This window comes from Balaenoptera ricei, chromosome 20, assembly GCF_028023285.1.
Source record: "Balaenoptera ricei isolate mBalRic1 chromosome 20, mBalRic1.hap2, whole genome shotgun sequence".
Classification (NCBI taxonomy): domain Eukaryota; kingdom Metazoa; phylum Chordata; class Mammalia; order Artiodactyla; family Balaenopteridae; genus Balaenoptera; species Balaenoptera ricei.
In genome coordinates, this window is record NC_082658.1 from 21,538,811 (window position 1) to 21,673,387 (window position 134,577).

At 45.1% G+C, this 134,577-nt stretch overlaps 4 protein-coding genes, 2 long non-coding RNA genes and 8 other non-coding genes across 22 annotated transcripts; 8 read left to right on the forward strand and 6 right to left on the reverse strand.

Annotated features, from left to right (window-relative positions):
- Positions 1–607: 607 nt before the first annotated feature.
- On the reverse strand, positions 608–60,102 carry BRCA1 (BRCA1 DNA repair associated). 2 transcript variants are annotated; one of them, XM_059907263.1, is made up of 23 exons: positions 59,953–60,102; positions 58,581–58,693; positions 51,169–51,222; positions 42,403–42,480; positions 41,351–41,439; positions 40,628–40,767; positions 39,447–39,549; positions 38,452–38,497; positions 37,008–37,084; positions 32,540–35,953; positions 32,035–32,123; positions 25,103–25,274; positions 18,800–18,926; positions 16,623–16,810; positions 14,349–14,659; positions 12,005–12,092; positions 9,727–9,804; positions 9,194–9,234; positions 6,885–6,968; positions 4,732–4,786; positions 3,114–3,187; positions 2,673–2,733; positions 608–1,806 (listed from the first exon to the last, which is right to left on the reverse strand). In XM_059907263.1, exons 2-23 carry the CDS (start codon positions 58,658–58,660, stop codon positions 1,682–1,684), a joined length of 5,574 nt encoding a protein of 1,857 aa, XP_059763246.1. In that variant the 5' UTR covers positions 58,661–58,693; positions 59,953–60,102; the 3' UTR covers positions 608–1,681. The 2 variants fall into 2 exon arrangements, with proteins under 2 accessions (XP_059763246.1, XP_059763245.1); XM_059907262.1 differs by lacking the exon at positions 59,953–60,102 and adding an exon at positions 59,617–59,752.
- A 3,349-nt stretch (positions 60,103–63,451) lies between these two features.
- On the forward strand, positions 63,452–86,580 carry NBR1 (NBR1 autophagy cargo receptor). The gene is made up of 21 exons (XM_059907271.1): positions 63,452–63,562; positions 66,177–66,239; positions 66,957–66,975; positions 67,762–67,784; positions 73,127–73,321; positions 73,644–73,721; positions 74,215–74,429; positions 74,918–75,085; positions 75,736–75,945; positions 76,588–76,747; positions 76,842–77,132; positions 77,797–77,946; positions 78,439–78,514; positions 79,035–79,145; positions 79,403–79,567; positions 79,807–79,884; positions 80,824–81,244; positions 82,011–82,105; positions 82,799–82,856; positions 83,595–83,700; positions 84,807–86,580. The coding sequence occupies exons 1-21, from the start codon at positions 63,461–63,463 to the stop codon at positions 84,978–84,980; spliced, it is 2,958 nt and encodes a 985-aa protein (XP_059763254.1). The 5' UTR covers positions 63,452–63,460; the 3' UTR covers positions 84,981–86,580.
- Positions 70,455–70,527, forward strand: TRNAG-CCC (transfer RNA glycine (anticodon CCC)). The gene has a single exon. It is a non-coding gene; the product is annotated as a tRNA-Gly (tRNA).
- A 142-nt stretch (positions 86,581–86,722) lies between the features above and the next one.
- TMEM106A (transmembrane protein 106A) lies at positions 86,723–92,403 on the forward strand. 5 transcript variants are annotated; one of them, XM_059907296.1, is made up of 9 exons: positions 86,769–86,806; positions 87,089–87,220; positions 88,013–88,239; positions 88,774–88,837; positions 90,007–90,160; positions 90,729–90,869; positions 90,980–91,023; positions 91,539–91,592; positions 92,196–92,403. In XM_059907296.1, the coding sequence occupies exons 3-9, from the start codon at positions 88,032–88,034 to the stop codon at positions 92,314–92,316; spliced, it is 786 nt and encodes a 261-aa protein (XP_059763279.1). In that variant the 5' UTR covers positions 86,769–86,806; positions 87,089–87,220; positions 88,013–88,031; the 3' UTR covers positions 92,317–92,403. The 5 variants fall into 5 exon arrangements, 4 of the variants coding, with proteins under 4 accessions (XP_059763280.1, XP_059763278.1, XP_059763279.1 ...); XM_059907297.1 differs by lacking the exon at positions 87,089–87,220 and having other exon boundaries at positions 86,723–86,806; XR_009499523.1 differs by having other exon boundaries at positions 86,728–87,220; positions 91,539–91,669; positions 92,196–92,282.
- Positions 92,404–93,168: 765 nt separating this feature from the next.
- LOC132355099 (coiled-coil domain-containing protein 200-like) lies at positions 93,169–98,297 on the reverse strand. 2 transcript variants are annotated; one of them, XM_059907304.1, is made up of 4 exons: positions 98,198–98,297; positions 97,857–97,944; positions 96,420–96,735; positions 93,169–95,047 (listed from the first exon to the last, which is right to left on the reverse strand). In XM_059907304.1, the coding sequence occupies exons 2-4, from the start codon at positions 97,911–97,913 to the stop codon at positions 94,878–94,880; spliced, it is 543 nt and encodes a 180-aa protein (XP_059763287.1). In that variant the 5' UTR covers positions 97,914–97,944; positions 98,198–98,297; the 3' UTR covers positions 93,169–94,877. The 2 variants fall into 2 exon arrangements, with proteins under 2 accessions (XP_059763287.1, XP_059763286.1); XM_059907303.1 differs by lacking the exon at positions 98,198–98,297 and having other exon boundaries at positions 97,857–97,984.
- A 6,781-nt stretch (positions 98,298–105,078) lies between these two features.
- On the forward strand, positions 105,079–105,269 carry LOC132356287 (U2 spliceosomal RNA). The gene has a single exon (XR_009499810.1). It is a non-coding gene; the product is annotated as a U2 spliceosomal RNA (small nuclear RNA).
- Positions 105,270–110,928: 5,659 nt separating this feature from the next.
- Positions 110,929–111,119, forward strand: LOC132356289 (U2 spliceosomal RNA). Its single transcript, XR_009499812.1, has one exon. It is a non-coding gene; the product is annotated as a U2 spliceosomal RNA (small nuclear RNA).
- Positions 111,120–113,513: 2,394 nt separating this feature from the next.
- On the reverse strand, positions 113,514–117,190 carry LOC132355110 (uncharacterized). Of its 2 annotated transcripts, XR_009499530.1 has the most exons (4): positions 116,901–117,190; positions 116,662–116,785; positions 115,311–116,221; positions 113,514–114,235 (listed from the first exon to the last, which is right to left on the reverse strand). It is a non-coding gene; the product is annotated as an uncharacterized LOC132355110 (long non-coding RNA). The 2 variants fall into 2 exon arrangements; XR_009499529.1 differs by having other exon boundaries at positions 116,662–117,190.
- On the forward strand, positions 115,045–115,235 carry LOC132356285 (U2 spliceosomal RNA). Its single transcript, XR_009499808.1, has one exon. It is a non-coding gene; the product is annotated as a U2 spliceosomal RNA (small nuclear RNA).
- A 467-nt stretch (positions 117,191–117,657) lies between the features above and the next one.
- LOC132356280 (U2 spliceosomal RNA) lies at positions 117,658–117,848 on the reverse strand. The gene has a single exon (XR_009499804.1). It is a non-coding gene; the product is annotated as a U2 spliceosomal RNA (small nuclear RNA).
- Positions 117,849–124,882: 7,034 nt separating this feature from the next.
- LOC132356269 (U2 spliceosomal RNA) lies at positions 124,883–125,073 on the forward strand. Its single transcript, XR_009499793.1, has one exon. It is a non-coding gene; the product is annotated as a U2 spliceosomal RNA (small nuclear RNA).
- A 156-nt stretch (positions 125,074–125,229) lies between these two features.
- Positions 125,230–129,217, forward strand: LOC132355108 (uncharacterized). 2 transcript variants are annotated; one of them, XR_009499528.1, is made up of 5 exons: positions 125,230–125,246; positions 125,602–125,830; positions 125,946–126,069; positions 126,510–127,420; positions 128,496–129,217. It is a non-coding gene; the product is annotated as an uncharacterized LOC132355108 (long non-coding RNA). The 2 variants fall into 2 exon arrangements; XR_009499527.1 differs by having other exon boundaries at positions 125,602–126,069.
- On the reverse strand, positions 127,496–127,686 carry LOC132356286 (U2 spliceosomal RNA). The gene has a single exon (XR_009499809.1). It is a non-coding gene; the product is annotated as a U2 spliceosomal RNA (small nuclear RNA).
- Positions 129,218–131,611: 2,394 nt separating the features above from the next.
- Positions 131,612–131,802, reverse strand: LOC132356290 (U2 spliceosomal RNA). The gene has a single exon (XR_009499813.1). It is a non-coding gene; the product is annotated as a U2 spliceosomal RNA (small nuclear RNA).
- Positions 131,803–134,577: the final 2,775 nt, after the last annotated feature.

Genomic DNA, 134,577 nt, shown 5'->3' on the forward strand with positions numbered 1-134,577 from the left:
GATGAGGCAGAAGGGGAAGTCAGAGAGATTCCAAAAGTGAGACGGATTTGATCAGCCATTGCTGGCCTTGAAGATGGAGGTATGGGGTCATGAGTCCAGAATGGGGGTGGCCTCTAGAAGCTAAGGATGACCTCTGGCCGACAGCCAGCAAGGAAACAGAGAGCTTAGTCCGAGGAGTGCAAGGAACAATTCGGACAATGTGAAATGAGCTTGGAAACAGATTCATCCCCAGGGCCTCCAAGAAGGAACACAGCCCTGACCTGCTGGCACCTTGATTTTGGTCTTATGAGACCCGAAACAAAGAAACCAGTTGAGTCAACTTGGACTTCTGACCTACAGAACTGTGAGATAATAAATGGGTGTAGTTTTAAGCCACTAGATATGTGACAATTTGTTATGGCAGCAATAGAAAACAAATATAATAAGGTTTTGAAGTCCCCTTGATAACCCTAGGAGGTAGGTACTATTATTATCCCCGTTTTACAGATGAGGAGATGAAAGTACAGTGAGAAAAGGCTCTTAGAAAGTCTGCAGGTGTGAGCCTTCAGAACAGTCATACTTGGTGGAAGTGTTTGCTACCAAGTTTATTTGCAGGTGAAAAGCACATTTACAAAACATATTTTGTACAATCAAGTCTTTACTGCCCGCACACACTGGGGGGCTAAGGAAGACCTAGTCCTTCCAACAGCTATAAACAGTCCTGGATAATGAGTTTATGAAAAACACTTTCTCTTCCTTCAGCAAACAAAATTATTTATGAATCTGTACAGTTCAGCAATAGGGAGCAAAGGGAAAAAAATTACCTCAAGGAAAGCAAACAGCTTCTTTCCTGGTGGGATCCGTCATCTTACAGACATGAAATATTCATATCAGAGATCTTATATTTCAAGAGGAATGGGTTATATATCAGAACTACAACAATAAACATTTTATTTGTCACTAATGGGGAATCAGAAGATTCCCTTTGGACACCAGAGTTCTTGAAAAGATTCTGCTGTTTCAGAGCACATCAGTGCTAAGAAATTCTTTAGAAACCCAGCAACTATAGCCCAGACTTTTGGAGATCAGGGTCAGCAAGACTCCCCTCTCATCTAATTAACCCTCAAATTTCATATTATATCCATTACCGCCTCTGGATTTCCTCCCCAATGCTCCACTCCAACACTTGAGAGCTGTCCAAGGACTGTTCTGATTTTAAGTCACGGCACAGATCCCCAAGTACTCACCTTCCATTGAAGGATCTGACTCCTGGACTTTAAGAACACAAGGGTTTTGAGAAACAAATTTAGGGAAACCAGCTATTCTCCTGAGACCAACCACTCTGTGCCTCCAGCTCGAAGCCGACAGCCCCAGGACGAGGAATAAGGCTGATAAATAATGAATCAGCATCTTGCTCAATTGGTGGGGTTTAAATGGTTTTAAATTCTTTTCAGGTGAAAAATTACCACAATTTTGTGCTCATGGCAGATTTCAAAGGGAGACTTGAAGCAGAAAATCTTTAAGGGACCCTTGCAGAGCCAGAAGTTCTTTTCAGGCTGATGTACATAAAATATTTAGGAATCGGGGCTGTGGAAGGACTGAAGAAGCCTTTCCCTGGGCCTGGAAAAAGGTCATTTCTTAAGCTCATTCCTGAGGTCCTGCAGAGACTGGCTCTATCCCCTATATACATGGCTGGCTGGAATCAGCAGCAGCTCTGGGGGACCTGGGGTATCAGGTAGGTGTCCAGCTCCTGGCACTGGTAGAGGGCTACGCTGTCCAATACCCACTCTCGGGTCACCACAGGTGCTTCACACATCTGCCCGATGACTGGGGACAGAGAACACAGGCAGAGATTAGTGTCAATTCACATTTCCCCAGACCAGACTCTAGTCAATCTACTCGGGGCAACTGGTTGGATGAGTTCTTAAGAGTGACTTAGGCAGGAGCAATATCACTGATCTTCAGCAGTGCTTCAGGACATAGAACCTTACTCAAAAGCCTGAGGACTGACTGCTGGTGAAAGCCTACAGCTTCTGGCAACTTTATTAACATAAGCTCCAATCTGTTAAAGGAAAAGTCACCAGAGAGAGCAAAACAGCATTGCAATTTAATGATGTGGAAACATGTTTGCCATATCTTAAGTGAAAAAGCAAAACAGTATGATGAGCATGATCACATTTGTATAAAATATATGTGTGTACATACGTACACAGCCAGGCCTGGAAGAATTTTCTGGTGATCATCTCCAAGTGGTGGGATTGCTGGGATTATTTTGTTGTGTTTGTGCTCATTTATATTTTATGTGATTAATTTTCATATTTAAGCACCCCCCCACCCCAGTGGAAACAGTTCATGCACTACTTTTATAATGCAAAATAAGCAAACAACAAAAAAGTTTTAAAAGGACATTTTAGCCATTCATTCGTTCATTCAACAAGTATTTACTGAGCACCTAGAATGTGCTGAGAACTATGTTAATCAAGCACTGGGTGACCTGTGTTGAATCAAACTCTTCCCACCCCATATGATGCAGGTACATGCCTATGGCCTTCCGGAGCCCCACACAGGTGCACCATCCACTCCAGTTGATCTAAACAGGACATTTAGACCTAAAATCACCACAGTAATCTGCACACTTAACCTGGGCCCTCTACCCCATACTCCTCTGGATGAAGGCTTACAGCAAGACTCACCATGGAAGCCACCGCCCTCTGTCCAGGCATCCGGCTGCATGACCACAATTGGTTGAGTACCCTGCACCCCCAGAAAGGAAACAGCATTGAGGGTATCAGAGCAGGACTTTTGTGACAGTCACTTCACCATTTCTTGATAGTTTGCTGAAGCAGACTACGCTGGGGGCAACCACACAAAGGAGGGGGAAGGGCACATGTCAAAAAGGAAGGGTCAGAGGGAAAGAGCCTTCCCTGGGTCTGTTTAATACTTGTAGCTCTCAAGTCCTTACTTTTCCCTTACAGATGGAGTCTTCTGGCACAGGTACGTGGTCAGAGAAGGGTCAGGGTGAAGTGAGGCTTCTAAGACTACACTGGGGGTTTCATAGGGACTGAAAGGTGCTGCCTTGCTTAACCTCAGGACAGAATATTGTGTCCTCCCCCGACAGGGCACCAAACACTTACCTGGCTGAGGGTGAATGATGAGGGCTCCTTCACCACAGAAGCCCCACACAGATGCACCATCCGCTCTAGTTGATCTAAATAAAACATTTAGACCTAAAATCACCACAGTGATCTACATATTTAACTGGGCTCCCTTCCCCACACTCCTCTGGATGAAGGCTTACAGCAAGACTTCTCAGTGGGACAGTCCCTGTTTCTCTGCTCCAAAGGGACGGAAAGGCCTTAAACTACAAATTCTAAGTCAATTTGCTACGGATATGCTACCTACTTTGGTTATCAGTCCCCATAAGGCCACTTGGTAGATAAGGTCTGAAAGTCAAAGGAAACACTTGGAAAGAAAGAAAAAAAAAAAATCAAGGATCTCATTTCCATTAATTTGCTGAACTGCTGGCTAAGACACTCTGAAAAAATACCTACCTGCCATCCCTCCTTCCTTGCCTAATTCTGTGTTGGTAATTGATAATCACAGCCACTGACAGCACCATACTTGGTGGTAATTACTGTAAATGTCAAGAGATGGGAAGATAATTGATTCAGTCAAGAAAAAATACAAGTCATCCTGGACAGAGACTCAGCCCATCAGTGGGGAAAGGCTATATGCTGAGCTGGAATCAAATCACTTGAAAAAATCAGAAGAGATCTTAGAGATGTTCCACTTGGACCTGGAAAAGCAGAACTGACCACTGGGTGGCTCTTGGTCACCTCTGGGTTCTCTTTACCATCAGCCCATTTCTGAGGATTGCTGAGGTGCTCCTGTTTGGCTGAGTGAACCGAGGTCAGTTAACTCACCGCCAAAATGATAGCTGCTAGAGACCCTCGTTTTCATTATACCAAAGTACAAAAACCCTGAGAAAGCTTTGAGTGGCACTTGGAAATTTTATGAACACCCAATCAATAACCAATAAAGAAGACAGAAGCAAAATTACTTTGCCAGGTTCTCTTGCTGCCACTCATCTGTCCCTGACCAGACTTCGGGGGAGTAAGAGGACCTGATCCTGGGGGCAGAAGTGGGTACAGAGGCAAAGGTGGGTAGCCTTTGTTTGGAAAAGAACGAACCAAATCTAGACACACCCCAGGGCCTCAGCGCCTCACAACTTCCGAGCTGAGCCACATAGCACTCCTCAACATAACATCACATTCAGTGTCAAATTTAATTAGAAAATGTTCATCAAGAGTCTTCCTCTGCTCTGGGCCTATGTGGGGCCCCAGGCCCACAGGGCTTATGCAGCTGTTGTGCTTTCATCTCTGTATCAAATGAAGATGGTTTAGGAGAAGCAGAATTCTTTCTTGACATTTACAAACCCAAAAGGTATCTTCTCTCTAACTTATTATTTCCCCCCTTTCTTAGACCAAAGGGCAGTAAGAGCAGCTCTATCCCACTGAGCACAGAACATATTGTGTCCTAGATCCTAACTCTTCACTGCCTTCTAGCTCTTGAGAAGGGGCACAGGGCTAGTTTTTTTGCCATGGGCTAATATTTTGGTGCAGTTTTGTCTGATGAGTGGTAGAGAAATAGAATAACCTCTGGAATATCTCACCCATATGAGGGAACCCCCATTAAGATGATGACGTAGGGGAAAGGCTGGTGCTGGATTCGGCAGTTCTCCCAGTCTCTTACCTGTGGGCATATTGGTAAAGGGTCCATAGCAACAGATTTCTAAGCCCTTGAAGATCTGGGAGAAGAGAGGGACAGAGGGGTGGAGAAAAAGAAACATTAGTTATAAAAGATATGGGTTTTTATAAAAAGCAATATAGAGACTCAAAAATGAAGAACTTTCCTTTTTTTAAAAAAATTTAAAAATTTTTATTGGATTATAGTTGATTTACAGTGTTGTGTTAGTTTCAGGTGTACAGCAAAGCAAATCAGTTATACATTTACATATATCCACTCTTTTTTAAGATTCTTTTCCCATATAGGCCATTACAGAGTATTGAGTAGAGTTCCCTGGGCTATACAGCAGGTTCTTATTAGTTGTCTATTTTATATATAGTAGTGTGTATATGTCAGTCCCAATTTCCCAATTTATCCTTCCCCCGACTTACCCCCTGGTAACCATAAGTTTGTTTTCTACATCTGTGACTACTTCTGTTTTGTAAATAAGTTCATTTGTACTCCCCCCCCCTTTTTTTACGATTCTACATATAAGCGATATCATAAGAACTTTCCTTTTCTTTACCACCTGATAATTTCTGCTGCTACTTCCCAGAGACAATCAGCCCAATGTCCAAAACACTGATGGATTTTAGACTTTTTTTCATGTGTGTATGTATTTGATCTACTCTGTAGTCATTCTTTGTCATTCAAGGGCTGGGCATCCCACCTTGCCACCAATCAGGTCCAGGCTCTTCCCTGATGACCTCTGCAGGTAATTTTACTTCTCGTTAGAGACAAGAAGAAAAAAATTGGTCCTCCTTTACGTTTAATAAAAGGCTTGGATGGCAAGAGATTCAAACTATCAGCTGAAGTTTGATGTTTATCCAGATTTGATATATACATCAATACTAACCCTGACCCTAACTGGCAGAGAGGTCTATGTTTATTTTATGTGTACCTGCTACACAGGTACACATAAAATAAATGTAGATGGCTACATCATCTGCTACAGTATGATCTGGGAAGAAAGTCACTGAATCTTCCTGGGCCTCTAGTCTTTCATTTGTAAAGTTGTTAGAATAATCAATTTTTCTCCTGTGTGAAAACTTCTATAATGTGCCAGGAAACTATGGTATTGTCATTAAGAGCTCAGATTCTGGAGGCAGACTAGTTCTAGTTGGGTTCAGCTTCTAGTTGGGTTCACAACTAGCTGTGTGAGCTCGGGCAATTTACTCAACCTCTTTGAGCCTTAATTTTCTCATCTATAAAATAGGCATAATTATAGTACACGCTTCCCAGGGTTGCTGTAAAATTGTTAATTAGTTAAGATAGGGTCGAGTGTTTGGAGCAGTCCCTGGATATAGTGAATATTACACAGATGTCAGCTATTGATTATCAATCACTTTCTCTTCTGTGCTTCCACAGACAGCCTGGGTACATCACCTCACAGCACTTACAACACTGCTGTAGAGAAAGACACCACCGTGAAGTAGAAAGAGCAAAGGTTTTAGATTCACATCTGTCTCAAATCCCAGCTCTGCCATTTATCAGCTAAGATTTGCACCCTAGAATGAAACCCAAATTATATAACTTCTCTAAACCTCTAAGCTCCCTCATTCATAAATCGGATAATAGAGTTGGCCCACTGGCCTACTGTATCCAACAAGTTCCGCATCCGCAGATTCAACTAAACTGCCAGTGGAAAATATTTGGAAAAAAAAAACTGCCAATGGAAAATATTTGAAAAAAAAATTTTTCTTCCAGAAAGTTCCAAAAAGCAAAACTTGAATCTGCTTTTTGGCAACTATTTACATAGCATTTATACTGTACTAGGTCTTAGAAGTAATCTAGAGTTGATTTAAAGTATATGGGAGGATGTTACATTCAAATGCTATACCATTTTATAAAAGGGACCTGAGCATCCTTGGATTTTGGTATCTGCAGGGGGTCCTGGTACCAATCCCCCAAGGGTACTGAGGAATGACTGTACTTATTTACTTTGTTGGGCTGGAAGAACTAAAAAAAACCTATATGAATGCACCTACTTGGTATTCTAGCAGTGTAAGAGGCCATCTTGTAAGGCCCCTTACAAGATGAGTGAGACCATCTCCACGAAGTGGGCAGGAATGCAGAGGGGTGGGTAGGTTTTTTGCCAACATGGGGGAGGAGGGCTTTACCTTCCTGTCCTGGGATTCTCTTGCTCGCTTTGGGCCTTGATGGTTTCTTCCATTGACAACATCGCCTCTGACTTCAAAATCATGCTGAAAGAAACCAAGCCCAAACCACAGGGGTCAGAGAAAGAGAAGCCTCCTTCAATGGAAATCGAGGAGATATGTCATATTTAAGGAATCAAATATTGCCAGGCAATTTGAACCCTACCTCCCCCAAAATCATCTTTTCTGGTGGACGGCATGAAATGACCAGCATCTCAGCTGCTGAAATCAATTCACTGAAGCAAATCTTTGCGGGCAGAAACTAACAATTGGCTTTTCACCTCACTGGGACTTAATGTATTTTAATTTTCAACATCTGTCTCCTCTCAGAACATTCACTTAGTATTTAAACTGCTAATACTGTGCTGTTATAAAGATAACTGGAGAATTCCTGATCTCTTAAATCAATGTGTATTACCATCTAAAGAAATAAGGGCTTCTCAGATTTCCATTGAGAGATTTACAGTTAATGAAACCAATATAATAAAATATACATTTAATACACTGAAGAAAGTAAGAGGCTTTTCATAATCACTCTTTAGACTGGTCAAGGCTGGGAGAATAAAGAATAATAGGATTTAGGGAGGTAAGAGGTTTGGGGAGAATTCTGGGGAAGAATGCTTGGAAACAATTCTTACTGAAACTCAGGTTGCAGGGGAGACCACATCTGTTGCCAAGAGAATTATGAAGAATAATAAAGTCATGGGTATAACCACAGGTTGTTATTAGGTGAAAGAGCTCTCTTAATATTTCCTAATCACGTAAGTGAGAAGAGTCTAGTGATAAACATGTCATCTATTTGAAGATGACCCTCAAATTTATAGTCCTGATTGTACCCCTGTGCCTACTAACCTCTCTACCCGGAGGTCTCATATAAATCCCTAAATCCATGCATCTAAAACAGAGCTCTTGATTCTACTCCTGCCTCCTGCTCCCCAGCCTCCCAGGATGCTCCTCCCCCATGTCTTCCTTATCTAATTAACATCACTAACATCCACTTCATTGTTCAGGCCAAAAATCTAAGCGTTACCCCAATTCCTGTCTTTAACTCATCTTCCAATTTAACCTATTAGTAAGTCCTATCTTCCAAACATCTCAAACCAAACTCTTCTTACCATCTCCAGGTCTCATTACCCTAGGAATAAAATTCAGATTCCTTACCACGACTTACACCAAATCCTACCTGATCTGGCCCTTGTCTATAACCTTCTCCAACCCCTTGTCTAACCTCTGCTGCCTACATATGATTCACCAATTACAACTCTCCAGTTATACTGGCTTGTTTTTCTTTAATAAACCAAGCTCATTCCCATCTTAAGACCTTTATGCTTGCTATTCTGCCTATAACATTTGTTCCCTACATTTTCCAAGGCCGATTCTTTCTTGTCTTTTAGGTCTCAGCTCAAGCTTTTCAGAAAGCCTTCTTGGGTCTCCTTACCTAAATAGTCAACCTCTGTCCCCAGTCAACCGCCAGTCTGTTGTTCTGTATATTTCTTCATAGTGTTTATTGGTATTTTAAACACATCTTTATTTATTATGCATCTCCCCTCCACAGAACATGAATCCCACCACAGCAGGGACCTATCAGTCTTATTTACTGCTGTATCCCTGGTGCCCAGCACATAGTAGGCTCCCAATAATATAAGTCACTGAATGAAAGTTAAAACCAACAGAAACATCAATTAATTAATTATGAATATGCTGAATAGTGCATAATAGTTTAAAACTGCTTTCGCTAATTTTATTTTGCCTGATCTGTTGTCACCAGCAGCTCTAAGATGGCTGTTCTAAAATTATTCCTCCTCCTACGCTCTATCTTATTTACCTCTCACTGTTCTCAGTATCAGAGTAAAATCTCTTTGAAGGAATCGGATTTCTAAACAGATACATTTGCATATTAATATGAAGGATTCTTTTCAACTGTGAAAGAGTTTTCTACAAAGGTGTATGCATGTAAGATTTAGGTGGGCCTGTTTCTCTCTAGTTGTGGCGCTCAGGTTCACTAGTTGCGGCACACAGGCTTAGTTGCCCCACCGCATGTGGGATCTTAGTTCCCCAATGAGGGATCAAACCTGCGTCCCCTGCACTGGAAGGCAGATTCTTAACCACTGGACCACCCGGGAAGTCCCTGCTCGCATAACTCTTGATGATCCACATCATCAAGGAAAATCTTCAGAAAGTAGTGCAAGGCAGGAAGCAGATAAATTTTCGTGACTCAGTATGACTCAATGGCACCAAGTCTTTCCGATTAGTTTGTAAAACAGAGTACCTACCTCATCCAGCATCCTTCTTTCTTTAATAGACTGGGTCACCCCTAAAGAGATCACAGAAAAGACAGGTCACACAAGAGCAGAAGACCTCCTTTCATGGAGGTAGATGGTGAAGTGATTCACATAAGAGTGTGGGAGAAATAACACTGAATAGAGGTCCTCTCTCTATAAAGCCACAGCTCCTTAATAGATTTCCTTCTGGAGACACCGTTGATGCTTAATTTAAACATTATAAGAGTGCCTGCTGCACATGGATTTCTGCCTACAATTAAATAAATCCCTAGTTCATATGCTAACATTACCAGGAGCAGATTAGGTCCTATTAGTTATAAAAAGAAATATATTTTCCCCCACATCACCAGCTATCTGAACAAAGAGCTATGCATTAAAGATAAAGCTAATTTAGTGTTACCACAAAAGACCTTTTCGTAATTCAGATTCAGCATCAGCAAAAATCTTAGGTGTTAAAATGTTAGGTGTCAAAATGCAATTCTGAGGTGTTAAAGGGAGGAGGGGAGAAATTATATGGTACTTACAAAAATAGCTAACTACCCATCTTCCTCCTGCAATTCCCAGAAAATATTTCAGTGTCCGTTCACACACAAACTCAGTATCTGCAGAATGGAAAACATCCAAAGGATTAGAAGTTGAAAACAAAATCAGGAAGGGCTGCCATAAGAAGCTAAAGCACCCCAGCTCCTTATGCTACTTGAGATCAGTCTGGATTGATGATTCCAACACCCCTGGTGATAGACTCAGAGGCTGGAAGCACCCTTAATTCTAACCAGCAGGTGTGGATCTTAGGAAGTCTGGAGAAGGCTGATATGAAGTTAAGACCACAGGAAATGCCTGCCCTATCTTCTAGATGCCAAGGCCAGCTAAAGATGTCTGTCATTGTGCTCAAGGAATTACCCATGTTGGTAGTATTGATACACGTGGACGGGGAAGATCTACTTTACTGGATGACGATATGTGAAAGGAAAAGAAAACAGTATTGTTGAAATCCTAAATTTGCAATGTCAATGCAAGTGATGAATTTTCACCCCCAGAACTTCTACTTGGGGAATCCTAACCCCCAATTCTTAATTCCCCTGCAAGGCAGAAAAATATAGTATTTTCATAGTTTTTCTCTTTTCAACGTATTTCAGAAAGCAGTAGCTGAAGAATCACTTCTGCTTATTTTTTAGTGTTTTAAAGGCCCGTTTGAAGGACTAAGCAAACTCAGGAAAGAACACTTAGTTTTAAACAGGAGAAATGTATTTAACTATATCCTAAACACAGTAGGCCATCTGCCAGTAGTAGCAACAGGCATTCTCCCTAACCGAATTCTTCACAAATTTAAAAAAATCTTTTCTCTTTCTTCACAATTTTTAAAGCTTTTTGTTTAACTGTTGTGAAGGGTGACTTAATAATATGCTTTAAACTCAGAAATCTTAGCTCATTTTTAGTTTAAAAGTAGCAAATGTACTGCCTTTGAGTTTAAACACTGAAGCTACTTTAGATTTAATTTGCATTTTAAAGTTTTCTTTTCACCTATCAGCAGCCTTGATCCAAACCCATAGCTTAAGATATATTCAAGTTTAATGACATTCATCTCTAAAACAGTTTAGTTCATGGTATCTTGTTTTGGCATCGGATTCCTGTGAGCATTATCCTCTGACCCTGTAGTATGATCTTTACACAGTAGAAACCTAAGCTCTTAGAGGTTCTAAGGCAGCATGTCCCTGCCAAGGAGTCTGGACCCTATGCTCAAGAACCTTCAGCTGTATGAACAGAAACACCCTGGAGAGGACCAGAGAGTCCATTTTGTTAGGAAGGTTTTGAGAGTTGAGCTTCAATCTACATCTTCTGTGTGCCATAGGCACCAGTCTTTGCTTTCTGGAGCCCATGAGTGAGCCTAACTCCTCCAGATAACAACTCTTCAGATATTTCAAGACACTTGTCTTGTTCCCTTAAGTCTTCCCATTCCTTCATTTGTCCTTCAAATGACATTGCTTTGAATTCCTTTTCCCCATTTCCTTCATCTACCTCTGGATAAACACTCTCCAGTTGTCAGGGACCAGCATGAAAAGAAAGCATGGTGCTCAAAACAGAGCACACACCTTCCAGGTGTTCGCTCCAGTGGGGGTGGGGTGGGGTGTCGGGATCGTCACCTCACTTGATCTGGGCATTAGGCTTGTATCAATAAGGCCCAATTTCAAATGAGCTTTGTTAGCAGTCCTGAAATGTTTACTCAGATTTAGCTTACAGTCAACTAAAAGCCTCCGAGGTCTCCCTTGTCATCACACAAGTCATACTTAAGATTTAAAAAGGGGAAGGTGTAGGACAAATGAATTTTTCCCTTCACATTTTTCTTTTTCATACGCTAGGCTATCTCAGAGCTGATAACTGGACTCGTTTCCTGTAAAACTCTCAACCACACTCAAAGTAGGTGTTGGAGTGGAGTGAGGACATGGAGCTAGGGTTTCCAACCACCCAGATTTTGAGTGAAGACTCACTTCTGCTCATTCCCCTCTTTGCCCCATTTGTTCCTCCAGGACTCAGGCTCTGCCTTCCCAGGAAGCCCTCACACAGTGTAGTCCAGACAGGGTGGACTAGGAGAAGTGATTCATCGTTCTGGCTCACCACTCTCCAATCTTAACCCAAAATAAAAGGGGGTCAGGAAATAGCAAAACTATTATTTTTCTTTCATCAAGCAATAACTGATTGACTATTGGAAGACGGTCACCCACGCTACGCTTAACAAACACGCCCATTTCTTCATGTAGTTTTATGCAACAGATACAGCATATTCTGTAAAGGCTCTTGGTGTACCTGTTTTCATAATGACATGAGTAGTCTCTTCAGTAATTAGATTAGTTAAAGTGATGTGATGTTTTCTGGCAAACTTGTGCACAAGCACCTGAAACCAAATCAAATATTACATTATAATAAATTACATCTAGAAAACAGCTTGAGTATTAGTTATCCAAGCTTTGAACCTCCATTTTTCTCACAAAAGGTACATCCTTTTTATTCTAATATGAAGTTTCAAAATAAATAGTAATTTAATAAAAATTATGTACAAATCAGAGGAAGAAACTCTAAAATAGTCTGTGCTAACAGACATGGAATTATAACCAAGGATTCAAAATAATATTAATTTTCCTTTTAATAACAGATATCATTTGATTTCCTAAGACAGTTTCTTTCCTACTATACTATAGTTTAGATTTATCAGCCTACACTTTATAAGCTGAGAGGTAACTTGCCTATACAGAAAGTTATGCTCAGATATGTGGCTTAAGAACTAGATTCAACCTGCTGACAGTTTCAAAACGTTCAAGTCAAGATGCTTCTAAAGGTCAGTACAAAAACTATCAATTCCTCTGAAGGAGAAGGATTGGAAGAGACTCATATTCTTCACAAAAGAAATCTAGAGCCTTCTAGCAATTATCTATCAACCAAATAAAAAATCAATAGGCAGTAAAAGAAATTAACCAGATCCATTATAGACACATTTGACATAATCAGCAGCTACTGCTTGGTAAATAACTTTGTTTACCAAGGGCCATCATTTACTAGCCATCACCACCCACGCCAGTATTTATGTGCCGCACAAGATTGCAATGGAGGGTGGGCTGTCTTTCTTTCATGCTGCCTCACTCCATACTGCCACAGGGCACTGAAAAAGGCAAGCTGGAGAAGCTAATGACATCCTCCCCCTTCTGCCACTGCCCTTTGCCAGGATCATTAGCAATTCTGAACTGATTAATTGCTGAAATCCCAGCCTTGAAACAGCGTTCAGTTAGAAGAGCAACTGCTGAAAAGATCATCTTAATATGGTCTTCGGAATTAATCATGTGTAATACAGTCAGCAGCTTTCATAATAAATTTACCACACTTCGGCAAGTCTGAATAGAGCTGAAAAGTTTTCTTCTTTGCTTGTTTAAAGACAATATGTACCCAAGCCACTTAGAGTCTCATTTGCAGTTCAGGATTGCCCATGGCAAGAAAGATTAGATCATTTTAGCCTTCTCAGAAAAGCTGATCTCACAAAACAAAGGAATAAGGAATGCTAATTTTCAGTGAATAAATGGGAATTTTAGATGTGTTGGCAAAAGATCAAGAGCAATATAAACAGACATAGGTATGAATTTTTAGAGCAAATAGCTGTCTGGGCACATGGTTGTGAGATGAGAATTCTGGCATTATTGATGAGAATTTATTTATTCATTGTATCTACTAGGGCAGACACAGCTTACTTTGCCTTTCTAGTAGTGGAACACATCTGGTCACAGAGGTCATGCTGAGCTGCTAACCTATAGAGAAGCTAGGATGAGAAATGGTTCCTATTCCAGGAAGGATATATTAAGAAAGATACTTAAGAATGACTGAATCATTTCTCAGTGTGCAATAGATAGCATCCACTATTGAATCTTTTTGATACTCTGGTGTGTTATCATGGTTTTAAAGAAATCTTCACTCAATTAATGATTAATTAATGGTGATTAATTAAGGGGAGATAAATTTCCTATGATGTCTGAAATCTATGCTCAATCCAAGTAGAAACAAAGTTTCAGTGGTCTTAATATTTTAATGGGTATTTTTCCACAGTACAAAACAATTCCTGTTTCTAGCAGGAGATGTCAAAATCCTAACAGGGATGGGTTATTGTAGGGTAGAACTGACAGGGCAAGCTATTGGATAACAGTGTTACAAGCCAGGATAAAGATAAATCAACACTGGAGAAATGCCACTATTTGGCCATGTACTTGGAACCAGTTTAAATTTAGTTAATCATGCTGGTAAGCTCACTCAGATGTGAACAAAGGTGGGTAAAAGATGCCTTCTGGGGAGTAGAGTTATACCTCCTTGCTTTTTTAGATAGAAAGAAAATTAAAATAAAAAAGCTCTGTATTATACTCAAAACCATAACCTTTCTGCTAATATTTAATAATTATTTCCTTTACTAAATACACACAAAATAATCCATGCTATAGCTTTATCTAGGTATAAGTTTTCAGAAATTAGTAATGGAAATTAAATTACACAGTAATGAGCTTGTTTGCCAGGTTTCTTCCTATAGGTTATTCACAGCTAGTACCCATTTAAAGCCATTGCGGTATGTTAATAATGAAGGCTCAGTCATTAGGGAAATACATATGGATACACTCACAAATTCTTCTGGGGTCAAGCCTGATGCCACCATAGAAATTCTTTTGTTGCCTCTTTGTGTTGAAGATATCAACTCTGGCTTCTCTCTGCTCACACTTTCTTCCCTCACATTATACCCTGCAGTATTAGTAGTATGAGCAGCAGCTGGACTCCTGGCAGATTCTTCTACTTGAAATTGGGGTAATTTCAGTGCAGAGGCTGAGGGTGGCATGCTGCAAACATGAGCTGGCTCTGGGGCTCTGTCTTCAGAGGGATCAGACTCAGGGTCATCAGAGAAGAGGCTGATTCCAGATTCCAGGTAAGGGGTTCCCTCTGAAAGGAATGAGGAAAGAAATTTAATCTATATGACAGTGAGTTTTGAATTATAACATCTAGTCTCTGCTAAGAGCTAAAAAGACAGATTAAGTTAGGTTAAGAGAAAAATGGGTACATTAATAACACTGTTGGTAGATGTGCAAAGCAGCTTAACTTTTCTAAAGGAAATTTGGCATTATGTAGCAACAGCCTTGTGTGTTTATACTTGCAGTCAACAATTCTAGTTTTAGAAATGTATCCTAAGAACATAAAAGAGGTCTGTAAAAGTGTAGTCATAGGAATGTTCACTGCAACATTGTTTATAACAGTAAGGTTTTAGAAACAAACTAAATGTACAATGAGATTAAATAAATTATGCCACATCCATTCCAATGAACTACTCTTCACCTATTACATTTAATTACAATAAAATGGAGAAATGCACACACTCATGTTTGTTGTAGCATTATTCACAATAGCCAAGAGGTGGAAGCAACCCAAATGTCTATCATTGGATAAATGGATGAAGAAAATGTGAGATATGTATATATCTATATCTATCTACACACACAGTGGTTTTAAAAAAGCTACAAACATGGATGAACCTTGAGGACAGTATGCTATATGAAAAAAGTCAGTCACAAAAGGACAAATACTGCATGATTCCACTTACATTAGTTATCTAGAGTATCTAAACTCTTAGAAAGTAGAATGCTGACTCCCAGGGGATAGGGGGAGGGGGAAATGGGGAGTTGCTATTTAATGGGTACAGAATTTCAGTTTTACAGGATGAACAAATTTTAGAGATCTACTGCACAATAATGGGAGTATACTTAACATTACTGAGCTCTTAAAAATGGTTGAGGTAAATTTTATGTTTTTTTACCACAATTAAAAATAAAATTAAAAAAAGGTACCATTGATTTTTAAGATGCTACCCTATTTCAGTTTTAACATGAAATATGTTTGCATCTTAGATATTAAATGTAATATTATAAGAAAGCCTGCTTTCTATAATTTCTGTCATTTATCAGTTTAGTTCTTAGGGGATGGTTTTGATTCAAATGTATACTTCTTTAAAAAATTTTTATTTTATATTGGAGTATAGTTGATTTACAACGATGTGTTAGTTTCAGGTGAACAGCAAAGTGATTCAGTTATACTCAAATGTATACTTTAATATTTGGGCTGCTTGTGAATATTTTGGCACTTCCTATATCACTGAAACTTTAAAAAAGAATACCAAATACAAATAGTTGACTAAATACAATCAAAATGATTTTTGTTTCTTCATCCATGATGATATCATTAACTTTTTCACTTAATAAATCATCAGATATCATTACCAAATTAAAAACAGACCATCCCTGAAACATTTCAGAAAATGTCACTCCATCAGCAAGTAAGCACATCTAAGTAGAATGTATGAGATTCCTAAAATGACCCTTGTGAACATGGCCAAAAACATTTAGATGTCTAAGAGCACCTTTTATGATAATGTGTTTTTCAGGATTAATTTAAAACTTTCTTTACTGATTAAAGCCTTGATTTACAAGCCATAAAACACACCATTCAGTTACAGTGATTTATAAGGTATAAAATATATAGCAATTTATATTCATTAATTCATAAAACAAGAGCTTACTTTAGAGATCTGACTCATTTTTCAATAAAGGACAAGCCTAAAACTTTACCCTAGGGCCCTAGAACTCTTATCTAACAGTTGAAGTAAAATATTTAGAGAGCACCAAGACTCTCCCATCCTCAAAACTGTTAGAGTTAAACCAATATAGACTGATTAACAGCGGCAATAATGTTCAACTTGGATTAACATTCAAGCTATTTTTCTAATGGGTTTAAGTATAACAGATGCATTCATGATAGACTACCACATTTGAAAGCTGATTCATCAGAATATCTTTAGGTTAAGACTCGGAGTAAAATAAAAGTGTTTTTTCCATCAGAGCAGATGAAATATTACCTAGATCTTGTCTTGGCAAATAAGACTGCTCCGTTAAATCTTGGGCCTCAGACTCAGTCAGCTGTTGCTCCTCCACATCAACAACCTCAAGCTCCTTTTGAGGTGGGCAGTTTCTGTTCTGAAGACTTCTTGAGTGGCTGTGCATATACCACCTATTATCTGACAACTGCGATTTAGAAGGGGAAGACCTAGAAAAAAGGATGAAAGGAGAAAACCATCACTGTAGCTTGTGAAAGGACTAATCATACTTCTCAGGCAGCCAAGGCATAAGTGAAAGAGCTCACTGTCAGAGATCGGGAATGACTAGCAAGAGGGAACACGAGAGATGGCTAGGAGTCTGGATTCACGATGTCTGCCACATGTCAGGGCTGACATATAACATCTCTCCTTAGGGTCTGGTCTGAGGCAGTATATCTCCTAGCTGTTTAAAACCATGTCAGCAAATTTCACCAAATTATCCACTGCCACTCACTCAAATTCTATACACTATTTCAAATGAATGTATGCGAAATCAGCTCTCTCATGAAAATAAGTTGATTAATTTTGACATTGCTACATTCTTTCTACCCAATTTTAGCAGAATTCATACAATCATCCCTACCTCCTACCTTTTCAATGTCCAAAGTCACTCTAAAAATAAAAGCCAGCTATAATATATTGTTAGAAAAGCATATGCACACAGTAATTCCTCTACTCTTTCAGGTGTTTAGAACTTTGCTGAATAAGATACTTATCAACAGATTTAAAGGACCTCAGAGATCAGATAACTGATTCAAACAATTATTGGGTATTTAGTATGAGTCAGGCACTAAAGCTAGGCTCCATGGATTAAAGATGAGCAAGACCTGAACTGTTCCTCAAGCAGTCTAGTAGAGGAAGTTCAATCAATGTGTAGGTTTTTTAATAGAAGTCTCTATAGGGTATACTGGGGTGGGGGAGGAGGAAGAGGAATATTTCATCTGAATATTAAACAGGTGGTTAGCTCAATTGGTTAAAGCACAGCAATGAGGTCATTACCTCTAATCATGGGTTTAGGACCTATGGAGGTCAAATCTTTCCATTCTCTATCACAGCCACCAGGCCATTATCGCAGCCTCAAAAATATATCCTCAGTAGGTCTGTGTCTTTATTCCCGTCTTGCCACGGGACTTGAGGATATGGGGAAGGGGTGGGGTGAGATGTGATAGGGTGAGAGAGTGTCATGGACATATATACACTACCAAATGTAAAATACGTAGCTAGTGGGAAGCAGCCACATAGCACAGGGAGATCAGCTCGGTGCTTTGTGACCACCTAGAGGGGTGGGATGGGGAGGGTGGGAGGGAGGGAGATGCAAGAGGGAAGAGATATGGGAACATATTGTATATGTATAACTGATTCACTTTGTTATAAAGCAGAAGCTAACACACCATTGTAAGGCAATTATACTTCAATAAAGATGTTTAAAAAAAAAAAAATATATCCTCAGTCCAATCCAAGACGCTTGGAAAAGATGGTGTGATTAGATTATTGACAACTTGTCACTATTCCCAGAGAGATAAGTGAAAATATACATACACTTGGTAGAAACTCAATAAATATGAATTCCTTTTCCTTTCTAGAGTCATGAGATGTGTGACTCTATCAGTTCTGAGACTCTATCCTGAACTATCAATTTGGAATAATAGTCCAGAACTTGTCCTTTTACTTTCACTGTGTTTTTATAAAGATCAAATGAAGAAGTAGATAAAGTATTTTTAAAACTATGAAGTGTTGCATAGTCTTATATCAATAGTGATGTGAACAACATCCCTGGAAGATATTCTGAATATTTACTGGGGTAAATCAATAGCTAAACTTTTTCTAGGAAGGCAAAAACTTCAATTAGGGCAAGGGCGGCCTTGGAGAAGTCTACCATCAGCCTCCAGGCCTGTTGAGGTTTTAGTTCTGTATTTTATTCTGACCTTGAAAAGGGACAGATCTACTGTGCATTTCTCATGTTGTAGCTCATGCCTTGTACAGGTCCAGAGAGCCTACATACAATTAAACAAAAGAAGTGTCCTAGGGCAATGAGAGGTTAGATATGTCTGTGTGCCAAAAACTAGGGAAAGTATGGTGAAAAAAAAAATTAACACTAAAAGTTTAATGTAAGTACAGGTGTTACTTAGCTACCAAACTTGACATTTATTACTTCTTACCTTTCCATTCCTGGTTCTTTATTTTTACTGGTGGAACAATCCGGAGATACTTGAAACTTGTCAGCAGAAGGGCTTTCTGGATTCTGGCTTATAGGATATTCACTACTTTTCTCTGAAGTTAATACTGCTTTAAATGGAGTGAGAAAACAAAGAAATCTACTTTACTGCTTTGTCCTGATGGTGATAATTTAGGTGAGAATATCAATTTTTTTCAAAAGCAGCAATCTGTGACAATCAAATTGGTTTTTTTAAAAATTAATTAATTTATTTATTTTTGGCTGAGTTGGGTCTTTGTTGCTGTGCACGGGCTTTCTCTAGTTGCGGCACAGGCTGAGTAGCTGTGGCACCCGGGCTTAGTTGCTCCACGGAATGTGGGATCTTCCCAGACCAGGGCTTGAACCCGTGTCCCTTGCATTGGCAGGCGAATTCTTAACCACTGCACCACCAGGGAAGTCCCAATCAGATTGGTTTTTAAACAGGTATATCAGACGGAATTCTATAAACACAAGTGATACAGCACCAAATGGAACTCAATGACTAAAAAATAATAATAAAAGGAACACTTTAAAACTGGGTAAATAAAGATACCCAGCTGAGACAAGGCTGAAAAAATAATATATTTATACTTTTTGGCCCTGAATGATAAGGACATAAGAATAGGAAATGAATTTTTATCTCTGCAGCAAACTAAATTATACTCAAATCACCTCAGACAATAGGGAAGAGAAAGTACTGGAAAGCACAAAGCACACTCCCTTTTCCATCCATATTGCCTCCACATCAAAGACTGTATAAGGCTTTATAGCAAGATGAGCGGCTGCCTCCCAGCTGCTGCTGCAGCCAGCACCTCGGTGAAGCCCATTTTCAATCGGGACATGAACGAGGCTAAGCAAAGGCTGCGTGAGCTCCACCGCGCCTGGTATCGGGAGGTGCCGAACACTGTGCATTTATTCCAGCTAGACATCTTTGTGAAACAGGGACAGGATAAAGTCCGAGAAATGTTTATGAAGAATGCCCACGTCATAGACCCCAGGGTGGCTGATCTTCTGGTCATTAAGGGAAAGATGGAACTGGAAGAAACAAAGTGTGGAAGCAGCGGACACAGGTCATGTGGTTTTTCCATGAAACAGAAGCACCAAGGCCAAAGGATTTCCTGTCCAAGTTCTATGTTGGGCACAACCCGTGAAATCACTCAATGGAAAGGTGCATGTTGATATTTAAATATTTTAGAGCACAAATAAACTCAATATATGATTAAAAAAAAGAAGACTGTATAGGATGGGGGTTTGAGTTTTTGCATGTGTGTGGAAACGAGGGAGGGGTCAGATGAGAAAGAAAAAAGAAGTGACATTTTGCTTCACATTTTCAATTACTAAGAAAATAATAAACCAAAAAAATAATACAAACAAAAAAACAAGGTGCCGACTGATAAGGAACCTGGAAGTAATACATGGAACTAATGATGAACTGGCACAAGAAAGGAAAAAACACAGAACAGACCCAAGGCAAAGTTCTGGCACGTTAGTACATCCTTTTTATTTATTAATTCCTCCAAATGTATTAGTGTGCCACTGCTTTCTAGGAAGTGGCTTAAAGGCAGAAATATTTAAAAAGCAAAAACAAATACTTAAAAATTACAAATGTCTTCTATCCATTACAAAGTCACTGATGACTATAATTTATTTTGAGCTTTTATTAGAAAAGCCAAAATCCATAAATAAAGGCAGAAAAATTTAAACAAAGGGCTGTGTTAATTAAACTATTTTTTTAAGACACTGGGTAGCCTGGGGGGAAATAATCATTGATTTCCTGAGTTAATCCTCAAATACATTATTTATAGTTTCCTTTATAGTCTTCTTTTCTGGACCTGTGAGTTTCTAGGAACACAAGAACCCTGCCTGGAGCTACTGTAAGGTGCTGAAACAAAGAAGGGTCTAACCATGAACCAGCAGGTTTTTCTTTCAACTGGAATGTAAACTTTTTAATATAGGCATCATTTCCCCCCTAAATACAAAGTGATCACTGATAAAAGGTAATGTGCAATGTCTAAGGAATCACACCAAACAGAATTAATTATTTTTTTTAATTAAAAAAAAAACCTATTGAAGTATAGTTGATTTACAATGTTGTGTTAGTTTCTGGTGTACAGCAAAGTGACAGAATGAACTACTGGAGAGGGCTTTTTTATTTTTTATTTTTTTAAGTGAAAGGGTGGGGAGGGAAAGGCCTCAGACACAAAAACAGACATTAAAAAGTCGTTCCATCACCTGGACATTTAACATACAAGTTCCTCTTTTCACTACAATGGGGCCCAAGGTACAAAGAAAATAAGCTAACCTGAGTTAGGATTCAATAACTCAACAGTACCTAAAAAATACAGGGAAAAACTTTTCTGCTCTTCTTTTTCCTTAATCCTTATTTCATAGATGCAGTGATCCAGAGCCCAAGTACTGGAACAGTACTGTAGTCCCCCCTGAAATCATTCCTTCACCTGTGGGTCTTAATATGTTATATTCTTCATGGGTAGGGAATATGGGCCAGACCAAACATTTAATAAATTTACTGACTGCCTATTAGGTGCTAATAAGCATTGTTGAAAAGTATTGGGAAGAATCAAAGAGAAAGACATTGAAGAGGTGGAAAGAGATATTGAGAAATGATAAACTATAAGCTTTCAGGAATGAACGTACTGTAGGGCAGAAAAGCTCAGATGTGTCTGAAAATCATTTCAGCTGTAATGGACTACGATGTTACAAATGCTAATGTTTGCTTTATGAATGACAGGTAATTCAGGAGGAAAAAAACAAAACAAAAATAAAAACAAAGTGCCTGATATGAAATAGCTTTACCTGCAGAGGGAGGTACACATCATTCATAATGGGTAAGAATACACGTTTGCACAAAAATATTATGCAGGCTTGGGAATGACCCTTAGGTAAACAGTAGGGCAGATCTAGGCTGAGGGCAGGACATTTGATGTAAAGATCCTGGAAAAGGAGCTGTCATCATCATTAAGAATACGGATACTTAAAAAGTAAAAACTGGTGAAATCTGATTAAGTCTAGAGTTTCGCTCATTACTAGTAATGTGCCAATGTTGGTTTCTTCGTTCTGACAAAAGTACCATGGTAATGTAAGATGACAACATTAGGGGAAACTGAAACTAGGTAAGGGGTAGAGTTCCTGTAGGAACTCTCTGTACTATCATTGCTGCTTTTCTGTAAATCTAAAGTTATTCAAAAATAAAACATTTATTTAAAGAATAAGTCATTTTAGTACAGCTGAAGGTAAACAAAACTCCTTTTCCCAGGATTAAGAAGTTTGCTTGAATTTCAGTTAGACTCACACCAATTTAAGAGGGAAAAAGGCACAAAACTTGAGCTGCTATTAAGTTGATGCTCAAAATGTTTCAGAAATAAAGCCACAAAATTCCAGAATTTCCAAAATACCCAGAAATTTTCTTTCAGTAACTCTAGAGTGGGCTTCAGAGTTTTAATCATGTGAATTAAAGTATTTATTGAGCGCCTACTGTGTTCCAGGCTCAGGTGTAAGGGTTCTCTGCCCACATGGAGCCTACATTCTAGTGGGAGGTAAGGAGGAACTCTAAACAACATGCAAAACAAATTAGATATTGTTAAAAGTTAAGGGCCTTCCCTGGTGGTGCAGTGGTTAAGAATCCGCCTGCCAATGCAGGGGACACAGGTTCAAGCCCTGGTCCGGGAAGATCCCACAAGCTGCGGAGCAACTAAGCCCATGTGCCACAACTACTGAGCCTGCGTTCTAGAGCCCTCGAGCCGCAACTGCTGAAGCCTGCGCGCCTACAGCCTGTGCTCTGCAACAAGAGAAGCCATCGCAATGTGCAGCCTGCACCCCAACGAAGAGTAGCCCCCGCTCACCACAACTAGAGAAAGCCGGAGCGCAGCAACGAAGACCCAACGCAGCCAAAAATAAATTAAAAAAAAAAAAAAGGTTAATAAGGGCTATGAAAAAACATAACAGTATAACAGGGTAAAGTGGGGCTGGAAAAGTCAGAAACAAAAATTACAATAAAAAATACCGTGGTTATAGGTGATCTCCTTGAGAAGTAGCATTTGAGCAATTTGAACAACATATTCAAGTTGTACAAATATAAGTGGCCATGGCAGACACTCTCTGTGGAGTTGGGAGAGGGGACACTTTTTTTTAAATGGAGAAATTCTCATAAGCCTCTCCTCCCTCCTCTCAACATTTACCCACCTACCTCAAAACTCTGAGGATGTTATAATTTCATGAGCAAATAGACCAATGAATAAGTTTACCACAAAGGATAGAGTAAAAGCTCTTTCGTAAAAAAAAATGTTTTATATAGAAATTCAGAAGAAATTTTCAGAGTTTTTCAAATCCATAGTAAATAGAATATATAAAAGTATAGCACTTAGGAAAAAAAAAAAGCCACAAAGAAACATTTTGTAGTGTCCGTCATCGGATGAATGGATAAAGAAGATGTGGCACATATATACAATGGAATATTACTCAGCCATAAAAAGAAACGAAACGGAGTTATTTGTAGTGAGGTGGATGGAGTTAGAGTCTGTCATACAGAGTGAAGTAAGTCAGAAAGAGAAAAACAAATACAGTATGCTAACACATATATATGGAATCTAAGGAAAAAAAAAAAAAAGGTCATGAAGAACTTAGTGGCAAGATGGGAATAAAGACACAGACCTACTAGAGAATGGACTTGAGGATATGGGGAGGGGGAAGGGTAAGATGTGACAAAGAGAGAGAGTCGCATGGACATATATACACTAACAAACGTAAAATAGATAGCTAGTGGGAAGCAACCGCATAGCACAGGGAGATCAGCTCTGTGCTTTGTGACCACCTAGAGGTGTAGGATAGGGAGGGCGGGAGGGAGGGAGATGCAAGAGGGAAGAGATATGGGAACATATGTATATGTATAACTGATTCACTTTGTTATAAAGCAGAAACTAACACACCATTGTAAAACAATTATACTCCAATAAAGATGTTAAAAAAAAAAAAAGAAAAGAAACATTTTGTGTACAGATCTTCAGGAAAAAATAAACTCCCCCCCCCACAAAACAAAAATGAGATAGTAGATTCACACACATATTCAAAGCCAGACAATAACATTTTACATCTGGTGCATTAAAATTGAAAGTCTAGTCTGTTTTTAGATTGGAGGTGGTGAAAGCACCAACGAGAACTGTGATGGTGACGAGACTTGGGGCTACATTATCTGGGAGATGAACTAAATGAAGATAGTTACAAAGAATGCATTTAAGGAAATACATTTTGAACCACTGCCATAGCAACAGAGTTCCTAGCTTCTCATGCATGAGCTACTTACTGTTTCTCTCTGAACATAAAAACACTACAAGGCACACTCCGGGACCAACGCCACTCTCCTGAGTAATTAAGAGTAGAGTTCCTAGAAAGACTCAAAGGAAGGCCCTTTGGCCCCCTGTAGGCCTGAGGAAGGGAGAATGAAGAAGGGACTTTTAACACTAAGTTAGCTGGGTAGCTAGCACTCTGGGAGTGCTAGTTCCTAAGCATCAGCTCCCTCCTGGAACCCAGGCCTATGCCTAGCCTCTCACTGCGTGTCTGTGTATTTGCCCCTGTTTAAAACCCTGCCTGATGTGTTGTTTTTCACAGGCTTATTTCCAGTTAAAACTCAAATTTTCATCTCACTTTCCTTCCTTTATGCCAGGTTATTTCTCAGCTCGGTGCTCACTTCTTATAGGGAGTCAGCTCAGAGCAGCTCCACCTGCCCAGTTACTCCAAATGCCTCGTCTTGTTGATAACAATCATGTTGTTATAAAGCACCTGTCTCTGCCACATAATTGGGCTTTCTGTGGATCAAGGTGCAGTTCCTGAAGTATATATAGACGTCTCTCTCTATAAGCCAGAAAGTAGATTAAATAGGACTTTGTGATCTGACACCAGTGCTATAAGAAACATGTCTGAGTGGTTTTTTTATAAGCTTTCTAAAATGATGGGGTTACCTATTTCCAATCTGCCCCATGACACTCGGCTTCCTGTGGGCGCCCCATAGCATTTCCTTACTGTGGGTACTCAGATGACGATGCTTACTGACTGTCCTGGGCCCTCTGAATGGTAAATTAGTTGTAAGCAGGGACTAGAAGCAAGGCTCTAAGATTCCCCACGGAGTGACTCAGCAAATATCTGCTGAGCAAAGATCATCAAATGTTGGAGCTGGGTCCATACTTTTCAGAAAGAGATAAAGGCTTAGGGAGGGAAGAATTTTGCTTAAGGTAACAGTTGGGCCAATGTTACAAACCTCTTTCTGATGTGTTTTGTTCCAGATTTAGCAGGTCCTCAGGGGCACAAGAATCGGCTATGAGGGAAGGGGAGCTGTGAGAAGGCTGGCTCCCGTGCTGCTCTAACACAGCTTCCAGTTCGGCCATTTCCTGCTGGATCTTCAGCAGGTTATCTTGCATGGTATCCCTCTGCTGCAGACACGAGAAACGACACCAAGAAAGTTATACTCTTTTAGAAACTTGCCAAAAAACAAGAATATGTTACACCAATTAATTTCAGCATGGGACTTGAAATCACCTTGTATGGAATTACGAGTTCTGGCTGAGCACCTTTTTAAAAATTTATTTATTTATTTATTTATTTATTTATCTATTTATCTATGGCTGCGTTGGGTCTTCATTGCTGCGCGTGGTCTTTCTTTAGTTGTGTTGAGCAGGGGTACTCTTCCTTGTGGAGAGCGGGCTTCTCATTGTGGCAGCTTCTCTTGTTGCAGAGCACGGGCTCTAAGCGCGCAGGCTTCAGTAGTTGTGGCACGCGGGCTCTGGAGCGCAGGCTCAGTCGTGGTGCATGCGCTTAGTTGCTCTGTGGCACGTGGGATCTTCCTGGACCAGGGCTTAAACCCGTGTCCCCTGCATTGGTAGGCGGATTCTTAACCACTGCGCCACCAGGGAAGCCCTGAGCACCTTTTAATCGGACCATATTCATGCAATTAATGCCCATGAAATTATTTCAGAAAGATGTTAGAGGGGGAGAAAAAAATTCCTCAAACTCTCCCAAATAGGCTTGTTTTATTGTGATGTCCTTTGAAGTTGGTTATTTTCTTTTAAAGCTAGGGAGTGAAAAAATACGGTACTTAAAACACTTTTGGTATTTAAAATTAGCCTGATTCTGTTAACATCTTCCACAGGCTGCATTTCAAAAATTTGGTATTGTGGCGCTCATAAGAGATTTGGGTTAGTCCATATAAAAATGTCTAATCTCTGGCTTGTGAGGTCTCTTCCTTTTCTGGGCTTCTTTGAACATTTAGTTTCTAACAGAACAAGCAAAGAGCTAATTCATTAATTTATCTATTTATTCATTCATCAACTATTTGTTGACCACCTATTATGTGTTAGGCACTGGGGATACAGCCCTAGAATAGTGCTGCCATTCTAGATGGGGACAGGGTACCTAGAGATCGCTGCAGAGAAGAACCGGCTACATGGAAGGATCCAGCAGAAAGAGCCCTCAGAAAGCCTGTAAGGCCAGTTATCGTTTTCAATTCAAGATAATGGGCTCCTCTTGCTCATGAGGCTCCTGATGCTTATTTCTCCATATGAAGAAGAAACCTGCTAAGTCTAAGGTTTTTGACAAGCGAAGTATTTGGTAAGTAAGAAGCTCTCCAAAATATACATTTCTTCATTACTTTTAGAAGGAGCATGTGTGGTTGCCAGCAAACCCTGGGGAAACAGATTGTTTCACCCTGTTTCTTCTTCTTCTTCTTTTTTTTTTTTTTTTAAAGGAATTCCTTTATTTTTATTTTTTATTTATTTATTTATTTTTGGCTGTGCTGGGTCTTCGTTTCTGTGCGAGGGCTTTCTCTAGTTGCGGCAAGCGGGGGCCACTCTTCGTCGCGGTGCGCGGGCCTCTCACTCTCGCGGCCTCTCGTTGCGGAGAACAAGCTCCAGACGCGCAGGCTCAGTAATTGTGGCGCACGGGCCTAGTTGCTCCGCGGCATGTGGGATCTTCCCAGACCAGGGCTCGAACCCGTGTCCCCTGCGTTGGCAGGCAGATTCTCAACCACTGCGCCACCAGGGAAGCCCTCACCCTGTTTCTTCTGATCCTTGCAAATGACTTTGCCCTCTACTAAAAACAAGCCATCTACTTTCTCCTGCTACACTGAGTTCACAGTTTTTAGGAGGTTTTTATGACTGGGAAAAGCTTTCCCTGCTCCACAAAGGCTTCCACTGCTGCACTGAGACTGCTTTGCTGCCAATGTCCACAGCAGCACCATTGCCACCACGTGGTGTCTTGTGAGTAGTTCCATCACTGATCAAATCCTAGCTAGGGCTCACCTCAGTAAATCTGGAATGAAACCAGGATACCTAATTAGCTTCAAGGAGCTCTATCAGGCACTACTGCCACAACCATCACATCTAACTTCTGTGGCCATTAAATAGGTTAGAAAATCAGAAAAGTAATGGGAGAATTATAGGTAGATAACTTTCCTTTGGGTTTTCCCAAAGCAGTTACTTTATAACTTGGACAAATTCCCCTGCAGGCAATTGGCCTGATACATTTGGGAGACTAAACCCAAATTGGTTACCAAGTTTTCTTGATTCTAATTCTTGTGTTTCTTGAATTAGTCCTACTTTTCTTTTCTATTCCCACTGTGCTACTCTGATATCTACTTTTAATACAGCTAAAGTTCCCTAAAAGCCATGTTTATCATGTCTCTTTTTTCCATTTGGAGCTTAGTTGTATACAACTGCTCATATAAAAAGTTAACACTTTCTGAATACTGTATAATTATTACTCGTTATTGCTCTCATGATAAATTCCAAATTCCTAAGCACAGCATTCAAAAAGGCCTTCACGGGCTTCCCTGGTGGCGCAGTGGTTAAGAATCCGCCTGCCAATGCAAGGGACACGGGTTCGAGCCCTGGTCCGGGAAGATCCCACATGCCGCGGAGCAACTAAGCCCGTGTGCCACAACTACTGAGCCTGCACTCTAGAGCCCATGAGCCACAACTACTGAAGCCCGCGTGCCAGAACTACTGAAGCCTGTGCACCTAGAGCCTGTGCTCTGCAATAAAAGAAGCCACCGCAATGAGAAGCCCAGGCACCACAACGAAGAGTAGCCCCCACTCGCCGCAACTAGAGAAAACCCGTGCACAGCAACGAAGACCCAGCTCAGCCCAAAATCAATCAATCAGTCAATCAAAAGGGCCTCCACACTCTGATCTTATCTCTTGTTTCTTCCCAAAACCACCACATATGCCCTGTTTTCCAGTCACATGGGACAACTTTGTGTTTCCTGGGCATGATTTCATGCCTCTGTGCCTTTGCCTTGATTTACTGCCTCTCTTCTCTTTCCACCTGGAAAAAATTCTTCTCATCTTTTAAGGTCCAGCTTGAATATCTCCTTCAGAAGTCCCCACCAATAATACATCTCCTGTCAGGAACAGATGACCCCTCAGTGCTTCATTTATACTGCTAGTGCACATGTATACCGAAGTGGAATACCTGTTCCTCCTAGATGGATGGCATCCTTCCTTAATCATTTTTGTATCCCCAACACCCAGCAGGCAGTAAGCATTTAGTAAATGTTTAATGCAGAAATGAATTAATGAATAAATATAGTTAATCAGTCTTTGATAAAGAACAGATACTAATGATACGAAATTAGGATTTATCTCCTATATATGTCTCCCCAGTTCTGTATAAACAGACCTTGGGAAAAGATCCCACTTCAATCATTTTGCTTGTTGGAGCTACTCTAGATTTAAGTTAGCCCTGAAATCTGACTTTGGCTCTGTTTTGGGTAGATGCTTGATAAAAACAGGTTATCAAATGAATCTTGAACAAATAGACATATACCTCTGGGAACAAGATCAGAAATATAGAAGACAAGGAGGTAGTTTATTGAATGTCAAATATTATACAATATGGCTAAGGCAGATGGAACCAGAAACCGAACACTACAACTCTAAAACACAAGGGATAAAAAGGTGAAAGTCATGTTGACAGAGCCCCAAATCCACACCGAGAAAGGATCATAGTAATTGCAAACAGAGAAAAGGCCTCCTAGGGAATTCCCTGGCGGTCTAGTGGTTAGGACTCTGCGCTTCCACTGCAGGAGGAACAGGTTCGATCCCTGGCTGGGGAACTAAGATCCTGCAAGCTGTGCAGCACAGCCAAAAAAGAAAAAAAAAGAAAAGGACTCCAAAATCTTTTCATTAATTTAGCCACCATGGCAATCCTGCAGAAGTGGAGAATACAGGTGACAATTCAGGCACAGAACAGGCAGTGGTCTCAGAGGTTTCTTCCTGACTCCAGCAGGCTTCAGTCCTAGAGGGATTTGCTCTGTGTTGAAAACAGGCAGTAGAAGACAAGCCCTCTATCTATAGGCCTCATAGCAATGCCAAGACTCAGAAGTTTAGAACTGGATACTACCCGGTGTTGGCAAAGGTATAGGAAAATGGGAGCTACCAAGTACCACAGGGGCTGGAAGAGCACAGCTTGGTTCAGTCTTTCTAAAGGACAATTTAATAACATGTCTCAAACAGCAAAATTCCAGTCCTAGGAATTTATACTAAGGAAGTCATTGGGGATGTGGGCAAATATTTAGCTATCAAGATAATACTACAGGGACTTCCCTAGTGGCACAGTGAATAAGACTCTGCACTTCCAATGCAGGGGGCCTGGGTTCGATCCCTGGTCAGGGAACTAGATCCCACATGCATGCCGCAAATAAGAGTTTGCACGCCACAACTAAGGAGCCCGTGTGCTGCAACTAAGGAGCCAGCGAGCTGCAACTAAGGAGCCCGCCTGCTGCAACTAAGACCCAGTGCAACCAAATAAATAAATATTTTTTTTTTAAAAAGATAATAATACAGTGCTGTACATGATAGCAAACTGTGTCTCTTGCCCTGAAACCCTCATATTCAGCAATAGGTTGAATAAATCATGGTGTACACAAGGAAAGAATACTATATAGTAGTTAAAAATAAATTCATTGGGGGCTTCCCTGGTGGCGCAGTGGTTGAGAATCTGCCTGATAATGCAGGGGACACGGGTTCGAGCCCTGGTCTGGGAAGATCCCACATGCTGCGGAGCAACTAGGCCCGTGAGCCACAGCTACTGAGCCTGCGCGTCTGGAGCCTGTGCTCCGCAGCAAGAGAGGCCACGATAGTGAGAGGCCCGCGCACCGCGATGAAGAGTGGCCCCGCTTGCCGCAACTAGAGAAAGCCCTCGCACAGAAACGAAGACCCAACACAGCCAAAAATAAATAAATAAATAAATTTTTAAAAATAAATAAATAAATAAATTCATTGAAGAAAATTTAGTGACATAGTAAAAACAATGTAAGTATGTAGAGTATCATCTGAATGTTTTTTAAAGATAAGGTATACACACACACACACACCCCTGTGTACAATAGGAAGAAGAAAGAATATATACCAATAAGTTAATAGTAATGACTTTTAATGCATAGAATTTAATTTTAAAAATAATTAATACAAGTTCATGGTATAAAATTCAAGGCACAAAAGGATATTCAGAGAAAAGTAAGGCTTCCTCCTTCTCCTTCTCCCAATCATCTATTTCCCCACCTGAAGGCAACAACTATTACCTATCTTTTGTATATCATACCAGAGATAAATGTTAAAATTTACCGAACCAATCTTTTTTTATCTTTTTTTTAAAAATTTTTGGCTGCGTCGGGTCTTAGTTGAGGCATGCAGGATCTTTCATTATGGCAAGTGGGCTCTCTAGCTGTGGTGCGCAAGCTCAGTAGTAGTGGCGCACAGGCTTAGTTGCCCTGCGGCATGTGGGATCTTAGTTCCCCGACAGGGATGGAACCCGTGCCCCTGCAGTGGAAGGACGGAGTCTTAACCACTGGACCGTCAGGGATGATTTTTATTTATCTGTATTTTCTAAGTTTTTTATGATGCACATATACAATATTATAAGACTATCGGCTTTTCTCAGTTTTATCTAATCTGGCATTTCAGGAAGTTCAGAAAAAAATGTCATTTTTTGCTAGCAGCTGAAGGTGTATTTAAGGTTTAGGTGAGAAAAAGAAGTCATGGCAGGATGATTCAAGGTGGTCCAGATATCTCCATTTTAAGAATGTGCATATTATAGTTCAGAGATGATAAGTAAATTGCCTAGAGTAACACAGCCAGGTACAGAACTCTCACCAATATTACCACCAGCAACCACTGTGTCCATATTCTAAAAAAATAAGTTGAGGGTCTTCTCTGGTGGTCCAGTGGTTAAGATTTAAGACTCTGCGCTCCCAATGCAGGGGGCCCGGGTTCGATCCCTGGTCAGGGAACTAGATCCCACATGCTGCAACGAAAAAAATCCCACATGGCACAACTAAAGACCTGGCGCAGCGGGAGGAAGGAAGGGAGGAAGGGAGGAAGGAAGGAAGGAAGGAAGGAAGGAAGGAAGGAAGGAAGGAAGGAAGGGAGGGGAGAAAAAAAAGCTGAATGAGCCTGAAGTTTTGAATATGAGAACTTAGAAAATTTTGGTGCCACTCCTACAACATAAAAATTAGGAGACAGAGCCAGGTTCTGTGAGGAATATGATGTTAATTTTTAGATGCTGTGGTAGAGAATGCTTTTTCTAGGAGACGATTCTGCCTGGAGTACTGAAATATTCATGTTACCAAATGTTGTAGATATGACAAAGCTGTTACCCCCCCTCACAAGTCACCAAAATATTGGATATTGACCACTAGGAAAAGAAGTAAAATTGTGTACTTTTTTAAAGAAAAAAGATGACTTACAGGCACTGAAGAACAAATAACTATACGATTTAAAAAGAAAAAACAAAAAGAAGTATCCACCGAACAGTCAAAGGCTAGATAGTGTCTAACAGGAAGAGAACTCTGTAGGTGTCAATTTGGTACTGAGAAGAAGCACACCCCTCTATTTGATACAGTAGTGCTTTCATATATGTTTTTGCTATAGGGCAAATGGGTTTTGAAGGTTTCACTTATTCATTAAATTCAGTATTTAGTGTTCTGCAGTGAGCATGTTGGTACGTACATGTGTGTATGTGTGTGTATGAAATAGAAGGTAACGTGTTCCATCTCGGTGCTTACAATCCAATTTGAGGAGACAAGGTCCCACACACAACTGTTATACCGTTAATTCTAAGAGGTGATATAAGCAAATGTAAGAATGAGGGATGCATAGCACTGAGAACACCACACACACATCCCCATGTGCTTTTTACCTGAGTGGTTAAGATATCGCTCTGAGAGGACAGCCCCAAACAGTCTTCAGAGAGGCTTGTTTCACTCTCATACTCGGATGCTGCTTCACCTTAAATGATAATAAAAATAGAGATTCAGTTGTAAAAACAGACAGCCAATAAATACTCCAACTTGCAGTACCTGTTTCTTCTCATTGACAGGACAAACTTCACTTTCATGTCACACAAAATGATTATACTCTTTGCTTGGGGACACCGGATTTCCTCTTAGGGATCGTAAGGATGAAAACCAGAAGCAAGTCCACCAATAATTAGGGCATTAAATCTCATTCAAATAGAAAAGATGTTCTAGCTGAGTAAAGGACTTTTGAGGAAAAGCACCTTGGGAAGAACATATTTAAAGTTTAAGAAGCAGTTACTTTCATTGTACTTGGAAACTCGTAAAATGTGCTCCCCCAAAGGCATAAACATTTAGTTCATTTCTATAAAATAGACGGGGGCAAACACAAAAACCTGGTTCCAATACCTATGTCTGAATCCACACTCTGCTCTTCTTGGCGATTATCCTCTTCCAAGCCAGTTTCCCTTTCGTCATCATCTGAAACCAATTCCTTGTCACTCAGAACTTCCTGGTTTTCAGACTGATGCCACACTTGTTTGGAAAGAGGATCAAACATCAAGAAAGGATCCTGGGTGTTTGTATTAGCGGTCAAGTCTTGCACTGCACTGCACCGTGAAGAAAATAAGCTATTAGAATATCTCGCTTCCTCATGAAGGTTATGTTCCTGGGATGCCTTTGCCGATGTCACCTGGTCACTGCAGTCATTTAAGCTATTCTTCAATGATATTAGGTTCTCCTCTGTTTCCTTAGATAGACCCTCTGTGGCAACAGCATTATGTCTGGTAGATGGAGACAGTGTATTGGTTACTTTACCAAGTAAGTGTTGGAAGCAGGGAAGCTCTTCATCCTCACTAGACACATTCTCTTCTGAGGACTCAGCCCCTCTTTCGTGACCCTGAGCCAAACATGTATGATGGGCTAAAGGGCCAGGGCTCCTTCTGAATTCTCCTTTTTGGACACTTTTGCTAAAAACAGCAGATCTTTCCTTAATGTCACTTTCAGCAAAGTTGCTATTTTCCTTTATTTTGTCATCATTTAACAAGTCATCAGGTGTCTCAGAACAAACCTGAGAAGCATGGCTTCTTCCCATAGGTTGTTCTAGATTATCTGAAATTAGACGTGGGGAGAAATCTGCATTAACAGCCTGAAGTGTGCCTTCATTTTCTCCTTGCCTTTTTATTTCAGGAAGTTGACAGTTACTTACAGGAAGACTTTGCTTATAGACTTCGGGTTGCATAAGACCTAATCTGAGCAAAGCACTTAATTTAGGTCCTCTGTTTCTATCTAGTTTTGCTTGAATGTTTTCACCACTGGAACCTACTTCATTAATACTAGAGCCTACTTCATTAGTACTGGAACCTACTTCATTAATACTGCTTGAGCTGACTTCTTTAAAAGTGCTTTCTCGAATGTTATTTTGGCTAATTGTGTTCACTGTACTTTGAATGATGCTCTCGTTTTCCATTGCTCTTTCAGGTGACATTACAGGTTCCTCAAACATTTCCTCTGACAGGTTTTTCTTACATATAGTTTTAACAGATGACCTGATGGGAGAAAGTGATGGTATAAGATATGGGTTTTGTGAAATCCCATGTTTATTTGCAATAACGAGCTCAGTTTTGTTGCCTCTGAACTGTGATGACTGACAAAGCCTAGTTACTCTTTTTGGGCTACGTTTGGCATGATCGCTCGGCTTCTTATCTTTTTGACCAGCCACAGGGAAGTCCACAGTTGTATTAATTGCCCGCACATGCTTGATTTTAGACTCACTCTTTCCCTGATTTTCTTCTTTTTGTCTGCATTCAGGAGGGACTCTTGGACTTTGTTCCCTTAAGGACCCAGAGTGGGCACAGACTGCTGCACATTCCTTTTCTGGATTTGAAAACAGAGCAAACGTCTGACGCTTTGAAACCTTGAACATATTCTGCAAATACTGTGTATCAAGTTCACTCTCTTCCATTTCTATGCTCCCCTCCTGAATGTGGTTAATGTCATGTCCCAGTGGATCCTGAAAGTCCTCTGTGTCGTTTCTAATATCTTTAGAACAACCATGGATAAGTTCCTTGGGGCTTTCAATTGCTGCACACAGACTCACATGTTGATTTGGTGCTGTCTTTGCCTTCCCTAGGGTGTCAGCTTCCAGTAATGAGATACTATCCTGAGTGCCATAATCAGTATCAGGTACCAAGGAAATACTGGTACTCTCTACAGATCTTTCAATTTGCAAACCTTTTCCTCCACTTAATGTCAGATCTTTGGGGTCTTTGGTACTATTCGACACTTGAATTTTTCCTAGGTTCTCCTCTCTTTGAAGGCTAGGATTAACAAACTCTTGAAGTTTATTAGAACTAGAACAGTGAGTAAAAAAACCAGGTATGTTTGTTAAATTTAGTTCTGGATAAGTGTCACTGGCAAGTCTTTTATTTATTTGTTCGTGTGGCTTGTTACTCTTCTTGGCTCCAGTTGTAGGTGCTTTATCTCCCATGAATTGAAGCTTTTTGCCGTGCCTGACTGGCATTTGGCTGGAATGTTTTTTCTTCATCTCTTCACTGCTAGAACAACTATCAATTTGTAGTTCAGTATGATTAGGTGGGCTTGGGTTTCTACTGACTACTAGTTCAAGTGCATGAATCTTCCTGGTAGAGGACTTCCTCCTCAGCCTATTTTTAGGTGCTTTTGAACTATGGATATTCAATTCTAGTTCTGTATTGCCTATACTGCTGCTTATAGGTTCAGGCTTAGTTCTGAAAGCAGATTGTTTTTCCAATGACTCTGTTAGGTTAGCATTTTTCTCTTTCTGAACATAATCACCTTTCATTTCAGTCTCAGGACCATTACTAGTAACATGCATCCCATGACCATTCTGCTCTGTTTGGTCAGTTCCCTCAGTTATTTTTTCAGGAGTCTTTGGAATAACTGCCAAATCGACTTTCTTGATAAAATCCTCAGGATGAAGGCCTGATGTACTTCTCCTTTTACGCTTTAGTTTATTTGTGAGGGGGCGCTCTTGTGTTATCTGAGGTTCTACAGTAGATGCTCCTATAATTAGATCTTCAGCTATGTGGCTCAAGTTAGGGAGGCTTGCCTTCCTCCGATAGGTTTTCCCAAATATTTTATCTTCAATATTACTCTCTACTGGTTTGGAGTGGACTCTTTCACTTTCACGTATTAAAGCACCATGAGGATCACTGGCCATTAAGTCTATTTTCTCTGAAGAACCCAAATATCCATCAACTTCCTTTGGAACTTCCACTGCACAAGCTACTTCAGTGTTTGATTCAAATCCCCCATCACGTGAGTCGTTAGAAGTTAACATTTCATCACTTCTGGAAAACCATTCATTAACTTTCTGTATGCTACTATTCACTGTTATCCAAGGAAACTCTTGGGAATCTCTAGGACTGTCAGAGCATGCAGGTTTCTGCTTATTCAGTTCTTTTCTCCCATATAGGGGATCAGCATTCAGAACTACCTTTTTCTCTGTACTGGGAGTCTGCCTATCATTACATGTGTCCTTACTTTCAGCCCATCTGCTCTGTTGGCTCTTTGCTAAGACAGGCTCTTTGCTTTTATTACAGAATTCAGCCTTTTCTACATTCATTCTGTCTTTAGTGAGTAATAAACTGCTGTTTTCATGTTGTAATGAGCTGGCATGAGTATCTGTGCCACATGGCTCCACATGCAAGTTTGAAACAGAAATACCCTGATACTTTTCTGGATGCGTCTCAGTTTCATGCTTCTCAGTGGTGGTCAAATCTTTATTACTGAATTGATGATGTTCAGCCTTTGTTATGTCCTTCTCAGAAAACTCACAAGCAGCTGGAAAAAACAAAAAACAAAAAAACCAAGGTCAAGAGGCAAGAGAAATGGGAACATATTGTATATGTATAACTGATTCACTTTGTTATAAAGCAGAAGCTAACACACCATTGTAAGGCAATTATACTTCAATAAAGATGTTTAAAAAAAAAAAAACAAAAACCAAGGTGCTTAAAAACTGAATTATTATGAAAAAAATATGTACTTAATACAACTTAGTTGAGGGGGAATGAAGGAACTGGCTATTCTTAGAGACACCTCCACTATCAAGTATACTGAAGATGTAGCTCATACTCCTTTGCTTAATTCCTATTTATCTAGATTCTCATTATTTCCACTCAAAATACTTAGAATTTTAATTTCAGAATTCTCCCTACTCATAAACCATACCTCCTATTTCGCTAAACTCTAACAGTGAATTAAAAGCACAGTTTGAGACTCACAGACATGGAGAACAGACGTGGTTGCTAAGGGGGAGGGAAGGTGGAGGAGAGATGAAGGGGGAGTTTGGGGTTAGCAGATGCAAACTAGTATATATAGAATGGATAAATAATAAGATCCTACTGTATAGCACAGGGAACTATATTCAATATCCTGTGATAAACCATAATGGAAAATAATATTACAAAACATGTATATATATGTAAAACTGAATCACTTTGCTGTACAGCAGAAATTAACACAATATTGTAAATCAACTCTACTTCAATCAAAAAAAAAAAGTACAGTTTGGGCATCAGACATATAGTGCTCTGTTCTGTCTTCAGACTCATACTCCCTCTATCTAAATACCAGTATGCAAAGTATGAAATAAAAACACAGCAGTTAAAAGTAAAGGCAACAACCAATTACATAGGGTACTATTATAACCATATCAGTCTAGTGCCATTGTCAGGCTGTACCATGACATCTGAGAAAGAACGATATTCTAACTCTGCCAAGAAATGTTGTGAATTATAAACGTCCCAAATGGTTCTTCAGAATAATCTAATTACAGTACCGCATCTACCTATTCTTTCTTTAGTGCCTGTTAAGTTGGAAGACTTGCCATTACCCTTTTTTGCAGGATTCAAACTGGCTTCAGCCTTGGCTCCTTGGGGGGTGATTTCTAACAATTCATGGTCTCCTACACTATAGGGAAAAGACAGAAGCCTTAGTGAGAAACAGTAGTTTATATGCGCACATAGTTGTCACATGATCAAGTATTTTAGCTCCTCTAGGTAGGGTTGCAATAAGGGTGATCAATTTGATTTACTTTTTGAAATCTGCGCTCTCCTTTGGTAACTTCTATTCAAAATGAAATGGTCAAAGACTGAGAACATACAGTCACAAAAATCACAGCAGTAGTATAGAACATTGCTTTATGAACATACAAATGAGAACTAAAATTTAAATGATGGCCAAATAATAGCTAAAAGATAGTAAAGAGAAAACCAACAAAACTTAAAATATATCTTAATGAGAATACAAGCACAAAGTTATCTAAACAAAGGGAGCACTGGGATGGAACAGACATTCCAATAGAATGCAAAAGCACACCACTTTGCAGCACTGCCTTCTGTGCTTCTTTTCAGGCTAAAAACCATTTTCTCCCAATTGAGAGATCAGGAAAAAGTCATTTGCAAACAAAATCTGATTGGCAATGACACCATCACAGATCTTAGGGTCAAGCAATAATTCCTAAGGAAAGCAATTTGACAACCCGGTTGGGGGCTGCTTGTAGATTATGGTTTAATTTAGGTAGACAAAGTTTGAGTTACAGACGGAATAAAGGAACAAAGGAAGGAAAGAATTGAAAACTGAGTACTCTAATGTTTTCAACAGCCACAATTATCACTGAGTCAACACTACCATACACGAGGAACTAAGCTAGGGCACAACCATCTGCTGGAAGTAAGTCTGTGCATAGTTCTACTGTTACTTTAAACTCTTTCAAACTCTTTACTAAGAAACCAACCAATGAAGCAAAAAGGGTATTTTCTAGACTTCCCTGGTGGCGCAGTGGTTAAGAATCCGCCTGCCAATGCAAGGGACACGGGTTCGAGCCCTGGTCCGGGAAGATCCCACATGCCGCGGAGCAGCTAAGCCCGTGTGCCACAACTGTTGAGCCTGTGCTCTAGAGCCCGCGAGCCACAACTACTGAACCCGTATGCCACAACCACTGAAGCCCGCGCACCTAGAGCCTGTGCTCTGCAACAAGAGAAGCCACCGCCATGAGAAGCCTGCGCACTGCACTGAAGAGTAGCCCCCGCTCGCAGCAACTAGAGAAAGTCCGCGCGCAGCAACGAAGAACCAACGCAACCAAAAATAAATAAATAAATAAATAAATAAATATTTTTAAAAAGGATATTTTCTCAGCTATAAAATGAGGAGATTAAAGTAGATGGTCTTTAAGGTCTATTCCTATGCCATGATTCTAACCTAAAGAAATACCAATCCTTAATATTAACTAGATACAAAAATGCCAGCTTCATAGAAAAAGGCTCTCTTTGACTCACCTGCAATAACTGGCCTTATTAACTGTATCTTCAGAAGAATCAGATCCTAAAAAAATTCCCCAAATACCCCCAAATAACAAATCAATAAAAGGATTTTTATTGAAAGGGTTAAACTCAAAAAATACACTTGTTGCAAAACATATCTTCAAGAAATATTTACTGAGCACCCACTACATGGCAGGCACAATGATACATATGTCAGGCAATACAGAGAAGTGGTCATAAGCACAGGTTTGAATCACAGCTCTGTCACTTACTAGCTTTACGACCTTGGCAAAATTTCTTAACCTCTCTGTGCCTTAATTCCCTCATCTGTAAAATAAGTATAATAGTAGTAATCACCTCAGGTTTGTCATGCATCTTAAATGAGTTACACAAGTAAAACACACCAGTGTGTACAGTACAGTAGGTGCTCCTAAATATTCTCTATTACAATTATTTTGATTATTTTTATGAGGCAATACCTGTTGTCTAGGAACTTATGGTCTTAAAAGGGGAAAAGACACAAGAAATTTCAAAAGAATCTGATAAGTACTATGGCAAACATTAGTGCTTGGGAGCTCAAAGGAGGGCCGTTCTTTCCAATTATAAATATACTCTAAACGATAAGACATAGAGAGACCTGTTTGAACTGAGCTCAGCTGTTCTTAAAAGTCTTTCTAGTCTAGTACAAGTTATCTTAGATCCCTCCAAATGCTGTAGCCCACTCATCACATTCTTTCTTAGCCCTACTCTCCACATTTCCAAAGTATATTTACACATACTTATAACCAGACATCCTTTCTTTTGCTGTCTTTACAAAGTAAGGTTCTTTAAGGTGAGACCTGCATCTTTTACATTATTTATAACACACCATAAGGCTAGTAAAATTATTTTATTTTCACTTCCCAGAGCTCCCTGCCACTGTATAAATTGTGACCAAGGTTTTTGGTAAAACTCTTAGACAAGGAATCCAGCAACTATTATTCTAAACTTACAAAATCTGAGACTCTTACCCAATTCAATGTAGACAGACTTTTTCTGAGGTTGTATCTGCTGCTTTGTCCTCAGAGATCTCACAATTCCAAGGTTAGAGAGCTGGACACTAAGACTGGTTTCCTGCTAAGCAGTAAAGAATGATCAACAAATTGTTGGCCAGTTCTGTGCTTTTTTTTTCTTAACAGAAACTCAAAGCCATGGACAAAACAAATAGACCATTATCAATTAGCTAACATTTATGACACCTCAAAAAAACACTTCGCAAACTACACACCAGAATGTATGAGTTTTGTGTGCTTTGAATACTTTTCCCCTCTCTCTGTTGTTCTAAATTTTTCTAAACTAAATATGTATTATCTGTGTAATATTTTTAAAGATAAGGAAAGCATTTTTTTTCTTTTTGGTTTTTTTTTTCATTGTCTTTCTTTTTTAATTAATTAATTTATTTATTTATTTATTTATTTTTGGCTGCATTGGGTCTTTGCTGTGCGCGGGCTTTCTCTAGCTGTGGTGAGCGGGGGCCACTCTTCGCTATGGTGCGCTGGCTCTTCATTGCAGTGGCTTCTCTTGTTGCGGAGCACAGGCTCCAGACGCGCAGACTCAGTAGTTGTGGCTCACTGGCTTAGTTGCTCCGCGGCATGTGGGATCTTCCCGGACCAGGGCTCGGATTCATGTCCCCTGCATTAACAGGCAGACTCATACCCACTGCCCCACTGCGCCACCAGGGAAACCAGAGAACTATTATTTTTAAGATCTTCATTATTCATTCACATATGAATAACAACAGCGCAAATCTCTGCATTTTCTTTGACAATTACACTTTTAACTTGAAGCAATTTTCAAATGTTAAAAACCAATTTTTTTTTTCCAGGCAACTTTTCAGAGGCAATAAAATAGAAGATAATTCCTTGTCCCTGGAGAACTGCCATAAGATGGTTATTTTAAAAACTAGCAAGCTGACCATCAGTGTCCTTGTGGCTATCTTAGACAGATATGAACCAAAATATGTTCATCAGAATGAACAAAGCACTAAAACCGGGGACCTTCTCTCGTCTCCTTTAACTCTTGTTTGGCCACTTAATTTACCATCTTCCCTTGTTTACTGACTTTTTATGTAAATCCATAAGCATCTAGCACACTCACCAATTCCAAGTGCTCAATAAAGAGATGTTATCAGAATACACAAAAATGGCCTTACCAAGGTAGGATTTTCAGGTACACTCTGTCGAAGTCTTTTGGCCCGGTTTCGGTAGCCCATACTTTGAATGATAGAAACTTCCTCCTTCAGATGCTCAGGAGAGTTATTTTCCTTTTTTGAAAAGTTATAACTGTTTGCAACTGTGAATTACAAAGGAAAACATTATTTTTGCTGTTAGAAAAAAATGTATTAATTGTAAGCAAAGAACCAAGAGAAAGCCTGTGTATGCTCTTTGTTGTACAATATTAAAACAATGCATTAAAGGTTGCCTATACTTTTTTAAAAAATGAACTTCAGAAGTTCTACTCCTAGGAAATGAACACACAGACCAAAGTTATTTCTACTCTTTTTTTTCCCACCTTAATACTAACAAATTTGCCTATTAATACCATATTTCACTGAAACTAAGATACCAGTGATATAAAATGCACCATTATTTTCTGTACCACTAAGAAAGAAAACACTAAATTAAACAATGACACACCATTGATGGTAAATTGCTCCCAATTTTGGAGATGTGCAAATAAAAAACGTGCATCTTAGGATGGATAAAATAAGGTGTGAGACCAGTGGGAATGATTTAAAAAATAGATTACAGATAAAGAGCTAAAGTTAACCTAGACCAAAAGGTCTTATCACCTATTCATATAAGATAATTCCACAAACTTCCATTTTAATAGATGGCCACTTGAGCATTGGCCCCTGGGGTTATGCAACACTTACTCTGCAATCCTGTGTCAAGCTCAAAAGCATGAATGACCTTCAATAGCTCTTCAACAAGCTGACTAAATCTTGTACTTTCTTGTAGGCTTCTGAAAGTAAATTGTTTGAAAGACACACTTAGCAAGTGATTACCAACTTTTTAAGGACACTAAAATAAGGAAAGACATGTAAACAAATAAAAAAAGAAGTAGCAACAGTTAAAAAAAAAAACTATATGAAAAGAACAGAGCTATTAGTGACATTACACTAATCAAAACATCATTGACAGCAGAATAAAACCACATAGCAGTATTGATTGTTTTTATAATTTTTTTTGGCCATTCAAACTTACCAAAAGCCTATAACTATCTAAAATAATAGTACTTTGAATCCACAGTAGATATAAATCCACTGCATAGAGAACTTATTATTCTTAACATCTGAATCCCATCCACCCAAACTGCCACTTCTAGCTCTCAGGGATTTCTGCCAAATGATGATTACATTATTTCAAAATCATAGATAGATAACAATGTCCAAAGAGAGATTTTGGTTTAGGACAGTTGTAGGACAACATACTTTATTTATTCATTTACATATCTGAGTGACTACTATGTGTCAAACATTGGAAAAACAGTGTTGACTGAGACAGACAAAGCCAGTGCCCCAATAGAGCTTACATCCTGGCCAGAGGGACACACAATATATAAATGCATTGCATATGTGTGTGTGTAAATAAGTAGAAATATACGCAAGGAAGAAAAATAAAAGCAGGATCAGGACAATGGGGGCAGGGTGGTACAGTCCTATATTAGATAAGACTGCAAGTTCTTGCATCATTTAGAAGGATTAGAAAAAGGCAATGAATTGCTAGTACCTGTATAAGGCAGATGTACTGTAAAATTTTCAGAAAAATGACTTTAGAAATAATTTACCCTGTCAGCTAAACACCCTTTTTTATATATTTTTCTACTGATGAGTGGTTTGATAGGAATACCAGCTATGTTATTATGGAATTTCTACTTTTTCCTGTTGTTGTCACTTCCAACCCCCCAACTACCCAAATTATATACCTTCTGGTTATATCATTCTTACACAAAGGACACTGTGAAGGCCCTTTCTTCTGGTTGAGAAGTTTCAGCATACAAAATCTATAAATTTTAAAGAATGAAAAGAACAACTCAAGTTACATTTTTTTTTTTTGCAGAGAGAATATTCAAAAAGCAAATAGCCATGAAAAGATAATCTCACAACTGTCCTTAAGAGCCATTTTAAAGGTAATGGCAGGTGAATTAAAACCAATGGCCTTTAATTGTTTTTAGATGCTGCATAATCAGAAAACAAACTATATAAGCAAAGATCTATGAAAACTGAACTTACACGCATATGGCTTACTGTTATGATCAAATAAAACATTAAAAGTTAATATGGTGTATTTAATGATATACTCATAATTATTTCATGCTGCATAATCAGACAAAAATGGTAAGTAGTTCAAGTAAAATGATTATAATTAGTTTAAAAACTCAGCACCTCAATACAGAAGTTACAGTAATCAAGACAGCATGGTACTAGCATAAGGATAAACATATACATAGATGGAATAGAATGAGAGTACAAACATACATCTATGTTATTGTTGATTTTTAACAATAGCACCAAGACAATTAAATGGAAAAGGAACAATCTTATCAACAAATAGTGCTGGGACAGCTAGATATCCACATGCAAAAAAATGAAGATAGACTCCTACCTCACACAATACAGAAAAATTAACTCAAAATGGATCACAGAACTAAATGTAAGAACTAAAACTATAAATGTTTGTGACCATGGGTTAAGCAATGATTTCATAAATAAATAAATGGCAAAAACACAAGCGACCAAAGAAAAAATGGGTACGCTAGACTACATCAAACTTAAAAACTTCGGTGCTACAAATAATACTATGAAGAAGGTGAAGGGACAATCCACAGAATGAGAGAAAATATCTGCTAATCATATATCTGATAAGGGACTTGTATCCAGAATATATGAAGAACTCTTAAAATTCAATAAAAAAAGAAATAACCCAATTAAAAAATGGGCAGAGGATATGAAGAACTATTTTTTCCAAAGGAGATATACAAATGGCCAATAAGCACATGAAAAGATGCTCGATATCATTAGTCATTAGGAAAAAGGAAATCAAAGCCACAATGAGATGCCACTTTATGCCCACTACGATGGCCCTAATTAAAAAGACAGATAATAATAAGTATTGGCGAAGATGTGGAGCAACTGAAATCCTCATTCATTGCTGGTGGAAATATAAAACAACGCAGTCACTTCAGAAAACTGTTTGGCAGTTCCTCAAGATGTTAAACAAAGAGTTACCATAAGACTCTGCAGTTCTACTCCTAGGTTTCTTTCCAGGGGAAATGAAAACATAAGCCCACATAAAACTTGTACACAGGACTTCCCTGGTGGCACAGTGGTTGAGAATCCGCCTGCCAATGCAGGGGACACGGGTTTGAGCCCTGGTCCAGGAAGATCCCACATGCCACAGAGCAACTAAGCCTGTGCGCCACAACTACTGAGCCTGTGCTCTAGAGCCCGCGAGCCACAACTACTGAGCCCGCATGCCACAACTACTGAAGCCCGTGCGCCTAGAGCCCGTGCTCCGCAACGAGAAGCCACCACAATGAGAAGCCCGTGCACCGTAACGAAGAGTAGCCCCCCGCTCACCACAACTAGAGAAAGCCCACGCACAGCAATGAAGACCCAACGCAGCCATAAATAAATAAATAAATAAAATAAAAAACAAAACAAAACAAAACAAAAACCCCTCAAGGCTGGAAGAAATCATGCTCCTTTTTATATTCACAATGCCCAACAGAGTATCTGCCATAATCAAGCTGCTCACTAGACATCTAAGGAATGAAGGAGGCTCACTCAGGGTTTTAGAATGGCTTTGGATAAAGAACAATTTTGTTGTTTGTCTCAGACGCTGAATATGGCTAAGAAGACTTGAAGATCATATGCAACATGTTCAGAGTCAGCTTCCTTTTTTTTTAAAAAAAAGATTTTAACATTTATTTATTTAGGCTGCGCTGGGTCTTAGCTGCAGCATGCAGGCTTCTTAGTCGCAGCATGCGGGCTTCTTAGCTGCAGCATGCTGACTCTTAGTTGTGGCATGCAGACTCTTAGTTCTGGAATGCATGAGGGATTCTAGTTCCCCAACCAGGGATCGAACCCCGGCCCCCTGCACTGGGAGCACAGAGTTTTACCCACTGAACCACCAGGGACGTCCTGAGTCAGCTTCCTTAAGAAAGGAAAATACTGCTCCCATTGGCTGGTGGTGTCCATAAAGATCAACGTTCCCTTAGGAAGAAGACAAAAGAAGACTCAAAAGAGAGGTGGAACGGAAAAAAGTGAAGAGAGCAGAAGTAGCTGTGGTGATGATTATTAAAAGCAGTGATTCACTGATACAACCAATATTTACTACATGTCCAGTATTGTTCTAGATGCAAGAAATTCAGTGGAAAAGGAAAACAAAATCCCTGCTATTATAAAGGACATAGTATTATGGCGAGGGAGGTGACTGGGGAAGGGAGTAGAGAGAAGATACCGACATTGAAGAGAGCCAGGAAAGAAGATTTAGGGAGCTGAAAAGGCAGTGGGAATGGTGAGCCAGCAGACACTTAGAGAGCACTTTTTACTGGCCAGGTCCTTTAGCATGCATTGCTCTCTCTCAGTCTACACAACCCTAAAGTATTATCTTCATTTTACAGTAGAGACTTGTCCCAGATCATACAGTAATCAAGTAAATGGTAAAGGTGATACTGGATCTAGGATTGAACTGTAGCAAAGCCCATGGTTTTTCCACCAGAGAAAGTAAATGTAGGTAGGTTTGGTCAAGGAGACCCAGGGGTCCTTCTTCACTTATATAGTTGCTTGAACTACCACGTTGCACTTGACAACAATTCTATAGTTTAGGGGACAGGGGTATCAAAAAGCTACCTGCTTTGTATATAAAGCCCATTTAAACATTTATTTATTTATTTGGTGATATTGGGTCTTAGTTGTGGCATGGGGGATCTTCGTTGCCGTGTGCGGGACCTCTGTTGTGGCATGTGGTATCTTTAGTTGTGGCATGCGGGAGGCATGCGGGATCTAGTTCCCCGACCAGGAATCAAACCTCGGCCCCCTGCACTGGGAGCGCAGAGTCCTAACCACTGGACCCAGAGAAGTCCCATAAAGCCCATTTAAAGAGCCACAAAATAGAGGCTACCACTCCTTGAGAAGATGCAAATACTACCTGCACTCTACCATAATGGCTCTAGGAGGCATCAATGCATCACACTGGCAAATGGCACAATTCAACAATTCAGAGTAGAGGTAGGGAGGTAATTCCCTAAACATAGTACTGCAGAATACAGCAGCTAAGATATTGCATGATAAGTCAAGCTATAGATGTTGCAGCCTGTACAATAATTACATAAGTAACACAGGAGAACCAGATACGTAGAAATCAACCAAGATATTATGAGTTCCAATCTTTCTTTATGCTAGAAAAAGAACAGACTCATAAAGGTTATTAAACTCAAAAGAGAAAATGAACTTGTACATGACTTGAAAAGACTGAGCTAAGGAAAATATTGACAGATCAACAGAACAGTGGCATGTCTTTCAGGGCTCAGAAGAATTTATTAAACTCTGTTTTAGAGCCCTGGGGAATCTATGTGATGCACTAATTAAATGAAAACACATATACAAGTTCTACATAAGGTTCTTAGTGAAAAGGTCTAAGACAAGTTTTGGGATTCTTGGGTTTCTAAAGCCCAATGGTTAAGGAAAGGCAATACATTTTTTTTTTTTTTAAAGTATGACCCTATTTCTTTTTTTTTTTTTAATTAATTAATTAATTTATTTATTTATGGCTGTGTTGTGTCTTCGTTTCTGTGCGAGGGCTTTCTCTAGTTGTGGCAAGCGGGGGCCACTCTTCATCGCGGTGCGCGGGTCTCTCACTATCGCGGCCTCTCTTGTTGCAGAGCACAGGCTGCAGACGCGCAGGCTCAGTAGTTGTGGCTCACAGGCCCAGTTGCTCCGTGGCATGTGGGATCTTCCCAGACCAGGGCTCGAACCCGTGTCCCCTGCATTGGCAGGCGGACTCCCAACCACTGCGCCACCAGGGAAGCCCGGCAATACATTTTTAAAGAAAACGCAGTATGTTTTCTAAAGGGCAGCTACAGCTCTTTAAGAAAACGCTGATGGAGAATAGTAAAATCACACTGCCACAAACAAATTTGGGGGACTTTTCAGAGTACTCATTTTTGAGCACATCTACACCCTGAACAGTTTAACAAGTTATGGAAACTCATCTAATTTTGAGTTGCTTGTCCAAGTCTATCCTGGAAGGAAGCAATGAATTAATAGTTCTAAGTATAGGCAAAATAAAGGCAAGCTAACTTTTGGCTACCTTCAGTTATATTGGGTGCCCTGGCTTACTATCAACAGAGCTAAGATAATGGACAAATACGGTCCCTTGTTAAAGGAAATAAAGACCCTGAGAGCTCCACAGCTTAGCGTCTCAGCATCCACTTATGTTGCTGGTCCCACCAAACCTTGTCAGTTTGTATAAATAAGGCTCTGTTTTCTTTTCTTTTTTTTTAAATTTTATTTATTTTTGGCTGTGTTGGGTCTTTGTTGCTGTGCACAGGCTTTCTCTAGTTGTGGCAAGCGGGGGCTACTCTTCGTTGCGGTGCACGGGCTTCTCACTGCGGTGGCTTCTCTTGTTGCGGAGCACGGGCTCTAGGCGCGCGGGCTTCAGTAATTGTGGCACATGGGCTCAGTAGTTGTGGCGCATGGGCTTAGTTGCTCCATGGCATGTAGGATCTTCCCAGACCAGGGCTCAAACCCATGTCCCCTGCATTGGCAGGCGGATTCTTAACCACCGCGCCACCAGGGAAGTCCAAGGCTCTGTTTTCTTTTTTTTTTGGCTGCGTTGGGTCTTTGTTGCTGTGCACGAGCTTCCTCTAGTTGTGGTGAGCGGGGGCTACTCTTTGTTGTGGTGCGTGGGCTTCACATTGCGGTGGCTTCTCTTGTTGCAGAGCACGGGCTCTAGGCACACGGGCTTCAGTAGTTGTGGCACGCAGGCTCAGTAGTTGTGGCATGCAGGCTCAGTAGCTGTGGCTCACAGGCTCTAGAACACAGGCTCAGTAGCTGTGGCGCACGGGCTTAGTTGCTCCGCGGCATGTGGGATCTTCCCAGACCAGGGCTCAAACCCGTGTCCCCTGCATTGGCAGGAGGATTCTTAACCACTGCGCCACCAGGGAAGTCCTAAGGCTCTGTTTTTTTGATCAAACCTCTGGTTTGTACTTTAGTTCCAACAATTAAGAAGCTATCTTTTTTTCTTTTTTTTAATTTTTATTGGAGTAGAGTTGATTTACAATGTTGTGTTAGTTTCAGGTGTACAGTAAAGTGAATCAGTTATACATATACATATATCCACTCTTTTTTAGATTCTTTTCCCATACAGGCCATTACAGAGTATTGAGTAGAGTTCCCTGTGCTATACAGTAGGTCCTTATTAGTTATCTATTTTATATATAGTAGTGTGTATATGTCAAGCCCAATCTTCCAACTTATCCCTCCCCCACCTAGAAGCTATCTTGAGCTCTTCATCTGGGAGATTCTGCCTAGGTTCCTTGCCCAGTATCCCAGTCCCCTGAGTCAAGGCTCTTGTCTCCTAGGGATGAGAATCTACCACTAACCCTCAGCCTCCTATGGCTGGGTCCCTGCTACTTTTCTTCCCTTGTAACTACCACCTTGAACTTCTCATTTCTGCTGCTAGACTCCTGAGAGACTATGTTCAATCTACTTGCTAGATTATCCATCTCTTGCCTATTTCTAGACCTCTGACATACCAACCTATTACTAGATTACAGAATTCCCTGGTGTCATGATCTAATGTATCCAGCCATGAAACGTCCCCGACACTGACTCACCACTTATCTGGATCTCCTCAGTTAACTGACCCCAAGACTTGCCTTACTTGGTCTATCTGGTCTTTAAACCTCAGACTTCCTTGGTCTAGTCCCTTTTAGTATCCTCCATATAAGTGTATAGACAGGTTATCATTCCAGAGCACTGCTTCTCAAACTTTAATGTGCATAAGAATCTCCTGGGGATCTTGTTAAAATGCAGATTCTGATTCAGCAGGTTTGGGGTAGGGCTGAGATTCTAGGAAGTCCCCATGTGATGTGGTTGCTACAGACCCAGACCCATGAGTCCCACTTTGAGTAGTTAGTTTCTAGAGCTGTGTTGTCCAATACAGCTGCCACATGTGGCTATTGAGCACTTGAAATATGGCTAGTCCGAACTAAAATGTACTGTAAGTATGGAAAAACACAAGCTTTCAGAGACTTACTACAAAAAAAGAATGTCAAATATATCATTAATATTTTTATATTATATTTTGAAATGATAAAATTTTAGCCATAATTGGGCTAAAAATATATAACTATATTAATTTCACCTTTTAAAAAAACCTTTTGGTAATGTGGCTACTAGAAAATTTAAGTTAGATTTATATGGCTCAGATTATATCTCTTTGGACAATGTGGTCTAGATCTTTCAAAAAGTATTACACATTTCATCTGTTGTTTGGAAACTGCAAGCTAATGCATCAATGGCCTAAGTAATATCTTCTAAACTGGTACCATTGTACTTTTTGTATATCTCATGAAAGATTTCAGAACTACAGTCTTACTCTGGTCAATAAAGCTGCGTTATTGTTAGCAATTAGAGTCCACCTTGAGAAAATACAATTAATGCTTGGGGGTATTTTTCTGAGCTTTCTTATCATATAGATCAAGGTGTTATTCAGACTATAAAGGTATTACAGAAGATATTTCATGAAAAAGTTGATCTATCACACAGGCATTATACTAAACTTTTAATTCTAACATATCACTTAAAATATGGCTGGCTATTCTGCTTTTCCTATCCTCCATATTAGAAATTGCAAGCCTTTTTCACTCTCCTCCAGTTGCCAACTTTAACCTTCTCAATCTCAACAGATGTCTTTACCTCCAACTTCACTGAATAACAACTATTTCTCTTTCTAGCATCCATTTTCTAGTTCCAATCCCTCTGCCTCCTCTTGGATCTTTCTCTCTTGCAAATATCATCTCCCCTCTGAGGGCTCCTTCCTTTTGTAATACAACTCCTCTATATATATGAAAAGTTAGTTTCTTTGTCCTGAAGATATTCTTTCTTCTCTTCATACCTTTGCTCATATTATTTCCTCTGCCTGTAAAACTGCCTTCTTCCACAAGCTCTCAAAGTAATGAATGTTCATAATTTAATCTCTTCTTTACACACTATAATACCGTATATTCATTATTCAAGGTGACGGGAAAGCATACAGTACATTTCAGAAAGATTCTTGTCAAGAAACAGTGAAAGTCCCGGCATTTAAAAGGTTAGCCTTCAGCTATCTGTAACCTTTTAAATAGTGGGACTTCAAAATTTTGCTTTATAAAGGTATTGATCTACAAAGAAAATGGCCCTATACCACAGACAGTTTGAGAAGCTTCCCTCTAGAGGTCACAAAACTAAAAATTCTTGAAGGAGAGTTAAAGCTGTGCTGCCATGACACCTGACCAGGGAGAAGGGCCTGAAGAATGAGAAGGGAACTGTTGGGAACAGATCTAGGCCAGTGGGGTGACCTGGAAAAGGGGTGAGAGACAGTGGAAATGGGCTCTAGATCCTTGTTGGGACAGACAAATAGCAAGAAGGTAAAATTCAGAGGAAGGAAGGGGCTGGCCAGCTGGCAGACTTGTGCTCAGAGGATATCCCTCCAAAGGGAACAGGTTTCCTCCAGCTTCAGCCAGCCCTCACTATCCTTAATGCAGAAGCTTTTCACGTTTTTTAGGTTACAGAAACGTTCCGAGCTGATAAAAATTATGAACTGTCTTCCCAGAAAACTGCACAGGCCCATAGTTTTTAATACAATTGAACTTAAAATTCAATATAATTCTAGGAAATTCATGAAAACCATTCATGAATCCCAAGTTACAAACACTTGAATCTAAACATTCCTTAGAGGATACATAAGAAATTGATAATTGTGGTTTTTTTCTGGGGAGGGAAGGGAGAGGCAGGGGTTTGAGGTAGGAGGGAAAAATACTTTGCATCATATATGCTAGTAAACTCATTACCATTGACATGGCTTGTCTTTTCAATTAAAAAAGAACAAAATGCTTAAAAAGAAATAAGTTGGCATTCAGGGCAAGCTTCAATCATAGCTTAACATCAAGGAAAGGAGAAAACCCCCTGTTCCACAAAATTACCTACCAAACTTTTTCTGAAATTCTTCCATCAAGAAACATATCCATTTCAAAGGGCAAGATCCTTAAAAATGTAAATATAACTTGAATCATTGGTATGAATGAATTTCAGCCTAAATATAAACTGATATCAGGTCCTTTCCTATTTTCACAAGGATTATGAAGCAGGCAAACACTGAACCTTAGAGGGCAGAGAGCAGAAGGACATGCAGAAATGAACAGAAAGGAGAAACTGGGACAGCTGAAATGCAATTTGCTTATTGCGTAACTGCTTGCAATCTGCTTTCACCCATGGACACAAAAAACAAACAGCTGTTCAAAGTGATTTCATATCCCACTAGATAAATATGCCAATATTTTACCACAAACTATGGCTACAAAAACTTATGATTCTTTTTCACATAATTGAAGAAGCTAAAGCTTTAATAAAGCTAGGTGTTTCCTGTGTTATGAAGGATAAGCACAAAAGCTAATAATGGAGCCACATAAAACATTCAAACTTACTTGCAAAATATGTGATCACACTTTGTGGAAACAGGCTCTTTGATCAACTCCAGACTAGAAGGGTAGGGAAAAAAAAGAAAAAGAAATGAGGTTCAATAATTCATTTAAAAATAAATGAATTCTTAATAAAGAAGTTCAACTTTAAGCTGCTATAACTGAGTCAAAGTAAGGCTTTAAGTTCATTCAATAAATATTTATTAAATGTCTGCTGTACTAGGAACCAAAAATACAGCAGAGAATATGATCCTTACCCTCACTGAGCTTTCAGACATCAAAACAGAATATATCATTCTTTTTTATATTCTATGTTATCTTTAGCATTCAAAAAATTAGCTGATATTATTTCATATTAGTTTTCACTGATACCTTTTTTGAGCTATCATTGTGGGTGCACATCCTATATGTTAACTAAACTTTAAGCTCCACAAAGACAAAAACTTCTTGTATTTCTTTTGAATTCTCTCATAGCACTTTTTTGGCATGTGATTGCCTTTTTATTTTTTATTTCTTAATATGGAAGGCTTCAAGCATTTACACAAATAAAACAGTAAAATGAACTCCATGTACCATAACCCAATTTCAGCAATTATCAGCTCACAGCCAATCTTATTTCATCCATACCAAAATCCACTCAAAGCCAAGATTATTTTAAAGTAAATCCCAGGGGATTTCCCTGGTGGTCCCGGGGGTAAGACTCCACAATCCCAATGCAGGAGGCCCACGTTCAATCCCTGGTGGGGGAACTAGATCCCACATGCATGCCGCAACTAAGAAGCCTGCATGCCGCGACTAAGAACCTGCATGCCGCAACTAAAAAGATCCCGCATGCCACAACGAAGATCCCACGTGCCGCAACTAAGCCCCGACGCAGCCAAAATAAATAAAATAAATAAATATGTTTTAAAATCCCAGTTGTCATAGCATTTCATCTATATTTCAGAATATATCTTTCAAAGATAAAGACTTTTTTAGTTTAACCATGAAACCATTATTACTCCTAAAAAATAATTTCCCTAGTATCATCTAATATACAACTGATGTTCCAATTTCCCTCACTGTCTCATAAAAACTTAATAATTAAATTCATTTAAATCAGGATCCAAATAAGATCCACACATTGCATTTGGTTGATATATCTCAAGTCTCTTTTACAGATTTCTCCTCTTTTTTTACCTCGTCGTTTATTTAAAAAACTAGGTCATTTGACCTCTAGAATTTCCCACATTCTAGATTTTGCTGATTATAACCCTATGATGTGGTTTAACTTGTCCCTCTAACCTCTATTTCCTGTAAACTAGACCTACAGGCTCAATCAAAATTGGGTTCAATTTTTTGGCAAGAACACTTTACAGATGGGTCTGTGTACTTTTATTACATCACTTCAGGAGGTACATGATGTTTGGTTTGTGATTACTTTGTAAGAACAGTGTAATAAGTACTCACTGAAGAAAATTTAGAAAATAATAAACTTAGAAAAATATTAAAATCCCCAGAAAAGAAAATACATCACTCAAATTCTCATGCCTACCCATCTAACCACAAAATCTCAAGGCCCTCCTGAGATTAATTCATTTACTAATATAACAAGTATTTATTGTGCATCTACTATGTGCAAGCACTGCTCTTGGAGATGCAAATACAGCAGCGAACAAAATAAAGCCTGCCCTCACAGAACTTACATTCTAGTTGTGGTAGACAGTTGATTGAGAAACAAACATATATGGGAATAAGTGCTAAAAAGAAAAATAAAGCAAGGTAAGGGAACAGGGAGTGCAGTGTGTTGGGGGGAAGGGTATATACAGGGTGGTCAGGAAAGGCCTCACTGAGAAGGTGACACTGGCAGACAGCTGAGCAATGTGAGGAAACAAGCTGTGCAACAGTTGTGGGAAGAACATTCCAGCAGAGGGAGCAGAAAAGACAGACTGAGCAGGACCATGCCCAGGGTTTTTGAAGGACAGCGAGTAGGCCAGGGTCTAGGATGGATAATCAAGGGGGAGGTACTAGCAGAAGAGGTCAGAGAGGTAGGTGGGAGCCTGAGCATGTAGGAACCTACAGGCTATTTTAAGTCTTCAGTGTTTATTCTGAATGAGAGTTTCAGAAACTGATTCTTGGTAAAGTTCAGGCAAGACATCAAAAAACAGGTAACCTGTGTATGTGATAGGAATGTGGTTCATTAAATGTTTAACTTTTTAGAAAAGGATCACAAGAAAAGCTGGGGGACAATAGCCTCCTTATGAAGGGTTTGGTAACACAACTCTCGCAATCATGGGGTTTCTGACGCAGCACAGGGCAATGAAAAGAAAAATACCAGAGTAAGTCAGAAGACTGGGTTTCTACTACAGGTCTCTTTGTTAGCAGAGTGATCTCAGGCCAACCACTCTACCTGAACCTCAGTTTCCTTCTCGGTCACCCACTCTACCAGTCTCTTGAGGCTATTCTGAGAATAAAATTAAATGCTACTTGGGAAAATGTTTACAACCTGAGATGACTTGTACCAATGTTAGTATTATTATTGGGACTGAAAGTGATTTTAAAAAGAAAAACAAAGAAAACTCTGATTTGTTAGTAAATCACTATTCCTCAGATAGGCTACATAGCAAAAGAAATTCTCAGTAAAAGAGAAATTGGATCTAGCTATGATACCAGATGGCTTTCATTCTCACCACTGACTCAATTCTCAGATAATTATATTTCAGTATAGTAATTAAAAACCAAGCTATACAAACATACTGTAAACACAAACTTTGAACAGATGAAAACTCCAATACATAAAAAAGTAATTACTGTTGAAGGAAAAGCTTGAAGAGAGAATGGGAATGAAAAGAAAAAAATTAAAATGTTCTCTTCTAGGTCCTGATGAAAGTAAATGTTTACTATAAAAGTGATTCAGGGACTTCCCTGGTGGTGTAGTGGTTAAGAATCCACCTGCCAATGCAGGGGACATGGGTTCGAGCCCTGGTCCGGGAAGATCCCACATGCTACAGAGCAACTAAGCCTGTGCGCCACAACTACTGAGCTTGTGCTCTAGAGCCCGCGAGCCACAGCTACTGAAGCCCGCATGCCTAGAGCCCGTGCTCCGCAACAAGAGAAGCCACCACAATGAGAAGCCGCACACTGCAACGAAGAGTAGTCCCCACTCGCTGCAACTAGAGAGAGCCAGCACGCAGCAACGAAGACCCAATGCAACCAAAAATTAATTAATTAATTAATTAAAAAAATAAAAATAGGGCTTCCCTGGTGGCGCAGTGGTTAAGAATCAGCCCGCCAGTGCAGGGGACACAGGTTCGAGCCCTGGTCCGGGAAGATCCCACGTCGCGGAGCAGCTAAGCCCGTGTGCCACAACTACTGAGCCTGAGCTCTAGAGCCTGCGAACCACAACTACTGAAGCCCGCGTGCCACAACTACTGAAGCCTGCGCGCCTAGAGCCCGTGCTCCACAACAAGAGAAGCCACCACAATGAGAAGCCCGCTCACTGCAACGAAGAGCAGCCCACACTCGCTGCAACTAGAGAAAGCCCGCGCGCAGCAACAAAGACCCAACTCAGCCAAAAATAAATAAATAAATTTATATTAAAAATAAAGAAAGAAAGAATAAAAATAAAATAAAAGTGACTCAAATATTTAAAATTTTTCAAACCAGGAAATATTTTAGGCCTACTGCATATTTATATTTAGAGCTTCCAACATGGTAAGTGATTGGAGAAAGAAGCTAGGTTAGTTTCAAAAAACAACCACCACCCACTGGGATACACATTTTATCAAACTCTTCGTAAGTCAAAGAATTTATATATTCATGTGTAAAGTTAGAAAGAACTACCAGTTATCAGAAATAAATGCCAATAATGACTCAGGGGCCAGGAGAAGGAATTTTAGCTTGAGACCTCAAAGAAGCTGGAAACCTACCCTATAGTTACCATAAATAACATTGTTTCCAGTCACAGTCAGGAATCATTTATTAAGACATTAACTGCAAATTGTACTGTTCTAGGCAATGTTAAAAAAAAAAAAAAGTGAACTAGGTATGAGTTTAAGGTTTAACAACAACCAGGAAGAACAGTCTTAGTTTAAAAACCCAGGTCTATTTCGAATAGAAAACAGATTGAGGACTTCCTTGGTGGCACAGTGGTTGAGAATCCACCTGCCAGTGCAGGGGACATGGGTTTGATCCCTGGTCCGGGAGGATCCCACATGCTGCGGAGCATCTAAGCCCGTGCGTCACAACTACTAAGCCTGTGCTCTAGAGCCCGCGAGCCACAACTACGGAGCCCACATGCCACAACTACTGAAGCCTGCACGCTCTAGGGCCTGTGTTCCGCAACAAGAGAAGCCACTGCAATGAGAAGCCCGTGCACCGCAAGGAAGAGCAGCCCCTGCTCACCACAACTAGAGAAAGCCCGCGCACAGCAACCAAGACCCAACGCAGCCAAAAGAAAAAAGAAAACAGATTGAAAAAATAAATAAATAAGGAGCTGGAAAATACACAGTAGTTGACTGAAAATAAAAATTTAACATTAACTTTCATTCTCACATCTTTAATTTTTATGTAGCTGAGTTTTTTATTTGATGGTTTACTTTGCCAGAATGAGAAAGAACGTTACATTATTATGACTGAGTCCCATGGAAATGTAAAATAAATGGACCCAAATGCCATACTATTAAGGACTTTTTGATCACTCTTTGTAATCATCATGAGTAAGTTTTATGCTTTTTCAAAAGCAATTTTTTTTCCAATTGTCATTTCCTGCTTGCCTGGCTCTGATGTTTCGTAAATTAGGCTGTAAAGCTCATTTAGCTCTGGTTCTTGTTTAGTTGAAATGTTGAGAGGCAGGGGAGCAGAAGGTAGGTTACTTATAAATCTTGTTTCTCTCTGAAAACACAACTTGCATTTTCTTTAATCTTATTTACTTGACTCCAAATATGAAAAACAACTTTCATGAAGCACAAAGGAAAGGTACAACTTTTCAATTTATTTTTTGAATAATACCCACCACTATCACCATGTTAAAAACCACTAAATTATCAAAGAACCAATTTAGTTTATTACTTAATACCTTCAACAAATGTTTACTGAGTGGCTACTATGTCCCAGATACTGTTCTAACTACTGAAGATATGAAGTAAATAAAACAAATAAAAACCTCTGCCCTTGGGAGTTTATATTCTGTGGGGGTTGAGAAAAAGGATAAATAAATTATACAGAATGTCAGATAGTTGTAAGTTATGTAAAAAATAAGCATTATGGAAAAAAAGGGGGATAAGGGATTTGTTGAGGGTGGGAGTGTTACAATTTTAAATTGGGATTGTCTGCCTCTTTGAAAGATGGTATTTCAATCAAGATTTGTGAGCCATGCAATTACCAGGGGAAGAATGTTGCAGGCAGAGGGTGCAGCAAGCATAAAAGCTCAGAGGCAGGAGAATATGTCGCACGTCTGAAGAGCAGTGAAGAGGCCAGAATGACCAGAATTAAGAGAATAGAGGGAAGAGGGTAGTCAGTAATCCTCCTAAATTGCCTTTCTGGCTTTTTACCAAGAAATTCTGAGGTATGGTTTTTAATTTATTTTATAGATTTAAGAGATACCATTGAGGTCAGCGATACCATTGAGGTCAGCTAGTGACTACCTGCGGTTCATAACCTTTGTTGTACCATGGACCCCCTTTGGCAGTTGGTAAAGCTCGTGAACTCCTTTCCTAGAGCAATGCTTTTAAATATATAAAATACAAAATATAAAATTACATAAGAAACTAATTATATAAGAATACAGTTCTATCTATAGGCTTCCGAGGGTCGTGGAGGGTCAGCAAGTTAAGAGCTCCTGAATCCACACAAGATAACTTTCTGGGGTGATGGAAACGTTCTATATCATTCATTCATTCATTCATTTATGGATGTGTTGGGTCTTCGTTGCTGTGTGCAGGCTTTCTCTAGTTGCAGCGAGCGGGGGTTACTCTTCGTTGCGGTGCGTGGGCTTCTCATTGCGGTGGCTTCTCTTGTTGCGGAGCACAGGCTCTAGGCACGTGGACTCAGTAGTTGTGGCATGTGGGCTCAGTAGTTGTGGCTTGCGGGCTCTAGAGCTCAGGCTCAGTAGTTATGGCACATGGGCTTAGTTGTCCGCAGCTTGTAGGATCTTCCCAGGCCAGGGCTCGAACCTGTGTCCCTTGCATTGGTAGGCAGATTCTTTTTTTTTATTTTTATTTTTATTTTTTAAAAATTTTTATTTATTATTTATTTATTATGTTTATTTTTGGCTGTGTTGGGTCTTCGTTTCTGTGTGAGGGCTTTCTCCAGTTGCGGCGAGTGGGGGCCACTCTTCATCGCGGTGCGCGGGCCTGTCACTATCGCGGCCTCTCTTGTTGCGGAGCAGAGGCTCCAGACGCTCAGGCTCAGTAGTTGTGGCTCACGGGCCCAGTTGCTCCGCGGCATGTGGGATCTTCCCAGACCAGGGCTCGAACCCGTGTCCCCTGCATTGGCAGGCAGATTCTCAACCACTGCGCCACCAGGGAAGCCCGGTAGGCAGATTCTTAACCACTGTGCCACCAGGGAAGCCCGGAAATGTTCTATATCTGACTGGGTTACTCAGATATATATACACTTGCCCAAACTCATAGACTTGAACACTTAAGCTCTCTGCATTTCACTGTATGTAAATTACAGCTCAATCTAAAAAAACCTTTAATATTCTAGTCCCCTCCTTATTTTGTAGATGAAGGAAACAAAGGCTCATTCAAAAAGTCTAAGAGGGGGGAGGGGCAGTATAGGGGTGGGAGGTAAGAGGTACAAACTATTTATTAGGTGTAAGATAGGCTTCAAGGATGCAACATGGGGAATATAGCCAATATTTTGTAATAACTGTGAATGGAGAGTAACCTTTAAAAATTGTATAAAAAATAAAAAATTTTAGATAAATGAATAAATCTGGGGGGTGGGGTCAAAGAAACTTGCTAAAGGCTTTGAGGACTCACAGTATTCTTATTTAAATATAGTACAGGGCTAGTTTCAGCCAAAGGTTCTCCCAAGACCTACCCACTCACTGACACCAAGCATTTGTGATTTTATTTTGCCATTATTAACTATGTCCATTCCAAGTGATCAAGCTGGTTGTAGAGATGGATGAAATGCCCAAATGCCACTTAAGCCAAACCAGATCCTTGCCCCAATGTAGAACCAATCAAGACAGTCTGTGAACATTCAAGACAGGGGGCTGTGTGTGTTGAGGTGACACAGAGGGAAGGTTAGAGTGGAGAAAAAGGAGTAACTCCTTATATTCCTAAAGCTCTTCAGTTAAGAAAAGCAGCAACTTTAATAGCTTAAACTTAATAAACATTATAATTTTTTCTCCTTTCTATCTAAGGTCAATTCTATTCATTTGCATCAGATATAAGGAAGAATCTCAAATTAATAAACTCTTGACTTACCAGATTGGACACTCTAAGATTTTCTGCATAGCATTAAGGACATTTTGTACTTCTTCAACGTGATCCGCAGAAAAATCCATTTCTTCCTGTTCCCATGAACTTTAACACATGAACTTAAATATATATGTAAATAAATCACGTTAAAAGGTTTAAAAGCTTGCTTTCATTAAGTGCCATTTAAGATTGGAATGCTTTAGTATCAGATCAACCATAGAACTAATGACAAAAACCTTATTTTTAAAAAATTCTATACGTTTTTTGTAATTAAGACCATTTAAATTCTCCATTTTTTCACATCTAGCCTCCAATCACTTCCTTTTGGTCTTTTCCTTTCTCCAAGAACGGGAAAGCCACAGTGGGGTGACTGACTGGGTGAGTGGTGGTAGCCACCTATTTCTCCAATCATTCCAGCTGTTTTCTTTTTCTCGCTTAAAATCAAAATCAACACCAACCAATGCTCCCCACCCCTGTCCTTCCACAGTGTTTCCCACTGGCTTGCACTCATCTCAGGATCCTCCCCAGGCACATCCATGCCAGCAGCGTATGTGCCTAGGGAGGCTCGCCCCTCTACTTCCTTCTTGTCGCTTCTCCGAAACGCATATGAATCCAGTTCTTAACGGCTCTCCCTCCCACAAAATCCTGTTTCCTCCTCTTCCCAGACACATTCCTGCACCCCGTTTTCCCTCTGGGTCTCCATCTCACATATACCAGCCCGTCTTTGTATACCATGATGTCCTCCTCAAGACCCATTCCAGTTTCCACCATCAGGATTCCCCCTCGGACACACCTTGCCCCCTCCCTTATCCTCAGCGCCTCCCCCCGACCCCGTGACCCACAAGTTATCCCCCTCCCCACGATTTCCCCAGACTCAACGTCTTAGGCTTCCCAGGTTCCATCTTCCACCCGCCCCTTGCCAGATAACACCCATCTTGCTCGCCTTCAGGAGTCACCTCTCCCCTGCTGTCTCCACACCTGTTTACTGCCTGTCCCCCGGAGCACCCTGTGGGCCCCTCTCCCTTCCCCAGGGTTCTCTCACCTTTACCCAGAGCAAAGCGCCTGTGGTTCCCGGGCCCAGAGGCCAAGTTCTCTGAAAAACCCCCCGGACCGCCCCTGGTCAGGAAAGCTCACACCGCGCAGTCGCAGTTTCAATTAATCTGTAATTCCCGCGCTTTCCTGTTGCCACGGAAACCGGCCGCTGCGCCTAGCGAGAGCCTCTCAGAACGCGAGAACGAAACACGTTACGGAAGGGCGGAACAGAAAGAGCTGAGTCTCTCGGGGTGGTCACCCATTCTTTCCGGGCGTTACGTAATTAGAAAGAGACGGAAGAGAACGAATTCTGCTCGAGTTTTCTAACAGGCGCCTGACCCCTTACCTCTACGCTTCCAGTTGCGGCTTATTATGTCAATTATGTCACAGTGATTGCTGTACTAGGGTCGGAATCGCTACCTGAGGCCCGAATATGAGCGCAAGATAGTGCCTAAAAGAGTCGCAGGAAGAGGCCCCGTTCCCTCACCCTTTCCGTCGCAACGGAAGTCTCCAGTTTTGGTAAATAAAAGGGTTGTGGGGGAAAAACTACGATTTCCAGCATGCATTGCGGATCGAAAGGCCTTGGCCACAGTGTCCCTTGGAAACTGTAGTCTTATGGAGAGGAGCTTCCGACACGGGAAGCGGGCATGAGTCTCACGACAGCCCAGTTGACAAATTGAAGAGCTCCGCCCGCTTATGCACGTCAACAGATATGGATTGGGGTGTTACATTTTAGTATCTTGAGAGCGGATAATAGGCTAAAGAACCTACAAATCCTAGGACGACTACAATTCCCATCCGTCCCCGCGAGTCTCCGGCAAGTCGTCCTCTAAGGTCGGTGACCTAAGGTCGGGCGCAGCTTTTAACCTGGGAAGGGGCAGTCGGCCCACGGCTGCGCACGCGTAGTCCCGCCCCTTTGCCCCAGTGTTTGTTGTTGTTGTGAGGTTCGGGCTGCTCCTGCCCCGCCTCCGCCAACTCATCTTCGACCAATCAGTGGGGTGGTAGTTTTGAGGGACAAGTGGTAAGAACCAATCATCTTGTCGGAAACTCAGAGACCCAGGGGACTAGGCCCTGTCTCTCTCCGCCATGTTAGATTCACCCCGCAGGGATAGCCCCAGAGCTGGCTGCGGACGGTTCTTGCACTGGCCTCGGGCAGGCGCCCCCCGGGGGCGGGAAGCTGGTAAGGAAGCAGTTGCGGTTACCTAGGGGTGGTGTCACGTCGCACTGAGAGGGCTTGGGGAAGTTCAAGGGAGGAAGCCTGCAAAGAAGAGGGGCGACTTTTTCCGTGTCTGGGGGCAGCCGATCTTTTCAGTGACCGGTTGGGAGAGCCGTTCGTGTTCCGAGGGGCCAAGGGGGCCGATACCACCGGAGGGATGGCGGGTCCGTGGCTTAGAACGCCTGGCTTCTGCTGAAGGACGCCGAGACTCCCCAGCACAAAGAGGGCCTAGGCAAAGAAAACGAGAGAGTCTTCAGGGGTTGGTGATACTGTCTTGGGGACATGGAGTGCCAGGAAAAGATAAGTGGAAGACTAGGATGAAGTTTTCAAGGAAAAAAAAAAAATGACACTACCCACACAGCCTCCTACTCTTCCTCATCCCACTTTTGGGGAACCTCATAAGGAAGTCTCCTTGGTCAGGGTCCTCTGGTATTGGAAAGGCACCGTTTTTCCTTTTTATCGAACACGCAGCTTTCAGGTCACACATTTTAACTCCAGGATAGCTTGTACAGGCCTCGGGTGGAGATAGTAATCAAAGCTCAGGTTCCCAGGTCAGATTCATTAAAGGGATTTTTGATATCCTGGAAAAATCGACATAGAGGAAAAGCTGATTTATGCCAAGCAAAGATGAGCCAGTGGCATGAACTTAATATAATGCCAGTTAATGAAAGCTGAAGGCCGAGGCCCCAGTTACCTGACTTTACTAACTACAGGGACAGAGGGTACTAACCATAGCTTTGGTATTTCCACAAGTTCAAGACTAATGCTCTTGCTGAAAGAATTTTCACATATAAGGCAAACAGAAATAGGCAGCTCTTTATGAAGACCTGGATATGGTCCAGCTAAACTAGAATCTCCCACTTCCTGTTTTCTCCTCACCAGCCAACCAATTGGATGAGCTCCAAAGTATCTAAACTAATTTCCAACTGTGTAATTTGAGAAAAGGCAAAGAAGATTAGTTTCCTTTTGGACTTTAAAAAGTGTGGAAGTGTGTTTCTCAGAAGCTGAAAAGTGAGAATGTGTTTTAGAATATCCACTTTTGGCTGAGTGAATCAGTCACTTAACCTCCCTGATTTTTTGCCCAAGATTCTGGGGAGTTGCCAAGAGTTCTGTCCAAATTTTAAGGACCCCAAGAACTGCATTCCATATGAATGAAATACTAGATGTCAGCAGGATTGGTGCTAGAAGCTATTTTGGTGGTGAACTTGGCTCTAGGTAGAGACAAAGAATGGAGGATGATTGTCTTTGGATTAAAAAAAGAATCCCTGATCCTCAGAGAGTTCAAGATCCTTTTTAATGACAGTTGTATTGTTTCACAGGGCAGTTCGTTACACTGTGGAAAACAGGACTATTTCAGGCCCTGATTTATTATGATAATAACTATTTTTGAGTACCGTTTTCAAAGAAATAGCATACACATTTTTACTTGATCCTTATGATAACATTGTGAGGTTAGCAAAGCAGAGGTCTTAGACCTATTTTACAGATTAAGGAACTGAAGCTCAGAGGTTAAAAGACTTGCTCACACTTATATGGCTAGTAATGTGCCAGAGCTGTGTCTGGAACCCAGCTCTTCTAAACCCCTGTGATCCCTCCCCTCATTACACTGTAAACTCCTGAGACTTAATCTTGTTTCTCTCCAATGTCCTGTGCCTGGAGCAGAACCTGGCTCTTTGTAGATGCTTAGTCAAGATTTATTGATGAATATGTTTTTAAAAAAACATATAAACATATAAAAAAGCTGGCCTTTTTCATTACAACTTATGTTTAGATTTAAACAAACTATTTTTTCATAAAGTCATAAAAAAAACCAATCTAACAACTCACAAGTAATCAATCCTTAAAATTCTTACCTTTTAGAGGTAAATGTTCAATTATTTTATGGATGAAATGAGTTTGGTTAAAACATTAGTTGACTACAGTCAATCCATATTGGGGGGATGGAAGGGTATAGATGAAATGAGGGTAGCTTTGAGTTGATCATTGTAGTTAGGTATTCACTACTGTCCACTTTTATGTATGTTTGAAATTCTCCATAAAAGAAAAAAAGTAGCCTACAAAAAAAACCAAAACAAAACACATGAACTTCGATGAAGGTTGTTGAATGCTACCCTGTATAGTTTCTTGGTGAGTGGTTCAGCCTCTAACTTGTTAAATGGATCTAATAGAGAACCTTGGTTGCTCAATTTAGGAAAGGGCTGCTTTTCCAAGAAAAATATAGACCATCACTTTCAGGCTTTAGGAATGTAAATTCCCCAAGGGTAGAGACCTACACTTACTCATCTTGGTAACCTACTAGTAAATATGTAACAGTAGGTATCTGTTTAATTAAGCAATCATTATAAAGTTCATAAAATCCTAAAGGATTTTACAAATGTTAGATGATTTCTGTGAATGTGGCCAAAATTTACATTCTCTCTGCAAACATATGACAGTGAGATTTGTTTTAAACCACCCACTAGACTGTAAATAGCAGAAGAGCAGGGACATTATCTTCACACCCACTGCTGTGTCCTCCTAGCCTAGCCTGTATTAGGTCCTCACAAGTATTTGTTGAATGAATGTTTATGCAGTTTATAGAACTCTTTCTAATGTGTTTTCTCTCTCTCACCCATCCTCTCTTCTCTAGCCCCACAGCATGGAACCACAGGTTACTCTAAATGTGACTTTTAAAAATGAAACTCAAAGCTTTCTGGTTTCTGATCCAGAAAATACAACATGGGCTGATGTGGAAGCTATGGTGAGTGTTATTTTGTTTTGTTTCTCCATCCTTTAAGCATAAATATTTTTTCCAGAGGTAGCTATCTTTAGCTGTACTTCCTAGCTGTAAAATCTGTCCTATTTACCATTTCTGGGTCTTTTGGAAAATTATTTTTGACAGGGGCTTGGGATTCGTATAGAAGATGTGCCCTGGTAGAGGAAACAAACAAATTCGTTCTGAGGAGTTTAGAAAGGAAAGGTAAATTTATTTTTTTAAGTGAGATAGGACTTAGAAATCCTGTTTATTTTAGAAGCAGCCTGAGGAATGAATTGGTGTGGACTCCACCCTAACGAGCGAGGCCTGAGGTGAATGTTCTCTTGCTTGAGAGCAGATAGGTTACTGTGGTTTTTGAACCACCAAGGATATAATTTGTGTTTTGCGAGAGCTGATCGATTGCTTTTATTGCTAGGTCAAAGGATGAATATCTCAAAGTTGAGCAGGAAAAACTCGCACGGGTGTTCAGACAGCAGCTCATCTATCACTTTCGTTGTTGTTAGTGCTTTTCCTCTTCTTGGTTTGCCCTTTGTACTCTTCTGTTTTTGTTTGATTTGCAGTAGTGAATGTTTTACTTCCTGTGTAACTGTGTTTGTCTAATGAAACTCTTTGGTAAAAACCTAGTTTTACCTGGTTGGTAAAAACCTACTTTTCTCTGGTTATGTGTTATGGTAACCAAAAAGGAAAAGAAATGGTGGAGAGACCTCAAAAGATGATCTGATCTCATCCTCTGTCTTCCAGGAAATATTTCTTTATACTACCCTGGACAGATGGTTATCCAGAAAGTTGGATCTTGTTTGTCAAACGATCTGAAAATCAAACACAGCTATCTTTTTTTTCCTAGTAGTTAAATGAGCTGACAGCTTGCCTTTTTTCTTTGTTGTAAATTTTAAATTATAAAAGTATGATACATGCCCATGATAAGAAGTGAAACAATCCAAACATATATAAAGAAAACGTTAATATCCCTCCACTCCCCACACCCTCCACCCGCTATTCCAGCCTCTTTGGGGGTAACCAGTGTTAACAGCCCTGTAAGTACTTCCCACATTTTCCATGTTCATACAGTTATCATACCATACTATGAACATTATTCTACAACTTGCTTTTTAAAAAACAAAACAAAAGAACAGGAGAAAAACAAGTAGTGGTTTACTAACATGCATACCTCCTGTATACATGAGTGATACCCAGGAAAACTGAGTAACTCCACAGCTTGCTTTTTTTTACCCAGCCTGTATTATAGACACAGTTCTCAATGAATAGACAAGGATCCAAGCTCCTGGTGGTGTTATACAACAATTTAACCATCCCTTATTGAAAGATTGTTTCTAGGGTTTTTTGTGGTTTTTTTTCAATTGAGATATAGTTGACATATAACATTATATTAGTTTCAGGTATACAACGTAATGATTCTATATTTGTGTATATTGCAAAATGATCACCACAGTAAGTCTAGTTAACATTCATTACCACACACAGTTACAATTGTTTTTTTCTTGGGATGACATCTTTTAAGATCTATTCTCTTAGCAACTTTCAAATATACAATATAGTACATATTATTAACTGTAGTCACTGTGCTGTACATTACATCCCCAGGACTTTATTTTATAACTGGAAGTGTGTACCTTTGACCACCTTTACCCATTTTATCCACCTCCCATTCCCTGCCTCTGGCAACCACCAATGTGTTCTCTGTATCTATGAGTTTATGAGTTGTTTATTTGTCTTTAAGATTCCACATATAAGTGAGATTATACGGTAGTTCTCTGTCTGATTTATTTCAGTTAGCATAATGCCTCAATTTCCAAAAGATTGGTTTTTTTTTTTTTTTCCTTTTACCACTATAAAATAAACTACAGGAGATCCCTCTTGGTATATATAACGTATACACTGTCCTATAGGATAAAGTTTCCCAAAGTGAAATTAACGGGTCACCAAGTGTGTGACTTTAAATTTTCATAGATACTGCTACATACTTTGCAGAACAATGGTAGGACCCCACAGAAGCACATGACAGTGCCCTGGATCTTTATCCGCATTGGATGTCTTTGTTTTTGTTTTTGGCCGCAATGCGGGGCTTGCGGGATCTTAGTTCCCCAACCAGGGATTGAACCTGGGCCCTTGGCAGTGAAAGCCCGGAGTCCTAACCACTGGACTGCCAGGGAATTCCCCAACATTGCATGTTACAGCTTTAAAAATTGTCTTGCCATTCTGTTGAGATGACATCTCATTGCTTCAATTTCGGTTGTTCTGACTACCATTAAGGTTAAACATCTTTTCATGTATTTGTTAGGCATATCTGATTTCTTCTGTGAAATTTCTGTAGATTTTGGCCCACTTTTACCAGTTAAGATCTTATGATTAGCAGTTGCTTTTTGTGTATTGCAGATATTAACCCTTTGTCTCTCGTGATTTGCAAATATTTTTCCCAGTCTATTGTTTGTCTTTTGACTTTGTTTTTTTTTTAACCATGTAAAATGTTTAATTTTTATGTAGTGAAATATGTCCATCCTTTATTTTATGACTTCTAGGGTTCTATTACAACCTGCCTTTTTGATAACTTGATCATATAGTGTGTACATTTCATTTGCAGGTAAAAGTTTCATTTGATTTGAACACTATTCAAATAAAATACCTGGATGAGGAAAATGAAGAGGTAAAGTATATTATGGTACCCGTGACCAGGTATCCAGAATAGGGATCTTATTTCTCAAGAGGGATGTGGAGCTCAAAAAGTTCAGAATAGTGTTTATCTCATTTGTGTAGGAGTTTAAACATATTTGTTAATTGCATGTTCTAAGCTGATTTGTGCCATCTGAGATGGAGTTGAGAAATAGGGAAGCGACACTGAAGAAGAAAATCTGAGAGATAACTTTTAAAACTATATAGTGATCTTATGTTCAACTATATCACAAGCTGCTACTTAGTTTCTAGTAATAAAAATAATAATGACAAACCCTTATTGAGTGGTTACAATATGTCAGACTAACAACAGTACTATTATCATCATCTCTATTTTACCCATGAGAAAACTGAGGCACAGAGAGTTTAAGTAACTTGCCGAAAAGGCACAAAAGCTTACAAGTAGCAGAGTAGGGTACTACTCATACCCTCTGATATACATACTTTATACCCTCTGGCTCCAGAGCCCAGGCTCCTAGCCACTATATTATGCTGCTTCTTAACTACCTGAAATAAAGGAAGATATAATAGTTAAGCAGTAAAATTACTTAATTATTCACATTTAGTTCAGATACTGGAAAAGCTGAACGCCTGACCTGAGGTTTTGTATCTATCCTGTGAGACTGGATATGCTGAATTGCTCAGTTGATGAGAGGTTTATAATTCACTGTTGCTTTTTTTCCTTTTACAGGTATCCATCAACAGTCAAGGTGAGTCCCTAAGAGAACCTATTCAGCTTTATTTAAAAGCCTTAATCTGGTCATAGGCATTGGCATTTCCATTTCCATTCAAATCTTGTTGCAGTATTTATTTTAGAGTAGAATTTGGTATGCAATAAATGCACTCACTTACCCATAGGCATTAGTTACACAGGAGATCTTTGTTTTATAACAGTTTTTTGTGTATAGGTTGGTGCCTTGATTGGACCCAAAGGACAGCTTTAATGAGAGGTTCTCTTATATTTAAGATGCTAATGTTTTGAAAACATGTTTCCCAATTCAACACATTTAACTTGTTTTCCTGGTATTGCTTCTGTCCTTGACTTGGTATATATATTAAAGTCAAGTTATAAATAAGATGGTTAGTTTTTGAGAGCATGGGGTGCATTTTCCCACAGGAGCAATGTTATATTTGAAGATTAGGTTCCCAGGCTAGCCCCCAGAAGCTTATTTTAACCAGCTGAAATGATAGTATTAACACCATCCTTGAACTTCCTTGAGTCCTGAGCTTCACTAAGCCTAGTGTGAGGGAGCTGGATTGAGTTTTTGTAACTGGAAGACTCTAGTAGCAGAGAGAGGGATTTAAGGGGGAGAACTAATCTGCAGGTAGCTTCTATTTATGATGGGATGAGAAAGGAATTTGTCAGCAAAAAGGTAGTAGCTGTTCATGTGTAAGGACTGTAAGCTAAGAATTCTTAAAAGTAAGTATTGTCCGTGCTTAATAGAATCTTTTGGGCTGGTAAAAAAATCACAGTATGTATATTTTTGTCCTTTTAGGAGAATATGAAGAAGCACTTAAGGTAATGATCATTTCATCTTATTTTCAAATAATTTTAAAAATGTTTATGGACTAAAACTTGAGCCTGAATTCCATTAGCCATGTGGGGAAACTAATGACTATAAACACAGCAAAACCCATTTTTAGGGAGACTATGATGAGTTCAGCATACCACGCAGCAAAAGGTACCTCCTAATATAAAGATTCTTTCCAGTATCATTGCATCTCATTGCTGGTCTTGATGCCACTGTCCTGGCGTTTCAAAATTGAAAGAACTCTCTGAAATGATGCTTTCTGGATCACATTTTTTATCTCCTTCCTTCATCTGTTCCCTATCGAATGTTACACTATAATGTGGAAGAATTTAAGGTATAAACCATCCAGTTACAATCTCTTGTATGTCAGTGATGAATTAGAGTATTCCTCAAGGTCACTTATTTAAGGTGTGCTAAGCTGACCTTTCACTGACTATCCTTTTTGAACTTCTAATCCAGGCTAAGCCATTTTCCATAATCACTTTTTGTCTAGGGGGGGAAAGGCAAGATTTTTTTAAAAATCAGGAGCTGGATTTACCCTTCCTGGTTTTTGGTCAGAATTGCTTTTCTGAGTGCCACTTGTTTCAAAAGTTTAGCCAATGTCTTCTTGGTTTTTACTCAGAAATCCTCATTTACCAGCCAGTCTCTTGGTTTTAGGCATTCAGGCCCTTTCCTGGTTTCTCTTAGTTGAAATACCTGTCTGTGTTAGTAATTTTTCATGCTTCATAATTTCCCTCCGCAGGACTTGGGATGTGTGTGTATATATAAATATATATAATACTGACTTAAAAATCAAATTCCATAACATACATATTTTTTTAATCTGTGCCAAAAATGTGTTTTCAGAGAAAATCTTATTTTCATACTCAGACTTTGTATTGTCACTCATTTGTATAAGTGCGCTTCGTTACAGCACGGGCCCTGCCCCCACGATTTGGAAGTGTCACACACACATAAAAAGCCTGTACAAAAGACTGGCTTCCCTTCTTCCTGTGACCTTGACCTCTCCCCCAACTTCCTAACACTTATTAATTTATGAAACTTTTTCTAAGTGCAGTTTTGTTTTGTGTGTCCATTGGATTACAAACTTTATTAAAAAATACAGAACAACAACAACAAAAAATTTCCCTCTGCCCCAGTTTTCACGTGGTCTTCCTAGTTCCTCTTTGCTTTTTTTTTTTTCTTTTTTAATTTATCTATTTTATTTACTTATTTTTGGCTGCGTTGGGTCTTTGTTGCTGCACATGGGGTTTCTCTAGTTGCGGTGAGCGGGGACTACTGTTCGTTGCGGTGCGTGGGCTTCTCATTGCAGTGGCTTCTGAATTCTGAATTCCATTAGCCATGTTGTGGAGCACAGGCTCTAGGCGCTCGGGCTTCAGTAGTTGTGGCTCGCGGGCTCTAGAGTACAGGCTCAGTAGTTGTGGCGCACGGGCTTAGTTGCTCCGCGGCATGTGGGATCTTCCTGAACCAGGGCTCGAACCCGTGTCCCCTGCATTGGCAGGTGGATTCTTAACAACTGCGCCACCAGGGAAGCCCTTCCTCTTTGCTTTTAAGCTATTCTAACATGATGTCTCCCAACACCCCTTTACTCTTCTCCAACTCTTCTGTCCTTTCTTTTTCCATATTCAGAAGCTACAGTAGTTTCATTAAAAAAGTCTTTTAAAAACTTCAGAATTCTTTTACCTTTCTCACAGCCACTATTAGTTTACCTATTCTGTCAGAAATCTTGGATCTCAGCAGTCTAGAGTTTATATAAGCCTGTCTTGCCCTAGGAAGCAAAACTTTTTCTACATACATTTTTTTCTGTAGTAGCATATAATGCTTAAAATTCCATGTTTATATTTTGACACAGTTCATTGTAGTTGTTTCTTGAGCAATTTTTTCTGCAGACTCTACCAAATATTTTAGAAAAAGCTTCTTGGTTTGTGGTCTAGAATAGGAGTTGGCAAACTATAGCTGGCAAGCTGGCCATATATGTATGTGTGTATATATATATATCTAAAATTTTTTGTAAACATTGTATTTCATCTGAATTTAATACGATACAAAAGTATTATATGCTTGAACCTGTCACTCAAATAGAAGGTTCTTTCAGTTCTCCAGGCCAACCTTCCTTTAGAGGCAAATAAATAAGAAACAAATCACCTCACACCTATCAGAATGGCTATCATCAGAAAGACCACAAATAACAAATGTTGGTGAGGATGTGGAGAAAAAGGAACACTTTTACACTGTTGGTGGGAATGTAAATTGGGGTGGCCACTGTGGAAAACAGTATGGAGGTTCCTCAAGAAACTACAAATAGAACTACAATATGACCGAGCAATTCCACTCCAGAGTATATATCCAAAGAAAACAAAAACATTAATTTGAGAAGATACTTGTACCCCAATGTTCATAGCAGCATTATTTACAATAACCAAGATATGGAAGCAACCTAAGTGTCCATCAACAGATGAATGGGTAAAGAAGATGTGTACGTACACACACACACACACACACACACACACAGAGGAATACTACTCAGCCATAAAAAAGAATGAAATTTTTCCATTTGCAACAACATGGATGTAACGTAGAGAAATAGGTCAGGGAGAGAGAGACAAGTATTGTATGTTATCACTTATATGTGGAATCTAAAAAGTAAAACAGGGACTTCCCTGGTGGTCCAGTGGCTAAGACTCTGCACTCCCAATGCAGGGGGCCCAGGTTCGATCCCTGGTTAGGGAACATATCCCACATGGTGCAACTAAGACCCGGCTCAGCCAAATAAATAAACAAATAAACTAGTGAATATAACAAAAAGAAACAGACTCACAGATACAGAAAAAAAACTAGTGGTTACCAGTGGGGAGGGACAAGAAGGGTAGGGAATTAAGAGGTGCAAACTACTATATATAAAATAAATAAGCTATAAGGATATATTTTACAGCATGGGGAATTTAGCCAATATTTTATAATTAAGAAAGGAAGAGAAATCACATTATGTAGAGTATATATAGATAATTTGCTTTTACAAAAACAAAATATTTGGACATTTTATATTCAGTATAGCTTAGCAATCCAGTTTCTGTTGACAAATGTAGTTAACTGTTAGGAGGTATAGTACATATTCAAGAGAACTTAATAGCCAGCAGATATTTTAACCCTTAAGGATGACATGTCTGATTTAATTTTGTTTTTGTTTTTAAAGAAGATACTGGTGGGAATTCCCTGGTCCAGTGGTTAGGACTCCAAGCTTTCACTGCCGAGGTCATGGGTTCTGTATCTGGTTGGGGAACTAAGATCTCGCAAGCCACGTGGTGCGGCCAAAAAACAAAAAGAAGATAATACTGGCCCTTTTTAGTAGAGCCTTTGAGCTGCTTCTCTCTCTTTTTTCCTCCTAATTCTTGTTCTTGAATAGCATGCTTAGCTTGTACCTGTTCACTTCTTCCTGTGCTGTTTGATTTGATGTTTTCTTTTTATTTTTCTTTGGAATAGCAAGAGAATTTACTCTTATGCTACATTGTTCTTCTGGCTGAGGCTGCTCAAAGCTACAGTGTTCTTCAGACAAAGTCTGGTCAATACTATATTGCTCTTCTGGCAAAGGTTGATCTACTTATTCTTCTTACAAAGGCTGGTCAACTTGTTCTTCTGATAAGGACTGGTCAACTTTTCTAGGTGGCTTCCTGAGTCTTTCCTCTACATCTAAGTAGAGGTGTTTCAGATGATCAGGATATAAATCTGTGAATTTCCATTCCTGTGAGGTTTGAGCCTTCACTTCCCGCCGTAACAGTTTCTTATAATTTTTCTGACTTTTTAGTTTTCTTCAAAATGTAAAGCCTTCCCTCACGAACTTTCCCCACGAAAGCCTACAGATGGTTGATGGTTAGGTCGCCACATGCTCTGTTTCACATTCTTATTTCTGAATCCTGCCAGTAAAACTCCTTTGTTGCGTGTCCCAAAAATCCCTGTCTGCCACCTTGCTGCCAGCATCACCCTGGCCACATAGTTTTATAAATAAAGTTTTATTAGAACACAGTCATGACCATTCATCATGTATTGTCTGTGGCTCCTTTTGTGCCACAATGGCAGAGTTGAGTAGTTGTGACAGAAACTGGCCTGCAAGCCTAAAATATTTATTATGTGGCCCTTTAAGAAAGTTTCCTGGGTACTTTCTTGGTGGTTTGGTGGTTAAGACTTTGCCTTCCAATGGAGGTGGTGTGGGTTTGATCCCTGGTCAGGGAGCTAAGATCCCACATGCCTCACAGCCAAAACACCAAAACATTAAAAAAATAGAAGCAATATTGTAACAAATTCAATAAAGACTTTAAAAAAAAAAAAAACTAAAAGTTTGCTGAACAACAAGGATGTACTGTATAGCACAGGGAACTATATTCAGTGTCTTGTAATAACCTATAATGGACAAGAATCTGAAAAAGAATATGTATATATATAAATAACTAAATCACTTTGCTGTGTACCTGAATCATTGTAAATCAACTATACTTCAATTAAAAAAAGAAAAAAGAAAGTTTGCTGATCCCTGACCTAAGATAATAGCTTTCAGACTTTTTGAACATGGAATGCTGTTTTTAAGTGGAATCTTAAGAAGTCTAATGTGTGAAAATAGATAAAGGAAGAACAAATCTTGTCACTGGGTAACAAGTGGGAGGAACTAGAACCCCACGGACTTGACCCCCTAATCTCTTCTTGGATGCTGGAGTACCTTCATGGAATCTCAAATGCTCCTTGAAGTAGAGTTTTCAAAATAGGATATTTAAGAAGATGCTCTTCAAAAACAGGTGACCACTTACGCATGCTTTCCAAAATACTATTCTTAGTGGGAAGGTAGATGCTTAACTTTGGACATAGCTTTAAGTTTCCTGGGTCTAGAATTGACTTTTGAAAAGTTGAAATTAGAATCCGTAAGTGGAGCCCTACATAAAAACCAGTTAATAGATGGTAACTAGACAAACTGTGGTGATTATTTCACAATGTATACAAATGTCAAATCATTATGTTGTAACCTGAAACTAATATATGTCAATTATACTTAAATTTTAAAAATTAAACAAAAGTAGTAACCCAATTAATGAAAACATCTCACCTAATGAAGAGCTACACTAAAACCCTTTTGTTTTTAACAAAACCATTCCTAGTTAACATTCTTGGCAAAGAAACAGCAGACTGTTAACATATTTGTCATTTGATTTAATAAAAGAAGCATGAATCCTGATATTTTCCAGCATATTTTACCACACCTTTTCTGTTTAGATGTCTTTGAAATTTTATTTAGGAAAGGAGAATCACACAATATTGTTTTTAATTTCATAACGTATGCTCTCAGATGGCAGTTAAGCAGGGAAACCAACTGCAGATGCAAGTCCATGAAGGCTATCGTGTTGTCTATGAAGCCCCACCCCCAGTTGGAGCAGAAAAACGACCAGTTGCAAGGACAGGGAAGAAGCCGCTTGCACATTATTCTTCACTGGTGAGAGTCTTGGGATCAGACATGAAGACCCCAGAGGAGCCTGCAGCACAGGTACGAAGGGAATGGACCTGTCTCTGTGATTTTTCTAACCTATGTTTCATTGTCTCTAGTCTAAGATTTGAGCTGTTCATCAGAGGTTTGGGAGTTGTTGTGACTGTCTCCGTCTGACTTTTTGAAACTAGTAACAGTGGTTACTTCTGGAGAGGAACATGAATAGGGTGACATAAAGACTTCGGTTTTTCCTATACTCTTTCATGCTCATTTTTTTTGACCATATATTATTTGGCAACAGAAACCTCAAAGTAATACATTTCAGGAGATTTACTTTAAACAGAAAAAGAAAAAAACTATCTCCGATTGTGTTTACTTGCAGCAGTTTCCACCTGCTCCATGTGACGCAGACCAGCCTCAAGACAAGCCCCCGGACTGGTTCACAAGCTACCTAGAGACAGTGAGTGTTCTTTCTGGCTTGGGTTTTAGCGGCAGTGTTGGAACAGGTGGAATGTGGAAGAAACAAAGCGAAATCCAGATGGCTGCTGCCTCTGGTACAGGTGAATGAAGACTAGTAGCTAATAATATCCAAACTAGAGCGGTTCCATTCAAGAAAGTTCCTAGCTTTCGCAAAAACGTACTAGAAAAAAGGGGGAGTTTAAGTCTGAGGATGTAAGGGAAAGGGACAAATTTCTATGCTTGAGAAGGAAGAGTTAGAAATTTACTCATCAGTGGATTTTTTGGTATTTTATTTGAACCAGTTTAGCTATGGAAGGAATAGACCTTTTTTGTTTTTGCTTTGTTTCTGTCCCTTCATTCAGTAGCTATTATCTGTTTATCATGCTCTTATGTTATACCAGAGATGGTGAGGTTTCAGGTCTATTTGATATTTTCATGCCTTTTTCCGGTCTTGGAACTGAGGGGTTTTTTCCCCCATCTTCTCTGTATTCTAGTTCAGAGAGCAAGTGGTTAAAGAAACGGTTGAGAAGCTTGAACAGAAATTACGTGAGAAGCTTATCCTCCAGAATCCATCCTTGGGTTCCCGTCCCTCGGAAGTCTCAATGCCCATTTCAGAGGAAACACTGTTTTTGCCAGAAAACCAGTTCAACTGGCATATTGCTTGCGGCAGCTGCCAAAGGAGGATCGTTGGTGTGCGCTACCAGTGCAGGTAAAGCAGTAACTTGGCAATGAATAGCTCTCAGTAGAACTTAGAGCAGGCGGGCCTTCTGGCATCCTGGGAGGTAGAGGGTGTGCTCACCTCTGAGCATCATCCACAGCAGCTCTGGACTGGAAACAAGCTACTCTTCACCCACAAGAGAAAATAACTATTTGAAGGGTATTCAGATTGTGGTGTTCATATACACTTTTGAATTAAAAGAGCCAAAATTAAGCTCCCCAAAACAAAATTGGATCCCCAAGGATTATCTCCATATTCCAAATGCTTTCATATCTCGTTTTCTCCCATAGATTGTCCTTTGAAATAGATACAGGTGAAGTGTTATTATTATCCTCATTTTATTCATGAGGATTGAGACATGGCATGGATGGGTGATGTGCTTAGGTTCCCACCTAGCTGGTAATAGAGCAAATACGGAAGTCTGGGTCCCTAGCTCCCAACCTCAGGTACTTCCCACTGTGCCTTTCTTTTCCTCACAGCCTCTGCCCATCCTACAATATCTGTGAAGATTGTGAATCGGGGCCATATGCCCATGACTCCAACCATGTCCTGCTGAAGTTGCGGAGACCTGTTGTGGGTTCCTCTGAACCCTTCTCTCACTCGAGGTTCTCTACTCCTCGTCTTCCTGCTGCTCTGGAACAGGCCAGGTAAAACCATATGTGCATGGGATGCTTGTTCTCTGTTTGGTTTCTTGATTTTGGTGACAGGGTGTGAATCACAAAACTACAAATAGTCTCCTGGGAATTCCCTGGCAGTCCAGTGGTTAGAACTCCATGCTTCCACAGCAGGGGGCACGGGTTCGATCCCTGGTCGAGCAACTAAGGCCCCTCATGCCGCATGGCGCAGCCAAAAACAAAACAAAAAAACAAATAGTCTCCTTAGTTCCCACTCCTTTCCAGTTGATGTGCAGTGACGGGGATAATTATCCTCCAAAGCTAATGAGATGGAAATGAGAACTACAGAAAGAAATTAAGAAACTAACCTAGAAGCTGACGCTGATGGAGACCACAAGTGGCTCAAAACAGCTTCAAGATTTTTTTAATATTTATTCATTTATTTATTTAGGCTGCACCGGCTCTTAGTTGTGGCACTCAGGATCTTCATTGTGGCGTGTGGGATTTTTTTTTTTTAGTTGCGGCATGCGTGCGGGATCTAGTTCCCCAACCAGGGATTGAACCCAGGCCCCCTGCATAGGGAGCGCAGAGTCTTACCCACTGGACCACCAGGGAAGTTCCTAAATAGCTTCAAGATTTGTTTGTGAGATTTGTTTTTTAAGACTGTGTTTTTTATCTCACAGGCTCCAGAAACAGGTTGACAAGAACTTTCTTAAAGCAGAAAAGCAAAGGTTGCGAGCTGAGAAGAAACAGCGTAAAGCAGAGGTCAAGGAACTTAAAAAGCAGCTTAAACTCCACAGGAAGATTCATCTGTGGAATTCGATCCATGGGCTCCAGAACCCCAAGTCTCCTTTGGGCCGACCCGAGAGCCTGCTGCAGTCTAACACCCCAATGTAAGCCCAGGGCCAGGGCGGGAGCCAGGACTTTAGGTCCAGCCCTCTAAAACTGGAACTTAAGCCAACTTCTGTCTTATTTATTGGTAACCCTTAACACCCAAGCCCTTAAAACTTCCCATTTTCCGATCTTAGTGTTCTTAAAGGGTGGTTTGGTAGTTATCTTTGACACTTGCTTTGTTGCCTTCTTCAGAAAAACAGAAACCAGTAAGGTTCAGAAACTGGCTGGTGTGACCTCTCTTCACTGGAGGCAGTCTGGATTTGAAGCAAAAGAAGCAAATATTTTAAGAGCCCAACTCTTAAGTTAATTTATGGACCCTTTTAGTTATCCTCACCATAGTTTTTTAGCTTAGGAGTCAGGTCCCCTTGGGTTTTTTTTGTTTTTTGAGGTTGTTTTTTGGGGGGGTTTTGGCGTGCGGGATCTTAGTTCCCCGACCAGGGATTGAACCCGCGCCCCCTGCAGCGCAAGCACGGAGTCCTAACCACTGGGCCGCCGGGGGTTCCCATTGTTAGTATTATTTTTAAGGCAAATGCGTTGGTACATCCTCCAGGGTCACTGTCTGCGTCTCAAACCACAGTATTGGGTACTCAGAAGACATCACACCCAGCAGCAAGGGACTAAATATTTGAATTTCTGTTCAGGCTCCCTTTGCAGCCCTGTGCCTCAGTTATGCCAACCCTCAGTGCAGCATTTGTGGATGAGAATTTGCCTGATGGGACTCACCTCCAGCCAGGAACCAAGTTTATCAAACACTGGAGGATGAAAAATACAGGAAATGTAAAGTGGAGTACGGACACAAAGGTATTTTTCCCCACAAAACGTGAAGATGAAGTGATTTGAGGTGGCGGTGTGTTTAACTGACAGGCTTTCTTTCTCTTGTCACTATTCTTTTCAGCTCAAGTTCATGTGGGGAAACCTGACTTTGGCTTCTACAGAAAAGAAGGATGTTTTTGTTCCCTGCCTAAAGGCTGGCCATGTGGGAGTTGTGTCTGTGGAGTTCATTGCCCCAACCCTGGAGGGAACATACACTTCCCATTGGCGTCTTTCTCACAAAGGCCAGCAGTTTGGGCCTCGGGTCTGGTGCAGTATCATAGTGGATCCTTTCCCCTCCACAGAGAGCCCTGATAACGTTGAAAAGAGCATGATCAGCTCAAGCAAAGGTGATGATCTCACCTGCCAGCAAGAGGTGAGCACTGGAAGGGTGACTAAAACCAAAAGAACCCACTCACAGCCGGTGGTTCTTCCAGAAGTCTGGAGAGGCCAGCTTCTCCCCTCCTTCGAACACATCAGTATGCTTACATTGGGCCTAGTCCTCAGGGGCTTTGTTTGCATGTCCTTCGGATCTTGGTGCAGGCGTCCCTCAGTGCTTTCGTATCTCTCTGTCGTGACGTGTGGCCAGCCCCTGTGCTGCACGAGGGAAAGCAGGGCTGCCTGGCCTGTGGACCTGCTGAGCTGATGTCTTTGCTGCTTAACAGTCATCCCTCCTGTGTATCCCTTGTGTACGTTTCCTAAATACTAATGAAGTCTTACCCTGGTTGTTACTTGGTGCACAGTTTTTTAAGGCAGCTTCCCTGTTTACTGCTTAAATTTAGTTACCCAGTGTTAATGTCCTGGTTTTGACTGTTGTTTTTATGGTTAATCTAAGCTATTGTCATTATGGGAAGCTAGGTGAAGGGGGTAATTAGTAAACTCTCTGTACTGTTCTTGCAACTTTTCTATAAGTCTAAAATTATAACAAAACAAAAAGTTTTAATACATGCAGTGCTTTTGTTTTTAGGGAGGCATCCGTCAGTTTGCCTTTTGAGTTCTGTTGAGGGCCTAAAATGTGTCCCAATGGTTTCTCTCCATAGGAAGCTCTTCTTCCGGCTAAAGAAGAAATTCCACCTGGTGAAACAACTGAGCAGACCGAAGGGACAGGAACCTGCATCCCACAGAAGGCCAAAAATGCTGCCAGCGAGAGGGAGCTCTACATCCCATCTGTGGATCTTCTGACTGCCCAGGTGGAAGACTGAGCACTTTGAGGGGCGAGGGACAGAAAGCCCTGGGGAAAGAGTTCTTAACTTGTTGAAGAAAAGGTGGTAGAGCCATAGGTGGTGCCCAGGAAGTTAGAGATATGCCCACTCTGATCTACTCAGATGCACTGAATGGCAAAATCATCACCAGTGGAAGCAGGCTTCTAAACTAAATGTTTCGTTTTTGAATTGGGAACTTATCTTGTGCTTCCCACAACTTCCCTCTAGTTGCCTCTTCTTTTCTGCCTAACTGGTTCACCTTCACCCCCACTGCATTTGCTCTCTTTCCTGCCATTTGGTTATTTGAACGCCTAGTTCCCATTTAACTCTTCTTGTTTTCACTTGACTGAGGTGAGGCATGAATTTGAACAGAGTTGACTCTGGGATGATACAGAACTCAATGGCCTGCAGGACCCATCAAGACAAAACACGGCTCTAGCGTGTGCTGCGAGTAGCCTAACCTTGCGCCTTTTTTTTCAGGACCTGCTGTCCTTTGAGCTGTTGGATATAAATATTGTCCAAGAGTTGGAGAGAGTGCCCCACAACACCCCTGTGGGTAAGAATGTCACTCGGTCCACCTTGTTTATTTTATTAACAGGCCCCAAAATACTGCAGCCCTGACTCTGGTAGTTAGTATTTTATTCTGAGGAAATAGTTGGCAAGGATTTCTCCCACAATGTGATATTAAAACTGCACCCATTGGTTCATTTTCCTTCCTCTCCCTGTTGTCAGAGGCAACAATACCAGTTTGTTTCCCCACCATAAAGGGACCCTCTTCTCCATTTTTCTCTGGATATTTGTGTCCCTTTGTTCCTTTGCATTCATGGCTCTGGGTCTTGGCCGTGGTCTTCCAAAGCCAAACAACCGTTTATGATCCTTCTTGCATTGATGGATCTGTCTGAGATACTTGTGTGCCTAATGGTCTGGAGAAATTCTTTAGAACGCCTTGAAGTGTACCTGGGTTTATTTTAGCCATGCAGGAGGCAAGAAGCCTATGAGCTGCTGCTTCTGGACACTGACTGTTGATGATGTGATGCTTTTTCATGGTTGATGATTCTCCTGTCTTCATTCTCCAGATATGACTCCCTGCATGTCTCCTCTGCCACATGACAGTCCTTTAATAGAGAAGCCAGGCTTGGGGCAGATACAGGAAGAGAGTGAAGGGGCGGGATTTAAAGAACTTCCTGGTAAGGGGTTAAATATTTGTAAAGTATTTGCATCCTCCCCTTCCATACCACACCCTGTTGTTACACATGCCCCCTACTAATCTTACCTTGGTGTGTGAGTGGGTTTTCTGTAGGATCTCATTTTTTGAAGTCTCCTCACCTTCACATGGCACCGATAGCAGCTATTCCTTGGCATCGCATCAGCATGGGTACATGACTGGAGAAAGATCTTCAGCACTTTAAACACCAATTGCAGACAAAGTTCATGTCTTTTTCAGATTCCACAGTGTCAGTAAAGAAGAGGGCTGAGAACATTTCTTCAGTGGAGGAAGCAGAAGATGACCTGAGTGGGACCCAGTTCGTGTGTGAGACTGTAATCCGATCCCTTACCTTGGATGCTGCCCCGGATCACAGACCACCTTGCAGACAGAAGTCCACGCACAGTGAGTGTCCCTGAATTCGCGCCCCCCCCCCCCGCCCCAAATTGAGGTGACGCCTGACTTGTGATTGCCAGACCTGAGCAGATAGAAGTGCTCTTCTTTACTGAGAGTGGAGATAGCGGGATCTTTGTTAGAATTCGGATCATGGTTGTTTCTTTGGGCTCTACATATGCTACCTGACGATTTTATTTATAGCATCAGGAGCAAAGCAGCTACCATAACTCATTCCTGTACTCCTCCAGGGGCAGAATTTCAGTTGTATGCCACAGAGGAACAGCAGCCAGTTGTGCTGCCTGGATTCTGCAGTAAGAAGTCTTCTTGTAAGTTGACAGAGCCCCTCAGCAGAGACCCCCACTGGGAGCTGAGTTGTCTCCTTTCTCCAAGGGCAGCAGTCAGGAAATGGTGGGCAGAAACAGGAGCACCAGACTAAGTTTCTCAAGGTTAAATTCTGCTGTAATAAATTTCTTTGTGGCAGAAATTTCTAGATGTCAGATAGGTAGAACCACTGTCATGTATTTCAAGTACTATCCAAAACCTCAAATTCTACTACATCAAAATAATGTGAAAAAATGTCTTGTGTTTATTATAGTGAAATTTGACCTATACTTTTAAGCATGATTTATCTCACTTTTTCATTTATATATATATATTTAAACTGTATATTTTTAAAAATATACGTATTTCCTCACACATACTTGTGTACAAATGCATAACAAAAAAGTCTGGAAGGACTTACACCAAAATGTTCACAGTAGTTATCTCTGATAAGATTATAGGTACTTTTTTATTTCCTTTTTTTTTCCTCATCCATGTTTGCCAATTTTCTATCATGACTACTCATTACTTCGCAAAAAAGAGGAGGAAAGTAGTCATACAGTCCTGCAGTATTTACCACCAAACATTTTCTCTTCTTATAGCACTGTTAGCTAGTATATCAGTTTTGATTTGAACCCATCTCAGTATGTTAACCATCACGTGAAGAGGAAAAGGGATGAGGCCTCCTTGTTTTAAGATTCACAGTGTTCTCAGAAGCCTCGATGTTTCTGCCGATGTTGTTTTTGTGAACTTTGGTTCTATGTGGCTTTGCGCAGGTTTAGAATATGGCCATGACTATGGTTTCAGCAGCCCTTCCCTCTGGTTTGTCCCTGTCCTCTGGGTTTCATAATTACAGCTCATGACCTACAAGGCTTGGTGGGGTAAGGGTAGCACAGGGGCTGCTTTTAGCTTATACCTTAAAATTGGTTGCTTTCATCCTTTAGTGAAATTTGCCTCACCCGAAGAGGGACCACTTAGAGACGAGAGGGAAGAGATTGTCCGTATTGTTGAAGAAGAAGCTGTCGTGGAGGAGGAGGAGGATGAGCTCAAGGATGAAGTTCAGAGTCAGTCCTCTGCTTCTTCGGAGGATTACATCATCATCCTGCCCGAGTGCTTTGACACCAGCCGCCCCCTGGGGGACTCCATGTACAGCTCTGCCCTCTCACAGCCAGGCCTGGAGCGAGGGGCTGAAGGCGAGCCTGGGGTTGAGGCTGGGCAGGAACCAGTCGAGGCTGGGGAGAGACCCCCTGGAGGGGAGAACCAGCCACAGGGGCACAGCATCAATGACATCCTTATGACCTCACAGACTCTGGACACAGTGCCCCTGACCCCAGAGGTGGTAGGGCCTCCGCCACGGCTGCCCAGGTACCATCCACACCCCGCTCTGCTGGGCTGTTCTCCAGAGGTGGAATAAAGAGAGAGGACTCAACCTGATCTCAAAACCTGTTTCTTTGTCAGCAGGGGAAGAGACTATTTCCCATAGTAAAGTCTGATGAATAAAAGTTGTACTTCCCAGTATTTGTGTATTCTGGATTTAAAGAAATACTTGCTTTAGTTAACCTTAATTATCTGAGTATAATCTATCTACTTATGTTTCAATCATTGAGAGCCAGTTTTTAAACACAAACATCCCTGGACCTTCCTCCCTGTTCTGTTGACTCATGGGCAAAGGCAGCAAAAACTCATTCTCATACTAATCCAAACAAAGTAGAATAAGAAGTTTAATCTGTTATGGAAACAAGTATACTACAAAACCAGATAGAAGTTACTATTTTTCTCTACTGGTTCTGTCTGTATCACTGCTCTCTCACAGTATGGAAAATGGTGGAGCCTTGACTATAATTTAAAACATTCTCCCAGAGAGCTAGATACTTTCTTTTATCAGCACCACTTGATACAGGGGGAAGTGACCAGGCTGAAGCCAGTCTTTCTAGCTTGACTGTGGCTGAAGAGGAAAACCAGAAGAAGAATGAGCCCTTCTCACCTGATCCCTAAATTCAGACATGTGATCTGGATCAGAAATGTGAAGCCTCTGTAGAGAATTTGGCACTGCTGTGCTCTGTTTACTGTTTCTCCACCATTAACGTAGGCGCCTTTTCAACTTACTTTCAATATTGTGTCTTTCTGAAAGGAGTCCTCCGTATGCACAGTACCATGGTTCCCCAGGAGTGGATTTACCAGTTACCGTACCAGAAGTTTCTTCAGTCCCTGATCAGAGCAGAGGAGGTAATGACCAGCCTGAGCTTTCTGTTTTTCTGTGCTCCTTTCTAATGGAACCAGGTATAAATAGGCACTCTATCTTTGTGATTCTTGGCAGTTTTTAGAAACTTGCCCTTTGACTTTTTCTGTGCTCCTCCCTCATACTCTTTTGTTCTATCTTCTAGCTTAATATTTATTAAACGAGATCCCATAGAGGTTGGCACTGTGCTATAGTGGAAAGAACACAGGCTTTGGGGCCAGACTAGTCTAGGCTCCAGCCTCAGGTCCACCTTTCTTCACTGTGTGACCTTGCAGTGGTTCAGCAGGGTTCTAAGACCTGAAGGTCTTTTTCCTTATCTACAAAATAAAGAGAATAGCACTTTGAAGTTGTGAGTAGACCCTCAAAGTCGCTTTCCTCTCGTCCTCAAAAAACAAAACCTGAAAGTACTTAAGAACTAATAAACTATTGGGATAGGATTATAGAATTAATTTTTCTGATTCACTAAACAGTCACCTTGCATTGCATTCTGGACAGTTTTCTTTAACATTTACTTAAACCACCTGCAAAATTTCTCAAATATTTAAAAAGCAAAAAAAAAAAAAAAGACTTTAAACGTTGTAATCAGATTACCACCTGCCTCAAAAATAGCCTTGCTGTGAGTTAGGAAACACCAGGTGTTTATGGATGCTGCATCTAACCAACAGCTCTTTTGCTTTTAGAGCTCAGAGGCTCATCAGGACTTGTAAACAGCAGACAGAAGAGCTATGACCACTCAAGGTAACTGGGTCTTACTTGTGCAGCCTCTTCTTCAGAAGCAGATGGATACCCTAGTATTGCCTCCGCTTAAACGAGCCTCTCAGAGCATGTGCCACCTGCTGAGAGCAGAGAAGGAGAGCCATCATTCCTTCTTGTTCTTATTTCTCCTAAAGCTTGTGAGCAACACTGAGCAGAGGGCTAATGTTGATGTTTAAGAGTGTTCACATTCCAGACCAGGAGGAAGTTCCCTCAGATTCAACTCCTGCTTAGCACCAGAGAAGAAGGCAGGAAGGCCCAGCCCACTGTGCATCTTTATAACTTTTTCTTAGACATACCTGCCTCTCTGCTCCCAGTCATCTCAGAGCAGTGTCAAGGTGGGCTCCTCCCTATGTACAGTGTTCAGAAAATCACATTTCCTTTGGAAGGTGTTTCCTCTGAGATGATAATTGAGCATGCAGACTGCCAGTACCTCAGTGTGCTGCTGACCACATTAATTTTCAGCTGGGGCTGAAAGCTGGCATGCTAACCAGAGTGATGTGTTTTCTGCAGTGCCCATATGTTGCAGCAGTAAGAGCTGGGCCCTACATCAAGCCCAGATTTGTAGCTATAAAACTCATAGGAAAATAGTCACACTCTCATTTTACATCTGATTTTTTTCTCAGGGAAATCTCATTTTCTTCCCAGGATTAGAGCCCAGATTATCCGTAGGAAGATAACGATTCACGTTTCTTTAGGGAGACAATTTGGCTTTCCCCGCAGGCCCCACCACGGGAGCAGCATTGCTGGAGGGCTGGTGAAGGGGGCTTTGTCTGTTGCCGCCTCTGCATACAAGGCCTTGTTTGCTGGACCACCAGTCACTGCTCAGGTCAGTGTATGTTTTATTTTCCTGAACCAAATCCAAGTCACCAGTGAAAACAGTGGCGTCTGCCTGGGTTGGAGAGAGTAGCATGGCATCATAGAAAGCATGAGCTTTAAGTTTAGTCTTTAATTAACACACAACTCTGCCACTTTCCAGCTGTATGACTTTGGCTAAGTTACTTAAGGGAGGAGAGAAAAAAGAAGTAACGTTGGTTGCAGACCTACTGTGTGGGGGGCACTCTCCTAGGTGCCAGCCCTACAAGGTGAATCAGACACCAGTTCCTGCCCAGAGACAGTGGGAAATAAGCAAACAGACATTTATCTGTGAAACTTTTGAAAATTGCAAAGTACTATAGAATTTAAAGAATCTTTCATTCAATTAAGAAAAAAAGACCATTTACTGTGCAGTGTAAGATACTGTGCCAGTGTTCTTAGACCGGTGGAACACCTCAGCCTGGTGTCGGCCCCACGGTGGGGCCAGGGAAGGCGTCCTGGTAGATGACGCCTGAACTCAGTCCTAAAGGACAAAATGAGTGTGTGCCAGGAGAGAGGGTTAGAGAGGGCATTGTAGACAGAGTAGCCAGTACAGAGACTTGGAAATGTGAACCTGGAAGTTGAATTTGTGCCAAGAAGAGAAAAGACCAATGATGTAGGTGGGATGCTGTTAAGTGATTTGGGTTTTATTTTAAGACCCGTGGGAGGGACTTCCCTGGTGGTCCAGTGGTTAAGACTTGCGCTGGCCATACTTTCTTCCAATTTCCCATACTTTCTTCCAATTACCATCTCTTCTCTTGCTTCTTCTTGCCCCATCATCATGATTACCTTTAACTTCACAGGGTTTCCAGAGTTCATTAGCATCTTTTCCTTCATCTAGTTCTAAAGACAGTTCATTAGTCACCTGGTTTAGGGTGCAAACGTACCTAATGCAAAGCAGGGGCTTCCCAGCCCTTCTGATCCCCTCAGAAGACCCATTAGTATTGGCTGGACAGGAGTGCCATGGCCTTGCACCTAATTACCTAGTATTTTGAATAAATCTGGAAGATTAGTATGACTTAACAAGATAAACACAAATTATACAAAAAATGTTGTTCTGCTTTTCTTGACTCTACACAGCCAATAGTTTCCGAAGATCAGACAGCAGCCCTGATGTCCCATCTCTTTGAAATGGGATTCTGTGACAGGCAGCTAAACCTAAGGCTGCTGAAGAAACACAATTACAACATCTTGCAGGTTGTGACAGAACTCCTTCAGATCAACAACAACGACTGGTATAGCCACCGCTACTGAGGAGTGACCTCGTATTAAATAACTTTGCCTGCTGCTCAGAGACGATCTTTATTCTGTTTTGGGGGTGTGGGGTGGAGGCCCTTGCTTATTTTTTAATCTGATGAATCTACATAGAGCCCATCATTGAACTGTCAAGACAATACCTGCCTTGCAGTATTTTTTGGAGCAAATCAAAGGCCAGAACTTAAATTTTCACTTTAGACATTAGATGAATTGTAGGAAGAGCATTTTTCAATTGATCTGGATAAAACTCTTCTCCGTTTTAGTGCATTGAAAAGTGCAACTTAAACTTCCTATAGAACCATTTTTCTTTCTGCTTGTATTGAAGTTGAGTATTTTTCTTTGCTTAATGTGGATGTTTTTATGAGGATATCTGTTAATTGTCAGTTTATAAAAGAAGTTAACCTTGGAAGTTGTTTTCAAGAATTATTCTCATAATTTTTCTAACCTATCCCAAGCTTCATAGCTGTGTGGTATTAAAATAACACCCAGGGCGCGATAGGAATTTTGTTCCTCTTGCCTTCTCAAGGAGAAAGTCGTTCCCCTGCAAGTCTTAGTAACCGGCACTGTTGTTTTTCTAAAGACCCCCAGTGATGCATTTAAGAATATCCACCTTCTGGTCTCTGCACTTCTGAAAAAGGAGCAGGGAGTGTGCTCATTAACCCACCAGCACCTGTTGAGCAGTGTCTATTGTAGCAATTTTGCATACATTTTATTTTATTTAAGGGAAAAAATTTAGGTAGTGTGAAATATTTTGCTAATCCTATAAAGAAGGAAAGAAACTCTTCTTTTTTAAAGGGAAAAGTAAGTTTAAAGTTACCTTTTTTCTTTATGTCAGGGGGCAGGTCTTATTTACAGTAGAGTGGGCGGGGGTGTATAGGAACATGAGAAAAGTGAAAGGCAGGCTGCTGTGTGAATCTCAGTAAAGTTCAGGGGTGGGCAAATGAGTGGGTGTGAGGCTTAGGAAATCCTGATGGCCTCCTGAATGTTTGAAATCTGTCCAAGAGAACCTAGAACAAGAAAAAGAGGCTGGCGTTCTACAAGACTTGGATGGGAGCAAACGCGCTGAAAAAGTTTTGGTTTAACCCCAGGGTAAGTGAGTGGGAAGGAGCTTGCTAACAGGGGTCCTGGTCCTCACTGTTTACAGAAGGGAGTCTCGGGTACAGCTGGTAAAGAGGTAACAAAAAACACTACAGATTTTAGTCATAAAAATTACTTGCAGAAAAAGAAGAATCTGACCCCCAGCCTGATGGGGGAAGGATAGTAAAATAGTATTACTTAACCTGGTTTGGTATTATAATGAATGGTGATTTAAATTAATCATTGGCCATAATGATGTTTATTTACAGTATAACTCTTGAATGCTGTTAAATAAGCCAGGATTCAGACTGCAAGCCAACCAGCCTGTTTATTATTTAAAACGTTTTTATGGGGGCTTCTGGGTAGAGGCTGAGCGGCAGGGTGTGTGTAATTAATTCGGTTGATTTGGGACGGGATCTGTCTTGACCATCTGAGTTGAATTGTAGGGGTCCAGTCGTCTGTACCATTGTACTTGTACCTAACCGCTTAAGGAATGGTGAAATAAACTTTGAAACTCCTACCTGGACTGTCTGGTCCTTTCGTCCGGAACCTCGCGTGGCCTTTGAAGAACGGAGAAATTTTCTGGCCGCTGTGTCGAGAGAGGCTGGCCCTGGGAGGGAGGGGCGGGTCCGGAGGAGCCGGGGCGGAGCTTCCCAAGGCTTTGAGCCGAAGCCTGGGGCGAAACCCCGGCTCCCGCACTTTCGATTCTGCTTTGCAGGCGTTTCTGTTGCTGCGGTCACCCGGGGGTAAGGCGATTCGGGACCCTCCTTCCCTTCTTTCCCTTTGGCAGGCAAGGGCCCAGGCCCCTTCTGTGCCTCCTCCTAGCCCAACACGCAGCTTCCAAGCTCTACTAACGGCCTCTCGGGGTGTCTGGTGGGACTTAAAATCCTCCTTCAATGAAATCCTAGCCTCTCAGTCCGCTCCGACCCCGCAGCCCATGGCCGAGCCCCAGAGTAGGGCGTGAAGCCTCTGGGGAGGCCAGGGTCGCTGCTCCCCACCTCCTCCAACGCGGGGCAATCGGTCCCCAGGACTCTACGGGAAGGGGACTGGTGGCCCCTGGAGCCACCCTGCCTTACAAGCCCTCCTCCCCAAAGACGTACTCCAGAAATCTCCAGCCCTCTTGCAGCTGAGAGGAGCCCAGGATCTCAGACCTAAACCAGGTGAGGCTTCCTTTATTTTAAGCCCAGAAGATCTGAGTTCGGCTCACCTTGCCCACTCATTTGCCACCAGTCTTTTGGGACGAATCTGGAGTTAGCTGTGACTCGTCCTAGTGAAGGACTGACCCTGAAATTGCTACCACCCTCCCCCAGACATTCTTTCCCACCCCAACTCAGAAAGCAAGCGGAAGAGGTTTATGCTCCCTTCCACAATCATTTTAGGGTTTTTAGCCACACCTGTGGCCAGCCTAGCCTCCTTTTTCTTTCTTGTTCCAAAGAATCCCTCCCTTCCTATTACTCCAGCACCTGCCCAGGCTCAGGAATGGACACTTTCCTTCCACACCCAGGCTGGAGGCCGCGGGCATTTTTGTCCGGGTGCTCTGGAGACATGTGCAGAGTCATCTTGTCGCAGAGGATGAAGGGGCTCTCCTGGCTGCTGCCCCCAAGGCCTATCTAACTTCCTTCCCTTGCAGTGAATGACAGCTCAGCAACTTTTCCAGAACAAAATTAAGCGCTCTGCCTTTCACTTATGAAATTCCCTTAAAGTGAAATAACTTCTGCTTTGCTTTTCCCTCTTGCAGGCCGATTGAGCTCTCCTACAATAAAAAAAAGAGTTGAAATGCATTGAGATTCCTGATCCAAGATTCGTGTGTAACTGCTCGAATTTCCACACCCTCACTTCCTTAGGCTTGAGCTTGCTGAAATTGTGGTGGGGCTCCTTGCCAATCTCAAGAACCTAAAACCAGAGTGACACCCGGCATCAGTGCTAACTGAACTTTGTTCTTTTCTCATCAGTGAAAAATAGCCCTGAACAATGGGTGAGACATTCTCCCAGCTGGGCTCTCGGGAGAATGAGAACAAGTCGATCCTGTCCCCCGACCCAGCCTTTGGCAGCAAGGCTGCCAGCTACTCCAGCACCACCAGCAGCAAGCCTTTTTGTTCCTGTGTGCCTTGTGAAAGGGCTGCTGGTGTCAGCTTTGTGACTTGTCCCACCTGCCAGGGCAGTGGGGAGATCCCTCGAGGTGAGTGGCCCCAGGCTCTGGAAGTAGCCTGGGATCCAGGAAAAGCTCTTAGCAGCCAGCTGGCCAGCACCAGGCCCCTCTGAGTCTCCTTGGATGGGGTTGGGTCTCCCAGCTCCTAGTCCCTGAGTTTCAGGCTAGCCAGGGAGACGCTAACCCTCCCTGGGCTCGCTGCAGAGACCCCCCTCCTGCTCTGGTTGTACCGCCCAAACCCAGGGAATTTCCAGCCTCTCTGCTCTCTTAGCAGCACTGCCTTAGGATTCAAGAAGTTATAATGACCTCTCCAAAGAAATTGGGCTTCTCTGATTTGTGGTGACGTGCAGAAATTCTTCACACCTGTTAATGAAAATCTCACCTCCATTCTAGAGATGGCAAAGCTGAGCTGCCAACAGCCCAGTATTCCCAGTCCTGCTCTGAGGCAGAGGTGGCATGCTTCTGACACTGCTCTGTGGGATGGAGGGGTGCTTCTGGCAGGCTGGCACAGGAAACATTTGTCATGGACACTTCTTGGCCCTCCCTCTCACCCTCTTTCTACAGAACTAGAGAAGCAGCTGGTGGCCCTCATCCCCTATGGGGACCAGAGGCTGAAGCCCAGGCACACGTAAGCCCCTCTTCCTATCCCAGCTCTGTAGGCATTGCCCCTGGGGGCTCTTCCTCTTTGTCTCCCCCAATCCCCCTTCCCCCCCAGTTTTTCTCCATTGGTTCTCCCCCAGAAAGCCTGAGCCTCACTGGCCTCAGACGTATTAGCTCCCTGTTTCCAAGGATTTTCCTAGTTTAAGAAGCTCGGGGCACAGCAGATGCCACCTGAGGCCTCTTGGTGTCCTAAGCATCACTGCTTCCAAGAAGCATGGCTCCCTTTTGAAGACAGAGAGGACCTCTTGACTCTGCAAGTCCTTCCAGGAGGGAGGGAGTGGCTCTGGTTGCAATTGGTTTGGGGAAGTGATTTTTCCTAAGAACTTCCTTTGCTATGGCAGCTCAGACCTGCTTGTTCTTTTCCCCGTAGAGATGGGAAACCAGTTGCTCTCTGTTCTGGGACACTTCAGAACCTCAGAGGCAGCCCTGAGTTTCACTGGGGGGCCCATGACCCTGTTTGTCATCTGGGTCCTTTGACATAGATCCCTGCAACCTCCTCCCAGGGTCCTCAGCTTCTGTGGGGGGGCCACCACCCAGCCTACCCACACCAGTGCACCGGAAGCCGAATCTGGCAGTGCCCCTTAGAAAATGCTAACAAGGTGCTCTCTCTTTAATGCATATCTCAATTTTGAATTAGATAGACAGATGATGTCTTGTTCTGAATATGAATATTAAAATTCAGAACTGTCAAAATTCACATGGGCTTACTTCTTCCAGTGAGAATAGCTAGCATTGGTTGAGCCTTTGGCTATGTGCCAGGACCAGGGATTGGTGCCTTTTCATGCCTTAGCCCATAACAGATTGTATGAGGTAGGTACAATTATCTCCATTTTATAGACAAGGAAACTGAGGCTTAGGGCGGTTAAGCGGGTTGTTCAGAGTTGCTGGGCCAGTGGGTACACAGAGCTGGGAATGGAAGCCGGGCTGCCAGCCTCTCAATCCGGTGCTCCTACCCACTCTGGGCCACATCTGAGCCTAGGTTGGTCCTCCACATCTGGGGAGCTACGTGTACAGTTGTGAGGGGGAACTCGGAGGAGAGGCTTATATAGAGAGAAGACTGTCTGAACGCCCCCGGCCCAGGCTGCCTTGGTGTCCAGACTTCTCCACTCCTCTACCCCGGGTCCTGTTTTCCCACAGGAAGCTCTTCGTGTTCCTGGCAGTGTTCATCTGCCTGGTGACCTCCTCCCTCATCGTCTTTTTCCTGTTTCCCCGGACTATCGCCGTGCAGCCTGTAGGCCTCAACTCCTCCACGGTGACTGTTGACGAGGCCGATATCCACCTCAATATAACGGTGGGTGGGTGCCTGTGCCCCTGGGCTCCGACCCCACCTTCCTGGCAACACTCCTCTGTAGCCCTTGTCCAGTGTTCTCACCCTGGGCATCGGTAGCCAGGGATCTTATGGCACCCAGAGGATGTCAGAAGCCTGGGGAGAAGCAGGAGCAACCATGAGCCCCCTAACAGATTGTGCAGGATTGGAACTGTGAGGGGTTAGAATTGAGGCCAGAGCCATAAATCACTGGGCGCAGTCGGGGTGGTGTGCCTGAGACTCCCTGGGTGGGCAGGACTGAAGAGAGAGAGCCTTGCAGGGCGAGACTGGATTTTGATGTCTTAATGTCTTAAGCTGAACGTCTTAGCTTGATGTCTTAATGTCTTAACGTCTTAAGCTTACTGTCTCAGTTAAAGGTGACCCCTCGCCATTAGGAGCCCCTCGGAGGGGCTCCTGGCCCTGGGGCCCGAGCGGCTGAGGCCCATGTTGGGGGTGGGGCTCAATCAGGCTGCGGGGTTTTGAAACCGTTTGACTCCTTCTTGCCAAGGACGGTGCTACCCTAGCCCCTTCCTTTCCCTGTCTCCCTCCCCAGAATATCTTGAGCATCTCCAATAACAACTACTACCCCGTCGCTGTGACCCAGCTGACCATTGAGGTTCTGCACCTGTCCCTCGTGGTGGGGCAGGTCTCCAACCGCCTTCTCCTCCGCATCGGCCCTCTGGCCAGTGAGCAGGTGACTCCCTCTTGCCGGCCAGCCCTGCCCACGGCCGCGTGTGGACGCGGGTGGCGGGAGGAATGGGGTGGCTGGAGTCGGGGCTAACCCTACACCCGTTTGGTTGACAGATGTTGTATACGGTGGCCAACAGGATATGGGACGAGAACATATAGTGAGTAGCCCTTGATCCCTTCTGCCTTAGCCTCTTTCCCGGCTGGGAACCCGGTTTGAATTCCCACCAGATGTTCTGATTGCTTCGCCAGCCCTGCAGTCAGCAGGTGGCCTGCACTCCTGTGGCCAAGACTGCAACGTACAGGCATTCAGGGTCCCCAGCCTCTGCCTGTTTGGACCTGGACTGGAATGAAAGCCAGGCTAGAATCTGGTTAATGCTTACGATATATGACCTCGGGCTCTTCAGCCCGACTCACCCGTTTCCTACTAAGGGAGAGGCCAGCCCGTGCCTGGGCCAAACCAGTGGGGGTTGGAGGAGTGATATTGCAGCAGGGGCGACACGCTCACCTTGGGCAGAGGGAGAGGGAAGGGGTGGGGGTGGCCTGTGGGGCCCCTGCTGGAGAGGAGGCAAGGGGGGCTGGGACTGCAGGTCTCCTCCGAGCTGTCTGACAGGCTGCTCAGTGTGTGAAACGTGGGCCCGGGTTCTCTCTCTCTCTCTGTCTCTGTCTCTCTCAGCAAGATCTGTACCTGGCTGAAAATCAAAGTCCACCACGTGCTTCTGCACATCCAGTAAGTAGGGCTTGGAGCCCTGGTACCCCTCTCCCGCTTCTGCCCCCCGTGGGAGGAGAGTCATCGCAGCGAATCCCGTGAGTCTGTGTCGGCTCTTGGCCGTAGCAGGTCCAGCCCCTCCCCTAAGGCCCACCTTGCTTGTGAGCTACTGACGTGACAGCCACAGATCCGCCCGGAACCCTGGGCGGTGGGGGGGGGGGGGGGGGGGCAGCTGTCCCCGGTGCTTCGGCGGGCGGCGGAGTGGGGAGCAGCAGGAAGGGCCGGGTTTGGTCTGAGGAAGCCAGCCCTCCCCAGAGAGCAGAGCAGGGCCGGGGCTTTCCTCTTCCTCCCAGACCCTTGTGGTGCGGAGGAGTAAAGACGGTGAAGCCCAGACCTCGGGTGGCGTGAGCACTTCAGCCGCCATCTTACTGCCGCCGCCAGGTCTCTCCCCTCCCCTCCCTACTTCCTTGTCTCACTCCTACCCCAACTGCAGATCCTTAGATCGGTGGAAGTGGAAGCTGGGTGGGGTCAAGGCTCAAGTTCTGTCATCTTCAAAATAAAACTGGTTTGTTTTTTTTTTTTTTTGGAAAGAAAAAAAAAAAAAAAGCCCTGTTTCCTCTCCAGGGGCACCCTGACCTGTTCCTACCTGAGCCATTCAGAGCAGCTGGTCTTCCAGAGCTACGAATATGTGGACTGCCGGGGAAACACGTCCAAGCCCCACTTGCTGGTGCCTCGCCCGCCGTGACCTGTCTGCTGTCGTCGAGCTCCGGGCACCTGCCGGCCTGGTCTGTATCTCCCACCACTCCGTGGCACCCAACAGGACGAGAGTGACTTTGCCAGAGGAAAAGCCCTGCTTTATCATACCCTCCCCCTGTTCACCCCCAGCAGAGGAAGCTTTCTGTGGACGTTAACTTCATACACACACACACACACACACACACACACACACACACAGCCTCACACCCTCTCTGATTTCCACAGGAACGGAAGCCTGGTTCTTCTCGAGGCCAGCACCAGATATTCCCCTTGGTCCTGAGGAAAGTCTGACCTGACATTCCCTCAGAGCTGCCTCAGAGGCATGGAGGGGCCCCCACACTTTCTGTGCTGAGCACCTTGGTTGCCCAGCTCGTCCAGGGAAGACCTTCCTCCTGCCTGAATGTGGAGAAAGCTTTCATTTTGTCTGGCTTTTAATACATGGATCCTTTCCAAGTTCTCCACCTGGTAATGAGAAAGTGACGTGGGGGACAGCCAGTGTTGTCCCCAGGGCCTTTTAGGGAACCGTAGGTGCTCTCCTAGGCCGCCCGGCTTTGGTCGTGTGACAGAGTGATGGTGATGGCCTGCTTCTCGCCTGGTAACTTGTCCCCCACCCATCTGACAGCAAGATTGGCCAAGGCCCTTTGGCTCTGCAGCCTTCCTGGTTCAAGACTGTCTGGGCCCCCAGGAAGTCAGAGGTGTTCTGCAGCTAAAGCTTCTCCTCTCCAGAAAGCAGTTTTATTATTCTCTTCATAGCAGGAAGCAAAGTAGGAGGGGAGGGGAAGGAAGGGAGGCACCGGGCACCCCCTGGGCCTGCACAGGAAAAACAGAGACAAAGCCAGAGTCATTTTAAAAGGTTTTTATCGAAGGAGGCCACAAGCCTGAGCCCATGTGAGTGGACACAGGCAGGTCAAACGGTGGGTGCAGCTGCTCTCCCGCTGGAAACCTGCAGAGGTGAAGCCGAACTGCTGGGTTCCGCTGCACCCCCAGCCTAGCCCCAGGGCACCCTCTGCTCCCAGAGGCCTGTGCTCTCCTTCGGGCACTGATGACAGTCCGGAGCTGCGTATCCGTCGGGACTGGTCTAGGCCGTCCCCTCTTTGCTGTCACTCAGACGACGCGAAGCCCCAGGCAACCCCCCGGGTTCTTTAGGCGAGCAGGAATTGTGTTTGCTCACCAAAGACGGTTACGGTTTCCATCACTCAGACAGGCAGAGAGGTGAGCTTGAGTAGCAGGGAAAGCTGAGTTTGCAGTAGGAAGGACCGGAGAAGGGGACGTGGGGCCAGAACCGGGTGAGGAGCCGGCCGGGGGGATGAGGGGAAGGAAGGAGTTGGTGCTGTCTGCGCGCTTCCGCGCCTGGGTAACTGGCGTCGAGGTGGCGCTGGTAAGAGCACGGAAGTCCGCGAGGGCCGGGCTGGAGCTCACGCCGGGTGGAGTTCGCCAAATGTAACGGACTTATATTGGAGTCAATAAACGGTGCTTAACGATGTTTAAGAAAGGAAAATAAAAGGCTCCTGTGAGTGGGAAGGGAGCTGGTGGACGCTCCCCATCTCACAGCCTGTTTCTTAATATCCGAGTGGGCCTCAGGGTCTCTTCCCCGGTCCCTGAGCCCCTCGGGAACACGCCCGGCCTCCGTGCCTTCTGGGAGACTGCTCCCGGGGAGCTCGCCCTCTCCCTTTCCCTCGTTGTGCATCTCTGAGTCCCTCCCAACGTTCACGCTCCCGTTCCTGTGCGCCCCCGCTCCTTCGCCTCCCCCAACTGCTCCTCTCAGGAAACGCTGCGCTGAGAGGCGCCTTCAGTCTCACCCAAAGGCGATGCTGCAGCAGTGAAAGGACCCAGGCTCCCCCCTGACCAGTCAAGAGTGGAAGAGGGAGCGGGGCTGGGGGACCCCAGGTGTCAGTTTCAGGAAGTGGTGAGGGGGGTGCCTGGGGCCTCCAGAGCCTCTCGGTTGTCTCCGCTACATGGAAAGGCCGAGACCCAGGGAGGAAGAGGCCTGTGGATTTGCGGGGGCGAGTCCCCCTCTTCCCAAGGTCCGGTGTCCCGGGCCTGAGGCTGCAGTCCTCCTTTCCTCTGAGTTCTTTCTCTCCATCCCTTCCAACCATCGTCCGTTCAACAGCGGAGTGCCCACAGTGGACCAGGCGTGACACCGGACTTGGGGGAGGCCCCTGCCTGCCACTTCTTCCTGATGCTGCCCCAGGTCCCAGGTCCGCTCTGGTGTGACGCAACCCCCGCTTCCCCAGATGCATCTCAATAAGCGTCGGCCAGGAGGACGGGCTGGTGGCTCCAGTGAGAGTCATAAACCTGAGCCCCCAGCAGGCCTATCGCTGCTACATAAGGGCCAGTGGTGGAGCTGTAGACCTGGGGGGGGGGGGGGGGCCCAAGGCCAAGTTCTCCCATTGGCTTTGCCTGGAGAAGCATGGAATCGCCCTCCACTTTCTTCTCGCACCGTCTCCATCCTCTTCGTGGGTCTTCCTGCCCCCTCCCCCTCATCTCGGTCTCAGGGAGCCCAGCCAGGGTCTTGATTCTTTCCGGGAAGAGATCACGTGTTATTCCCAGCTAGCCTCCCCCGCCAGAGTGGATCAGGAGGGGTTGGCTTTTGAAGTGGAGATGTTGCTGGGAGGTAAGAAGGTGGGGCTGCTCATCTGATGTTTGCTGATGGCCAGTGGGGTCTTGGCGGGGGGGCGGGGTCTGTCTCTGAATCACCACTGCTGGATGTAATTCGTTGACTGAGAAGAGGGAGAGACAGGAGGCAAAACGGGTTAGTTAGCAGCTCCCGGGCCTGCTGGTTTCAGAACATTGTCTTAGGCCCTCTGAAGCCAGAGTAATGGAAGTGAAATGTAGCAGTCCCGGCCTCCTCTTAAAGGGCCAGGATCAGGTTCTCCCATCCCGTGCACCCGAGTCAGGAAAGAAAAGCTTCTTTCCAAAGCTTACCCTGTTTTATGTAATTCTCAAGACTCTCAAAAAAGAGGCTTCCTGGGTTTGACGGTCCCCAGTGAGCCAGGCTGTAAGCTAAGTGCTTTGGATGCTTTCCCTTTTAATTCAGTCCTCGTGCCACCTCTGTTGAGGAGGCGGTATTATCCGTCTCATTTTACGGGTGGGGCAGCTGAGGCTCAGTGATCTGAGTCGTGCTCCCAGAGAGCGGTGATCGGAGACCCCCTGACGGAGACCACCACCTCTGACTTCACGTCTTACCGTCCTCCCGCTCCAGCTGTCTCTACCCCCGATCAGCGTTTCAAACGGCCCCTTGATTTTGCTTCTCTGGCACCTGTCCTGTCTTTCCAACTAGATCGTCAGCTCCTTCACTTATACTGAGTGGTGAGCAACAGGGCCTACAGAGACATTTTTATGGGGGCGTGGAAGGGAGGAACGGGCCGTCCAGAAGTGACTGAATAACTTCAGTCCCCTCTCCCGATTCCTGCCAAGGAAGCCTTTCTAGACTCCACCCGCACTTACACGCAAGCACGCTCAGACACGCAGCCAGGCTCTAGCTGCCTTTCACACTCTGAGGCCGTCTCACCGTGAGTCGTGGGTACTTGGTGTGTGTATCTGGGCTAGATTTCCTGAAACCTGATGATGAAACGAAGCACACGTTACTCATCTGGCAGTTCCTGAGGATGGCACGTGCCACAGCTGGACTCTTTACCACGTGTCTGGGGGCAGGCCAAGGCCCCTAGCTGGGGCAAGGCAAAGTCCCAGCCCCCACTGAGAATTCTGCACTAGGAAGCCGACCGGTGCTTCCCTGTTCCAGACCCCCCTCCCCCCCCCCCCCCCCCCCCCCCCCCGCTTCCCCAGGGCTCAGGATATCCGTTGCTAAGCCCACACCTCCTATCCCACCCTCTGGCCGCCCCGACCCCGTCTGTCACCCTCACCCTGGAGAAGGGACTGACAACTTCTGAGCCACCCTCTGCGGAAGTCAGCGGGTTTCTCTGCAGCTCTCGCTTGGTGCAAATCCGCTCAGAGAGTGACCCCCCCCCCCCCCAAGTAAAGGTGAAGGGTGCCGGGGAGGGTCAAAGGGTGGGGTGACAGATGTGGATTGTGGGCTATAGCCAGGGGCTCTCTCCTCACTGTCTCCCGCTCGCTCCCGGGCATCTCACTTACCTGGACCTTGAGGGTTCATCACCCCTCCTTGGAATCGGTCCTTGTGGGGGCCTGGCCTTTGGCAATCCTGGAGAATGTACCGGGAGGTGCGCTGAGTAAGAGGGTCTTGGGCATTTTGTGGCTTTGGCTGAGGCTGAGGCGGCGGCGGCGGCGGCGGCGGCCGCTCGGGTACCTGCGGAGGCTGCGGCTGCGGCTGCGGCTGCGCGGGTGGCGACTGTGATGGCGCCGGCGGTGGCTGCGACTCCTGCGGCGACTCCCGAGATGGCTGGGGTTTTTTTTCAGATTGCCGTTCCTCTTCTTGGAGTTTCTTCAGTTCCTGTCAAGAAGCGCCCCGCAAGTGGCATCCTCCTCCCTCCCTACCCAGTCACCCCACGCCCCCTGCCAGAGACACTGAGGGGAGCAAGGCAAGGGAATCCAGAGGTGGAGGTGGCTGGAGGGTCTCTGTTCCCTGGAGTTGGAGGCTGAGGCTGGAGCCTGAGCTCTCTCCCCTCACCCACCCACACCCAAGGACCGTTTCTATAGCAACAGTGTCCCCCGGCACAGCCCCTGCCCGGGAAAACAGCGGCCTCTGGCCACCTACCTCCTAGCTTGGGAGCTGCGCGCGCACTGAAAACCGTTTGCAGTGCCAGAGGGTAAAGAATAATCTCTTGCCCATGCTTTGAGACAGCACTGTCCAATGGAAATATAACGAGGGCCATATATAATTTAAAATGCGCTGTTAGCCACATACCAAAGTAAGAAGAAATAGGTGCAACTAAGTGTCATAATATATTTTATTCAACCCAATACAGCCCAAACGTAAAACCAATATGAAAATATTAATGAGATAGTTTATAGTCTTTGTTTTTGTATTAAGTCTTCAAAACCCAGAGGGCATTTTATACTCAACGGCACATCTTGATTTAGACACTACATTTTGGTTTAAAATATTTGATCTATATTTAGAGTTCAGATAATTTACAGTCGAAAAAGTAGATTCACATATCCACGTTGTTCCGAACATACTTAAAAATGTTCCAGTACGTAAAATGAAAATTTGTTTTAAAGAGTATATTTAAATAAATTAAGTGTATGTAACATTTAAAATTCAGTTCGTCGGTCTCACTAGCCACGTCTCAAGGGCTATAGAGCACACAGGCTGGTGGCCACCCTATTGGACAGCGCAGCTTTAAAACCTCCCGAGCCTGACCCCTCAATCCCACATGAGGCCTCAGCCTAGTACAACAGCAAAGCTGAGTCACTCCAATACACACACACACACACACACACACACACACACACACGGTCCATCCAAGACATCGAAGGACCTTGCTTTCCTCCAGCCCAAGCAAAACAACATTCACCAGGTAATAGACGGCTTGCTTGGGGTCCGTCTTCCCTCCCCGTCCCCTCCGTGTCCCCGGAAGGACCCTGGTGAACGGGGCCCCTCTCATGCACCTGCTCTTGCTGCTGCTGCTGCCGGGCCATCAGCCACCTCCTCCGGTCCAAAGCCATCTGCCGGCGACGGGCCTCCCAGTGGTACGCACTGCCCATGGTGGTGGCGGTGACAGAAGGCCCCAGGCAGGGGCTGGGGGCAGGCAGAGCCCAGGAGGCTGCCACTGCCCCCACCACTTCCGTCTCCTCCCACCTCAACCCCCTGGCCTGTGACCAGAACCACCTCACAATGAGGCCACTACCGGGGCAACTGGGCAGCCCCCCACCCCCACCCCCACCCCCGCCTGCCTTGGGAAGGAGGGCGGTGTTCTTCCCAAGCCTCCTAGAGAGCATCTGTAAAGTACCTTTCTCTCCAGGGCCCTGGGCAGGTAGAAGACACCTTTCCACCTCAGCCTTGAGTTTCTGTGGACCCCGGGGACAATTCCCAAGCGGTCTGGCTTTTCTCTCTGGTTTCTTTCTCCTGCCCTTCCCAGGATTCCAGCCTCCTCATCCGGCCCTCTGCTGACCCCTCCCTTCCCTCCTCCCTCAGTCCTCCGTCTCCCCCGCTGTGCTGACTCAAGAACATACAGGGACTTCCCTGGTGGTCCAGTGGTTAGGACTCCGCGCTTCCACTGCAGGGGGCACGGGTTCGATCCCCGGTTGGGGAACTAAGAGCCCGCGTGCCGCGTGGTGCGGCCACGAAAGAAAAAAAGAAAGAGAAAATACGAGATCCAGCCAGCTCTCACGGGGGTCTGAGCTCTGTGAAGGCAAAGTGGCTTATTAGAAAGTACCCTGGTTCTGGGGATTTAATATGCTGGGCTCAAGCCTACCCTCTCTCTCTTCCTCTGACCCTGGACTCAGCTTACCTCTCTGGGCCTCAGTTTCCTTGCCTGGAAAACCAGAAGGGTAGCCCTTGTTCCCTTCCTCACGGCGGGGGGGCGGGGGGGGGTTCACACAGGACCACATGGGTCAATGGATGAGAAGTATGTGAAATGAAATATAAAATTGCTCAGCTACAGGTTGGTATTATTTATTATCCTACCTGATTTGCATCCTGTTGGGGAGGAAAAATTCGTCCTCTAGCCTTCTAGGTTCTTTGGCTGGTCTAATGACCAAATTGACATCAGACAGACTAATAGGAGAAGAACAAGTATAATTACATATGTTCAGGGATTCCCATAAGGATAGGAGACCCAAGGGCAGCGGAGGCTTATGTGCCGTCCCGAGCTAAGGAATGCGATAAGGGCCTAGGGCTTCAAAGCGGAGAAGGGTGAGTCACCGGACAGAAAGAAGGGCAGACGTTTGGTAACGGGATGTTTGCCCTGCTATGCAGACGGGTCTCTCAGATAAAAGTTGTCTCTGATAATAACTCTCTTGTGAGCCAGGCCCCCTATCTAAATTCTTTTAGGCAGTTGAGGGGGAGGTAGAAAGCTCTTCCTGTGTCTTTGGGGGCCTCCATTGCCTTCAACTCAAATAACCCCAGGCCAAAGTGGCACATTCTGGGGGGACTCATTTTGAACTCCTTGGGTGTCCAGGAGGTGGAGTGGCCAGGGGAGGGGGTCGTTTCCTGAAGCCCAGGAGGGCTTCTGGGGGCAGGGACTGGGTAGACTGTTGGTCTTTCCCCAAAGATATAAATTTTTCTAGAAACAGCAGAGGCTGAGTCCAACTGGAAGCGAGGGAAGGGTATAGGTGAAGAAGGGGCTTCAACCCAGCCTCAGCCTCAAACACTGTTGACGGTGGAGGGAGGGTGCAGGGTGCAGCCCTTGAACCTGAAAACAGGTTCAAACAGAGAGTTTGAACCTCAAGCAGAGAGTCTGTCGATTCAGGCAGCCGGTCTAGTGGAGTCATCTAAGGGCCCTGGAGTCAAACAGACTCAGGTTCACTCCTGCCTGTGTCGCCGACTACCTGGGGGAAGTTGGGCAGGTCACTCAGCGTCTCTGAGCCTTTCCTCTGAAGGTTGTTGGAAGACACTATAGGATGCTTGGGAAGTGCCCGCCGTCACAGTGGGCATCTGGCTGTGGCCAGCTGCTAGGGGTGCCCCAGCTCTGCTGAGGGGCCAGTGGGACCTGAGCCTTGCTAGATCTCTTTCTTCCCTTTTCAAAGAGGTGCTACTCCCTTCTCGTCGTCCTGGCACCCAGGGATGTCATTTGCAACAACGGATACGCAAGGGTCTCCAGATACAAGAAATGAAATGGAGGCTTGTCACTGGACATTTATTTTCACAGCACATTTATCTTCCTCTAAACGAATTCTGCAGATATTTAGGTGGAAAGTTCCCGTTTTAAGAGAAAGAGAAAGGGAAAGGCACTTGACTGTCTCAGTCATTAAATGGGCAAAAGGGGAAGCGGGTTCCTGTTGGTATCTCTCCCTCCCTCGATTCCCCTCTTACTGTCCTCCTACCTTAGAAAGAACAGGGCTCAGCTGTGGAGACCCTCAGGGTGGGGGAGGTGGGCTGGGCTGAATCTGGGGAACTGTTTCCAACCCTCCGAGCCAGTCCTCCTGCGCGCGAGAGGAGGGATTTTTCAGGGCAAATCTGCCAAGACTGCGCCCTCCCCATTCTCATCTCCCTTTCTGAGCCCCTCTCATGCCTTCCCTGTGCACGCTGCCTCTCCCAACCCCGCCTCTGACCTCCGAACTCCTTCCAGCTCTAGATTCTACTCCGTAGCCCACTCCACCCCCTGTCAATTTGGATTTTAACTCATATCAGCCCTCAGGGAACTTCCCGTGCTGTTAACTGATTGTAGCCACTTGCACATTGCATTGTTAATAGAGCTTGTTATTATACAAGACCCAGAATCTTCTGTTGTGGAAAGAACAGCGAGTAGAGTTAGAAGCAGCGTGGGCCGGGTAGGCCTTATGAAATACCGGCTGCGTTATTGATCAGGCGTGCGAATATGATCTAGCGGCTCTACCACTCTGATCAGTTTCCTCCCCTGCAGGGTAGGGGTAATAATACCTCCATCCTAGAGGTGTTGTGATGATGGAAGGAAATAATCCATGTCACACGTCGGGTTCAATAAACAGAGGCTTTTATTATTGTGGTGGTTCACGAATTTAAGATGCCATCTTTTGTGAGAGGTACGGTTATTTTACCTAGCCCTAAGAAAGACAGGACGAAAAGAAACCAAGAGAGACGTGCTGCGATGTAAACAGCGACAGTGCTTTCTCCTCCGGGCCTCGAATGTAAGACGCATCCTGGTTTCTGAGATGTAAAGGTGCGAAAAAGATGGGCATCTTGGAATGGACAAAATCAGGCATCACTATGGAGTGTGACGCCTTCTGTTGGGGGCTGTTGAAAGACCAAAAAGAAAATGTGGGGATTTGCTGGCCTCCGTAATGGCAGGCAAGTTTTGAAAAGCCCAGTTCTTGGTTGAGTCTAACTGAGTTTGATGGATCCAGTCTAGCTGGACAGGAAACTTGCTCTCCAGCACACAGACTTCTTCTGTTGTAGCGCCAGGACCCCGGGCACGTTCGGGGTGGGGGCAGGGGTGGGCGAGGAGCCGACGGTCTGCTGGTCCACGCACACCCCTGATCACGTTGCTGGGGAAAACGATCTCCCTTTCCGACTGCAAAGTCAGACAGACTGGTCCAGTTCTGTTGCTAGTCATAAAAGCGAAAGCTTTTGCTTTGTGGCTGGGAAAAAGGAGAAGGCGGGAGAAGGGAGAATTGAGGGCGAGAGGGCGGGGTCAGAGAGAAGGGAGAGGAGGTCAGAGAAAACAAAATGGTGCCTCCCTCCCTGTCTCTTCAACTAGGGAAAGCTGACAAGTGAGGAAAAGAACCTGAGGGAGCTGTCCAAGAGGTCAGGGTAAAACTTGAGGTGAGGGCAGGGCTGCTGCAGGGCCAGGAAAAACAGATACAGTGAGGCCTGGACTTGAAGAGGCTGTCCTCCCCAGCCGGCAGGGCACCCAGCAGACCTCTGATGCCCAGGGATGGAACACGTAGAAGCACTTGGAGCTGGCAGCCTTGGCGTGGGCAGACCTTATCTGAGTGTGGTGCAAGGCTTCCCCGGCAGCAAAGAGCAGTGGATGTGGTTGAGTGGCAGCCAGAGGAGAGGAATGGAAGAACACGGCAGATGCCCCTTGCTGACCGCGGGGACAAGGTCATGTTCACCTGTGTGATCCCAGGACCCACACAGTGACAGGCACAGAGTTAAGGTGTGATACCAGAGAATCAGTTGAATCAAGACTCTTAAAAACAGGATATCAGAAGATTTTTTTAAAAAAAGAGAAGTCCAATATATATATATACATATATATATATATATACACATACATATATATATATATATATATATATATGTATGTGTATATATATATATATGTATATATGTGTGTGTGTGTGTGTGTGTATACACACACTTTTTAATATGATAAAGTTGGCATCTGAAACTGATGAGAAGATGGACTATTTCATATATGATATTGGGACAACTGGGTAGCCATCCAGACAAAATAAAGTCAGATGTATACCTGAACTCAAATACTAGGACAAATGTGAAGTAGGTTAGAGAAGGAAACACAAAAAGATCAACAGTTCAAAAGACGGTGGGCAGGGGACAGGAACGTGCAGTTCACAGAAAATAATAATGGACCTCAAGCACATGAAAAGCTGTACAACCTTGCTCATAGTAAGAGATAACATTGGATATTATGCAAAAGTTAGATAACATGATGGTTGGGCAAGGCTGTGGGAAACAGGCACTGGTTGAGAAGGCTATCTGTGCTCTTCCAGTCTCTGTCTCTGGCTTATCCTTTCCAACTCCCTGGCAGCAATGATAACTGGGTCCATAGTGAGATTGTAGGACACTTGGACAAAGGCTCACCAGCCAGCCACGTCCTGGTGTGGCCTGAACTTTTATGGGCACTTTGGTCTGTACACATGGATGTGGGCTGGCTGAGGGGCGCTGACTCACGTTAACCAAACTCACAGGAAGCTGGTGCGTGAATTAGAATGCTAAGTCGTTAATTTACAAAGGGAGATACTCCTTTGCAATGACAGAACAGGCGTGTCTGCAATCCCAGGTACCTCATTCTAAAGATCAAAATACCTAGGAAGCTGAATTGGTGAGCACAGGATGACCTGATGAACATGGAAGCAAGCAGAAATGTAGTGAAACACAGTGAGGGTCGTAATAATTACCACAAGCCAGGAGGTCTGCTAATCTCTTTCTGTATGGACAAATTGCATTATTTAATATTTACACATTCATGTGTTCAACCAAATTCATGTGTTGGGCTTCCCTGGTGGCGCAGTGGTTGAGAGTCTGCCTGCCAATGCAGGGGACACGGGTTCGAGCCCTGGTCTGGGAAGATCCCACATGCCGCGGAGCAACTGGGCCCGTGAGCCACAACTACCGAGCCTGCGCGTCTGGAGCCTGTGCTCCGCAACAAGAGAGGCCGCGATAGTGAGAGGCCCGCGCACCGCGATGAAGAGTGGCCCCCGCTCGCCGCAACTGGAGAGAGCCCTCGCACAGAAACGAAGACCCAACACGGCCAAAAATAAATAAATAAATAAAATATGGTATGAAGTTTAAAAAAAAAAAAAAGAAATGAAATATCAAATTCATGTGTTCATGTGTCTAGTATATGTCAGGCCCTATTCTAAACACTGAGGAGATAAATGTGGACAAAACGGACCAAGTTCCCTGCTCTGGAGCTTACATGCTATTAGGCTAGAAGGCAATAAACAAATACATGTATAAGATGTCAGGTGATATGTGCTATGGAGTAAAATAAAACCAGGTGAATGAGGAAAGAGTAAGCACAGGACTATATGTTAATGTTCTCATTTTCTAGATGAAGAGGGTAAGCTACAGAGAAGTGACTTGCCTGCGATATTTTCCCTTATGTTTGGTACTTACAGGAATACCATATTCCAGGCATGTCTCGTAATTCTTAAGATTATGTCTAATAATTTCTCATCTCCTTATCTCCAATTTACAGGTAATGTGGCTACATCGAAGACACACGGTTAGGCGGGGAGGCCAAGTCACGCGCCAGGTCACATGATCATTAACAGGTAGAGAGGGGTTAGAGACGAGGTGTTCCCAGTGTCTGCTCTTAACCGCTGCACCAGACAGCTCGTTCCTGTCTCTCTTCAGACAGACCTGTGTGTCAGGCTCAGCAACACTTACTCTCATAGTGGGCGGGACACACAAGAACAACTTCTCTTTCTTTTGGTGCCCTCTTCTAGGTCCCGTGCTCTTCATGGATGGATCCGACCTCTTCCGCCAACTAGCTGTGTAGTCTGGGGCAAAGTTGCTCACCCTCTCTGTGTCAACCGCTCCATCTGTAGGTAAACTTTGAAAGTCTGATATAAGGAAAGCACGTAGCGCAAAGCCCGGCCCAAACAATAAATGTTTCCTATTGTGTTGTTACAGGCAATACAGTTGCTCAGTTGTTTCAGTGTCACGGCCATGACGCCTTCACTGGAACCTCGTTGGACCCTAGGGCCCACATTCTAGACTACCAAACCAAGGTCGCCTCATTAGCTCCCTTTATACTCCCTCAGCCCCACACGGTAGGCACTAAGGTTTCCACTTCTCAGCTGGGGAATTAAGGCTCTGGAGGTGAAGGAGCTTGCCCTAGTGGCCTGCAGCGGGGGCAGGGCGGGGGTCCTGACAACCAGGGCAGCAGTGCTCGCAGGGCGCGATCTCGGGTCCCAAGTTCTCTCTGCAGCCCCTGCCAGGCGACACCGGACAGGCACTCCTGGACTCCCAGCCTTCGACTGGGTCTTCGGCCTGGACAGAGCCAGCCCGTGGGACCCTATTGTCTTCACAGTGAAGACCAGATGACGTTTTTCGTACTCGGACCAGTCTGCTGCACATCAATTCCACAGACGCCCTCCTCTATTCTCCCAACCCCAATTCCCCTGAATTCTGTCTTTACGCGAGAGCTGGTGCCAAAGAAGAGGTCCGCCCCAGCCCAGCCTCCGCTCATGCGCGCAGAGGCGGTGCCGAGGACTGGGCCGATCAACCCGCGCGGCTCCACCTACCCGCGCGGAAAGGGCGGGGCATGCAAATTGAAAATGGCGCTTCAGCCCGAGGACGACGAAGCTGCCGCAGGTACAGAATTCCTCTTCCACGATGTAGAGAATAAAAACTCTTCACGAGAGTGTGGTGTGGTGCCACCCACAGTACTGTCACTGAAGCAAAGGAAGTGAGACCTCGAGTGAGCAGTGACAGGGGTCACACTGAGTCCAATATGGATGAGAGGAGGACGGTGACAGTGAAGCCAGGTGGCTGGGTATCGCTTCTCGGCCTTTTGGCTAAGATCAAGTGTAGTATCTGTTCTTATCAGTTTAACATCTGATACGTTCTCTATCCGAGAACAACATATTAAACGGATTTTTGGAGCCGGGAGTTGGAGTGGGAGCTTGCTCCGTCCACTCCACGCATCGACCTGGTATTGCAGTGCTTCCAGGAGTGGTGCACCCCTCCGGGGGAATATACCTCGAGTTCAAAAAGATAAGAGCCGTGTTTCTGTTTTTTGTGTGTTACCCGGTTGGTTAGTAGATTTTCCACGTTTGCGGAGAGTTTTAAGTGTTTTTGTTTTTTTGCTTCTCAGTAGTGTTTTCAAAGTTCCTTGGGTTGGGTTCGTCCTTGGAGGTCGATGTGTATACGTTACGGGTGTTCGCGTTTTCTTCAGAAAGGAATAAGTCTAGCTGGGGAAGAGGGAGGGAAAACACTCTTACAGGGAACTTTTCCACGAGTTCCCCACTGGGCAGCGTTGGGGGCGGCTGCTTTCTTGTTTGGAGAGGAAGCCCAACGAGCCGCAGCTGACTGTGCCCCTTGTGCCCCCTGCTTTGTCTCTGTGTGGTTTGGCTCTTTTTTCGTTCACCACGGTGAAAGAGAAAGAGTGGTCTGCGCCCGGAAAAAACCGGCGCACAGCCGTGCAGACACAACGCCAACCGTAAATGAGACCGAGTGCTGAGATCTCTTTCTGGAGTTTGTGATTCAGTGGGTCTCGGGCTCTGAGGCCCACGACTGTGTCTTTCTAACACGTTCTCAGGGGCTGAGTGCTGAGATCTCTTTCTGGAGTTTGTGATTCAGTGGGTCTCGGGCTCTGAGGCCCACGACTGTGTCTTTCTAACACGTTCTCAGGGGCTGAGAATGTTGCTGGTCGGGGGACCACCTTACCGCCATCACTGACGTGGGAGAGCAGTTGCAGGCCTGGCCTTAGCGTAGACCCCCCGTAAGGCCGTGGGCACACTGCTCTCATCTCTTGTCAGCTTCAACGTCTTTTTCTGTAAAAGGGGATGGAGATACTTATCTCCTGGTGTTATCATGAGAATTAAGTAAGATGAAATGTGTGAAGTGCTCAGCCAAGGGACTGGCACACACACAGTCCTCTATGTCTCATAGCTGTTAGTGTGGCCCAGGAAGCCAGTGTAGTCTTCCCCAGAAAACATACAGAGTAATATGTACCCATTGACCACCCAGTGCCATTTCTTTTCCAGTGTATGTGACTTACAAAGTCAGTGCTTCTCCATCTTTAATGTGCACAGGGCTCCCCGGTGGCCCTTACTGGAATGCAGATTCTTGTTCAGTAGGGGTCACGGACTGAATTGTGCCCCCAAAGTTCGTATCTTGAAGCCCTAGTGGGAGGGGAGGCCTCTGGGGCCAATGAGGTTAAGAAGAGGTCAGGAGGGGTGGGGCCCTCTTGTTGGGATTAGCTCCCCAATGAGTGGGGGCACCAGCGCGCTTGTTCTTTCTCTCTCTATCTAACACGTGAGGAGAGGGAGGGAAGTCCGCCATCTGCAAGCCAAGAGAGGGATCTCCCCAGAACCCTGCCACGCTGGCACCCTGATCGGGGACTTCCAGTCTCTCCAGCACGGTGAGAAAATACATTTCAGTTCTTTAAGCCACGAGCCTGTGGCATTTTGTTTTGGCAGCCCTGGCAGCCCCATCAAACTAAGACCGGAGGTCTGACTTGGTGCCTGCATCCTGCGTTTCTCACCAGCTCCTGGGCGATGCGGATGCTGCTGGTCACAGACCGCACTTTGAGCAGCAAGGGCCTAGAACCGATTACTAGAAAGTGACCCTAAAGGCTGTATATTCTCCCTGACGATGAGTACTTTCAATGTTCTCCTGTAAATCTACAACAGAGATCTGTTATTATAACCCCAAACTCTTAACAGCTCTGGCTTGTCAGAGGCACTCAGCAAATCATTGCCAGAGAGAAGAATGGATGAGCCAAGGGTTGTGCCTGACCGTTGGCTGCCTGGCCTCGGGGGAAGACCTCTGCCCTTGGAAGACCTTTGGAAGCATCGTGGGTGAGTCAGGCAGCCTCTCTCCCCTCTGAGACTTGGGGGTGATAACACTTCCTCAGGGTACTGTAAAGGTAAAATGAGATTGTGACCAGGAATGTGCCATAAGCAGTGCCTGGCTCACACACAGAGGCACTAACAAACCGTCGGTGAGCAGATCTGAGCCCCACGAACGGTTTCTTGGCCTCTGGACTGGAACTCCTTGATGCAACGCTCATGTTGGCCTCCTGACCTGGAAGCTGACCAGACTGTCCCGGTCAGGGCAGCCAGCGGGCCCGGGCGGGAGGATAAGAATGGGGGGGGGGGGGGGAGATGAGGGAATTTATTTAGAGCCACTTTTTATTTTCTGTGACATGGAAAATACTTCTGTGCCTGGCCTTCACCCATTTTTTCCCTATTGAATGGTTGTTCTTTTATAATAACTTCTAGGAGCTCGTTATGTGTTAGAAAGATAAGTACTTTTTCTGTGATTGGGGTTGCAAATATTTATTCTTACTTGTTTTGTCATAAATCACCTGTAAGTGATGTGACACCCCGGGGCAGGTGCTGGGAGTAGACAGAGGCAGGCCAGAAGCCATTCCTGCCCTCAGGGCGCCTCCAACCCAGGATGGGGACTTAAGACACCGGCCCAGATGGCCAGAACACCAAGCAGGACAAGGAGGAGGCCAGTGAGAGATGAACAGATGGTTGGGGTGTTTGGACCACAGCCACCCCTTCTCAGGGAAGCCAAATGAGTTGAGCAGAAGGTGGTCTGATGCACACAGATCTGAACAGGGCTCATGGGATGGGGGGGGGGGGGCCTGAAGAGCCTTGTCAAGCACATCACACATTGTCTCATTTGACCTTCATCCATTCGTGCAACAAATATTCACCGAGTGCCAAGTACATACGGAGCACTACCACAGGTGCTGAGGAAAGAGCAGCAAACAAAGCCTTTACCATCAAGGTGAAAAGCAGTACAGCACTCATATCTGTATATGCGTGAGTAGACCTACATACCTATGTGTCTGTGTGTCCGTATCTATGTGTATAACTATGCCACGTGACAATCATAGGTGTCAATAACGACTTGGCAGCCGGCAGAGAAATAAGACCAGGTGAAGTGGGATGTGAAACAGGAATAGCTCCGGGTGGGTAGGTGGAGATAGTTGACAGCACTGTAAAATGGAATTATTTCTGTTTTACAGGCAAAGAAGTGACTTTCCCTAGAGTGTACTTATCAAGACATTCCCATGGGCTTGCATTTCCACGCGTAGCTTCACAAGTCCCCTAATCAGAGAAGCATTATCATTATCCCCAGTTAAAAAATCATGATCCCCAATTAAAAAAAAACCGAGGCCCCAGTGTTTAGTGAGATGCTTGAATGCAAATCCTGACTTTGTTTCACATTAGCTGTGTGACCTTAGGCAAGTTGCTTGGCCTCTCAGCAGCACTTCAGTCTTTAACAGCGCCGCGTGGCTTGCGGGATCCCAGTTCCCCGACCAGGGATGGAACCCGGGCCCCGCCCCCCCGCAGTGAAAGCGCCGAGTCCTAACCACTGGGCCGCCAGGGAATTCCCTCACACACTTTAAATATTCTTAACTTTAAATATTCTTAGGCACGTTAAAAAATAAAGAGAAACGAGTGAAATTCAGTTTAATGTTTTCTTTAACTCAAGATACTTTGGCAGTTCCCTGGCGGTCCAGTGGTTAGGAGTCGGGGGTGGGGGGGGGGTGGCGGTGGGGGGGGCGGCCGGATTTGATTCCTGGTCGGGGTTACCGGGAGCTGCGGCGCGGCCACAAAAATAGAACAAAAAACAAAAACAGATATCTGAAATATCACTTCAACACGTAATTAATACGGAAATTACGGAGATATTTGACAGTTTTTAATACTAAGCCTTTGCAAGCCCATGTGTATTTTACACTTAACAGCACATATGGATTAGGAGGAACCACCTTCCTAGCGCTCCCCAGCTGCGAGTGGCTAGTGGCTGTGACAGCTCAGGTCAACAGAATGGGGATGAGAGTGGAGGGAAACGAGTGAGGCGCTTGTCTTGGCCAAAAAATTTCAGGGAGCACCAAAAACCCAGTAATCAAAATAAATCTCTCGATTATCTTAGAATCCAGGTAAGATGAATTGTATCAAAATAGTACTTATCTTGATTGCTGAAGAGCGTTTCGGGGCGGCACTCCCTTAAATGTCCCCCCACCTCCCCGCCCCGAAGGCTAGTTTCTCACTGGCCTCACCTAGTCTTGGCCCCGGATAATAATACTAATACCCACCCCGTGGAGTTATGGGGAGAATCAAATGAGTTAATACACACGGAGCGCTCGGCAGAGGGGCGGGCTCTGGGAAGGGCTCAGGCAGCCCCCGCCATCAGGCTTTCCCTGCGGCAGGGTGAAACGACCCACTGGGTTTCAGTCCTACATCAGTGATACCTTCTAGCTCTTCTGAGATCCAGTGAAAGAAATAGAAACTCCCCAACTAAAGTGAAGCTCTGTTAGGAAGGGGGATGGAAAAGGTTTACGCTGCCTGGGCAGCCTGCAGCCTTTGCCACAGAGAAGCGTTGCCGCTGCGAAACTTTATCCCCGCTTTGCCAGAGGCCTTAATTTATTTACGGTCCTTGATGCCCAGAGCGTCCCTGGCAGTCACTCTCCTCTCTGGTGTCCTGCCACCCCAGGCCAGATCTTCCCCTCTTCAGCCCTGGATCGGGCCAGGACCCTCCTAAGTGCTTCCCCGATTCAGTCTGTTTTGCACACCTTTTGTTCACTCAACAAACGTTTCCTGTGCACCTCCTACAGGCCGGGCACTGGGCTAGTGCTGGGATACAGAGGTTAAGTGCTGACGAGGGTCGCCGCCCTCAAGGATCTCAGATTTCAGTGGCGGAGATAAAGGACTGCCCCCAACGAGTGGTGAATGGTGGACTTGAAGTCCGGGGTGGGATGAAATACAAAGGAGGGCCGCAATCATCCTGGGGTGGGGTGGGGTGGGGTGGGGTGGGGTGCGGAAGAGCCCACGAGGAAGGCTTGCTGGGGCAGCTGAAGCCCAAGCGGAGCCCAGAGGCTCTGCGTTAAGAATTAGACAGGTGAGGAGGAGGTGTAGGGAAAGGAGGTCTCAGGCAGAGGAAGCTTTCTGTAGGAAGCCCGGCATCTGGGTTCATTCGTAGAAGCACCGACGGACGCAGGCGCTTGAGTTGGAGAGAATCCCTCCAGCTGCTCAGCCCGGCCCTCCACATCCACACACCTCCTCCCTTCCCCACTGTGGGCCATCCGCCTTCCGCCTGGCAGGGGGATGAACCCACCGGCCCTGGGAAGCCCCCCTCTAGATCTTCCGCTCCCCGGACTCAGAATGAGTCCCCCACCCGACCCTACGAAGCGGAGGCCTATTGAACACATATGCAGTCTGGGCGTTTCTAGCGAATGTGTCTTGCGACCTCGTCTTCAGGAAAACTCTCAGCCGACGGCTCCTCCCACAGCCCCCTCTAGCCGCCCACCCGGAATCCCCTACGGTTCGGTCTTTTGTGTCCGCTTGCATTGATGCCAAAGAAGAGCTCCCCCGCAGCAGCCCAGAGGATAAGGTCAGCCCGCCGGAGCCGCGCCCCCCTTGGGCGGGGCATGCAAATCAGAAATGGCGCTTCAGCCCGAGAACGACGAAGCTGCAACAGATCCAGAATTCCTCTTCTACAATGTAGAGAATAAAAAATCTGCACGAGAGTGTGGTGTAGTGCCACCCACAGTATTGTCACCGAAGCAAAGGAAGTGAGACCTCGAGTGAGCAGTGACAGGGGTCACACTGAGTCGAATATGGATGAGAGGAGGACGGTGACAGCGATGGCAGGTGGCTGGGTATCGCTTCTCGGCCTTTTGGCTAAGATCAAGTGTAGTATCTGTTCTTATCAGTTTAATATCTGATACGTTTTCTATCCGAGAACAACATATTAAATGGATTTTTGGAGCTGGGGGTTGGAGTAGGAGCTTGCTCCGTCCACTCCACGCATCGACTTGGTATTGCAGTGTTTCCTGGCCTGGTGCATGCCCCCCACCCCCGGGGATAGTAACTGATGTTTGAAGAGTAAGAGCTCTGTGTTTGTCTGTCCCTATACGCTGCTTTAGCGAAGCTCTTTCTGTCTGAGTGGCTCTTAAGAACTTTTTGCGTCTGTTTCTCTTGTAGGCTTGTTCCTATGAGACAGGTGGTATCTGCAGAAGAAAGAGTAGTTGGAGTTGGTCGGCTTGAGAGACGAACTGCTAGGATAGAGAGAACTCTCTCACGAGTTCCCACTTTTCAGCGTTGGGAGGGTTCATCGTGCTGTTTGGCAGACAGACCAACGATCAGCAGAAACTGACTGCCCTACTATGCCTCTGTGTGCGGTAGCTGTTTTCGCATTCACCTTGCCGTTTCTCTCCGTTTCTTTTCCGCTTAGTAACTGAACGTCCCTTTCTCCATTTTTCTCTCATTTCTGCCATGTTTTAAACCCTGTTCTTGGGCTAAGAATTTCTTCTCTTTTCTGCCTTCTTTTTAAGTGGAGTTTTGTGCTTTTGCTCAAACTTGGCGTGCTCCGGAGGGCATAGTTTCTGCCCCACAGCCTTCTCACGGGGCCTCTCTCCCCCATTCCTCCGTCTGTAGAAACTAGGAAAGGAGCGGAGAGGGTATCCAAGCTTCCTCTTGCTGTTCCCAGACCGTTTCCACGCCACCCTCAAGGCACAAGGAAAACAGTAACTTGAGTCTTCTGTCTTCCGTCTCTACTTTCCCCGGCTTCTTTTGGTGTCTCCAGCATTACTCCTGTCCTCATGGTTCCTGATGTCAATATCCACAGGCAGAAAAGGATCGAGCGAGAGGGCAGCTCCCGCTGAGAGCCACGAAGATCCACCCGGAATGTAGGTTTAAATGATGGGCTTTCCGGGCTTCCCTGGTGGCTCAGTGGTTAACAATCCGCCTGCCAGTGCAGGGGACACGGGTTCGAGCCCTGGTCCAGGAAGATCCCACAGGCCCCGGAGCCACTAAGCCCGTGTGCCACAACTACTGAACCTGCGTGCTGCAGCTACTGCAGCCCGCACGCCTCGAGCCCGCAACAAGAGAAGCCACCGCAATGAGAAGCCCGCGCACCGCAACGACCAGTAACCCCCGCTCGCCGCGACGAGAGCAAGCCCCCGAGCAGCAACGAAGATCCAACGCAGCCAAAAATAAATAAATGAATACATTTATATTAAAAAAAAAAAAAAAAAAGTGATGGGCTTTTCACTTAGGTGTGTGGGTTGGTTGTACTGTATACAGCTGACTGACTGACAAGGAGAGGTCAGTGCCACTGAAGGAGTTTTATTACTTACAGTTCCCAAGAGAAGAGGGCACGCCACACCCTGCAGCGAGCCACATGGGGGACTCGGCCTGGCCTGCTTGGTTGGGAGGCAGGAGAGGAGAGTATATGGCCTTTATCGTCCTGGGGAGGGGAGGGGAGGGGAGGGGAGGGGAGGGGAGGGGAGGGGAGGGGAGGGTGGGAAGAATGGGCAGAGGCAGCAGGGTAGGCAAGTTTGAGCAAGGTTCGGATTGGACCATTAGAATAGCATTCGGTGAGCTTTGGGCTACAGGGCTGTTCTCTAGTTGTGAGGTACCGGGCCCTGGGGTGAGAGAGGGCAGGGGAAATACTAGCTGGAGTGTGAGAGTAACTAGAGGAGGCAGTTGCAGATACGGGTGTTGGAAGATTGCTTTGCACGTGAACGGCAGGCTCCCAAAGCAAGCAGGTTGCATTTCTAGGAATTAGTTAGTCCTGGGAGGGGCAGTCTCTTCCAGGCCAGCAGGCCCTCAAGATGTCAAAGCATCGTAAATTATAGAAAAATTTAAAACATGATTAATCCAGTGGATGATCATTTTATTTGAACTTTCCAGTCTTGGGATTACCTAGGGGTAGAGTGTGGAAAGGCAAAGAGGGCGCTAGTAGAAGCATTCGACATACACCTCTCCTACCAAGGCATCCCCCCCGCAGCACGAGATCAGATTCCAATGAACAGTATACATTGGGGTTTATTCATTCAAGAAATATGGATTGAGGGACTTACTTCCCCCGTGGCGCCGTGGTTAAGAATCCGCCCGCCAATGCAGGGGACACGGGTTCGAGCCCTGGTCCGGGAAGATCCCACATGCCGCGGAGCAACTAAGCCCGTGTGCCACAACTACTGAGCCTGCGCTCTACAGCCCGCGAGCCACAACTACTGAGCCCACGTGCCACAACTACTGAAGCCCGCACGCCTAGGGCCTGTGCTCCACAACAAGAGAAGCCACTGCAATGAGAAGCCTGCGCACCGCAACAAAGAGTAGCCCCCGCTCAATGCAACTAGAGAAAGCCCGCGCACAGCAACGAAGACGCAATGCAGCCAAAAAGTAAATAAATAAATAAATTTATTTAAAAGAAGAAGAAGAAGAAGAAAACCTAGAGGAAGATTTAGGAAATTATAAGTCCTTTCGACTCAAAATCTGAAAGATATGTTTTTAATTGATACATATGATGATATAAAAACAACTTTCCATGAAACCTTGAAGCAATGGAATCATCACCTTAAGTAAAGCCAAAGCCAGATATCCAACAGGAGAAAATGGTCACCGCTTCCATTACAGACAAAGGGCCAGTCCCCTGAATGTGTAAGTTGCAGATCCACGCCCTTAGGATAAGGCCCATCCGAGAATCCAGGAGGAAAAGGGCCGAAGACCCCCAACAAGGAGTTAGCTCACAGAGAGAAAATAAAGGCGTCTCTGAAACAGGAGAGGACGCTCAACCTTATTTACCCAAGATTAGAAAACTGCAAATCCAAACTACGCCGAGGTACCATTTTCACCTATGAGATCGACCCCTCCGCCTTTCCCCACCCCGCACCAAAAAAGCATTCGCAGGTTTGATGCCACGTGGGGTTGTTGGCGAGGCTGGGGAAAGAGGCGCTGCCGGGGAACGCCTGCCCTGCTCTTCCGGTCACCGTTCGTGATCTCCCGAGCTTCCAGGCTCCGTTGCAGCGAGGATGGCTGGGACCGCGACGGCCCTGCACCACCGTGAGGGCACAAGGGCACGCGACCGGCCCCCGCAGAGCGCCGTGCACGGGGGCCGGGCGCGATTCGCAGGCCCTTCAGTCCGTGCACGTCGATTTGAGCAAACTCCGCGGGAGTGAATCACGCTGCGAAAACGGAGATGCTAAGTTATTGATTTGCGACGGGCAGTGTTGCATTCCAACGACTGTCACCCAGGACATCCCTTCTCAGGACGCCCCCCCCGCCCCCCCCCAGGGGACCCGAACCGTCGGGCAGAAGACGGGCGAGAGAACACCGACGCGAGCAGAGCGGCCCCGAGCAAGGAGGGGCGAGGTGGGTGTGGTGGTGGTGGCGGTGGCGGCGGCGGCGGCGGCGGCTGACGAGCCGCCGTAATCGTGGCGTGTGTCGGGCACTGGCTAAGCGTGGAGGAGGCGCTCTTACTCATTGAACGGTTGTTGAATGTGCAGTGCGTGCGTGGGGGAAGAGCAGTGGGCAAAAGCAAGTTCTTGATTTCTGGGGCTCGAACCGTGACAGCTGCTACCGTGTCAGCGCTCCCCTCGCATTCTCCGGCTGCCGCCCCTGTCTCGGGTCTGCGGCAGGACGTGCACCGGCCAGGAGGCCAGGAGGCGGGCTCCGGGTCCGGCCTGGGTTCCGGGCGCGAGGAGCCGGTCCGGAGGGGGAGGGTGGAGTCCGCCCGCGGTAGCCGCGCGTCCTCGGGCGACAGAAGGCGGAGCATGCAGATTAGAAATGGCTGTTCGGCGCGGGAATGACGGGACAATCAAGTACACAGAATTTCTCCCCACAAAGGTAGAGAACAGAAAGTCTGCACAGGTCTCTAGTGATAGCACTGTGGATGACGCAAAAGGAGTCAGACGAGGCGTGAGGATGAGGGCGCTCACCGTGGCTTGAATAGGGATGAAGGGAGGACGGCAACGGCCAGAGGGAGAAAGGTGGTATCGCTTCTCGGCCTTTTGGCTAAGATCAAGTGTAGTATCTGTTCTTATCAGTTTAATATCTGATACGTCCTCTATCCGAGGACAATATATTAAATGGATTTTTGGAGCAGGGAGTTGGAGTAGGAGCTTGCTCCGTCCACTCCACGCATCGACCTGGTATTGCAGTACTTCCAGGAACGGTGCACCCCCTTTGGGGACCAGAAAAGTGTGCAAAGAAAGAGAAGTACATTTTTTCAGTATGAGCGTTGCGGGAATACAAACTTACCTTTCACTTTTTCACATGGCGCTGACTGGTGCTGTAGTAGGTTCTACTGTCGTGTTTGTGCTAGCGCTCTCCTTATTGAGGAAGTGTTATTGACATTTCTACGGGCCCCGCCTGCAGGGAAGTGGGTTGACAGTCTTCCGCTGTGCCTGCACGTGCAGAAACCCCCCGCCCCTTCGTGGGCCGCGTCATGGTGGCAGCTGCTGCTTCGTGGTCACTTGTTCGGCTCCGGCAGCGAAGAGACAAACGCTTCCGTGCTGGAGAAGGCTCTAGCCGTATGCGGGGGGTTGGACCTCGTAAGGTGGGCTCGGCCCCCGTAACTCATGCCCAATCGGCATGCGTTCCTGCCCCGTCCGCAAAGCAAGCAGGCGCCCTGCAACCACTGTGTGAAAAGCAGATAGCGGCTTCCACGTTGTGATTTTTAAGTTTTAGCATGGGTGCAGAGGCTGTTTTTTTAATTGGTTTCCCGCTTGTGGGAGCCTGGTGCCCGGGGAAGTTCTCTGATCTACTTTTCCGTGCTTCGTTTGAGGGGAAAACGCGGGTTGGCTCCTGGAGCCTGCAATCTTGACCAGAGGTGGCACGCCAGGCAGTGCATACTGGTTTTTCTCTCCACTGAAGCCCAAGCGCCCTAGAGCTTGCCGAGGCAGCGGGGTGGGGAAGAGGCAGAAGGAGGCTGTAGGAGCACCTTCTCCTCTTCCCGTTGCCAACGTGCGGTAGGCTCTGTCGACCTACGCCCGACGTAGACTGAGAGACGCGTTCCTCTTTCCTGGCAGCAGTCTATTTCTTCCTCGACGCAGTGTGGGTTCAGTACTGTTGTTTTCTTTTGTTTTCTTCGTTGTGGAGAAGACTCAGCTCCTCCGCAGGGACCTCCGTCCACTTCCTCAGCGGGGGCAGAGTACCTTCTCATCAGAGTGCTACAGGAAGAATGGAGAAAAGAAAAAAAAAAAAAAGGAAGTGGACCTAATAAGGCGCGAGAAATACAGGCCCCCCCCCTCCCCCCGGCCTCTCTTCTCTTGTCTTTCTCCCCTGCCGCTGTGAAGCCCGATCTCACAACCTACACCCCAGCGCTGCCACTGCGGTGGAGCGAGCGCGCCCGCTGAGGCCGCCCGGCGCCGCGCTAGCGCTAAGCGGCAGTGAGTTCCAACTCGACCTACACGCGGGCGCAGCGTGACGCTGGGCAGGTTAATTGCCCCCTCCCACAGAGGGTGGCAGCGGGCGCTGGCGTCACTTCCTTCCTGAGTTCCCTCCCGCCGCCGCCGCCGGTACAGCTGCAGTCTCACCGCCCCTTGCTGCCCAGCACGTGCGTGAGCTGATGCTTCCACCGCAGCGGTAGAGACTCTGCTGTGTCACTTACCCTCCGCTCTGCCGTCCGCAAGGTAGCTTACTGGCCCCTGTCCTACCTCAGGCATCCGAGGGCTGCCCTGCGTAGCTGTGCCACGTCGTTTCCACACGCCCACTGCCTCCGCGCGTCCCTGGCACTGCGGGCGCGTGGGGGAACAGGAAGACACGACTAAAGCCGCAGCCTGAGGAGCGATCGCTCTCACCCGTGGCTGCTGGGAAGTGCAGCGGTCGACCCCACTCCTCCTCCCTCACCCGTCTGCGACCTCGGTCCTGTGCGCCGCTTGGGTCCACACCTCTGCACTGCGCCGCCGCCGCACGGGATTGTGTCGGCAGCGCGCGTGCGTGCAGTATAGCCTGGAGCGGTTAACGGACGAAGCTGTAGGGGGGCAGCCGCTGCTGCGAGGAAGGTGGGCTCAGTTTCGGTGGGAGCGGCTGTAACCTCGAACGAGTGGCGCGCGTGGGGCTACCGGCTAATCGCTACCTGTCAAGAAAAAAAGGGGCGCTCCAGGGCGCCTGCTTGCCTTGTGGACGGGACAGAAACGCAGCCGATGAGCATGAGTTAGGGGGGCCGAGCCCAGCTTCCGGGGCCCCCCACCCGCATACGGCTAGAGCCTCCCCAAGCACGGAAGCGTTTGTCTCTTCGCTGCCGGAGCCGAACAAGTGACCACGAAGCAGCAGCAGCTGCCACCATGACGCGGTCCACGAAGGAGCGGGGAGTTTTCCACGCGGGCAGGCACGGCCAAAGGCTCAACCCACTTCCCCGCAAGCGCAGCACGTAGAAAACCAGTAGCACTTCCTCAGCGAAGAGCGCGCTAGTTCAGACGTGAGAGGAGTACCTAGTGCAGCGCTGCTCACCGCATCTGAAGAAGTAAGATATGTATTATATATAATGTTGTAATGCCGAGGAAGTAAGGTATACTTAATTCTGCAGAAGTAAGACATATGTAACTTCGTAAATCTGAAGAAATATACTTCTCTTCCTTTGCACACCTCTCTGGTCCCCCCCGTAAGGGGGTGCACCGTTCCTGGAAGTACTGCAATACCAGGTCGATGCGTGGAGTGGACGGAGCAAGCTCCTATTCCAACTCCCTGCTCCAAAAATCCATTTAATATATTGTCCTCGGATAGAGGACGTATCAGATATTAAACTGATAAGAACAGATACTACACTTGATCTTAGCCAAAAGGCCGAGAAGCGATACCGTCGTCACCCCCTTCGCCAGCACACCCCTCTTCTCTCTCGCCTTTCAGCTCACGGTGAGGAAACTCATCCTCACACGAATGCCCGCCCTCTTCCCTAGACTTCACAGTACCCTAGTGCCACAACTTGTAACACATACCTAGTTTGTCAGATCCTTTAACTTATTGGGGGCTTTTAGGCTTTCTATTCTCCCATGCCTCCCCCAAACAGCCAAGCAATTTGCATGCCCCGCCCACAAGCGCGCCCGTTTCCTGCTCCCCGTGTGCGCCCTCTCGCGGTGGAACCGAAACAAGCGCGTACCCGGAAAGCTCCTTCCGCCTGCTTTCCCGGGAAACGCCCAGAGCGAGAGAGACGCACAGAGTTCTACCAGGTTTTGCTTTCCAGCATTTCTTTTTCTTCTCAACTTTTTCCCCAAACATACAGGTACGTTGAAAGATTTTTACGAGTGGACACCCACCCACCACCTAACGTCATCTTACTGTTGTACGGACGCATACGCACATGAGTTGGCTATGTTTAAGTTCTAGGGTCAAATTTTAATAACGTCGTTTCCCACAGTCCTTTATTTTCCCTTCTATCAGTTATTCACAAAAAGACTTAAATATAAGGAAAAACAAGACGAAACAAAGCAGGTCCTTCTTGTGTCAGGGCCTACTGGGTCCCGGAGAGCAAATGTGCATGTCTATTTTTCCCTGGATACTGAGAGATAAGGGGAGCCCCATCAGCCTGGCTGTGTTTTTTGCCCCCTACGGTCAGTTCAGTGGCACAGGTGCAGCCCAGAGTGGTTAGGAGGTGGAGGTTGGCCACGTGAGCCTGACAGCGCGGGCACGGGGCGAGGCAGCCGCGGGGGCGGGCGGGGGGGGGGGGAGGAATCTACGTGCGGGGGAAATTGTCTGGATGAGGGGTGGGGGTGAAGGGACGCTGAAAGGTGTGCCGACAAAACAATGAATCAATAGTCAATCTAAGAAGGAAACGGGAAATTTTCTTCGAGCCCACCTGAGGGTTATAACCGGGGAGACGGTCTTTCCGAAGCCCCTGAGGACTGTTGCGAAGAGGTAACGTACTTTCCTCCCCCGCCCCACCCCCGGGCCGCGTGGCTTGCGGGATTGTGGGATTTGGGATCTTAGTTCCCCCACCAGGGATTGAACCCGGGCCCTCCGCAGTGAGAGCGCCGACTCTTACCCACTGGACCGCCAGGGAAGTCCCATGTGATACTTTTTGTTTTTAATTGAAGTATAGTTGATTTACAATGTTTCAGGTGTACAGCAAAGTGATTCAGATATATTTATTTGCTTTTTATTATATGTTCTTCAGATATATAATATATATTCCTTTTCAGATATATATACACGCTGTATATATTATACAGTATCATATAGTCTTTTCAGGTTCTTTTCCATTATAGGTTATTACAAGATATTGAATATAGTTCCCTGTGTTATACAGTAGGTCCTTGTTGTTTCACTCTTTTATGTATGGTAGTGTGTATCTCTTAATACCAAATTCCAAATTTCTCCCTCTCCTCCTCACTTTCCCCTTTGGTAGCCATAAGTATATGTGATTGTAGAGAAGGGGTAAGTGCAATCAAGCACACATCTTGGTAAAAGGTTACAGCTACTCAGAAGGAACAGATATCTTAGTTAAGGGTGTTAGTGCTTTTCTAAGTATGGGAAGCATGCAAGAAACTGGGTGCATAAAATTTTCTCTTGCAAATATCTAACTCTCTGAGGTCGGGTTCTGTCAGTTTCCTCCTCATCCTGATCTCCACCCTGAATCCCTTTCAGGGTGGGTGGTAGGTCAGCAACTATAGAGACTAATGACTTGATCCTTGTAGAACTGGATGGTGGGTAATTCTTTATTTTACAGTCCCTTCCCTTTCAGTCTTAATTTCCACCAAGGCTAAGGGGGCATGTCGTAACCAAACTGTGCCACTTGCTAAGAATGCTCACTCCCAGGTCAGGTGAGGATTTCGTTGATAGGCCACTCAATGTGCTATTACTGGACTAGGCCCTGTTAACAATAGCCAAAAGCCCCTGGACTGCCTGTCTTACTAGTCTGTTATGGTCCAGGAAACAGTTCCCGCTTGTTGCTCCTTCCCTCCTCTAGAGGTACACTATTGCAATCATTGCTCTTATAGAACTGGATATTTGATCTATCATCGCAAGTCCCCAAGTCATCGTTATTTCTGATCTCAGATGGCCTCGGCCTGTGGCAGCTCGAAGCAAGATTTTGGTTCCTGGCCAGAGATTGAGGTCAGGTCGAGGCAGTGAGAGCATCAAATCCTAGCCACTAGATTAGCGGTCAGTGACAAGGACCTGGTCCTTTGGCTTTGCTGAAAAGAATTCCCACAAAGACAGAAAGTAGTGAAACAAGTAAAGTGTTTATTAGGAGGAAGAGGGTACAGTATGTGTGGATAGACACACGGGTGGCTCAGAGAGAGAGCCGTGCCCTCGTGGTAGTTTGAATCACATTTATGGGGCATTTCTTCCAGGTTTCCTTTGACCAATCATCTTGCTTTGCCTGGTTCTGAGTCCGTATTTGGTATATGTCAGGGTCCCCCCCTGTGTGCCTGTTCATCTCTTGGCCAAGATGGATTCTAGCGAAGAGGCCGATGGGTAGTTGACATCACTTACTATGAGGTGACCCCCCCCCTCCCTTTTTGACCTCCAAGGAGCCTTTCTGCACATGTGTAGTTGGGGAGGTCTCCTTGACTTCGAGAATGAAGAATATGTGGTCTTTTATCTCTTATCTGAGCAGGGTCCAGCCTCCTCCATCATCCTGGGTTTTGGAGTTTCTGCTATTATGGAGTTTCTGTCCACAGGGGACTAACTTCAGCTGTTTGGCCTGGGGCCCATCTAGCTCCTGCCTCATTTCTATCAGCGGCTCAGTCACACGTTCAGTAATGCAGGAAACAGTAATCTTGTAAAATAGGCAGAATACAAGTAATATAGCTAGTAACATCAATAAGGTCATAAGTAAGTATTTAAGCCAAGAATTCCATTAGATGCAGTTCAGTATCTCCCCAGGTCATCCGACCTGTTCCACACCAATTGCTATCTCCGGAGGACAACAATTGTTACCGGCAGGAGGGCTTTTTAAGTAGCGCTCTCCGTGTTGCGACTCCAAATCCTGGAACTAGTTTTATCCAGCCTTGCGGAGGCGGCATCTCCAGGTAACGTTGTGAAGTAGACGGCAGGCCCGAGGCTCCATCCAAGGCGGCTGCCAGGCTCCATGCTCTTCACCACTTCAAGCCTGCCCGACCAGCAGGTGTTGACGCCTTCAACAGGGTCGCCACTGCACTGCAATCCTGCCCTGCCCCTAGGCCTGTGGTCACGAGAAGCCCGGACCTGTCTCTTCCATGTTTGCAATCTCTTACCCCGTAAGACTCTCTGTATTCTCTTGCACCCCTCCTCCAATCCCCCTCGGATTTCTGAAACCTTGTTTTCTGACTCTCCCCACCCCCCATTCTCAACCTTCCTTCTCTGTCCGCTCTAACCTTCCCCTGAGGACACGCATTCCTGCAGCCTACTCAGGTGGTGGCCATCTCTCTTCACGCCTCATTTCGCTGGTCCTTGCTCCACGTTGTCACTTACACAGCACCCTCCCCCTTCCCTGTCTGCCACAGCCAACCTTGAATCTCACACCACCAGGCTATACCACCCACGACCAAGTCTCCTTGCTACTGTCGACCATCCAGCTGCAGGTCACTTCCTGGCAGGTTTTAGCTCCTGGCTCCCTGTCTCTCTCCAGCACACTCCTGTCATCATTCCTGGTGATGTCAACAGCCCCACAGATGGCCTCTCAGTTTCTTTACTTAGCCCCAACCCCAGTCACTCACTCCCCTGGTCTAACCCTAAATCTAGTCTTTTTTAAATTTTGTAAATTATTTTATTTTATTTTAGGCTGCGTTGGGTCTTTGTTGCTGTGTGCGGGCTTTCTCTAGTTGCAGTGAGTTGTTGGGGAGCACGGGCTCTAGGCTCACGGGCTTCAGTAGTTGTGGCTCACAGGCTCTAGAGCGAAGGCTGAGTAGTTGCGGCGCAAGGGCTTAGTTGCTCCGCGGCATGTGGGATCTTCCCGGACCAGGGCTCGAACCCATGTCCCCTGAATTGACAGGCAGATTCTTAACCACTAGCGCCACCAGGGAAGCCCCCTAGATCTAGTCTTTACCAAGTGCTTTAACCCCTCTGCTCCTAGCATCACACTCTCCAATCACCTTCCTCCTTCCCTCCCCCTCCCTCCCACCCTCCGTCCGCCCTTAGCTACCCTTTGGTACCTGCCACCTGATGAAATAAAATTCATATTTTAAGGCAAGAAAAAAAAGTTGAATATTTATTTATTTTGGCTGCACTGGACCTTAGTTGCAGCACTCAGGATCTTTGTTGCAGCATGTGGACTTCTTAGTTGTGGCATGCATGTGGGATCTAATTCCCTGACCAGGGATTGAACCCAGGCCCCCTGCATTGGGAGCAGGAGCCTTAACCACTGACCCACAAGGGAAGTCCTTGCAGCAATTGTTATCTTTAAGGGAAATGATTAATTGGCATTTTACATAAAGTTCACCAAGGATGTGTGCATATACAAGGTGAGTGGTGGGTTATCCTGACCCCTGACATGATAGAGAAAGGAATGTTATCTTCTAAGGAGTTATCTGGCTGGCAGCAGAAGGACAAAAAAATGGATCTTTATGGTCCAGCAGGTATTTCTGCCCTTGGGGAGGTCTGTTTATGCATAACATAGATGCACAATGCACCCTAGAGGGGAGGGAGGAGGCACAAATGGGCAGAGGAAAAAAGTTTTGTTTAAAGTTTTCTTGTTTTGGGACTTCCCTGGCGGCCATCTGAGATCAGAAATAACGATGACTTGGGGACTTGCGATGATAGATCAAATATCCAGTTCTATAAGAGCAATGATTGCAATAGTGTACCTCTAGAGGAGGGAAGGAGCAACAAGCGGGAACTGTTTCCTGGACCATAACAGACTAGTAAGACAGGCAGTCCAGGGGCTTTTGGCTATTGTTAACAGGGCCTAGTCCAGTAATAGCACATTGAGTGGCCTATCAACGAAATCCTCACCTGACCTGGGAGTGAGCATTCTTAGCAAGTGGCACAGTTTGGTTACGACATGCCCCCTTAGCCTTGGTGGAAATTAAGACTGAAAGGGAAGGGACTGTAAAATAAAGAATTACCCACCATCCAGTTCTACAAGGATCAAGTCATTAGTCTCTATAGTTGCTGACCTACCACCCACCCTGAAAGGGATTCAGGGTGGAGATCAGGATGAGGAGGAAACTGACAGAACCCGACCTCAGAGAGTTAGATATTTGCAAGAGAAAATTTTATGCACCCAGTTTCTTGCATGCTTCCCATACTTAGAAAAGCACTAACACCCTTAACTAAGATATCTGTTCCTTCTGAGTAGCTGTAACCTTTTACCAAGATGTGTGCTTGATTGCACTTACCCCTTCTCTACAATCACATATACTTATGGCTACCAAAGGGGAAAGTGAGGAGGAGAGGGAGAAATTTGGAATTTGGTATTAAGAGATACACACTACCATACATAAAAGAGTGAAACAACAAGGACCTACTGTATAACACAGGGAACTATATTCAATATCTTGTAATAACCTATAATGGAAAAGAACCTGAAAAGACTATATGATACTGTATAATATATACAGCGTGTATATATATCTGAAAAGGAATATATATTATATATCTGAAGAACATATAATAAAAAGCAAATAAATATATCTGAATCACTTTGCTGTACACCTGAAACATTGTAAATCAACTATACTTCAATTAAAAACAAAAAGTATCACATGGGACTTCCCTGGCGGTCCAGTGGGTAAGAGTCGGCGCTCTCACTGCGGAGGGCCCGGGTTCAATCCCTGGTGGGGGAACTAAGATCCCAAATCCCACAATCCCGCAAGCCACGCGGCCCGGGGGTGGGGCGGGGGAGGAAAGTACGTTACCTCTTCGCAACAGTCCTCAGGGGCTTCGGAAAGACCGTCTCCCCGGTTATAACCCTCAGGTGGGCTCGAAGAAAATTTCCCGTTTCCTTCTTAGATTGACTATTGATTCATTGTTTTGTCGGCACACCTTTCAGCGTCCCTTCACCCCCACCCCTCATCCAGACAATTTCCCCCGCACGTAGATTCCTCCCCCCCCCCCCGCCCGCCCCCGCGGCTGCCTCGCCCCGTGCCCGCGCTGTCAGGCTCACGTGGCCAACCTCCACCTCCTAACCACTCTGGGCTGCACCTGTGCCACTGAACTGACCGTAGGGGGCAAAAAACACAGCCAGGCTGATGGGGCTCCCCTTATCTCTCAGTATCCAGGGAAAAATAGACATGCACATTTGCTCTCCGGGACCCAGTAGGCCCTGACACAAGAAGGACCTGCTTTGTTTCGTCTTGTTTTTCCTTATATTTAAGTCTTTTTGTGAATAACTGATAGAAGGGAAAATAAAGGACTGTGGGAAACGACGTTATTAAAATTTGACCCTAGAACTTAAACATAGCCAACTCATGTGCGTATGCGTCCGTACAACAGTAAGATGACGTTAGGTGGTGGGTGGGTGTCCACTCGTAAAAATCTTTCAACGTACCTGTATGTTTGGGGAAAAAGTTGAGAAGAAAAAGAAATGCTGGAAAGCAAAACCTGGTAGAACTCTGTGCGTCTCTCTCGCTCTGGGCGTTTCCCGGGAAAGCAGGCGGAAGGAGCTTTCCGGGTACGCGCTTGTTTCGGTTCCACCGCGAGAGGGCGCACACGGGGAGCAGGAAACGGGCGCGCTTGTGGGCGGGGCATGCAAATTGCTTGGCTGTTTGGGGGAGGCATGGGAGAATAGAAAGCCTAAAAGCCCCCAATAAGTTAAAGGATCTGACAAACTAGGTATGTGTTACAAGTTGTGGCACTAGGGTACTGTGAAGTCTAGGGAAGAGGGCGGGCATTCGTGTGAGGATGAGTTTCCTCACCGTGAGCTGAAAGGCGAGAGAGAAGAGGGGTGTGCTGGCGAAGGGGGTGACGACGGTATCGCTTCTCGGCCTTTTGGCTAAGATCAAGTGTAGTATCTGTTCTTATCAGTTTAATATCTGATACGTCCTCTATCCGAGGACAATATATTAAATGGATTTTTGGAGCAGGGAGTTGGAATAGGAGCTTGCTCCGTCCACTCCACGCATCGACCTGGTATTGCAGTACTTCCAGGAACGGTGCACCCCTTACGGGGGGGACCAGAGAGGTGTGCAAAGGAAGAGAAGTATATTTCTTCAGATTTACGAAGTTACATATGTCTTACTTCTGCAGAATTAAGTATACCTTACTTCCTCGGCATTACAACATTATATATAATACATATCTTACTTCTTCAGATGGCGGTGAGCAGCGCTGCACTAGGTACTCCTCTCACGTCTGAACTAGCGCGCTCTTCGCTGAGGAAGTGCTACTGGTTTTCTACGTGCTGCGCTTGCGGGGAAGTGGGTTGAGCCTTTGGCCGTGCCTGCCCGCGTGGAAAACTCCCCGCTCCTTCGTGGACCGCGTCATGGTGGCAGCTGCTGCTGCTTCGTGGTCACTTGTTCGGCTCCGGCAGCGAAGAGACAAACGCTTCCGTGCTTGGGGAGGCTCTAGCCGTATGCGGGTGGGGGGCCCCGGAAGCTGGGCTCGGCCCCCCTAACTCATGCTCATCGGCTGCGTTTCTGTCCCGTCCACAAGGCAAGCAGGCGCCCTGGAGCGCCCCTTTTTTTCTTGACAGGTAGCGATTAGCCGGTAGCCCCACGCGCGCCACTCGTTCGAGGTTACAGCCGCTCCCACCGAAACTGAGCCCACCTTCCTCGCAGCAGCGGCTGCCCCCCTACAGCTTCGTCCGTTAACCGCTCCAGGCTATACTGCACGCACGCGCGCTGCCGACACAATCCCGTGCGGCGGCGGCGCAGTGCAGAGGTGTGGACCCAAGCGGCGCACAGGACCGAGGTCGCAGACGGGTGAGGGAGGAGGAGTGGGGTCGACCGCTGCACTTCCCAGCAGCCACGGGTGAGAGCGATCGCTCCTCAGGCTGCGGCTTTAGTCGTGTCTTCCTGTTCCCCCACGCGCCCGCAGTGCCAGGGACGCGCGGAGGCAGTGGGCGTGTGGAAACGACGTGGCACAGCTACGCAGGGCAGCCCTCGGATGCCTGAGGTAGGACAGGGGCCAGTAAGCTACCTTGCGGACGGCAGAGCGGAGGGTAAGTGACACAGCAGAGTCTCTACCGCTGCGGTGGAAGCATCAGCTCACGCACGTGCTGGGCAGCAAGGGGCGGTGAGACTGCAGCTGTACCGGCGGCGGCGGCGGGAGGGAACTCAGGAAGGAAGTGACGCCAGCGCCCGCTGCCACCCTCTGTGGGAGGGGGCAATTAACCTGCCCAGCGTCACGCTGCGCCCGCGTGTAGGTCGAGTTGGAACTCACTGCCGCTTAGCGCTAGCGCGGCGCCGGGCGGCCTCAGCGGGCGCGCTCGCTCCACCGCAGTGGCAGCGCTGGGGTGTAGGTTGTGAGATCGGGCTTCACAGCGGCAGGGGAGAAAGACAAGAGAAGAGAGGCCGGGGGGAGGGGGGGGGCCTGTATTTCTCGCGCCTTATTAGGTCCACTTCCTTTTTTTTTTTTTTCTTTTCTCCATTCTTCCTGTAGCACTCTGATGAGAAGGTACTCTGCCCCCGCTGAGGAAGTGGACGGAGGTCCCTGCGGAGGAGCTGAGTCTTCTCCACAACGAAGAAAACAAAAGAAAACAACAGTACTGAACCCACACTGCGTCGAGGAAGAAATAGACTGCTGCCAGGAAAGAGGAACGCGTCTCTCAGTCTACGTCGGGCGTAGGTCGACAGAGCCTACCGCACGTTGGCAACGGGAAGAGGAGAAGGTGCTCCTACAGCCTCCTTCTGCCTCTTCCCCACCCCGCTGCCTCGGCAAGCTCTAGGGCGCTTGGGCTTCAGTGGAGAGAAAAACCAGTATGCACTGCCTGGCGTGCCACCTCTGGTCAAGATTGCAGGCTCCAGGAGCCAACCCGCGTTTTCCCCTCAAACGAAGCACGGAAAAGTAGATCAGAGAACTTCCCCGGGCACCAGGCTCCCACAAGCGGGAAACCAATTAAAAAAACAGCCTCTGCACCCATGCTAAAACTTAAAAATCACAACGTGGAAGCCGCTATCTGCTTTTCACACAGTGGTTGCAGGGCGCCTGCTTGCTTTGCGGACGGGGCAGGAACGCATGCCGATTGGGCATGAGTTACGGGGGCCGAGCCCACCTTACGAGGTCCAACCCCCCGCATACGGCTAGAGCCTCCTCCAGCACGGAAGCGTTTGTCTCTTCGCTGCCGGAGCCGAACAAGTGACCACGAAGCAGCAGCTGCCACCATGACGCGGCCCACGAAGGGGCGGGGGGTTTCTGCACGTGCAGGCACAGCGGAAGACTGTCAACCCACTTCCCTGCAGGCGGGGCCCGTAGAAATGTCAATAACACTTCCTCAATAAGGAGAGCGCTAGCACAAACACGACAGTAGAACCTACTACAGCACCAGTCAGCGCCATGTGAAAAAGTGAAAGGTAAGTTTGTATTCCCGCAACGCTCATACTGAAAAAATGTACTTCTCTTTCTTTGCACACTTTTCTGGTCCCCAAAGGGGGTGCACCGTTCCTGGAAGTACTGCAATACCAGGTCGATGCGTGGAGTGGACGGAGCAAGCTCCTACTCCAACTCCCTGCTCCAAAAATCCATTTAATATATTGTCCTCGGATAGAGGACGTATCAGATATTAAACTGATAAGAACAGATACTACACTTGATCTTAGCCAAAAGGCCGAGAAGCGATACCACCTTTCTCCCTCTGGCCGTTGCCGTCCTCCCTTCATCCCTATTCAAGCCACGGTGAGCGCCCTCATCCTCACGCCTCGTCTGACTCCTTTTGCGTCATCCACAGTGCTATCACTAGAGACCTGTGCAGACTTTCTGTTCTCTACCTTTGTGGGGAGAAATTCTGTGTACTTGATTGTCCCGTCATTCCCGCGCCGAACAGCCATTTCTAATCTGCATGCTCCGCCTTCTGTCGCCCGAGGACGCGCGGCTACCGCGGGCGGACTCCACCCTCCCCCTCCGGACCGGCTCCTCGCGCCCGGAACCCAGGCCGGACCCGGAGCCCGCCTCCTGGCCTCCTGGCCGGTGCACGTCCTGCCGCAGACCCGAGACAGGGGCGGCAGCCGGAGAATGCGAGGGGAGCGCTGACACGGTAGCAGCTGTCACGGTTCGAGCCCCAGAAATCAAGAACTTGCTTTTGCCCACTGCTCTTCCCCCACGCACGCACTGCACATTCAACAACCGTTCAATGAGTAAGAGCGCCTCCTCCACGCTTAGCCAGTGCCCGACACACGCCACGATTACGGCGGCTCGTCAGCCGCCGCCGCCGCCGCCGCCACCGCCACCACCACCACACCCACCTCGCCCCTCCTTGCTCGGGGCCGCTCTGCTCGCGTCGGTGTTCTCTCGCCCGTCTTCTGCCCGACGGTTCGGGTCCCCTGGGGGGGGGCGGGGGGGGCGTCCTGAGAAGGGATGTCCTGGGTGACAGTCGTTGGAATGCAACACTGCCCGTCGCAAATCAATAACTTAGCATCTCCGTTTTCGCAGCGTGATTCACTCCCGCGGAGTTTGCTCAAATCGACGTGCACGGACTGAAGGGCCTGCGAATCGCGCCCGGCCCCCGTGCACGGCGCTCTGCGGGGGCCGGTCGCGTGCCCTTGTGCCCTCACGGTGGTGCAGGGCCGTCGCGGTCCCAGCCATCCTCGCTGCAACGGAGCCTGGAAGCTCGGGAGATCACGAACGGTGACCGGAAGAGCAGGGCAGGCGTTCCCCGGCAGCGCCTCTTTCCCCAGCCTCGCCAACAACCCCACGTGGCATCAAACCTGCGAATGCTTTTTTGGTGCGGGGTGGGGAAAGGCGGAGGGGTCGATCTCATAGGTGAAAATGGTACCTCGGCGTAGTTTGGATTTGCAGTTTTCTAATCTTGGGTAAATAAGGTTGAGCGTCCTCTCCTGTTTCAGAGACGCCTTTATTTTCTCTCTGTGAGCTAACTCCTTGTTGGGGGTCTTCGGCCCTTTTCCTCCTGGATTCTCGGATGGGCCTTATCCTAAGGGCGTGGATCTGCAACTTACACATTCAGGGGACTGGCCCTTTGTCTGTAATGGAAGCGGTGACCATTTTCTCCTGTTGGATATCTGGCTTTGGCTTTACTTAAGGTGATGATTCCATTGCTTCAAGGTTTCATGGAAAGTTGTTTTTATATCATCATATGTATCAATTAAAAACATATCTTTCAGATTTTGAGTCGAAAGGACTTATAATTTCCTAAATCTTCCTCTAGGTTTTCTTCTTCTTCTTCTTCTTTTAAATAAATTTATTTATTTATTTACTTTTTGGCTGCATTGCGTCTTCGTTGCTGTGCGCGGGCTTTCTCTAGTTGCATTGAGCGGGGGCTACTCTTTGTTGCGGTGCGCAGGCTTCTCATTGCAGTGGCTTCTCTTGTTGTGGAGCACAGGCCCTAGGCGTGCGGGCTTCAGTAGTTGTGGCACGTGGGCTCAGTAGTTGTGGCTCGCGGGCTGTAGAGCGCAGGCTCAGTAGTTGTGGCACACGGGCTTAGTTGCTCCGCGGCATGTGGGATCTTCCCGGACCAGGGCTCGAACCCGTGTCCCCTGCATTGGCGGGCGGATTCTTAACCACGGCGCCACGGGGGAAGTAAGTCCCTCAATCCATATTTCTTGAATGAATAAACCCCAATGTATACTGTTCATTGGAATCTGATCTCGTGCTGCGGGGGGGATGCCTTGGTAGGAGAGGTGTATGTCGAATGCTTCTACTAGCGCCCTCTTTGCCTTTCCACACTCTACCCCTAGGTAATCCCAAGACTGGAAAGTTCAAATAAAATGATCATCCACTGGATTAATCATGTTTTAAATTTTTCTATAATTTACGATGCTTTGACATCTTGAGGGCCTGCTGGCCTGGAAGAGACTGCCCCTCCCAGGACTAACTAATTCCTAGAAATGCAACCTGCTTGCTTTGGGAGCCTGCCGTTCACGTGCAAAGCAATCTTCCAACACCCGTATCTGCAACTGCCTCCTCTAGTTACTCTCACACTCCAGCTAGTATTTCCCCTGCCCTCTCTCACCCCAGGGCCCGGTACCTCACAACTAGAGAACAGCCCTGTAGCCCAAAGCTCACCGAATGCTATTCTAATGGTCCAATCCGAACCTTGCTCAAACTTGCCTACCCTGCTGCCTCTGCCCATTCTTCCCACCCTCCCCTCCCCTCCCCTCCCCTCCCCTCCCCTCCCCTCCCCTCCCCTCCCCAGGACGATAAAGGCCATATACTCTCCTCTCCTGCCTCCCAACCAAGCAGGCCAGGCCGAGTCCCCCATGTGGCTCGCTGCAGGGTGTGGCGTGCCCTCTTCTCTTGGGAACTGTAAGTAATAAAACTCCTTCAGTGGCACTGACCTCTCCTTGTCAGTCAGTCAGCTGTATACAGTACAACCAACCCACACACCTAAGTGAAAAGCCCATCACTTTTTTTTTTTTTTTTTTAATATAAATGTATTCATTTATTTATTTTTGGCTGCGTTGGATCTTCGTTGCTGCTCGGGGGCTTGCTCTCGTCGCGGCGAGCGGGGGTTACTGGTCGTTGCGGTGCGCGGGCTTCTCATTGCGGTGGCTTCTCTTGTTGCGGGCTCGAGGCGTGCGGGCTGCAGTAGCTGCAGCACGCAGGTTCAGTAGTTGTGGCACACGGGCTTAGTGGCTCCGGGGCCTGTGGGATCTTCCTGGACCAGGGCTCGAACCCGTGTCCCCTGCACTGGCAGGCGGATTGTTAACCACTGAGCCACCAGGGAAGCCCGGAAAGCCCATCATTTAAACCTACATTCCGGGTGGATCTTCGTGGCTCTCAGCGGGAGCTGCCCTCTCGCTCGATCCTTTTCTGCCTGTGGATATTGACATCAGGAACCATGAGGACAGGAGTAATGCTGGAGACACCAAAAGAAGCCGGGGAAAGTAGAGACGGAAGACAGAAGACTCAAGTTACTGTTTTCCTTGTGCCTTGAGGGTGGCGTGGAAACGGTCTGGGAACAGCAAGAGGAAGCTTGGATACCCTCTCCGCTCCTTTCCTAGTTTCTACAGACGGAGGAATGGGGGAGAGAGGCCCCGTGAGAAGGCTGTGGGGCAGAAACTATGCCCTCCGGAGCACGCCAAGTTTGAGCAAAAGCACAAAACTCCACTTAAAAAGAAGGCAGAAAAGAGAAGAAATTCTTAGCCCAAGAACAGGGTTTAAAACATGGCAGAAATGAGAGAAAAATGGAGAAAGGGACGTTCAGTTACTAAGCGGAAAAGAAACGGAGAGAAACGGCAAGGTGAATGCGAAAACAGCTACCGCACACAGAGGCATAGTAGGGCAGTCAGTTTCTGCTGATCGTTGGTCTGTCTGCCAAACAGCACGATGAACCCTCCCAACGCTGAAAAGTGGGAACTCGTGAGAGAGTTCTCTCTATCCTAGCAGTTCGTCTCTCAAGCCGACCAACTCCAACTACTCTTTCTTCTGCAGATACCACCTGTCTCATAGGAACAAGCCTACAAGAGAAACAGACGCAAAAAGTTCTTAAGAGCCACTCAGACAGAAAGAGCTTCGCTAAAGCAGCGTATAGGGACAGACAAACACAGAGCTCTTACTCTTCAAACATCAGTTACTATCCCCGGGGGTGGGGGGCATGCACCAGGCCAGGAAACACTGCAATACCAAGTCGATGCGTGGAGTGGACGGAGCAAGCTCCTACTCCAACCCCCAGCTCCAAAAATCCATTTAATATGTTGTTCTCGGATAGAAAACGTATCAGATATTAAACTGATAAGAACAGATACTACACTTGATCTTAGCCAAAAGGCCGAGAAGCGATACCCAGCCACCTGCCATCGCTGTCACCGTCCTCCTCTCATCCATATTCGACTCAGTGTGACCCCTGTCACTGCTCACTCGAGGTCTCACTTCCTTTGCTTCGGTGACAATACTGTGGGTGGCACTACACCACACTCTCGTGCAGATTTTTTATTCTCTACATTGTAGAAGAGGAATTCTGGATCTGTTGCAGCTTCGTCGTTCTCGGGCTGAAGCGCCATTTCTGATTTGCATGCCCCGCCCAAGGGGGGCGCGGCTCCGGCGGGCTGACCTTATCCTCTGGGCTGCTGCGGGGGAGCTCTTCTTTGGCATCAATGCAAGCGGACACAAAAGACCGAACCGTAGGGGATTCCGGGTGGGCGGCTAGAGGGGGCTGTGGGAGGAGCCGTCGGCTGAGAGTTTTCCTGAAGACGAGGTCGCAAGACACATTCGCTAGAAACGCCCAGACTGCATATGTGTTCAATAGGCCTCCGCTTCGTAGGGTCGGGTGGGGGACTCATTCTGAGTCCGGGGAGCGGAAGATCTAGAGGGGGGCTTCCCAGGGCCGGTGGGTTCATCCCCCTGCCAGGCGGAAGGCGGATGGCCCACAGTGGGGAAGGGAGGAGGTGTGTGGATGTGGAGGGCCGGGCTGAGCAGCTGGAGGGATTCTCTCCAACTCAAGCGCCTGCGTCCGTCGGTGCTTCTACGAATGAACCCAGATGCCGGGCTTCCTACAGAAAGCTTCCTCTGCCTGAGACCTCCTTTCCCTACACCTCCTCCTCACCTGTCTAATTCTTAACGCAGAGCCTCTGGGCTCCGCTTGGGCTTCAGCTGCCCCAGCAAGCCTTCCTCGTGGGCTCTTCCGCACCCCACCCCACCCCACCCCACCCCACCCCAGGATGATTGCGGCCCTCCTTTGTATTTCATCCCACCCCGGACTTCAAGTCCACCATTCACCACTCGTTGGGGGCAGTCCTTTATCTCCGCCACTGAAATCTGAGATCCTTGAGGGCGGCGACCCTCGTCAGCACTTAACCTCTGTATCCCAGCACTAGCCCAGTGCCCGGCCTGTAGGAGGTGCACAGGAAACGTTTGTTGAGTGAACAAAAGGTGTGCAAAACAGACTGAATCGGGGAAGCACTTAGGAGGGTCCTGGCCCGATCCAGGGCTGAAGAGGGGAAGATCTGGCCTGGGGTGGCAGGACACCAGAGAGGAGAGTGACTGCCAGGGACGCTCTGGGCATCAAGGACCGTAAATAAATTAAGGCCTCTGGCAAAGCGGGGATAAAGTTTCGCAGCGGCAACGCTTCTCTGTGGCAAAGGCTGCAGGCTGCCCAGGCAGCGTAAACCTTTTCCATCCCCCTTCCTAACAGAGCTTCACTTTAGTTGGGGAGTTTCTATTTCTTTCACTGGATCTCAGAAGAGCTAGAAGGTATCACTGATGTAGGACTGAAACCCAGTGGGTCGTTTCACCCTGCCGCAGGGAAAGCCTGATGGCGGGGGCTGCCTGAGCCCTTCCCAGAGCCCGCCCCTCTGCCGAGCGCTCCGTGTGTATTAACTCATTTGATTCTCCCCATAACTCCACGGGGTGGGTATTAGTATTATTATCCGGGGCCAAGACTAGGTGAGGCCAGTGAGAAACTAGCCTTCGGGGCGGGGAGGTGGGGGGACATTTAAGGGAGTGCCGCCCCGAAACGCTCTTCAGCAATCAAGATAAGTACTATTTTGATACAATTCATCTTACCTGGATTCTAAGATAATCGAGAGATTTATTTTGATTACTGGGTTTTTGGTGCTCCCTGAAATTTTTTGGCCAAGACAAGCGCCTCACTCGTTTCCCTCCACTCTCATCCCCATTCTGTTGACCTGAGCTGTCACAGCCACTAGCCACTCGCAGCTGGGGAGCGCTAGGAAGGTGGTTCCTCCTAATCCATATGTGCTGTTAAGTGTAAAATACACATGGGCTTGCAAAGGCTTAGTATTAAAAACTGTCAAATATCTCCGTAATTTCCGTATTAATTACGTGTTGAAGTGATATTTCAGATATCTGTTTTTGTTTTTTGTTCTATTTTTGTGGCCGCGCCGCAGCTCCCGGTAACCCCGACCAGGAATCAAATCCGGCCGCCCCCCCCACCGCCACCCCCCCCCCACCCCCGACTCCTAACCACTGGACCGCCAGGGAACTGCCAAAGTATCTTGAGTTAAAGAAAACATTAAACTGAATTTCACTCGTTTCTCTTTATTTTTTAACGTGCCTAAGAATATTTAAAGTTAAGAATATTTAAAGTGTGTGAGGGAATTCCCTGGCGGCCCAGTGGTTAGGACTCGGCGCTTTCACTGCGGGGGGGCGGGGCCCGGGTTCCATCCCTGGTCGGGGAACTGGGATCCCGCAAGCCACGCGGCGCTGTTAAAGACTGAAGTGCTGCTGAGAGGCCAAGCAACTTGCCTAAGGTCACACAGCTAATGTGAAACAAAGTCAGGATTTGCATTCAAGCATCTCACTAAACACTGGGGCCTCGGTTTTTTTTTAATTGGGGATCATGATTTTTTAACTGGGGATAATGATAATGCTTCTCTGATTAGGGGACTTGTGAAGCTACGCGTGGAAATGCAAGCCCATGGGAATGTCTTGATAAGTACACTCTAGGGAAAGTCACTTCTTTGCCTGTAAAACAGAAATAATTCCATTTTACAGTGCTGTCAACTATCTCCACCTACCCACCCGGAGCTATTCCTGTTTCACATCCCACTTCACCTGGTCTTATTTCTCTGCCGGCTGCCAAGTCGTTATTGACACC

Coding starts and splice junctions, on each gene's coding strand:
- LOC132355099 (XM_059907303.1), bottom strand. CDS start 97,952: ATGGGCAGTGCGTACCACTGGGAGGCCCGTCGCCGGCAGATGGCTTTG. Junction 96,736..97,856: donor AGCAGCAGCAGCAAGAGCAG/GTGCATGAGAGG, acceptor GCTTCTTGACAG/GAACTGAAGAAACTCCAAGA. Junction 95,048..96,419: donor GATGAACCCTCAAGGTCCAG/GTAAGTGAGATG, acceptor CCCTCTTCTCAG/TCAACGAATTACATCCAGCA.
- NBR1 (XM_059907271.1), top strand. CDS start 63,461: ATGGAACCACAGGTTACTCTAAATGTGACTTTTAAAAATGAAACTCAA. Junction 73,722..74,214: donor TCACAAGCTACCTAGAGACA/GTGAGTGTTCTT, acceptor TCTGTATTCTAG/TTCAGAGAGCAAGTGGTTAA. Junction 79,146..79,402: donor GGGATTTAAAGAACTTCCTG/GTAAGGGGTTAA, acceptor TGTCTTTTTCAG/ATTCCACAGTGTCAGTAAAG.
- TMEM106A (XM_059907297.1), top strand. CDS start 88,032: ATGGGTGAGACATTCTCCCAGCTGGGCTCTCGGGAGAATGAGAACAAG. Junction 90,161..90,728: donor ATATCCACCTCAATATAACG/GTGGGTGGGTGC, acceptor CTCCCTCCCCAG/AATATCTTGAGCATCTCCAA. Junction 91,593..92,195: donor CACGTGCTTCTGCACATCCA/GTAAGTAGGGCT, acceptor TTTCCTCTCCAG/GGGCACCCTGACCTGTTCCT.
- BRCA1 (XM_059907263.1), bottom strand. CDS start 58,660: ATGGATTTTTCTGCGGATCACGTTGAAGAAGTACAAAATGTCCTTAAT. Junction 51,223..58,580: donor ATCTTAGAGTGTCCAATCTG/GTAAGTCAAGAG, acceptor CTACCCTTCTAG/TCTGGAGTTGATCAAAGAGC. Junction 4,787..6,884: donor GAGAATCCCAGGACAGGAAG/GTAAAGCCCTCC, acceptor CTCTTCTCCCAG/ATCTTCAAGGGCTTAGAAAT.